This window comes from Chiloscyllium plagiosum, unplaced genomic scaffold (assembly GCF_037043375.1).
Source record: "Chiloscyllium plagiosum isolate Xiang-an unplaced genomic scaffold, Cpla_swu_hap1 HiC_scaffold_2, whole genome shotgun sequence".
Lineage (NCBI taxonomy): Eukaryota > Metazoa > Chordata > Chondrichthyes > Orectolobiformes > Hemiscylliidae > Chiloscyllium > Chiloscyllium plagiosum.
In genome coordinates this window covers 22,859,521-23,003,699 of record NW_028270140.1, presented here as the reverse complement: position 1 = coordinate 23,003,699, position 144,179 = coordinate 22,859,521, and the positions used below count along the sequence as shown (strand labels likewise).

General features: G+C 41.3%; 1 pseudogene; it reads left to right on the top strand.

Annotated features, from left to right (window-relative positions):
- The first annotated feature begins 32,487 nt into the window (after positions 1-32,487).
- Positions 32,488-85,359, top strand: LOC148151833 (uncharacterized; annotated as a pseudogene).
- Positions 85,360-144,179: the final 58,820 nt, after the last annotated feature.

Genomic DNA, 144,179 nt, shown 5'->3' with positions numbered 1-144,179 from the left:
CCAATGTATTGTGACAGTTCTCTGATTCGTCATACAAGAAAACATGTATTTTTCATTCATTTCACTCTGTACTTCAACAATTGTTTGCCAAACTCTTCACTGTTATCTTTTCAACTGATATAAAATAAAAAAAAAATTCTTCTGTAGCTATTCCTTAGGTTAAGCACTGTTATGATTTGGATATCTTTCATTTGTCAGAAAAAAATCTGCTTACATCTTACTTGTTTGTTGTATTTTAGTGGAGGGAATGGTGTAGTGGTATTACTGCTGGAGTAAAAATCTGGTTATCCGGATTCAAATCCTACTTTGACAGATGGTAGACTTTTAATTCAATTAAAAGTCTGGAATTACAAGTCTAATGATGACAATGAAACTAGTGTCAATTGTCAGGAAAAGCCCATCAGGTTCACTAATGTCCTTTAGTGAAGGAAACTGCCAACCTTCCATGGACTGGCCTACACATGATTCTACTCGGATAAAGAGAGGACTGCAGATGCTGGAAATCAGAGTGGAGAATGTGGTGCTGGAAAAGTATAGCAGGTCAGGCAGCGTCCGAGGAGCAGGAGAGTCGAACCCTGGTTGTGTCCCGAAATGTTGCCTCTCCTGCTCCTTGGATGCTGCCTGACCTGCTGTGCTTTTCCAGCACCACACTCTCTACATGTGATTCCAGATCGACAGTAATGTGGTTGACTCTCAACAGCCCTCTGGGTAATTAGGGATGGGCAATGAGTGCTGGACTAGCCAGCTGTGAATGGATAAGCAAAAAAGACCAAGCTGCTCCCATGATCTTCTTGTGACTTTAGGAACATATCTATCTTCCACATTTTGTCTTGTTCTTAAAACCTTCGCAATTACAGCATACGTCAGTCTTCCATGCTCAAGGACGTTTTAGAAAATGAACTCATTCCAAGTCACCTTCTGAAATCGGAAGCAATGATCCTAAGGCAATGTGGAAAAGCAAAGGAGGAAGCAAAGTATTATTATCAATGAGATTAGAGACATGAACAGAGAGTAAATTATTACTTTGATAAATAAAATGAAGAACTGCAGATGGTTGAGATCTGAAATGAAAACAGAAATTGCTGGAAAATTTCGGCAGCTACAGCAGCATTTGTGGGTGACTCTTCAACAGAAATGAAAGCAGCTAGGAAAATGCATTTATAACAAAGATGGGGTTGGGGGAGTTGTTGGGACAGTGGAGGGGGCTTGGTGGTGACAGGGATGTTGATGGCTAGGATGTGGGGAGAGAGAATGAGTGGATAGGTGAAGCCAGAGACCAAAGGGAGAGAGATATGAAAGTGGGAGGCAGGGGGGAGTTGCTATGTGTAGGCCAGGAAGCAGAGAAACTGAATAAGTGATCTAAGGCTAAGATTAGGAGAGACTGGGTAAGGTATGCTGGAAGCAACCCATATAATGTCATAATACGTCTAAGAGTAGGTGAGAATGGGTTGGCCATGCTGAAAGAAACCCATGGGAGAAAGTGAAGACTGTAGATGCTGGAGAGTCAGAGTCGAAAAGTGTGGCACTGGAAAAGTACAGCAGGTCTGAAGAGCAGGAGAGTCGACATTTCAGGCATAAGCCATTCATCAGAAATATGACGGGGGAAGCGGGCTGAGAGATAAATAGGGGGGTGCGGGTGGGGATAGGAAGAAGGTAGCTGGGAAGGTGTTAGGTGGATGTAGATCGGGGGTAATGGTGATAGATTGGTACAGAGGGTGGTAAAGATAGGTGGGAATGAAGATGGGCAGGTAGGACAGATCAAGACGGCATTGTAAAGTTGGTGGGTTGGATGTGGCATGAGATGGGGGGAGGGGAGGTTTGGAAACTAGGGAAGTCGATGTTGATGCCATGTGGTTGGAGGGTTACAAGCCAGAAGATTAGGCATTCTTCCTCCAATTGTCAGGTGGTTTGAATTTGCTGGTGGAGGAGGTCCAGCACTTGCATATCCTTGAGGGGGTGCGAGGGGGAGTTGAAATGTTTGGCCACAGGGTAGTGGAGTTGTTTGTTGTGTGTGTCCCAGAGATGTTCACTGACATGCTCTGCGAGTTAGTGTCCTGTCTCCCCATTGTAAAACAGACCACAACGTGAGCAACTGAACCAGTCAATGAGGTGGATAGATGTGCAGGAAAATCTCTGCTGAATATGGAAGGATCCTTTGGGGCTTTGGATGAAGGTAAGGGGAAAGTATAGGCACAGGTTTTACACCTCTTGTGGTGGCAGGGGATGGTGGTGGATGTGGATGTTGGTTTGGAAGGGAGCGTAAACCTAACGAGGGACTCACAGAGGAATTATCTCTGCGGAATGTAGATGGGGATGGGAAGAGAAATATATTTCTGGTGGTGGGGTCTGATTATAGGTGGTGGAAATGGTGGAGGATGATGCGCTGTATCTGAAGATGAGGGGGGTGGAAGGTGAGGACCAGGGGTTTTACCTTGTTGCAGTTGAAGGGGTTGGGTTCGAGGACAGAGGTGTGGGAAGTGGAGGAGATACACTGGAGGGCATTGTAGATCCTGTGGAAGGGGAATTTGTGGTCCTTGAAATAGGAGGTCACCTGGGGTGTCTGGGAGTGGATTTGTTCTTTCTGGGAGCAGATACGGCAGAAGTGGAGGAATTGGGAGTAAGAGATACAGTCATTAATGTAGCTGAGGAAAAGGTGGGGAATTGTACATTGATCCAGGAACTCCTAACCTTCAACAACCTTTCCTTCGAATCCTCCCACTTCCATCAGACCAAAGGGGTAGCCATGGGCACCAGCTTGGGCCCCAGCTATGCCTGCCTCTTTGTAAGATAAGTGAAATAGTCATTTTCTGCAGTTACACTGGCACCATCCCCACCTCTTCCTCCATTACATCGATGACTGTATCAGCACCACCTCATGTTGCCACAAGGAGGATGAACATTTCATCAACTTCATGAACACCTTCCACCCTGACCTTAAGTTCAACTGGACCATCTCGGACACCTCCGTCCACTTCCTGGACCTCGCCATCTCCATCTCTGATGACTAACTCAACACAGGCATCTATTTTACACCCATTAACTCCCACAACGACCTTGACTACACTTCCCACCCCCTCCTCCTGTAAAAATGTGATCCCTTACTCCCAATTTGTCTGCTTCTACAGTGTCTGCTCCCAGGAGGAGCAATTCCATTCCCAGACATCCCAGATGGCCTCCTATTTGAAAGACCGCAATTTTCCCTCCCACATGGTCAACAATGCCCTCCAGCACATCTCCTCCGCTTCCCGCACCTTTGCGCTTGAACCCCACGCCTCTAACTGCAATCCCCCCCACAAGTCCATACCTTCCACCCCACTAATCTCCAGACGCATTATTGTCAACCATTTCTACCACCTACAAACAGACCCCACCATCAGAGATACATTTCCCTTCCCCTATCATCTGCATTCCGCAGAGACCATTCCCTCCGTGACTCCCTCATTAGATTCACTCCCCCTACCCACCCTCCACACCCGGAACCTTCCCTTGCCATCGCAAGAGATGTAGAACCTATGCCCACAACACCCCCCTCACCTCCATCCAAGGCCCCAAAGGATCCTTCCACATCTGGCAGAGGTTTTTCTGCACATCCACCCACCTCATCTACTGTGTCTGCTGCTCTTGATGTGGTCTCCTTTTAAATGGGGTGACAGGACACCAACTTGCGAAGCATTTCAGGAACATCTCTGAGACACACACACCAAACAATCCCACCACCCTGTGGCCGATCACTTCAACTGCCCCACCCAGACTCTCAAGGACATGCAAGCCCTGGGCCTCCTCCACTGTCTGATCCAAGCCACCTGACAACTGGAGGTAAAACACGTCATCTTCTGCCTTATGTCCCTCCAACCATATGGCATCAACATCGATTTCGTCACTTTCCTAATCTCCCCCCCCCCCCCATCTCATCCCAGATCCAAACTTCCAACTCGACATTGTCCTCTTGAACTGTCCTCCCTGTCCATTGTTGGACTTTGGCTCAATCTACCAGCTTATTTTCCTCTATGTGTGAGCCCAGTCCTGCGTGTTCTTTAAATGAAGCAATAGAAGAAGATATTCGGTCTCAAACTCTTAGTTTATTTTAGCAGTAAGTGGATAAAGTATACAGAGCTCTAAGTCTAGATCTTCCCGTCCCTGACAAACAGCAGAGTGTGTCAGTTCACGAAGTCTGACCCCTATCCTGCCCCTGACCCAGTCTTTTATACAGTACAAAACGTCATATAATCACAGAATATTGTGCAAGCATTGAGGTGTGGTTGTCTTCTTGATTGACTGTTGACCTGACTCCATTCTCTGTCTTCTCGCATTCCCGGATATCTGACCCCATGTGACCTCCTTCTGCAGGTGGTGGCGCAAAATAGTTCTTGTTTTTTTTACCACAGCTTACAACATGTCCTGCATCTGCACTCACAGGGCGGCAACACCCCCGCTGTCTGCCTCACTCTCCCAGCCGCCACTAAGGCCGCCAGTACACACTGCTCTTTGTTAAAAGTCATTCCTATTGTGTGTTAACATCAGCATATCTTTACAAGTCAGATGTACTCTGTACTTTTCCACTGTCTGTTCGTCCCCACAAGGGTTACACAACCCACTGTGTTAGTTAATGGTTAAGCATAGCATTGTATTATAAGTAACTGAAACAAATATATCGTTTAAATGCTTCTGAATGCTTCGTACTAAGGCATATATTTACACCATCTTCCTCTGTCCACCTATCCTCTGCACCTTCCCTACCGACACATCACAATCACCTCCGCCTGCAATTACCTATTGCCTTCCCAGCTACCTTCCCCTCAGCCCCATTTCCACCCTCATTTTTATCTCTCAGACCCCTTCCACCATCCCACATACCTAATGATGACCTTATGCCCGAAATGTCGACTCTCTTGCTTCTCTGGTGCTGCTTAACCTGCTGTACTTTTTCAGTGCCACACTTCTCGCCTCTGAAAGTAAGCCATGTGATGACAGGATCAGAGGCTGGTGGTAGGTGAAAACCATGAACAGGAGTAATCAGATGCTAAAGTTGGTGAATTCAATGTTGACTTTTAAAGACTGCTGGCTTCCCAAATGAAAGATAAATGTTGTTGTTTAAGCTTGGAACAACTCATTGGAACAAAGCAGCAGGACTGCGGACAGAAATGTTGGCATGGGAACACAATGATGTGTCAAAGTGAAATGCAACTGGAAGCTCTGGGTCACTTTTACCGACAAAATGTAGGTGTCCTGCATTTCATCTTCCAAACATAGGAGAGCATTATGAGCTACAAATACAGTAGAGTGAGTGAGCTACACTAAATTGCTACTTCACCTGGAAAGGTCTATGGCCTTAGACAATGAGGAATGAAGAGGTAAACAGACAACTGTTGTGCCTTCAGCAGTTGCATGAGACGGGGCCGTGAGGGTTCGGAAGGTGTGGACCAGCATATCCCAGAGGGAACTGTCCCTGAGGAAGGCTGACAAGGGATGGACAGTGAATGTGTGTCTGGTTTTGGCATCCCAGTGGAGGTCGTGGAAATGGCGTCTGACAACACATTGGATGCAGAGACTGATGGGAGTGGTAAGTGAGGACCAGGGAGACTCTACCATTGTTGTGGGAGGGAAGAGAAGGGATGAGGGCAGAAGTGTGGGAGGAGGGTTGGATGCAGCTAAAGACACTGTCAAACACATGAGCAGAGAATCCTTAGTTAAGAGAAAAAAGGACATTTCTGAGAAACCCCCACCCCCCCAACTATGGAAGGAGGTATCATCAGAACAGATTACTTGCATAAATCTGGTTATAAAAACAGAGAGCTCTTCAAGCATTGTGTCTGACCAGAAACTATTGTAGAAGCAATAGGTTTTAAAAATAAATGTATCAATATTTGAGAAAGGAAAATCTAAAAGAATCTTTGCAAAAGGAAGAAGATGAACTCAAACAGATAACTCTATCATATCTGATGTCCTTCTGTGATATATTTTTCATTTTACTATGATTGTTTGCTCACTTGTGCCCTACTGAAATGGTGCGAACGGTGCTCAGTGTCAAAAATGAAGAATGATGGGCAGTTGCCAACAATGACAGGTGCTTACATCACACGGCTGGATCTGCATTCACTTGCAGTTTGTATAAAGCCATAGCTTTGGGTAGTTTTGTATCACCGTAGCAACAAATGACCTCAATTGTCATGCAGCTGGTGCTAAAGTTAAGGCAGCTGGAAGTAGCAGAGATATTTAGTAAATGCAATATATACTAGTGTGTGCTTTTCACAAATGTCTGTGTTGCGGCATTGGAGTCAGGTGGAGAAATGTAACTTTAGGGCCTGAAGGAACTATGCAGCACATCAGAAAATCACCTTCAGTAACTTTTGTCATTTCTGCTTTGGTGAATTAACCGTTAATAAACGTCATCATTTAAAATTTATTCAGAATGCAGCAAAAATGTGAATGTGGTAATTGAAAATTGTGAGCTTTTTTTTACTGGTGTCTTTGTAAATGCGAACAATAATTAAACATATACTGCAAGTTTATTAAGAGTAGAGATTCATGAATTGTGCTGACCAGCATGTGTTCACCATTTATGTAAGAAGGCAACTGTGCATCAGGGTATTGTAAATTGCTTTACAGCTATTCTTTGTGAATGCTCATTATAGTTGAGATAAAGCATGAGTAAAGTATGGCACTGTATACTTCTTTTACATTTCATGGAGGTCAGAGATCTTTTTACCTGGAGGTTACAACTGAATCACTGAAGGCATAGGAGCCTGTGCATAGCATACAAAAATGTTGCTGAAATACACGGCACCAAATGAATGTTGTTAAGAAAAGCCCAATTCTTTCAACTTTAGCCTTTGAAAAGATATTTAAAAATCATATTCTGCCACAATACATTTACTGATATAATTTCTGTTGTCTAACTTAACCACAATAAACACAACTTGTTTTTTTAACTTTCTCCTTGGTCTCGCTGAGTCCTGTAATTATTTATGGATAATATTAACAGCCCTGGTGTTTTTTTCTCTCATTTTCCTCAGTTCCTCTGAAGCAGCCATTCCCTTTGAAGTGTCTCTGAGGCTTCACTGGCCTCCCTCTTGTCCTAGCTTTTTGCAGTTTTTGAAAGTTTTCAATAGAACTGTGGAAAGTGGACTCTCCACACGCCCATTTTAAAGGCAATTATATTTCTCGTAAGACCAGCAATGGGGTCTTCCACTTTGGGAGCTCTTGGTTATTTCAGTACAATAGACAATACAATGGCCCAAGTATAGTGAGGTGATGTGGAGTGTACTCAGTTCACAAGAAGAAGCACTATTCTCCACAGCAAAGTCGAGGTTGCCTCCATTTTTTGGAGGAGTCAACCCTGAGTTCTCAAATTTCAAATAGCCTCCCTTCCCATGCCTGGGCTGCCTTTCCAGCCACCTCCCTTCCATTCTTCTGACTGACCCTTCCTTCCAGCTACCAAATGGATCCATTTCTCCCATCGACCAACCAAATCATACCTTCTACCTGTGTTCACCTATCCCTACCTCACCATCCTGTCCCTCTCCCCACCCTATCCCTTCCCCACCCCCACCATTCTTTATCTGCAGCTCCCCTTACACCCACCCCCAATCCTGAAGAAGGGTTACACCAGAAACATTTGCTTCTCCACTTTCTGATGCCGCCTGGCTCGCTGTGTTCTTCCAGCCTCCTGCTTATCCATTTTAACAAAACAATGATCAGGAACTAGATTTTGTCAAAATTCCCCATTAGAAAGAATGCATAACCAGGTTTCTGAGCTTGTGACACAGGTAGGTACCAGGATGTGCCCATGATTTCAGTGTCATAGATTCATTCTTGTACAAATTATTATACCATCTGAGATATATGCCCATTATTTATAAGCCTGGATGCTGGTGGGTAATTAAACTTTGCTCTCACAGCCATCATGCAATTCCTAGCAGCAACATGCCCTTGACATCAATCACGTTTGTTCTTCTTCTTTCATGAGATGGGGGCACCATTGACAAGGCTGACATTTGTTGCCAATAATCTATAATTTCCCATGAACTAAATAGCTTTCTTAACAATTTCAGAGCGTAGTTAAGATTGTTGTGGTGATGGGGTAGCATTTATGTCAGACAAGAATCGCAGATTGCCTTCCCAATAAGACCTGAATGGATCAGATAGGTTTTTGCAATAATCAATGCTATTTGGCATGTACACCATGACTGAGATGAGTTTTATATTCAAGATTTATGAATTGAATTTAAATTTGACCATCACCTTGGGCGTCTGGATTACGAGATGAGTGAAAATATTGCCACACCATTGTTTCACCTTCTTTCCCCTTATATATCAGACCGAAATCTCAGCTGACTTTCTTTAGATCTCCCTGGATACTAATGAAAGAAATTGGGTTACTGGAGAAAGAAAATTTAAGTAGAAGCACTCAGGAACATAATCTCAAGATACTAGATTTCCAGTCACCATTCAGAATTGTTGGACTCTTTATGTTATGAATATAAAATTAGATTGAAAATTACTAAACCTAACAAGACATTGAAGATTGATTCGAATTTGAAATATTGATGCAATGGTCCTGAATTTTTAAAATTCTTTTCAGCGCAGTTTAAAGTATTTTGTAAGTAAACTATTATATTATAGTCCAGAGGTACTGAAGCCAACTATACCATTCACATCAGTACCTTCATCCTAAACTAGCTAGCTGACTACATATCAAGATTGAACCATAGTACCATAGAAATGATACAGCACAGGAGGGGGGCATTTGGCCCATCTTGTCAATGCTGACCCAAAGACATCCGGGTGCCTTTTCTCATCCCATCTTCCTTCACATGAACCACAGCCCTACTGCTCACAGCATCAATATTTTAGATGATGGCCTCATGGTATTATCATTGGACTGTTAATCCAGAGATCCAGGCAATGTTCTGGGGACCTGCATTTGAATCCCACCACGGCCAAATGTGGAATATGAATTCAATAAATATCTGGAATTAAGAATCTGATGACTAATATAAATTCCTGAAGAAGGGTTTATGCCCGAAACGTCGATTCTCCTGCTCCTTGGATGCTGCCTGACCTCCTGCGCTTCTCCAGCGACACATTTTTCAGCTCTGATCTCCAGCATCTACAGTCCTCACTTTCTCCCACTATAAATTTATTGCCAATTGTTGGAAAAACCCATCTGGTTTACTAATGTCCGTTAGGGGAGGTAACTGCATTCTTTACCTGGTCTTGCCTACATGTGACTCCATACCCACAACAAAGTGGTTGACTCTCAACTGCTCTCTGGGAAATTAGGAATGGGCAATAAATGTTGGCCTAGACAGCGACACCCTCATCCTGTTCAAGAATGAAAAAAAGAAAAGAAATCTTAAGGTGTATATCCAGGTATCTTTTTGAAAGGTTTTAGGGTCTCTGTCTGCACCTTCAATTCAGGCAGTGAATTCCAAACACCCATCACCCTCTGTGCAAAAACTCTTTTCCTCACATTCCCTCTAATTCTTCTGCCACTTAGCTCGAATCTATGACCCATGGCCTTTGAACTCTCTGACAAGGGAACAGGTTCCTCCTGTCTACTCAATCTGTAACCATCATGATTTTGTATACTTCAATCACGTCACCCCCCCACACCCCTCATCTTTCTTTGTTCCAGGAAAAGCAATCTCTGTTTGCAATTACAACTCTACAGCTCTGGCAACATTCTGGCAAATCCTTTCTGTACTCTCTCCAGGGTAATAGTATCCTTCCTGTAATGCAGTGACCAGAACTGCACACAATACACCAGTTGTGATCTCAGCAATGTCTTGTACAGTTTCAACATTGTATCACTATTTTTGTATTACGTATCTCTGGAAATAACACAGCACATTCATTATGCCTTCTTTACAACCTGCTCTGCCTGTACAGCTTCCTTAATGGACCTAATTCGAGCTTTTTCAATCCTCATGGATGAGTCTGCACCCAACAGCTGGTCAGCAATAGAAAGGGATAATAAGGACAATGGAAGTACTTATTCTTCCATAAGACCATTAAACCTCAAGATAACGGAGCAGAATTAAGTCATTTGGCCCTAACCAGCCAGCATACCCATTCAGTCATTGTGAATATGTTTTTTTGATTGCTAAGTGGATCAAGGGTCATGGGGAGAAGGCAGGGTAATACTCATTCTCTTGCCTTCTCCCATAACCCTTGATCCCCTTACCAATCAAGGAACTATCTACCTCTGTCTTAAATTGGCCTCCACATGTTCTGTGGCAATGAATTCCACAAATTAACCACTCTTTGGCTGAAGAAACCTCCGCTCATCTCAGTTCTAAAGAGCTGTGCCTTCACTCTGAGGCCATTCCTCGTGTCCTCTTCTCCACGTCTAATATATCCAGGCCTCTCAGCATTCTGTAAGTTTCAGTCACATCCCCCCTCATCCTTCTCAACCCCATTGAGAGCAGACTCAGAGACCTCAACTACTCCTTTTATGAGATCCCCAGCATCATTCTTGTAAACCTTCTCTGGACCCTCCCCAATGCCAGCACTTTCTTCCTTATATATGGGGCCCAAACCTGTTCACAATATTCCCAATATGGTGTGACCAGAACCTTATACAGCAGTAAATCTCTGCTCTTGTATTCTAGGCATTTTGAAATGAATGCTAATATTGCATTTACCTTTCTAACAGTCAACTGAAATTACATGTTAGCTTTAACAGAATCCTGAACTAGGATTCCCAAGTCATTTATGTTTTAGATTTCTGAAGTCTTTCCTTGTTTAGAAAATAGTGCATGCCTCATTCTTCCTTCTAAAGTGCATAACACCATACCGTATTCCATCTGCCACTTTTTTGCCCACTCTCCTACCTGTCCAAGTTCTTCTGCAGCATTCCCATTTCCTCAACACAATCTGTCCTTCCATCTATCTTGTGACTTCTGAAAACTTAGCAACATTGATCTCAATTCCTTTGTACAGATTGTTTGGTATAACTTGAACAGTTATGCACCCCTGCGGAACTCCACTAGTCACCGGCTACCTTGCTGAGAAAGATCCCTTTAGCCCCCATCGCTGGCTTCTACCAGTCAGCCAATTCTCTATACTTCCCACAAATGGTTGTTCATATACTCAGCAAAAACTTCTATCAGAACAAAAATAACACAATAATGAGTAAAACTTTTTAAAAAACCTCAAAAAAAACCTGGAGTGCAATGTTAACATAGTTAACATATAAACATGAAATTCTGGAAAACTCATTAATTCAGTCAGCATCAGTGGAGAAACAATGAGAGACACAAAGATTTGTCACATTGGAGAGTGTCTTCACCATGGGAAAACAGTGGAAGCTGTCAAGAATCCTAAGTCCCGCCCTAAACCCAACAATTCCCAGTTTCATGCAAGATGGATTGTGTGTTTTTTGAGATTTGTGCACTCACCATTTGTTGGTTACTTAAGCAGTTGGTAACTTAAGCAGTTGGTTACTTAAATGATCAGCTGTCAGCATTCAAATTGGATCCTGTTATCTAGAACCTAGATTGTGCAGAGTAAACTGTTAAGAACTGCTCCATATCTTTGCACATTTCTTTTAGATAGTTTAGGTAGCCGGCTGGCTCTGGTCTCAGGCCATGGTAGAGTGAGGATTAGGTTTGCCTTTGGGCAGGGGCATCTACTCTTTTGGAGGAGGGGTGGTTCAGATACCTTTTGGTGGAGATCAGGTATTCTTTGGGATTGCTAACTAAAAAGACAATTGACACAAATGTTGCAGAAACCCCTTGAACTAGTCAAACCTGTCAAGACTTTCTAACAAGTTTCAAGACATATCAAGGAGTATCCACGCCTGTCAGGGTGTGACAAAACTTGTCAAGAGGTGTTAAGACATGTGAAAAAAATAGCAGCATCCTTAAATGATCTTTGAAAGCACAATCCACCACACCAACTCACATCTATGATTTCCCCATCCAAAAAAAAAGAAAATTTAGATATGGACAGCCATTTTCAAAGGTCAGGTTTATGGAGCCATGCATTTACTCCCCTTTGAGCATCTGACTGGGGACAAAAATCAGGGCCAAAGATAACATAATATTAGGTTAGAGACCATCAAAAATGTCAAGGCCCCAAAGGACAGAGATTGATTCTCTCTGACCTGCTGAATGTTTCCCACAATTTCCGATTTGTACTTCAGAATTCTAGATTTCCAGTATTCTGCTTTTTTCAAGGAAACATATGAAATACTTTACAATTAGAAAACTTATTGGACTGAATGTATTCATTCTATACTGTTTTCAAATGATCCTCATTTGACAAATAACATAATGATTCCACACAATAATACTTCTTAAAAATGTCATAAATATATCCCATATCTGAAAGATTATGCAATGATGACTAGCTCACTAGGTTTTAGAAATATAAATAGACTCTTTACAATATTCACAATGTTTGCTTTTACAGTCAATTCACTCACGTTTGGGTTTATTTATTGTATTTTTAAGCCTACAACATGAGGACAGCATCAAGAATCCATTTATCTTCATGACTGCATTGCTGCATTGCTCGTGCTTAAGATCAAAGTGACATGCAAAGTTGCTTGTTCTTGAGATATTAGCAATTAACCCTGCTGAATGTTAATTCTTTAGTATTGAACTGACATCATACTAATACAAGATGGAGTTTTGGATCCAGAATGACATCTATCAACTGTAAGTGACCACACATTAAATTCTGTTTTAGCACAGAGTAACACATAGGTATATAAATACAAGAAGTTGAAAGAACTGAATTCAAATAAGCAGTTGCAATAACAGTGTCAGTTTAGCATTGAATTATATCTGTGGGCAATCGTTATCTGTTCTGCCAGCGCAACTGAATGAAATTTGTGTCTTCAGAGTAAAATTAAAGCTCTCATAAATCACCATTAATTTTCTAATGATGGAAAGAATCAACTGTCCAACTACTTTTTCACTATCATGAGGAATTTTATTGGCAAAAAGAAGGTGGCAATCTGCACTCTGAATGTAAACAAAGTAATCATGCCTGTGCAGTTTCATTGCTTGCATCAATAGATGGTTCAAAAAGAGCATTCGTTTCCTTCCTTCAAATGGCATTTACCATTTAACTGAGTTAAAGTTGAAATGAAAACTGTTCAATTTTTTTCAATTATTCTTATTAACTGGACGATTTAATGAGTATGTAAATATTTAGGCTACTAAAGCCAAACCAACTAACCCAACTTGAATTATTAACTTGTCTTTAGTGATGAGGAAATCTGAAATGGGGTTGTGGTTGTAGTTGACACATAATTTATTCACATGTTCCCCTAGTTATACTTCATTTTTGAATATGTTGTGATTGTGTAGGACGTTGGTGAGACCGCTTTTTAGATTAGATTAGATTAGATTACTTACAGTGTGGAAACAGGCCCTTCGGCCCCACAAGTCCACACCGCCCCGCCGAAGCGCAACCCACCCATTCCCCTACATTTACCCCTTACCTAACACTACGGGCAATTTAGCATGGCCAATTCACCTGACCTGCACATCTTTGGACTGTGGGAGGAAACCGGAGCACCCGGAGGAAACCCACGCAGACACGGGGAGAACATGCAAACTCCACACAGTCAATCGCCTGAGGCGGGAATTGAACCCGGGTCTCTAGCGCTGTGAGGCAGTAGTGCTAACCACTGTGCCACCGTGCCACCCACCACTGTGCCACCGTGCCGCCATGCCACCCACCCACTGTGCCACCCGTGCTTCTGGAATATTACATCTGGTTCTGGTCACCCAGTTACAGAGAGGTTATTATCAAGCTGGAGAGGGTTTAGAAAAGATTTATCAGGATGTAGCCGGGTATGGAAGGCTTGAGTTACAAAGAAAGGCTGGATAAGCTGCAACATTTTTCACTGGAGCATAGGAGGTTTAAGAAGTTTATAAAATAATGAGAGGTGTAGAGAGAGAGCTAATGGTGGTTGTCTTTTCCCTATGATGAAGAGTTTCAAGATTGGGAGGCACAATTTTAGGATGATAGGAGAGAGACTTAAAAAAGACAAAAGAGGCAATTTTTTTACACAGCAGGGTGATTAGCGTATGGAATTAACTTCTTGAGGAACTGGTGGATGCAGATATAATTACAACGTTAAAAAGAAAATTGGATAGATATATGAATAGGAAACATTTGGAGGGATATGGGCCTGGAGCAGGCAGGTGGGTCTAGTTTAGCTTGGGATTATGGTCGGCATGGACTGGTTGGACCGAAGGGTCTATTTCCGTGCTGTTTGACTCTAACTCTATCATTAATGTGAAATCAACAGAGTAATTTGCTTACTATAAGTAAGTAAAATTCCAACTTATTTAGTAACTTATTCATTTTAATTTTTTCATGAATCTATTTTCTTTTTTCCATAATTGATAAATCAATGCATTAAAAGAAGGAGCAGTCTATAAGAACAGATGAGCTTATTGTGAAACTTAAAACCATTTTTCCTTTTTTACACTGACCAATTTTTTGCATGATTCAAGCACTTATTGTTTTCTTTGTTGTTTATTCATTTGATAAGTATGTTAATTATCCAGGGACCAAGTGAATGTTAAAGTATGCTTGACAGATGCTATTCATCAATTTGGGACTCAAAAACTGCTAAAATATACGTTTAAGATCCACATAGAATGTGTGTTATGCTTCATGACACAAATGAAAGTGCTTTAAGGCAGGGTGAAAGTTTCTAGGTATTCAGTGATATAAATGTGCTTCATTGACTCTGAGAAGCAATTGTTATGAAAGTATTGTTTTGATCAAGACAGAAGGAGGTTGAATATGTTTGTCTCTAGACATCCAATAAAAATCAAATATTTCCAATATCCAATTGTTCAATTATGCCTAAAACTCCTTTTCCAACAGGCAGTAAAAAAAAGATTATATTTCTTCTCCAATCGAAACCTCAATAACAATGTTTCCTCAGTTCAATATACTTTTTAAAAAATTCAAAACAGTGACTCTTTCAAGTATATTGCATTTTTAATGCATAATAATTGTCAAAGAACAGTGACCTCTACTGTAGTAGGTGTGCTGACAAATGAAAATACACATCTCAACTGCTCCCTCTATCTGTCTTTGGCAATAAATAATGAAAAAAAGGTCCACTTTATGATACCATGGTTGATTTTCCACTGCTCCCAGTGATTGAAAAAAAGGGAGAAAAACAACAAACTCAAGTCTTGCTCACCTTTTTGTATATTTTCTAGATGTATCTGCTGAATAGCAAATTGCTAGTCACAAAGATGTTGTATAATTCACAGTTATCAAGGAGAGTTTAATACTTTAAGCTGTACAATGCAGTGTCCCGTTTAATATGAAGTGACATACTATTTAACTAATACATGGTCATAGTCTATTATTAATTCATCAAAACAGCTAAGTAATCAGGGGCCTTCACATGTATATCCTGTGATTCCTTTTCTGAATTCTCTGAAGCCTTTTATGAGTTCATTTAAATAATAAATGCTACTAATCTCATTACCTGCTTTCAGCTTTTTGTTCTAGAGGTGTGTTATTAATATTAATTGATGAAGAAGATGAAGGTCACTCAAAATATGTGGACCTACATTATCGGTCATGAATAAATACTTAGTTCTATTAATGATAAAAGCCTGCATAAATCATGTAGAAGAAAACAGTTAAATAAATTTTTGTAAAGCATTTGTTCATGAAAAACAGAACATTTTCCAATTTATTTAGCGGAACAGTGCACAAAAATTGTGTAAAGTTTAGAGTGGTGTATTTCTTCAATCTAGTTCAGAGGTCAGAATATTACAGTGATAGTGTTGAATTTGGCTTTAAGGTAAGAATGTTATGTGATATATTTGATATACCCATTGTATATTTGAATATCAAGTGGAGATAGCTCAACTTTCCCTTCTGAGATATGGTCATTGCCATGCATTTGTGTGACATCAATGTTCCATTTTTGTCACTTATTAGCCCGAATCTAAATATCGTTCAGGCCTCAGCAAATGCAGGTATGTACATTTTAGTTTTCTGAGGATCTGCAAACAGAATTGAACACGACAATATCAGCTAGACTACCATTTTTAACTTAATGATGGAGGGTGAGTTAACAATAATGTGGCTTAACAGCCTGTCCTGACAACCCCACACAGTAATGATCTGGAGTTGAGATAACTGGTAAGTGGAGTTGAAATGCCCATCAGCCATGATTGAATGGTGGAGTGGACTCGATGGGCCGAATGGCCTTACTTCCACTCCTATGTCTTACGGTCTTATGGACTTCAATAATCACAAGAATTTTACTTTGCGCTACGTATAACTTCACTCAAAAAAAGGGGTGGGGCTTTTTGCCTGATTTTCACTGAGTTCACTTTTGCTAAGCAATTGATGCCAGACCCAAACAAATGCTGCCTGGATGCCATCCACCACTGGCCCATTAGCTGATGGATCAGAACACCACTTGGAGGAAACATTGAAAGTGGCAACATGTACTTCGGGTGAGGGACTTCAGTGCTCATTATCAAGAGTGGCTCAGTAGAATTGGTATTCACTAAGCAAGTCGAGTCCTAAAAGATATAACTGTTAGTCTAGATCTGCAGCAGGCTATAAGGGAAGCAACGAGAGGAAAACATATTTGGTTTCATCAGCCTTCTCCAGATACAAATATTCATGACTATCAGTAGGAGTGATTCCACGGAGTACCATTGGCAACAAAGTCCCATTTCCATGTTGAGAATGCTCTCCATTGTTTTGTGTGGCACTATCATCAAGCTAAATGGGGTAGATATCGAACAGATCAAAACATTCCAGGCTGGGCACACATGAGAAGCTGTGTGCCATTAGGAGCAGCAAAACTGTACTGCAACAAAATCTGTTACCTCATCCCTTGCCATAATTCCCCATTCTAACATTACTATCAAGCCAAAGGATCAACCTTACCTCAACAAATTGTGTTGGAGGGCATGCCAAGAGAAACATCAAGCATACCTATAATAAGACATCAACCTGGTGAGGCTACAACTCAGGATTATTTGTACATCAAACAGCAAAAGCTGCAAATTATAGACAGAAATAAATGACTCCACAATAGTGGATCAGATTTAAGATCTGAAGTTCTGCTATACCCAGTCATGATAGTTACGAGTGGTCAGTTAAACTTATTCACTCCACAGGCTGTCAAGGAACAGCTGAAGGCAGTAGATATTGAAAAGGCTGTGGATCCTGACAATATTCCAGCAATAGTGCTGATGACTTCAGAACTTGCCACAGCTCTAGCCAAGCATTAGGGAACTGTAGCAAAATTGGAGTCAATGGGAAGCAATTGCTTCATCAATGACCATCCTTCCAACCTAAAGTCAGAAGTGGTAAGTTCGCTGATGATCACATAATGCTCAGCACCATTAGTGACTTATTGGATACTGAAAAGGTACAAATGCAGTAAAACCTGGACAATTTCCAGGATTCTGCCGACAAGTGGTAAGTAACATTTAAACCATCCAATTGCCAGGCAGTGGCTATCTCCAACAATAGAGAATATAACCATCACCCTTTGACATTCAATGGCATTATCATTTCTAAGTCTCCAACGATCAATAGTCTGAGGGTTACCGTTGACCAAAATATGAACTGGACTGGCCATATAAATACTCTAGCAACAGGAGTCAGTCAGAAGCCAGGAACATTGCAATGAGTAATTCTTCCTTGACTCCCCAAAGGCTGCACACCATCTATAAAACATATAGGGGGAGTGTCGTGGAATGCTCCTCACTTGCTTGGATGAGCGCAACTCCAACAACATTCAAGAAGCTTGACACCATCCAGGACAAAGCAGCACACTTGATTGATACTCCCTCTATTACTGATGCATAGTGGCTGCAGTGTGTACCATTCACAAGACATTCTGCAGAAATTCCTAAAGTATCTTTAGATATCTCCTTCCAAACTCATTACCATCTGGAAAAACAAAGCAGCAAATACATGGGAACACCACCAACCGCAAACTACTCTCCAAGTCACTCACCATCTTGAGTTGGACATTAATTGCCATTACTTCAGTATCCCTAGGTCAAATTCCTGGAATTTCCTCCTCACAGGATTATTTGTACGTCAAACAGCATTGTGGGTCTAACTTTAGTACAAGGACTATTGCTGCTTAATAAACAGCTCAACAGCACCTTCTTAAGAGACATTAGGAATGGGAAATAAATATTGGCCCAGCCAGTAAAGCTCGTATTTCATCACTGAATGATTACAATCATACAAAATTAAATGTAACTGGAAAGAGAAATTGGTGTATACCACCAATAATATACAGAATGTGTAGACTACAAGATAGCTCATCCCCTACTTTATAAAGCTCATAAATGGTATGAAAATGAGAATTCAGTGAACATGGCCTCGCAACATTTGGTCAGTTGAGTTTAACACAAAGTGTTGATTTTAGTATAACTTTATTTCTAATCTGGAAATAAGGAGACCTATACTTTGCACCACATTGTATGTACAATGGAAGTTGAAGGATATTATGTAGAGATTGCATTATAATCAGATGCTCAAAATTACTCACTGACCATTTCAGAAAACAGAGGCTTGACTCTATTTGTTATGGTACTCATGCACAGGTTGTTAGCAGTGTCTGTATCCCGAAACTGGGAGTGAGGATTTTTAAGCAAAGGCCCTATAAAATCTAGTGTACAAAAGAGAGTTGTGTTTCTGTTCCTTCTGGACACCAAACAAAGAGTACAGATGGCTGAGAAGATAAGAAAGTAATTTCTTTCTTATATAAACATAAACTGCTGATTGAAAGATTTCAATTTTTTTCTTTGTGAACAGCTGCTTTCAGCAAAGAGTTCTTTATTTAAGCTTCTGTAAACACACTGGGCAATCCCAATTGTCTGTCAGAACTGCAGCTGAAGATTCCTGAGAAATCCTACAAGAACTATGGGTGGGACTTTCCCAATGTGAGCAATGGCAAGAAATTTGAGTGAATATGGCAAGAAATAAAATATCTGAATTTTGAATTCGAGGGATAAAAAAGAGTCGGATGTTTCCCTACAGGTTTAACAAATGAATGACAATCTCACCAGTTAACAGAACCATATTTCCATGCATGTGTATCTCATTATTAATTGATCTCACTTTATTTACATGTAACTTACATATGCCAGGTGCTTGTGAGAAATTCCCAACTTGTGATGCAGGGTGGCTATTTAGTGCATGCTCATTTCTCTGACCCTCTGTGTTAACCATCATCCTCCAACATCTCTTTGGCACCCTCCATTGGTAGCAACTGCCTCCACATTCGTCCACAGATATTGGCAATTGCAAAAGCAGCTTTCACAAATTGTCATGACTGATCCATTATGATGACACTTCAGCACCTCACATTGAAATGCTTCTGTAAGATCAAACTCTGTGCAGAACACAGGATGATTTCAGGACTTTTGACCCATTTTCATACCCTTATTTGGATTCTCAGAGCATTGCAGTTTCATTCATAAATGGCAAGCTCTAGTTTGCCTTTCTTCTAATGGCAAGGCAGCTTGGCATAGACGCTATCATAAAAGAGACCATCCACTGTCTCCAAGGCACATGTTAGGAGTGTGATGGAATATTCCTTACTTGCATGGCTAGCTGCAGCTCCAACAGCACTCAAGAAGATTGACACTATCCAGGACAAAGCAGTCTATTTGATTGGCACCACAACCACAAGCATCCATTTTCTCCATCATTGATGCTCAGTAGCAGCAGTGTGTACCAACTACAAGATGCACTGCAGTAATTCACCACTGATACTTAGATCATTGGAAGTTCCCCTCCAAGCCACTCACCATCCTGACTTGGAAATATATTGCTCTTCTTTCACTGTTGCTGGGTCACAATCCTGGAATTCCCTCCGTAAGGGCATTGTGGGTTTACCTGCAAGACATGGACTGCAGTGTTTCAAGAAGGCAGCTCACCACCACCTTCTCAAGGACAACTAGGGATGGGCAATAACTGCTGGCCCAGCCAACAATGGCCACATCTCATGTGGAAATAAAAGAGAAACAAAAAACAAATGAAAGCTATTTAAAGGGAAAATGCATGTCTGGGAACAGTTAGGGTGCAACTGAACTCTGTAACAGCTACTTGTCAAACATTATGAGGTCACTTGAAACTGAACCGTGTTGGTTGTGGTTTTGAGAGGAAACACACTGGTCACTATAATTGTGAAAAGATTCACAATCACTCACTGAATCACAACTGGAACCACATAGAGCAGGCAAATCATGATACCAATCAGTATCTATCGCTAATTTAACAACATTGCTGCCATTTTGAAGCTTCACACTGCCTTCTCCTTGCTTTGCGTAACTGAAAACAAAGCTATGAAGGAGTCCTATGTGCAAGGATCATGAACAATATATAGAGTACTGAAGCATATTATTTTCTGATTGTTGGCACCAGCTTAGCAATTTTGAGAATTCTTCCATATTTAACAAAAAGTTACAGTAGTCTACAGGTTGGTGTTCATGTTCATTTTTGGTGATTTAAAGTTTTGTGTTAAACCAGATTTGGTAGATATTTGTGTCATATTATGCCTTTATTTGGAGTTGAATATGGCTGAGAAAAAAAAGGAGGGTGCAGAGAACAGGACAACATAGAATAAGGGACAGAGGAGGGGAAAAGATCTCAAGGGAATGCAGTATTGGCAAAGGGTGATAAGGGAATTATTCACTTCCCTGACCGTGAATGAGGGACAATGTAAAAATGCTTCATGAAGAGGTGAGTGGCTGAATAATTCCATTTACTTCTGCCACAACTGCAACTTTACTGCAATGAGTAAATAGCATTGCCAGTATCAATAAAATAAATGGGACAATTAACTTTTTATGCATCTGGCTCCTTTTTGGCCAGAGTTCAAACCTACTTGATACTGATTGTTGTGGGGTCTAGATTAGAGTGATGCTGGAAAAGCACAGCAGTTCAGGCAGCATCCGAGAAGCAGTAGGGAACATCTCTGGGACACCCGCATCAATCAACCACACCGCCCTGTGGCCCAACATTTCAACTCCCCCTCCCACTCTGCCGAGGACATGGAGGTCCTGGGCTTCCTTCACTGCCGCTCTCTCATCACCAGACGCCAGGAGGAAGAACGCCTCATCTTCTGCCTCGGAACACTTCAACACCAGGGCATCAATGTGGACTTCAACAGTTTCCTCATTTCCCCTTCTCCCACCTCACCCCAGTTCCAAACTTCCAGCTCAGCACTGTCCCCATGACTTGTTCTTCCTGCCTATCTTCTTTTCCACCTATCCATTCCACCCTCCCCTCCCCCCGACCTATCACCTTCATCCCCTCCCCCACTCACCTATTGTACTCTATGCTACTGTCTTCCCACTCCCACCCCCACCCTCCTCTCATTTATCTCTCCACCCTTCAGGCACTCTGCCTGTATTCCTGATGAAGGGCTTTTGCCAGAAACATCAATTTTACTGCTTCCCGGATGCTGCCAGAACTGCTGTGCTTTTCCAACACCAGTCTATTCTAGACACTGATTGTTGTGGACAAAAGACTAATAGAGGTGTTGTAAATTGGAAGTGGATGCCGTGAGTGGTATGATTTGTGTAATACAATACTTGACAATACTTGGCAATTTGAGTGAGATCACATTTTTCTTTCCTGCACTTCACCAGGTCTTAATGATCTTTGGAACTATCTTCCCAAAGCCCCCATGAGCATGCTTTTGGAGGGTTCCTATTTTTAGTCCTTCCTTCCTCGAGGATAAAGGAGATGTCTCCTCTAATCTACTTTTCCAATATCTCCTGTGCACAGTTTTGAAACCTTGGTGTGCACTCTCTACTGCACTCCTGATAGTCAACCAGGATGTATCTCTCTCTGCCAGCACAATTTTGAAAATATTCTCAGCAGCCAAAATGAATATTTCCTTTTAGTCGCTTTTAAATAATGCCACACACTCTTAATTACGGTGTCCTACCTGACAGCAAAAACTGCATACATCAATCACTTCAAACAGGGGAGAGTATAAGTTGAATGTGCTGCTAGCATTGTAATCTCTGCATCTATTTGGCTTTTTGGCAATTTAACACTGACAACCTTCATGCAGTGCGAACAGCCATGTTACATTTCTTTGTTCATGGTTATTAGACACTGGAAGAGTCTAGTAACTTGCAGAGTGTGCACAAAAACATGTATATCAGAATTTGCAACAGGACAATTCTCTAGGCCTTACTGCTTTCAAATGGCAAGTAAATAGAACAAGCTTGAATTTTAATGAATACCACAGCTAAAAAAATGTTGACATGGTAATTCTGACATAAAGGAATTTCCTCTGTTTTCTTGGATACTCAGTGAAGAGATCCACATAGGGAAGAAAAAGATGTTGAAGTCCACTTGAGTAAATGTTACTTGATAACATTGATCTGATGTTTAACTGAAAATGCAGGAATACATGCCCAGAGGGGTATACATAAAACTGAGGTGTGAACCTGGTGAAGTTACCAAATAGGACTACTTGCATGCCAAACAGAGTAAGCAGCAAGTGATAGACAAACATAAAAGGTCCCACAGTCAACAGATCTGATCTAAACTCTGCAGTAATGCCACATCTAGTCCTGAATGTTGGTGCACAATTAAACAAATTACTGGAGGAGGAGGCTTCACAAATATCCCCATCCTCAATGATGGAAGAACCCAACACAGCAGTGCAAAAGATAAAGCTGTAACATTCACAGCAATCTTCAGCCAGAAGTACAGAGTGTATGTTCTATCTTGGCCTCCTCCAGTGGTCCCCATCATCACAGATACCAGTCTTCAGCCAATTTGATTCACTCCATATGATATCAAGAAATGTTTCGAGGCGCTGGATACGGTAAACGCTATAGGTACTGATATTCTGACAAACTAGAATTTGCTGCTCCCCTAGCCAAGCTCTTCCAGTACAGTTACAGCACTGACATTTAACCAATAATGTGGAAAATTGCCCAGGTATGTCCTGTACACAAAAAGCAGAACAAATTCAATCTGGTCCATAACTCTTGATCATCAGTAAAGTGATGAAAGGTATCATTAACAGTGCTATCAAGCAGCACCTGCTCAGCAATAACTTGCTCAGTGACGCCCAGTTTGGGTTCCGCTAGGACTGATCAGCTCCTGACCTCATTAGAGCCTTTGTTCAAACATGGACAAAACAGCTGAATTCCAAAGGTGAGGTGAGAGTGACAGTCCTTAACATCAAAGCCATCTTTGATAGAGCGTAGCATCAAGGAGCCCTAGCAAAACTGGAATCAATGGGAATTAGGGGCAAACCCTCTGCTGGTTGGAGTCATATCTGGCACATATAAAGATGGTCATGGTTGCAAGAGGTCAGTCATTTCAGCTTCAGGCCAACTCTACAGGAGTACCTCAGGCCGATGTCCTAGGCCCAACTATCTTCACTGCTTCATCAATGACCTTCCGTCCATCATAACGTCAGAACTGGGGATATTTGCCTTTGATTGCACAATGTTCAGCACCACTCACAACTCCTTTGATACTGAAATAATCCATGTTCAAATAGAACAAAATCAGGACAATATCCAGGCTTGGGCTGAAATGTAGCAAGTAGCATTCATGCCACACAAATGCCAGGCAACGACTATTGCCAATAAGAGACAATATAACTAACACCCCTTGACATTCAGTTGTGTTACCATCACTGAGAATCACAGAAAGCCCTTGGAGCTCATCTTCCAAGTCCCACAAGTGAATAAAATATTGAAACAATGTCTCATACATTTTCATTATTTTCATACGAATCTCATTCCAAAGTGAATTCATCAGACTTTTTATTGTTTTAACATAAACCATAATATAGACAAGATTTATCAGTCTTTTTCAATGCCTTATTGTTACTTTTTAAAAATAAAATTGAATGTGCTTGTTGTTTAAATGTAAGTTGCTCTTTAAACAAAATAGGCAAATCTTGTTAATAAGTCATGCATACATAATTGCACAGACTAGATTTTTAACATTCTGCTCACCAGGTTAATTGCAGACAGTGATGCAGATTTGTCCTGGGGTATGTTTTTCTTTAATATAATTAAAACAATGCACTGATATTTTATCGGATTATAACATAAAATGTGTATGCAGCTGTTTGCGACATCATTTTCCATTATTCATTTATAAGTGAAGCTCTTCTATTTATTTTAATGTATGCAATGAGTTGCTAATGTTATGAGTCAAAGAACAATTTGATTGATCTCCTGCAGTGTTGGCATATCAGAACAAAAGAATAAAGACAGTTGATTTGTTCATACTTGTTCCAATCTTGATATTATTTTATGCCAGATGCCTTATGTGTTACATTATACAATCTTCTTTGGTAATTTTAAATACACTAGAAAATGTAGCTTGTTATGATCCAAGCTAATGTTACAATTGGACAAGTCATGTTCCAGACTGCAGTTTGGTTTGATAGCTCATACTTTTAAAAAACGTAGTGATTTTTCATTGAACCATAAGCATGGAATATTGTAAATTTGGTTTTAACAATAAAATAGATCATTCTAACAAAGAAACAATAATTAAATAGTGCAAAGAAAGCTACTTACATATAATATCCCAATCTGTAGATTTTTCCATGAGCAAAAAGGAAATTAATTCTTGAATCTTCTAAATCAAAAGCAAGCTATTTGCTTTCAAAGTTTATTCTCTCTAACTGAAAATCTCTCACAATATAAACAAACTCACCTTATCACATAAAGAAGGACCCAGTCACCTGCCATTGAACAAATACTAGTTTAAAATCATTGCTGTAGAAAGACTGACAAGTTGCTTATTAAAAACAAATTACTGCAGATGCTGGAATCTGAAACCAAAAAAAAAGAAAATGCTGGAAAACCTCAGCCAGTCTGGCAGCATCTGTAAGGAGAGAAAAGAGCTGACGTTTCGAGTCTAACTGACCCTTTGTCAAAGTTGCTTATTAAACCCATTCATGTGCATGTTTCAAAACATACATGCCACTCGTTCAAAATCCAAAACCTAAAATAAATGATATTGAAAGGTATAAATAATACATCATAAACTTCTCTCCTGAAGCATCAAAAAGTGACAACAAAAAAAAAGTTTATGCATTCTGGAACCTGTGTTACTATAAATTGGCCCTTCTAGATAAGAGTATCTTTTTCATTGTCAAAATTCTCAAAGACCATGTGGAAGTGTATTTTGCCACTTATAATCTATGTTGCATGTATTTCACATTTCTTCCTGAATTCAAACAATCATTTTTATAGTTTGAAACCTTAGAGTCACATCAGGTTCTGACATGAGGATCCAAAATGAGAACAAACAGAAGCTGGTTGGTAAATAAATGACTGTTGGACTGTTGTGATGTATTGCTCTGTTTCTGTTGCTGGCTATTTAGTGGGACATTGGTAACACCTTTAGTAAGATTCAGCACTCTCAGCCAAACATCCATGGTGAGGCCTGACTGAAAACCCAAATTCCTGCAAAAGGATTGTTTCTCTTAACATCGTTGTAGAGAGGGTAAAGTTGTACTAGTTTGACAGCTTTATGATATAACAAGCTTTTTCTTTAACTGTAATATCTTTTGTAAATGATTCAGAGTTTACACAGGAGTCAAGTGCTTATAGCTTCATTCAATGATACCATATAAGTCAGTTTGATGGGTATTTTAACAGGGTTGTAGCAACAGTATTTAAAAATATACAATGTGAATGTGTACATTTATGGTAGTTCCATTTCTGCTGATTCATTAGTTCTATAGTGACTGTATACAGGATAAATTGGCACGTAAATACCATTAGTTGACATGGAGGGTTTTGGGCCATTCAGGTGGATGAAGAGCTTGAGTTAGCATGGAGTGTGAATGGAAGACACACATTAACATGAAGGTGATATAAGAGATGGTGGGGGTGTGAGGGTGAAAACGAAAGGACCAAAAGTACAAGGAAAAACAGGAATGAAGTTGTTGATGACAAAGATGGTCCCTGGCATTCCGGAACTCCCAGGTATGCCTCTGATAGTGGCAGCTGGCTTGACTGAATGAAAATTCTGTGTGACGTGGAACTTTCCAGCAAAATTGATTTATTAAGCCTGAAAATTTCCCAATTTGGGTTTTTCACCTTGGTCAAGATAATCCAGTCTGAAATCTAAACTGAGGCAGAAATAGATCAGTCTATGCATAGAAGCATTGATATCTTAGATCCATGGTCCCTTGAAAGGAAATGCAATTTCTCACAGATCAGTACGTGGAAATGGACGTGCCCAGTTGCAAACAGGAAGTTTTCAAAAGAGCAACAGTGATACAGACTACCAACTGGGTACTTCACATGTCTGGAGTTAAAGTGGTTAACCTGCTGTTTAGTGCCAACAATGATTTGAACACCAGTGTCATTTGCTTAAAAAAATCTGATACTGCAATATTTCCTGTTCTTTAAACCAATGTTAATTTTTTTAACTTCCAACCTTTGAATCCCTACTGCAGCTTTTAATCAACAATATGCTGCTATCAGTTTCTCATCAGAAGTTTCCATCTCATTTACCCGCAAATAATATGATAACCATGTTATTATTATAACAGTAAATTCAGGCTGATGTTGATATCTACAATATACAGGAGACACTGCAACACTTGAACAGAAACTCTCCTCATGCCCTCTACCACCAATGACAAGGTACAACATATTCATAGAATTGTTAAATGAGCAGAATCGACTGACACTAATTAGTCTTTTTTGGTTGTGCTGAATGTTTGAAAGAGCTGTTCAATTAATCCCCACATCTTGCTCTGCTGCTATAATTTTGTTCTTTTTAAGTATTGATCCATTTCTTTTTCTAAATGCTGCTATTAAATTTGTTTTCACCGACCTTTCAAGGTTTACATTCCAGTTCATAACAACTTGCTATGTAAAAGTAATTCTCATCATGTTCACTTTTTATGCCCAATTATTCATATCTGTGTCTTTTGGTTATCACATTTTCTGCCAGTCGAAACACCATCATCAACTTTTTCTATAGTCTTCCTAAATTTGAATTTCTTCATTAAATCTCCCTATAACCATCTGTACTTCAAGAAAACCAAATATGGCATTACCAGAGTGGCCATATGAATTAAACCCCCTACTCCTGCTTCTGTTTAGCCAATCTCTTGAGGTCATTCTCAACTTCATTGTTCCAAAATTCAACTCCAAGTTGCACAGTATTGTGTCTTCAACATGTGTAAATGTTTGCTTCTCATCCCTTGTCCAATATTCTGAGATTTTTAAAAGCAATTATTGTTGTGAAGTACTATCACCAGAGGTGCTGCAGGTGTTCACAGACAGAGAAGATGTCTAAGTATTCTAATGGCATAGGGTGCACTACATTGTCTGAGTGTCCAATGTAATGAGTGTTGAGTGTCCATTTAAAAGCTCGAGACTGACAGCATAGGATATCAAAAATGAACCTCAGTTTCAATTTGTTTATTGTGTTTTACATATGCTTTACATATTCAAGTTTAAATAAGTGTAATTTTGGTGTCTATACACAGCGACTCCTTCAAAACTAAAAATTATCCTCTTTCTGAAAGATGTAAAAAGCCAGTGCTGGGATTTTTCCCAGTCAGTTATCTGATCCAGGAAGACGTTTGGCAGCAGACACAGCATTGATCGGTCACCTATACTTGTAAAATATTAGAATCCTTTTTGTGTGGATGCAGGTCATTCAGCCCATTGAATCCACACTGACCCTAAACATATATCTCAAAAAATACCTGTCAGAATGTTGCATGCAATTCTGCTCTCCTTCCTATCAGAAAGATATTGCGAAACTTGAAAGGGTTCAGGAAGGATTTACAAGGATGTTGCCAGGGTTGGAGGATTTGAGCTATAGGGAGAGGTTGAATAGGCTGGGGCTGTTTTCCTTGGAGTGTTGGAGACTGAGGGGTGACTTTATAGAAGTTTATAAAATCATGAGGTGCATGGATAGAATAAATAGACAAAGTCTTTTCCCTGGGGTGGGGGAGTCCAGAACTAGAGGGCATAGGTTTAGGGTGAGAGGGGAAAGATATAAAAGAGACCTAAAGGGCAACATTTTCACTCAGAGGGTGGTACATGTATGGAATGAGCTGCCAGAGGAAATGGTGGATGCTAGTTCAATTGCAACATTTAAAAGGCATCTGGATGTGTATATGAAGAGAAAGGTTTGGAGCTAGATTGGGTTGGGATATATGGTCAGCACGGTCGAGGTGGACCAAACGGTCTGTTTCCGTGCTGTATATTTCTATGACTCCATAACTCTGTGATCCTCCAAAGAGCATCCCAACTCGACCCATCCCAGCCCTTCAACCCTGCATTCCCTATAGATAATCCACTTAGCCTGTGACACTATGGGCAATTTAGCATTGCCAATCTATCTAACCTGCACATAGAGTCATACAACACAGAAATAGACCTTTCAGTCTGACTAGTTCATGCCGAGCATAATACCAAACTAAACTAGTCCCACTTGCATGCGCTTGTCCCATCTCCCTCGAAACATTTCTTATTCATGTACTTATCTAAAAGTTTAATAAATGTTGTAATGATACTTACATAATAACTATGAAATCTAGAAATAGCCCAAATCTATGGGGCAGCATGGTGGCTCTGTGTGGAGTTTGCACATTCTCCCCGTGGGTTTCCTCCGGGTGCTCCAGTTTCCTCCCACAGTCCAAAGATGTGCAGGACCGGTGAATTGGCCATGCGAAATTGCCCTTAGTGCTAGGCGAATTGGTCAGAGGGGAATGGGTCTGGGTGGGTTACTCTTCAGAGGGTCGGTGTGGACTGGTTGGGCCGAAGGGACTGTTTCCACACTGTAGGGAATCTAATCATCTCAGGAACACCTGCAGTATCCATACTATTTGCAGTCTACCATTTTCAAAAGTCTTTGAACTGAGGGAGGAAACTGGAGAATCCAGAGGAAACCCACCCAGACTCAGGGAGAATGTGCAAACTCCACATAGTCTTTCGAGAATGGAATCAAGCCTGGGTCCCTGGAGCTGGGAGTTAGTGGCCGAACCACTGAGCTACTGCCCTGCTTGCAAAAGAAGGTTGTAAGAAACAGGTAACACCAAAGGTGGTCACAGAGTATAACTAGGGTTACCAGTGGCAGTACCATGAGCCAGAATGAGGTACTACCTACTTCAGTGTAGTGAGCCCAACGTTGAGTTTGAGCACAGTTTGGGACTCAGCAGTTTCAGCAGTGACTGGATGGCTGAGACTGGCCCAGTGTGTACTCATATTGATGACGACATTGGTGGAGGCAAGCTGGTGCCGAAGAATGTCAACACGCTTCCAGCGGCCATGGAGCGTCTCCAGGATATGGCTGGACCTGATGCTGAAGGTGGTGATATTCCAGCTGTGGTGGCATGTAGGGATTCAGGCAGCTTTGTTTTTCTGGCAGCAAGGACTCATGACAGAGGTGGGGAATGATCTGGACATTCCCTTTTCTTTTAGATGTTTAATTCATTTCTGCTTTTGTTTCAGTATCTTGTTTTTTATATTCCAAGACGGCACTGGAGATTGGCCCCAGCACTGTACTTCTGCATTCCTGTACTTCAGCACACATGACGATAAAATCTAATAACAGTGATAATATAAATTAAATATTAGACAACATAGATACAACATAGTCATAGTACCAAATATAGGTTTTTGAGTTGAAGATAACTATGTCCATCATCTGGTCTGTGTGGTATTATTTCTGTGCATTTTCAAGTCATGGATAATGCCAATCTGTCTACAAGATTCTTCTGCAAAAAGGCAGGATATTGCAAGTTATTGAGTTTTGAGTGAAATGTTAGTTTGGGATTTTGTCTTTTGTCTCTTGTTAGCATTTGCTTTCAAAGGAGGCTACATGTTTTTGTACGAAATCATCTGTTCAGAGATGTTACGGCATGTCTCTGAAGCAGGAAGGACTTGAAGCCGTGCCTCCAGGCTCAGAATAGGGAAACTATCACTGCACCACAAGAACCCTCAAAGGCTGCTACACTATATTTATATTTGTTGGTATCAAGAGAAGCCAATGAGTGTTGGTGCATGCACACAGGCCTGTTTGACTCTATTAGTTACTATGAACTGGTCAGAAGGCTCACCATGCTCCAGGATACATCCACGTCACTCTCATAGAACTGATGAACCATTGTGATGTTTTTCTCAGTTAAATACACCTGCCACCCTCCAAATGCCTTCTCAACTGTCTATGTCGAAGGTCGAAAAGTTCATTGTCTGTGCAGTCTCACCTTCTAGAAGAAGAGACAGCTAGATCTACGGATGATCCCTGGAATGGTAGGTCTAACATATGAGGAATGGCTGAGGATCCTGGGATTGTATTCATTGGAGTTTAGAAGATTAAGGGGAGATCTAATAGAAACTTACAAGATAATACATGGCTTGGAGAGGGTGGACGCTAGGAAATTGTTTCCATTAGGCAAGGAGACTAGGACCCGTGGACACAGCCTTAGAATTAGAGGGGGTAAATTCAGAACAGAAATGCGGAGACATTTCTTCAGCCAGAGAGTGGTGGGCCTGTGGAATTCATTGCCACAGAGTGCAGTGGAGGCTGGGACGCTAAATGTCTTCAAGGCAGAGATTGATAAATTCTTGATGTCACAAGGAATTAAGGGCTACGGGGAGAATGCGGGTAAGTGGAGTTGAAATGCTCATCAGCCATGATTGAATGGCGGAATGGACTCGATGGGCCAAATGGCCTTACTTCTGCTCCTATGTCTTATGGTCTTATGGCTGACAACTACAGAGAGTCACTGATCTGCTCAAAATTCGAAAAGGCTGACAAAAGTAACATCAACACAAAGCAGAGAGCTGCTTTATAGTTATTGGTTCTTGCTCCATGAGAAGGAAAAGGAGAATTCTCCGTATCTTTTAAATTGGTTCAAGTAAATTCTATTTTCATATTTTAACAGAGTCATGATAAAGTTAAAATGGCACATAAAAATGAGCATAAATAAGTGAATAATAGAACTAAACAATTAATTAAAAACTTATTGAGAATGGTTGCACTGATTGTACATCAAAGCTGCAGTATGTGGGAGCTCAAGGATACCATTGTGATTCAGGGCAATCATATCTGTGATAAATGCTGGGAGTTCAAGCAGGTTTGGCTCAGGGTTTATGAGCAGGAGGCTGAACTACAGACATTGCAAAGCGTCAAGGAGGGGAATGGTTACCTGGATTCTATGTATCAGAAGGCAGTCACACCTCTTAGGATAAGTTGTCCTGATATGGTCATTGATGAAGGACAGCAGGCTGTGAATGCAGGTGAGAATGGTAAGGAGGGTCCAGAGGACAGGACTGCAGGTGTATTAGCCTGTGCAATTGTTCAACGGGTCTGAGGTTCTTTCACCTTCCTTGGATGAATGCAAGGGGTAGTGGGATGCTTAAGCTAAATGGCAGTGGCACTGTGGTACATAGAGCCATCCAAGCATGGGGAGCCAAAAGAATATAATGGTATTAGGGAACAGCACAATCAGGGGATTGACACTGTTCTCTGCAACAAAGAGTGTGGGTCTAGACAGCTGTATTATCTGCCCAGTTGCAGGACTCAGGATATCTATCATGGGCTGGAGAAGAACTTATAGTATGGGGTAAAAGATCCTACATTGGTCTATGTGAGCATCAACAACATAGGCTGAACTAGGAAAGACGTTCTGCATAGAGAATATGAGAAGATAGGCACTAAATTTAGAAACAGAATCTCAAAAGTAGCAATCTCTAGATAATTACCATAATCTTTCAAATTAGCATAGGGTAACCGGTTTAGAGAGCTGAATGCATGAATGAAAGACTGGTGTATGAGAAGTGGGTTCTGGTTGGTGGGCATTGGCACCAATAGTGGAGAAATTGGAATTAGTACCATGGGACAGTCCACACCTGTAACTACTGGGACAGTTGCTGTTACAAACTACATAACAAGAGAGGATTTTGACCAAAAAAAAGGGGGAAAGAGTCCAAATTTGGTCCCCTGTAGTAAATCAAAATGTGAGTAAAAGGCAATAAAGGAAGGAATTAATATGAGAAATGATACACAGACAATGGCAAGAAGGACAGAGAATGCAAATAAAAGAGCAAATCTGCTGTTAATATTAGATGCTACAAAAATAATAAAAGCAAAAATCTTTAGGCACTGTATTTGTATGTACGTCACATACAAAATAAAACAGATGAATTCATAGTTCAAGTTGAGTATGATGCAATGGCCATTGCTGAGACATGGCTGCAGGCTGACCTTGATTAGGACCTAAATATTGAAGGCTGTGTGATACTTTGGAAGGACAGGTCAGGGAAAATTATGGAAAATTAGCTCTGTTAAAGATAATACAGGTACTCAACCCTCTATCTGAAATTCCGAAATCCGAAAAGCTCCAAAATCTGAAATTTTTCTCGTGAAGCTTTTTCTGTATAACAAGGTTGTTTGGCATGCCAACAGGTGACCAAAGTCCACACCCACTCGACCCACATCACTCAGATGTGATTTGGTCACATGGCCCAGCACTGGCAGGCATCAATTGTGTCTCAGCGCTCATACTACTCACACGTGCGTCTGCTGTTCGGTAAGATTTTTTAACTGTAAAAATGTCATTTATTCTTAAATCTGAAAACTTCCGAAATTCAAAAAACAACTGGTCCCAAGAATTGCGGATAAAGGACTGTGTACCTGTATTAGCTCAATAGATAGAGATTATCTAAATTTGGGAAACAAGAATATAGAAACAGTCTGGGTAGAGATAAGGAATGTTAAAGGCATGACGTCACTTGTGGGAGTTGTGTCCAGACCCCCTAACACTGACTACATAGTAGGATGAGGTATCATGGAGTAATAATGGGAGCTTGTCAAAAGGGTGCAGCAAGGATCATGGAAAGACTTGAAAAATTAGACAAGAACAACTAACCTGGATGATGAATTTATTGCATATTTTCAGGACAATTTTATCAACCAGTATATTATGACACCAACCAGACAGCAGCTAATATGAGATCACCTTTTGACCAATGAAATAGGATTAGTTACTGACATTATCTAAAATGCCCCTGGATAGCAACGACCATGGTATGATTATACTTTAACTACAGTATAAGAGAGAGAAGTGTGTATGTCCAAGACTGCTATTATGAATTTAAACAAGAGTAATTATGAAAGCAGAACCTGCAAAAACTGACTTGCAATTTAGATCAAGGGATAGGCCAATAGAGTTGCAGATTTAATGGAATATTCCTGAAAGCACAGAACAGATACTTTCAACAAATAAGAGAAATTCTAAGGGGCTTACCCACCATCCATCTTTAACTAAAAAAAGCCAAAGATATTAACAAATCTAAAGAAAAGACTTATAATTGTGAAAAGATGACAGGTCAGAAGATTGGACAGAATATAAAACAAAAACAGATAATTACTAAAGATTAATAAGTTGTGAAAAATTACAGTATGCGAAAGTTAGCCAAAAATATAAAATCAGATAGAAACATTTCTTCTGACATTTAAAAAGAAAAGAGTTAACAAAGTAAGCATTGGTCCCAATGAAAATTTGTCTGGGGGATTAGTAATAGAAGATAAAGAGATGGCAGAATAATTGAACAGTTGGTCTTCAATTGTGAGGATGGAAGTAACATCCCAGAAATAACTGTAAATCAGGAATTGGAAAGAAGGGAGAAACTCAAGAAAATTACAATTCCTAGAGAAGTAAATTATTTTGAGTAAATTGATGGAACAGTGAATTGACAAATCCCTGGGTCCTGATGGATTGTATCCTAAAAGAAACAATCAGTTAAATAGTTGATGTTTTGTTTTAATTTTCCAAACTTCATTATATTCAGCAAAGATTCCTCTGGATTGGAAAATAACTAACATTAACTCATTTATTCAAAGAGGGAGGGAGGCAAAAAGCAGGCAACTACAAGTTAGTGAGGTGAACATCTGACATAATTAAAATGTGAGAAGCTATTATTAAAGACGTTGTACCAGGCCACTCAATTTCAAGATAATCAGGTACAACCAATATAATTTTTCAAGGGGAAATCATTTATCACAAAAGTTTTGCATTTCTTCGAAGAAGTGCTTTGTGTTGTAGATAAAGAAGGACCAGTGGAAGTATTGGATAGAATAACCTCAATTATCCAAATGAGACGGGGTGTGCAGTATCTTGTTCAGATAACTGATTGTTCGGATAACTAATCTTATCGTAAATACAGGAAGCCATACTGAACATAATTACATAAAAAGCATGGTTACAGAGTTTTTATTTTATCCGATCAATAAAATTTGTATAAACACTGGATATTGCTTAGAAATCATGTATTTTACAAATAAAGTCACTATTTGTGTAAATAAAATTAATTGAGGTGGACGTCGATTATTATTTTATGTTTTTACGGGACCTTGAGATATTGTTCAGATAATCTGAAATTCGAATAATTGATGTTCGGATAACTAAGGTTGTTCTGTACATAGAATTCCACAAGAAATCTCATAATATATCACAACAAAGGTTATTGTGGAAAATAAAAGCTGATAATGTTGGAGATAACGTATTGGCATGGATAGAAGATTGACAGCAAGCAGAGAATAGGAAGAAGCGAGTTTTTTTTTCAGGATGACAGGATATCATGAATGGTGAGTCAAAGGGGTTGGTGCTGTATTCTCAGCTCTTTATAATTTATATAAATGATTTGAATGAAGGGACTGAAAATATGGATGCTAAATTTGCTGGTGACACAAAGATAGGCAGAAAACTGAATTGTGAAGAGGAGAGGTTTATAAAATCATGAGGGGCATGGATAGAATAAATAGACGATGTATTTTCCCTGGGGTGGGGGAGTCCAGAACTACTGGGCATAGGTTTAGGGTGAGAGGGGTAAGCAGGCAGAGGTGTGTGTGTGTGTGTGTGTGTGTGTGTGTGTGTGTGTGTGTGTGTGTGTGTGTGTGTGTGTGTGTGTGTGTGTGTGTGTGTGTGTGTGTGTGTGTGTGTGTGTGTGTGTGTGTGTGTGTGTGTGTGTGTGTGTGTGTGTGTGTGTGTGTGTGTGTGTGTGTGTAATGGGCCGCCAGAGGAAATAGTGGAGGCAGCCACAATTGTAGCATTGAAAAGGCAGCTGGATGGGTATTTGAATAAGAAGGTTTTAGAGGGAGATAGGCCAACTGCTGGCAAACGTGACTAGATTAGGTTTGGATATTTGATCAGCATGGGCGAGTAGGACAAAAGGGTCTACTTCCATCTTTATGACTCTATATCATCACTTTCCTCATTCCTGAAGAAGGGCTTTTGCCCGAAACGTTGATTCTCCTGTTCCCTGGGTGCTGCCTGACCTGCTGCGCTGTTCCAGCAACACATTTTCAGCTCTATATCATCAGGAGCCTACAAAGGAATATAGTTAAATTAAGTGAGTGGGCAAAGATCAAGCAAGTTAGGTATGTGAAATTATTCATTTTGACAGAAAAAATATAAAGTAAATTATCTAAATGGTGAGATGTGAAAGAGCTCTGGGATGCTGAGTGATCTAGGTATTCTAGTTTATGAATCTCAAACTGTTAGTATGTGTGTACCGCAAGTAATCAGGAAATCTTAAAAAATGTTGAATGCAAGGGAAATTGAATCCAAGTATAATGAGGTAATGCCTCAATTATACAAGGTATTAGTATGAACACATCTAGAGTACCATGTACGCTATTGGTCATCATAATTACAGAAGAATGCTAATACATTGGAAACAGTTCAGAGGGAGTTTAATTGTTGACTTCCTAGAATGATTGGAATGCCTTATGAAGAAAGGCCAGACAGGCAAAGCCTGTATCCTCTTGAATTTAGGAAAGCCAAAAGTGACTTAATTGCAAGATATAAGATCCTGAAAGGACTTGGCTGGATGGAGATGGAAGAAGAATCTATAGAATCATTTAAGACAGAAGTGAGGAAAAGAAAATCATTCTGAGGCTCAAGAGTTTTTAGAAAGATATGCTGTTCCAATAGTTAGAACTCCCACGAATATAATAAAACAATAGAATTTAGTCTATCGAGATTATAGCCAGATTATGTGTCTTCTGGAACTTTTTGTGTCTTCTCTGCTGATTCTTCTGTCAGGACTTGTTTTTCTGTAGTCAGGAATTTAGATGGTACCATGGCAAACAGATGGTACTTCTTCAAAGAGCTGAGAGCTGTTATCTCTCAGCTGATGGCACTCAGCTCTGCCGACTTTTCAACTGCCCTCTTCTTTTATAGCCTTGATGATCTATCAGTAAGTTTACAATTGGATTAGTCCTAGGTTGTCAAAATCATTAGGTTTAAATTTAATAGGATTTTGGTAGCTAAAGGCTTGTTTTAAATTGATTGTCTAAATTTAAAACTTGATAAAACTGCTGCTTGGCCCTTTGATTGAAAATTTGGGTGCTCTGTGTACTAGCAAACTCAAGTTGCTGCCAGACATCCATTTTAACTCTAAGTACAGAAATAAAACACCATCATTTAAAGGGACCAAGCAATGTTTCCCCCAATTTTCAATGTTACGCACACCAGTGGCTAGACAGATTAGGTTGTTTTTTAACATCAAGGGAGGACCATCAAGAGAATGATGGCAACCTGTGGGAGCCTGTTCTTTATTTACTTCTTTGTTGATAGATGATGGCAGATTGACGATGTGATTCAAGTATTCTGCCCATCTTTCTCAAATTTTAGTTTTCTCTTTGAGCAATGTTGAACTGTGAGCACTAAAGCTTGGCGAGGGATCAGTATATTGGGAAATATCTTACCAAACACACCATTTGAACACTTGCAACAGGCATCACACCATATTGTCACTTTATCTTATTAGGTTTCCAAAGCAACTTGCCACTCATCCAGATACTGCAGAGTTGGCCAGCATCCCTGTTATTGATTTCATATTCTGAAAAGTTTTGTGAGCCTAGACTGTCAGTCTGGAGCTGCTATGCATATCTCCTGACATTTGCCATGGACATAGTAGACAGAGGGAAATCCTTACCTGCTTTCTGGACATTTTGCACACGCACCACTCTTTGTGTAAGGAACCTACCTCTGACATCTCCCCTAAACCTTCCTCCAATTACCTTAAACATATGCCCCCATGTGATAGCATTTTCTGCACAGGGAAAAGGTCTCTGGCTATCCACTCTATGACTTTCATCCTCTCGTACAAATCTATCAAGTCACCTCTCAACCTTCTTTGCTCCAGTGCCCTCCAGTCCAGTCAGCATTCTGGTAAATCTCCTCTGTACCCTCTCTTAAACTTCCACATCCTTCTTACAATGAGACGATCAGAACTGAACACAACATTCCAAGTGTGGTCTAACCAGGCCTTTATAGAGCTGCAGCATAACTTTGCGGCTTTTAAGCTCAATCCTCCACTAGTGAAAGCCAACACACCATACATCTTCTTAACAACTCTATCAACTTGGGTGGCAACTTTGAAGGATTTAGAGACGTGGACCCCAAGATCCCTCTGTTCCTCTATTCCTCCACACTGCCAAGAATCCTGCTTTTAACCCTATAGTCTGTATTCAAAATAAACCTTCCAAAATGAATCATTTCACACTTTTCCGGGTTGACCTCCATCTGCCACTTCTCAGCCCAGCTGTGAATCCTGTCAATGTCCCGTTACAATCTGCACAGCTCTACGCACTATCCACAACTCCAATAACTTTCATGTCATCGGCAAACTTATTAACACACCCTTCCACTTTCTCATCCAAGTCATTTATAAAAATCACAAAGAGCAGAGGTCCCAGGACAGATTCCTATAGAAGCCACTGGTCACCGAGCTCCAGGCTGAATTCTTTCCATTTTCCACCACCCTCTGCTTCTATGGGCAAGCCAATTCTGTATCCAGACAGCCAAATGTCCCTAAATCCCATGCCTCCTTACTTTCTGTATGCGCCTAATCCCTTGCTAAAATCCATATACAGCACACCCACTGCTCTACTTCATCACTGTGTTTGCCATATCTTCAAATAATTCAATTAGGCTTGTGAGGCATGACCTGCTCCTCACAAAGACAAGCTGACGATTTCTAATCAAATTATGCTTCTCCAAATAATCATAAATCCTGTTTCTCAGAATTGTCTTCAATAATTTGCCCACCACCAATGTAAGACTGACTAATCTGTAATTCACAGGGTTATCCCTATTCCCTTTCTTGTACAAGGGAATAACGTTTGCCACCTCCAATCATCTGGTACTACTTCAGTGGACAGGGAAGAAGCAAAGATCATTGCCAAAGGCGCAGCAATCTCTTTTCTCACTTCCTGTAGTAACATTGGGTATAAACCATCTGGTCCAGGGGACTTACCTATCCTCATGCTTTCAAACTTTTCAGCACATCGTCCTTCTTAACAGTATATCAGTCTTCATAAATGACAAGATCCGTCTCACTTGTGAATACTGAAGTATTGCTACCTCCCCTACCTCCTTCGACTCTAGGCATAAGCTCTCTCCACTATTCCTGATCGGCCCTATCTTCACTCTGGCCATCCTCTTGTTCCTCACATAAGTGTAGAATGCCTTGAGGATCTCCTTTATCCTACCTGCCAAGGTTTTTTCATGCCCCCTTATAGCTCTCTTAATTCCATTCTTCAGTACTTTCCTAGCTACCTTTTAATATCAAAGGCTGTGCTTGACTTGCCTTGCTGGATTATTCTAATCAAAGTTTACTGGACTGAGGCTTGCTGACAGCCATGGCAATCTTCCTGGCATTGTGCCTGAGCTAAACAGCACAGCAACTCAGTCATTATTTAAGTCAGCTATCCACAGGTGAGAGGCAAAGTGCTAAAAGTTAAGGCAAGGCAATGCAAGACAGGGATGCCGCAAGCATCCAGGTAGACTCAGAGTGAGTACACGCCATGACATTGAGTAAAGACCACATTTACAGCCTGGTTCAGTTCATGGGTGCCCCTGGGTGCAAAGTGTTCTTGCTGCAGCATTACCACAATAGTTGCTGGTGTAACCTGAGGTGCAGCATCGAAGTGCAGAAGCCTTCTGTAAGTGGATCAGAGACATGACAAGACGGTTCCTAGAGGCTGGTACAAGTCAGATGTCCATGGATCCATGTGGATTGTGCCAACGAGTGTGCCTGAAATGCTGGTGCCCTGTGTCCAACAGTTGGGGCTGTCAGCAAGTTGAATCCTACTAGAATCTATTTTGGTTTCCAGGTCAAGTATTCACAATTACCAATTTGTATGAAGCGTTTGTTAAGATCATAACCCATGGTGAGATGAACTGTTAACAAGTTGTTTAACAATCAATAATGAGCACTGATTGGGAACTCACTGCTCCTTGGTGAGAATCTCACCAGGCTGCTTAAGCAAAGCAGGGAAGTTGCATCGGCACAACCATCTTGCCTAGTTCTAACAATCATCTTTCCAAAGCTCGTGTCATTCAGAGCATGGTAAGATTCTGCCCAGAATTCCACCATTATGAGTGAAGGAACATCGGATATACAGTACTCAAGTTTACAAGTAGCTGAAATGACACAATACTCTTAATGACATCTCATATATCATGAATCTATCTCCAGGCTTCTTTCTATGTTGCTAATTTTTAAAAGACATTCCTATGTTTCCACCTTAGCATGTTTGTAATGTGTCATTTAATTGAAACCTTGCTAGTTACTGGCATGCAAGCAGCACCTTTAAATTCTCATAGTTAAACTAATGTTGCTGCAGCCTAGTGCTAGGTTTCTACAGCTGTGGCAGATCAACGAGTTAATATGCCCCAATTTTCAAGTATAAATGCAACAGAGCAAATTAAAACATTCAACTGCTGACTGTTCATGCAAAACGTGATTACAAGATAATGAGCCTTGTACGTGGAAACAATTAGTGGGGATTGAACAATGCAGCTTGCAAACTAAAGTGGATCATAAAATTTAACTGAACTGTTTTATCTGCCATGGAAAAGGTCTGTATAATTTTGAAGTGCCTGCCTAGTCAATGGTTTTTTGTGCAACGCAATAGGTGGAAGTGTAGAATCCATAAGTCAGACAAAGAGAGGCTGAACAGGGGTTGAAAATTAGACATCAGTCATAACTCAGTCTGGGTCAGAAATGCAATATGGGGCAGTGCTTCTGAAAGAGTTAATGTTGAGGCTATACCAAACTCCATCTAAACAGGTCATGTGGATGCAGCTGAAGCAGTTTTGTCCAAGATCCCAGTGGAGACAATGTGCCACCTGGCTCCCAGTAATCTTTGGAAGTATGTCTAATTAACCAGTATAAATTGTATCTATTGTCTCTTTTTGCTAAGTTTCAATAATAGTTTGTTTCCCATTAAAGTGTAGAAATGAAGATTGATTGATTTGATAATTGTCCATTCTCCTTATGTATGTTTCTGTTAACTGTTAGTTTTTTAAATATATATTGTATAGCATATAAATTGTTTATATAAATTAATATTTATATAAATTGTTTAACCCAATTTTGTTCATTTAAAGTTTAAAGAGTAGAAATGAAGATTGAAGATTCCCATGGTGAAGTGGTATTTTCCCTACTTGTGAGACAGGAGGCCCTGGATCAAGTTTCACCTGCTCCAGAGTTGGACAATAACAACTCAGAACAGGTTGATTAAAAAAATATCTGGAAAGAAACATTGAATAAAAGCAGAATACTGCAGTGCGTGCAAATTGAAAGCAGCACAGAGAATGCTGAAGGAACCCTGCAAGTCTGGCAGCAACCGTGGAGAAAGAAACTGAGTTAAAGTTTTGAATTTGGTATGGATCTTCTCCAAAATGGAAGATTCACCCACAACAATACAGGTCTCAAAATATCAGTTCTGAGACGTTTTGTACATAATTGGGAGACTTAGCCGATTTATCTTGGATGGGAGACAGCTTGGGATACCAATTGCAGAATGCTGTCCTCAATGAGGGGACTTCCTCTTACTATTGGGTATCTGGGATTGGGAGTGTTTTATACACAGATCCATGCAATGGTAGATTAAATTCACTAGGTCCCAAGCCACATGCAGTTTTTGTGGCCTGTGGAAAACAGATTTCCACATTTACATCATATGTTTTCATTCTTAACCACTATTTCATTTTAAGAGAGCTGCTCTTAAGTTTCTTACTGCACTTCAGCCTCATATTCCTAATCTATAGACATCCCATGCCTGGAGTGGTGGGCAGGTCAGAGCTCATTGTCAGCCGAGCCAAAATGACCATTAATGAGTGCAGTCAGTGGACTATGGAGGTGATCACAGTGTCTGACTGCCTGTCCCTCTTTCATAGTTATGTCAACACTGGGTGTACTTTGAGAGGGAGCGTGCAGCATCGACTGGTACAATAGAGGCCTTTAGAGATTAGAGGTGCAGGCCTCATCACCCTGGATAATGATATTTTGATTCAGTCAGTTAACATATGTCTATAAGTTTCCATTGATCATTTGATTTTGTTTCCGTTACAGTGTCCCAGTAGCCCATTCATGTTTATTTCAGAAAAGGGTAGAAAGGGAGATTCCGCCCCATGCACCAAATGTATGGCCATCCTATATGGAGGGTCAGGTAGATCAGAAAACCTCCACATGAGCCTTCTCTAAACTACTTCTAATGCAATTTTACCTTTTATTTACAAATAAAGAGGCCAATTGTACTCAGTAATCCAGATGTGGTCTCGATAATGCCCTGTAGAGCTTTCGGAAGGGAAACTTTTATATCTGTTGTGATGGTACTTCTGTTTTCTTCGAGGATTCCTCCTTAAAATATTGTGAGAATTGATTCATTTTAAAAGACTGTAGAGATGCTTGGATTAGACTTTTTTTTAAAGATTATTGGCCAGAAACTTTGGAATTTTTTTTAACCAAAAGAAACACTTACTGAAAGAGCCAGATAAGCTCAGTGAATAGCTGAAGCCTTTATGACAGTGGAACTGCTTGGACTTGGTTACAGATAAGTGACATGGGCTAGGTTTCCAGCTGTCAAGAGTTTCAGGTGTAGATATTATTTGGAGAAGTTGGAATGTAATCTGCTAAAACATAAGCCACACGGAATTCATCCTCTCCCACATTTTTGAGGGGAAAAAACCCAGAAACCCTCAAAAGTGCAGAGTGAGAGTTGAAACACTGTTGAAAAAATTCTCCTGACAAGCTTTTTGAAGAGTTTTTCTTGACAGTTCCTGAATGAACTGCTTCTGAAAAGATCACAGTGCACAAATTACCACACTACTGCTTAATGAGCCTTACTCTTTCCTTTGGTATCCTTTTACCCTTAATGTACCTGCAAACATAAGTTTGGGCTTTCCTTTATTTTATCTGCTATTATTAGATCATGCCAACTTTTTGCTCTCCTGTTTTCCTTTTTAAGGTTCCTTCTGCACATTCTGACCTCTCTGGAGCTTCTGCTGTTTTGAGCCATCAGTGTTTGCCTTAAACCTGTCTTTTTCTCTTTATCCAATTTTGGATATCTCTTGATAGTCAGGGTTTGTTGGATTTGTTGGTTCCTTCATGAAAATATGTTGCCTTTGTACTCTCCATAATTCCTTCTTGAATGTGTCCCACTGTCTGATACAGCTTTATGAAAAGTATCTGCGCTCAGTCCACTCTGGCAAAATCATATCTGATCTTAGTGAAATCAGTCTTCTCCCCATTTAGATCTTTGATTTCAGGTCCAATCTTGTCCTTTTCCAAAACAATCTTGAATCTAATGGCATTATGATCACTGTCTGCATGACACGTTAATGTTGTCTATGCTTACATTCACTTTACAGAGATGCCCATCATCAATTTGTGGTGACATTTTGAAGATTTCTTATGGCCAGGATGATACAAGCAGGATTCTATGTTTAGGGATCATGATTTAGAGATGCCAGTGTTGGACTGAGGTGTACAAAGTTAAAAATCACACAACACCAGGTTATAGTCCAACAGGTTTAATTGGAAGCACGCTGGAAGATAGTGGGGTTGTGTGATTTTTAACTATGTTTGGGAATGCCATTCACCTAGGCTGTATACATGCCTGATGTATGCAATTGTCCCTGTTGGGTTTCACTGCTCACAATTGGAGCCCATATGCGCTCTAGAAACATCCAGTTACTCTGCCCTCTTGGGTATGGGGGCAGCGATTTGTCATTTCCATTACACATTTGTGATTTGAAATAAGGAGAGAAGATTGCACAAATGGCACATCACAGAGTGAGTCGCAGGTTCAGCCTGATAATCTGGGTACACCTCAAACATTCATGCTCCTGATTTGTTTGCACTCCTGCTTACCTCACCAGTCGTGAGCTTCCACACATTCCCACTCAACTCTTTCATTGATATCTTTATCTTCTGATATCAGTCGCTGAGCCATGAGTCTACAGTTTAGCTATGCCAAACTTCGCAATGCAATGTCTCCCCCCTCCTCCAATAGAAGTTAGAGCTGTGGAAACCATCAATCTCACCTTCCTACAATAACTCAAGTCGTCCAAACTACTATTATTTCTCACCCTCGCTGAGTTGCCATCATCTCTCCCTTCACAACTAATGACCCCATGGCATGCTGCCTCCAATTCCCACTAGCGATTTCCATATTGCATAGTTTTCATTTCCAGCATGATGGAGGTGCCAGTGAACACTTCTGAAGCACCAGATTCTCACATCCATCTCTACATGTCAATAAGGTCCCAAATATCCACATCTCTTTTCTATTTGCCCTTCCAGTAAACCACATATAAAGTTCACACCTCCCCAGGTCCTAACCCAACCTGGTTACATGATGCTTCACTTTTCCACCATTCCCCTCCAATCCCTGCCATATGAGGTGACCATGCCAAGTGTGGTCATATACTGCACCCTTCTTGAAACTGTAGTGTTCCTGACCATGGGCAAAACCTCCTCCCACATACCCCATTCTCATCCATACTTGACTGTATCACCGTCATTTGCAATTGCTCCCTTTCATAAGTGTCTTCTCCATTTCCTTCCACCGCCCTCCAAACTGCAGTCCCACAAGTCCCATGGATAGGTTCCCTGATAACTCTGCTCACATTTCCCCCAGTTTCTCTGAACTCTGGCTACTCCCTTGAGTGCCCTAACCAGAGTGCCCTGGGTGACGAGAGCCCAGATCATGGGATGAAGTCTGTATGTCTCCCTAACTGTGTTAACTGAAAGACTGGTCAATATAAAGCCACAGAACTGGTGGTAATCCACTTTTGGGACTGCAGAGACACACATCTCCTGAATGAGAGAACCCCATCAGATGGCCTGACCATGACTAATTCCTTGGGCTGGTATCAGAGACTGCCCTTTATTTTAGGTGTCCTGACTGATGGATGCCTCCATGGACTTCAGTAAGGATTATTTTAATCATAGAATCCCTACATGTTGAAACAGGACATTTTCCCATCAAATTCACAATGACCCTCCAACGAGCATCCCTCCCAGACTCACACCCCCTAAACTATCCGCGTAATCTTGCATTTATCATGACTAACCGACCTAGTCTGCACATCCTGGGCACTATGGGCAATTTAGCACGGCCAAACAATCTACACATCTTTGGTCTGTGGAAAGAAACGGGAGCACCGGGAGGAAACCCATGCATACACAGGGAGAACATGCAAACTCCACACAGAGAGCCATCCAAAGGTGGAATTGAACCCAGGACCCTGGTGTTGTGAGGCAACAGTGCTAACCACTGAGCCACCATGCTGTCCATTCTGTTACAATCTTGAGACATGACTGCCTGTTTGCTGTACATGCAGTGTCTTTGCTATATAAAGGACTGGCAAATGGTGCCAATATGAGATTGATGTAGCAATGCCATACAGCTAGATTGAAAACTGCTGACCAGAACTCCCGGCTGCCCAGTTGTGTGACTGCGCTAGTTGGCAATAGCAAGGCAAGGATGTGTGAGCATACAGGTAGACACTCAGTGAGCGAGTGCTAAGTGAGCAGAGAGGCAGCCCTGCAATATAGCCTGTACAATCCAACCAACTGAGTGTGTCTGTCCCTGTGTGCAAAATGTCCTTGCAGTGGCCTTTCATTGCTTGCTCCTGGGGTGCCCTGACATGCATTTCTTCATAAGCATCCTGTAAATGAATTGGATTGGACCTGTTAGAATCCTGAGGGGGATGACAATTATTGAATACCAGTGTCCATAGATGAGGAGTGAGTGTGGCTTGTGTCCATGGACCATGCCCTGAGATATTCTGGTGTGGTGGAAACGCATACGCTCTTCATAAGACCTGCAGTAACTCATGTTGAGGATACCCAGCATATCATTTATTGGCTGGTTAGTTTGGAAGCTGCAAGTTAATGAGGCAAGATATCCATTTAGCAAGGTCACTAACCAGCCATAATCACCCTTAAGAGGCAACTTCCTGTTACTAATGAGAATTTTGCCATCACACCTGGGACTTCATTAAAAGATGCAGTGAGTTGCTACCAACTCCAAGATTGCCTTGCTGTTCACCTGGTTTCTGCCACTCTTGATACGAAAGCTCATATCATTTAACATCAATACGATTTCATCGAGAGTCATTATATTTCAGTGCCAGAGAGTGCCATGTTAACATTGACCATATAAGTTTAGCTGCACTAAGACTTTAAATGACAACATTGTATTATCTGTGATAGGTGAAGTTTACATCTATTGATCACAAAAAAAACTTTCCTCTTTTTCATGCATATCAAAGTTAAATAGTGAGATGATGTCTTCATGAAGCTAATGATGGAACAATGTCACTCCAACAAGAACCTTTGAATATTCACATTCAATCTCGCATCTGTTCTTTCCCAAAGGTTAAATCTAATATTTTGGCATAAACCATGATGTACACCATTAGTTTCACCATCAAATTGAAAGACAATTCATTCCAATATTTTTCAATTATTTATTGTTTGTAATATTGCATCTAGGAGTAGTTAATACTATGTCTACCAGAAACAAATTCCTCGCCTATGGTTGTAATCGCTGCATGATCATTAGCAATTGGCCAAACAAAATTGAAAAATCCAGGTTTGTGGTGTCAGGTCACATTTATAAATATCTCTAACATTTAATATCAACAATTACCTTTTAAAAGTAAAAGTATAATCACTCTTGATGCTTCTTACTTTAATTATCCAAAACCTTAATTTGAAAAAGTATTGTTTTCTTTCTGGTAATATGCAACAAACTAATGGATTTTATCATAATTTATGTACAAAAGTAGATACGACAAGTCTATATCACCGCAGAATTGGGAAGCAATGCTCTTTCCTTTTGGTTTTGAAATGGCATTCACTCCAGGACTAAGAGAAGATTATCACAGATTGCAACAAATAATGATCTACCTCTGGAGAATCTTCAATTATTTCCCAAAGCCAGCCAAGTAAAATGTAAAAAGGAGCTATTTCAATCACCAATATACAAACCATTTCTTATCCATAATGAAACCGAAAATGACAGGGTTTTTTTTGTACATGATTTCATGCGTAGAAAAAGAGCACAAAACGTAATAAGGAGTTTTTTTTTCTCACTAACAACACAAAATTCTCAGTTTCTTTCCAAGTTTTATATGAAGACAGATAGAGGTTTTGAGTTAAAGTCAGTCAAACATCTGGGGAGTCGTGATCACAATTTAAAACCGATTTAAGATAATGACTGAGAGGGATATTGATTCTGCAAGGATCAAAGTAACAGATTGGAGAAAAGCCAACTATGAAGAATTGAGGATGCAATTAAGGAAGGCAAACTAGAAGAGAAAAATAAACAAGGTTAGCACATCAGTGGGTAAGATCATTAGTGGTCAGTATAAATATAAGGAGTAAGAATAAACTGGCCAAACAAAAGAAATACCACACATAAATAAGAAGGTAATGATTTAGTTTGAGTATGTGAAATGAAATAGAAAACCCTGCCTTGACTATGCAGCAGATAAAGAATGATAAGCATTTGACTTAGCTGAAATGTGTGGGCTTTGAGCCTGATGCAAACAATGATACATTGGAAGGATATGTAAGATGGCACTGGTTACCCATAAGCTACATATACTTGGTGCTGACATACTTGGTGTTAGAGGCAAGGTGCTAGCATGGATAGAAGCCTGTCGCGTCTGTCAGAAAGCACAGAATGGGGTAAAAGGGTCCTTCTCAGGCTGGCACATAGTGACGTGGCGTTCCACAAAGCTCAGTGTCAGGACCACAACATTTCACATTAATGATCTAGATGAAGAAACCAAGGGCATTGTGGCTAAGTTTTCAGATGGTACAAAGATAGGTAGAGGGACTGGTAGCATTGAGGAAGCAAGGAGGGTGCAGAAGGATTTGGACAGGTTAGGAGAGTGGGCAAAGAAGTGGCAGATGAGTACAATATGGGAAAACGTGAGTTCATGCACTTGGTAGGAAGAATAGAGAGAAACATGGATTATTTTCTAATTGGGGAGAAAATTCAGAACTCTGAAGTGCAAAGAGACTTGGGAGTTCAAGTCCAGGATTCTCTCAAGGTAAACTTGCAGGTTGAGTCAGTAGTTAGAAAGACAAATGCAATGATGGTATTCATTTTGAGAGGACTTGAATATAAAAGCAGGGATGTTCTTCTGAGGCTCTATAAAGCTCTGGTCAGACACCATTTGAAATGTTGTGCACAGCTTGGGCACCATACCTCAGGAAGGATGTACTGGCACTGAAGCATGCTCAGGGCAGATTCATGAGAATGGTCCTAGGAATGAGGAGAAAGTGAGGTCTGCATATGCTGGAGATCAGAGCTGAAAATGTGTTGCTGGAAAAGCACAGCAGGTCAGGCAGCATCCAGGGAACAGGAGAATCGACGTTTCGGGCAAAAGCCCTTCTTCAGGGCTTATGCCCGAAGAAGGGCTTATGCCTGAAGAAGGGCTTATGCCCGAAACGTCGATTCTCCTGTTCCCTGGATGCTGCCTGACCTGCTGCGCTTTTCCAGCAACACATTTTCAGCTCTGGTCCTAGGAATGAACAGCTTAACATATGAGGAACATTTGAGGACTTTGGATCTATACTCAATGGAGTTTAGAAGGATGAAGGTGGTCTATTTGAAGCTTACAGAATACTGAATGGCCTGGATAGAGTCGATGTTGGGAAGATGTTTCCAGTGGAAGGAGAGACTAGGGCACAGCCTTAGGGTAAAGGGAAGACCTTTTAAATCAAAGATAAGGAGAAACTTCTTCAGCCAGAATAGTGAATCTATGGAATTCATTGCCACAGAAGACTGCTGGGGCCAGATAATTGATTATATTTAAGACAGAGATAGATAGGTTCTTGATTGTAAAGTGGATCAAGGGTTATGGAGGGAAAGCAGGAAAATGGGTTTGTGAAACTCATCAAACATGATTGAATGGTGCAGCAGACTCAATGGGCTGAATTGCCTAATTTCTGCTCCGATGTCTTCTGGTCTTATGGACATTGCCAAATTACAATAAACCAAGTTGGTCAAGGCAAGGTCTATTTGAGAGAATACTTGGAGTTTTACCTTCCATAGAGTGTGCAGAAGACATCCATGAGCACGGGATAGGTTCTGCAATGAGCAACAGGCTGACAGAGTCAAATGAGCAACCAATAGCAGCCTTGGATTGCCTCACTTCCCTGCAGCTATCATCTGATAAAGGGGCAGTCTATGTCATATGTACTTGCTCATCAAGTTTGTATGCCAACATAGAGTCATAGAGGTCTACAGCATGACAACAGGAACTTGCCCATGCTGCCAGTTTTCATAATTTAAACTAGTCCCATTTGCCTATATTTGGCCCATATCCCTCCTCATCTATCCTATTTATGTAAATGTCTTAAATGACAAAATAGTACTCACTTCCACCACTATCTTTGGCAGTCTGTTGCAGACACACATCACCCTCTGTGTGAAAGATTTGCCCCATTGGATCCTTTTGTATCTCTCCCCTCTCATCTTAAAGCTATGCCTTCTAGTTTTAGACTCCATGTACCTTAGTGAAGAAAACAACATAGATTCCCAAGGTGACAGTGAGGAAAAGTTGAAGTGGTGAGTGAGTATTCTGTCTGAGTGACTTCACTGCACTTATTGGAGCAGCCAGTGATTCATGGCCAACTTGCTTAGCTCAGCCTGGGGTGGACAAGATCAAAGACGCTCAAAGCTTTGGGCCCTGAATGAATCTGTGTCAACATTGCCATCAAATATCATAGCGACACTGAAGGTCTGGGCATTGGCACCAACTGGTTGTCATCACAAGATGTAATGCACACAGTATTCTTTGTGGGATTGAACACTACTGTGAAGTATACTCTGATCAGATAGAAATATTTGAGTCCATATTTGAAACTGTTGTTTTTCTTCTCTTATGAATAAATTTGAAGAAGATCACTCAGGACTTGAGTTGGAGAGGATAGACTGACTAGTGTACAGAAAAGTTCCCCATAAGGGTAGATAGCCAGCTTAAATACTGTTGTACTTTGAATTTGAAAATGATGTATTCCAGGGCCCCAAAGATGAAACATTTTTCATTACTCTGTTACAGGTATGCAAATTATCTTCAATATAAAGCCAATAAGTTACTGTTATTCCAGTGCAAACCATTTCATACATCTGTTCAGGTCAACTTTAGAAAACAAGAAATGGACTTGAAATTTGTGAGTAAAATATACAATTCAAAATTATTTTCCTATTCCATTGTGACAAGTGATAATTAATTGCAATATTTAAATGCACACATTACACGTTCAACAACCTGACAGCATTCCTCTACTAAAAGTACCAAAGTTCAGAAATGCTGAATTATAAGAACTCCGGAACTAATGGCTTCTTCACCTGTAACCGGTGAAAGATAATTTGCAAATCCTTTCCAGGCCATACTGCCAAGGAAAGCATGGTGGCTCAATGGTTAGCAATGCTGTCTTGTAGCGCCAGGGACCCAAGTTTGATTCCAGCCTCAGGTGACAGTCTGTGCAGAGTTTGCACATTTTCCCCTTGTCTGCGTGGGTTTCCTCCGGGTGCTCCAGTTTCCTCCCACAGCCTGAAGACGGGCAGATTAGGTGGATTGGCCATGCTAAATTGCCCCATAGTGTTCAGGGATGCATAGGTTAGGTGCTTTAGTTAGGGGTAAATGTAGGGGAATGGGTCTGGGAGGGATACTCTTCGGAGCGTCCACATGGACTTGTTGGGCCAAATGGCCTGTTTCGAAACTGTTGGGATTCTATGAAACATTTTTTATTTAGCTTATGAATCAAAGTTGGTGCTGCAGACAAAGATTTTGACTATTTATATGTGATGAAATCTAACAGCTTTCTGCTTTGACATAAATGCGGATAATTCAGAAAGAAAGATTTTCTTTATGTGTGTTTTTTCAACTCGATGTCTTTCTGCTCCTTAAGCTTCCATGAAAGTACCAGCTCCTCCAGCATACCTTTCTTCTCAAGAAGTCTTGCAAATGCATCAATTAGACTCAATTTTCAATGAATAAAAAAGAATCAATTCTGCTCTTTTGAGATTCCTTGACAACATTACATTTCCAAATGAAAACCATTTTACAGAAAAGATTTTGTTTTCAAAGAACGAATGAAGAAAAAAAGCATTAGAAAGTGGCTGAGCAGGCATTTCTCGACATTCTTTCAACATAATATGTCTGAAATCATCCATAAAGGTGCAAACGATCATAGAGTTTTAGGTGCAGATTGTTTGCAGCATAAATCAATCAATGCAAAAGCAGGAGACTAGTCCTCCACACAAATCTGACCATGCTACCCATCACATTAATTATCCTGCTAAGGGAAACTTTTTCACGCAGAGGGTGGTATGTGTGTGGAATGACCTGCCAGAGGAAGTGATGGAGGCTAGTACAATTGCAATATTTAAAAGGCATCTGGGTGGGTATATGAATAGGAAGGGTTTGGAGGGATATGGGCCAGATGCTGGCAGGTGGGACTAGATTGGGTTGGCATGGACCCCTTGGACTGAAGGGTCTGTTTCTATGCTGTACATCTCTATGACCCTATGACTCGAAGTGCACCAAGGTCAAGTTTTTAAGATGGCTCAAAACTAAAGTCTTTTTTTGTCTTGAGAATACTATCTTCCTATCTACCATTTCTGGAATAACTTTATACAAGGCCAGAATTCCTGGCACCTACGTCATGTTTAAAAACACATTGTGCATCCAGAAGAGCACTCATATTTTAATTTCCAGCACCACAGTAAATGACTGCGAATGTTCATCAGCTAGTGGTTTCCACCACCACCCTTAGGTTTCTTTGAGACGCTGAAGATATACATCCCCTTCCTGACAGCTCTTGCCAATGCCCCAGGCTTCACACCACTCAAGGTTGTGGTCAGGAGCCCGGTAGCAGAAATGCTTATGAGACTGTTTAAGAGCTACAATCAAGCATTCTGGGAATTTTGGTCAAACTAGTTCAAACTGTGACCTTAGTTAAAACTGTAGCCGAGACCTGTTGTGAGCTGTAATTTACTGTGTTGACCAAATAAGGCAGGTGTCATGGCATCTCTAAAATACTGGCACCATACTACCATAAATGGAGGGCCTTTACAGGTAGAGGTCCTCTACAGGTCTGTGAGGACCTGTACTTTCATATACTTACCCCCATACTGCGGATTCCTCAACCGTTCCAGTATCTTCCATCGGCCTCCAGAAGCACTTGGGCGCCATTAACCACGTGGCCGCTGCAGCAACCGCTGCCGTGAACCATGATGTCACTTCCACCCCCACTGGCCATGCAGCCTCTGCAATCGCCGCCCAGACTACCGCCTCCACCATCGCCAGGAAGACCATCGCTGACAGATTCGCGGCCTCTGCGGGGTCCACAACCACTGGGAACAACACCGTTTCTGCATTCACCGCAGCCACTTCTGCCCCCGGAGTTGCCGTCGCCGCATCTACTTCCGCCCCCAGTGACGTCACTCGCCTGCACAACGACTGTGCCGCATGCGTCTCCGCCCCCGCCCTGATCCCCGCCCCGATCCCCGCCCCGTGCCAATCTCCACCCCCGCACCTAACCCCGCCCCCTCGCTGATCTCCGCCGCCATGACTAACTCCGCCCCCTCTCCTAACCCCACCCCCACACCTAACCTTGCCCCCACTCCCAGATCCAGTCCCACATCAGGTCCTAGCTCCCAGCCCTGGCATATTTTCAGTTTCCCTCCAGACGCGGCAAGACATCGAGCATTTCTTCTGCCACCTTCGCCTCCGCGCCTAACTCTTCAACCAGGACTCCCGCCCACCATCTGATGACCCCTTCTCCCACCTCCAACACACCCCATCCACCTGGACACCCCATGCTGGCCTGTTACCCGCCCTCGATCTCTTCATAGCCAACTGCCGCCGCAACATTGACCGCCTCAACCTGTCCACCCCCCACCCACTCCAACCTCTCACCCTCGCAATGTGCAGCCCTCCACTCCCTCTGCTCCAACCCCAACCTCACTATCAAACCGGCAGACAAGGGAGGCACGGTGGTAGTTTGGCGCACCGATCCTTATATTGCTAAGGCTAAACGCCAGCTCGCGGACACCTCCTCCTACTGCCCCCTTGACCATGACCCCACCTCCCACCACCAAACCATCATCTCCCAGACCATCCGTAACCTCATCACCTCAGGGGATCTCCCATCCACCGCCTCAACCTCATAGTCCCACAACCCCGCACCACCCATTTCTATCTCCTGCCCAAAATCCACAAACCTGACTGCCCCGGCCGACCCATTGTCTCAGCCTGCTCCTGCCCCACCGAACCCATTTCTGCATACCTTGACATGGTCCTGACCCCCTTAGTCCAAGAACTCCCCACCTACGTTCGGGACACCACCCACGCCCTCCACCTCCTCCGTGATTTTCACTTCCCCGGTCCCCAACGCCTTATCTTCACCGTGGACATCCAGTCCCTGTACACCTCCATTCCCCATCACGATGGCCTCAAAGCCCTCCGCTTCTTCCTTTCCTGCCGAACCAACCAGCACCCTTCCACTGACACCCTCCTTCGACTGATTTGACTGGTTCTCACTCTGAACAAGTTCTCTTTCCAATCCTGCCTCTTCCTCCAAACCAAAGGAGTAGCCATGGGCACTCGCATGGGCCCCAGCTATGCCTGCCTCTTCATTGGATATGGGGAACAGTCCATCTTCCACAGCTACACTGGCATCACCCCCCACCTTTTCCTCTGCTACATCGTTGACTGTGTCGGCACTACCTCGTGCTCCCACGAGGAGGTTGAACAGTTCATCCACTTTACTAACACCTTCCACCCCGACCTCAAATTTACCTGGACCATCTCAGACTCCTCCCTCCCCTTCCTAGACCTCTCCATTTCTATCTTGGACGACCGACTCAACACGGACGTTTACTATAAACTGATTGACTCCCACAGCTACCTAGATTACACCTCCTCCCACTCTGCCCCCTGTAAAAACGCCATCCCATATTCCCAATTCCTTCGTCTTCGCCGCATCTGCTCCCAGGAGGACCAATTCCAATACCGAACAACCCAGATGGCCTCCTTCTTCAAAGACAGCAATTTCCCCTCAGACGTGGTTGACGATGCTCTCCACCGCATCTCCTCCACTTCCCGCTCCTCCGCTCTTGAACCCCACCCCTCCAATTGCCACCAGGGCAGAACCCCGCTGGTCCTCACCTACCACCCCACCAACCTCCAGATACATCATATCATCCTTCGTCATTTCCACCACCTCAAACAGACCCCACCACCAAGGATATATTTCCTCCCCACCCCTATCAACCTTCCAGAAAGACCACTCCCTCCGCGACTCCCTCGTCAGATCCACACCCCCCACCAACCCAACCTCCACTCCCAGCACCTTCCCTGCAACTGCAAGAAATGCAAAACTTGCGCCCACACCTCCCCCCTCACTTCCCTCCAAGGCCCCAAGGGATCCTTCCATATCCATCAGAAATTCATCTGCAACTCCATACACATCATTTACTGCATCCGCTGCACCCGATGTGGCCTCCTATACATTGGGGAGACAGGTCACCTACTCGTGGAACGTTTCAGAGAACACCTCTGGGACACCCGCACCAACCAACCCAACTGCCCCGTGGCTCAACACTTTAACTCCCCCTCCCACTCCACCAAGGACATGCAGGTCCTTGGCCTCCTCCATTGCCAGACCATGGCAACACGATGCCTGGAGGAAGAGCGCCTCACCTTCCACCTAGGAACCCTCCAACCACAAGGGATGAATGCAGATTTCTCCAGCTTTCTCATTTCCCCTCCCCCCACCTTTTCTCAGTCCCAACCCTCAGACTCAGCTCCGCCTTCTTGACCTGCAATCTTCTTCACGACCTCTCCGCCCCCACCCCCTCTCCGGCCTATCACCCTCATCTTAACCTCCTTCCACCTATTGTATTCCCAACGTCCCTCCCCCAAGTCCCTCCTCCCTACCTTTTATCTTAGCCTGCTTGGCACACCCTCCTCATTCCTGAAGAAGGGCTTATGCCCGAAATGTTGATTCTCCTGCTCCTTGGATGCTGCCTGATCTGCTGCGCTTTTCCAGCCACACATTTTTAAGTTGTGTTGTTCTTAATTGAACTCCATACCAACTACACAGGCACAAATGATTTGTCTTAAACATTGTTTCATTTTCTTACTCTTCCTAAGGGTAATTTGTAGCTCAGTTGATGCTTTGTATTTATTCACTCTGGAATACCGGCATTTCTAGTAAGATCGACAGTTCTAGGATTGGGCAACAAATAAGTAGACTGATAGACCATGTCAGCAGGTAGCTGAGGATCCACTACAGTGTTATAGGCCCGGAGTCACATATACGTCAGACTAGGCATAAACAGCAGAATTTCTTTGCTGAAGAGCATGTGTGAACCAGATGAGATTTTACAACAGTCACCAGTGGTGACATGGTTTGCCATAAGACAAGTTTTTAATTCCAGAATTTTGTTTTATTAAATTCAAATTTCACCATCTACCATGGTAGGATTATAATGTATTGTTCAAGAGTATTTTAGTCTTGGGTTCTAGATTATAGTGTCTGACATTACGACAATGCTGCCACTGCTCCTATGCCTTCTTTCCCTTTCTTTGAGTAATTCTTGCACATGCCCAATCAAAAACAATGGCCAACCAGACACAAAAGAGCTGGATTGTTAATCCAGTGACCCAGGTAGTGCTCTGGGAACCCATGTTCAAATCTTGTCATGGTAGATGGTGGAACTTGTTGTAACACAGGATGACAGAAATTAAACAAATTGTCTCACCTATGTTTTTGGGCAGCATAATGGTTCAGTGGTTAGCACTGCTGTCTCACAGTGCCAGGGACCAGGGTTCGATTCCAGCCTCAGGTCACTGCCTGTGTGGAGTTTGCACATTCTCCCCGTGTCTGCGAGAGTTTCCTTCAGGTACTCTACTCTCACAGTCCAAAGATGTACAGATTAAATGAATTGGCCATGCTAAGTTGCACATAGTGTTCAGGGATGTGTAGGTTAGGTGGATTAACCTGGGGTAAAGGTAAAATAGTAGGATGAGGAATGGGTCTGGGTGGGTTGCTCTTTGGAGGGTCCGTGTGGACTTGTTGGGCCAAATGGCTTGTTTCCACACTGTAGGGATTCTATGAAAGAGTGTCACTGTAACCGATCAGGGAAAGGAAATAGATCAGTGATCTGCTTAGGCAAGGATTGTGGTGATAGGCTGTAGTGATACATATTCTTTTGGATAACTTGTGGCATCATAATTTATAAGAGAGCTTATGTCACATACCCTTTTGTAAACAAAAGGTTATGTTTTACATTTTCTGTTGTACTTATTTTCTCATGAAGTGGAGGTACTGATGTTGGACTGGGAGTGGACAAAGTTAAAAACCACACAACTCCAAGTTATAGTCCAACTGGTTTATTTGGAAGTACTAGCTTTTGGAGTGCTGCTCCTTCATCAGGTGGCTGTAGAGCAGGATCACAGATGAAAGACTTAACTGCAGTCTAGGTTTGTTCGATATATCATATCAATTGCATACATGACATTGTGATGTTTTGCTATAAATTCCATGTCTTAAGATCCTGCTCCACTAGCTACCTGATGAAGGAGCAGCACTCCAAAAGCTAGTACTTCCAAATAAACCTGTTGGATATAACCTGGTGTTATGTGATTTTTAAGTTTCTTTTCTAATGATTAGCTTCATTTTTTTGGTTTTGAGTTGTTTTAGTTTTCTACCTAAAATGCATTTATTAAAAACGTTTTTGTACAAAGTGTAAATGATTCTCCCATGATGAGAGCTTTACACAATAGCTCCGTCCAATCTCTGGTACAAGTCTACTTTCCTGTCTGAGCTGGATTGTACAGTGATACCCATGCTCAGTCTCCTTGTTGGTCTTGTTTAGAGACAAAAAAAAAAGCTGCAGACACTGGAATCCAAAGTAGGCAAATGGAGGCTGAAAGAACACTGCAAGCCAGGCAGAATCAGGAGGTGGAGAAGTCAATGTTTCAGGTGTTAACCCTTCTTTAATCCTGAAGAAACGTTGACATCTCCACCTCCTAATGCTGCCTGATTTGCTGTGTTCTTCCAGCCTCTTGTTTGTCTTCCTTGTTGTCTTACCATGACAGTTCTTCACCCATTCTGCTATGTGACCGTATAATCATATTCCACAGCCACTGGAAATATTCAACAATGCAGGGGATGGAAAGCAGGATAACATATAATAAATATATTTACAAAAACTTTACGTTTCTTCCATCGCAGCAAAGTACACTTTCTTTTCCTAATTCACTAATTCATCATTTCCATCCAAATAACCGATTCCTTACATAATGGGAGATAATTCCAATTTCTGATTGATATTTAAGAAATGACATTTTAGCAAAGATTATGGGGGCATCTGGCACCTGTAATACTATTCTGATTGCAAGCACAGTATGGCATTCAAGTTGGCACCATAAATGTAATGCAATAACATGATTGGATTGCTTTTTCTTTCTCCTCCTGCTAGATGACACCTTTTCTTGGACTCAAAAGGATACCAACAATGAGTGAATGAGCAATCAATAATTTAATGTTTGTCTGTGTATATTGTGGTCAGAGTGAAGGCTACCATAGCCTTCATGTCTGACACAGTAGGTGGAAGCAATTTGTTAACTGCCACTCAGCACTGCTTGACATAAGTACAGGAGAAGTTAAGCCATGCAAATGTGCAGCCAATACGAATGGCATCTTTGAATGTTAAAACTTGCATATTCAAGTTTAATTCTCAGTACCATAAGAAGAAATCATGACATCAAGTTGCAATATGTTTATTTGTCATTGAGTAATAATAAAATGTAAATTTAAAGCTTTTAAATTTAAAGTCAAATGCATGTAAGAGGAATTTAAATCTTCCCGCTGATCGTCTTGTCTTTGTTAGCTCTGTATTCAATTTTTATGGAAGAGCTGTTGTGGATTTATTATTTGTGTGATCTATTATATGCTCCTTTAAAATAGTTCTTCCGGCTAACCTTTGACCTGAAATATATGCTAGGCATGAAGCAAAGGCTTAAACTTCATGCCTTGACAGCTTCTATCCTTCAACTGCCTTGATTTTGAATAACATAGCTGTTCTGACTTTCAAAGGGAAGTATAGAGAGGAGTCTGTATTCGATATTATTTATTGCTGTTCAGATGTGAATCTAAATTTCATCATCCAAGTATGAGCCATTTGAAGGTTTTGATGGAGGATTTGAATGTTTCATAACATTTTCATCATTTGTGAGTTTTCAGAATTTATATTGAAATTCTCTTTATGGTCACTAATTAAAACTTTACAGAATGGCTTACAGGCAATATTGAGACGTCTCACATTGCAAAGTCCAGGATATACCTAGTGGATTTGTCAGCCAGTAAACTGCACTTTGAAAGGAATTGTAACTGAAGAGATTTTTTTTTAAAAAAGCCATCATTTTTTTCAGGGGGGAGAGCTGAAACCTTAAATCTTTGATTATCTAATGAAAATTATTCTGGATGATTTTTGAACAAAAAAAAAACCTGAAATCCAATGTGACAGTTTTAACATCAAGTTCACTCATGAGCTAAATATCAAAGAAAAGATCACCAAAACCAAACTGGTAATGTCAGCTGATTTTTCCTAACAGTCTTCTGATCAGTTATTGCTATTTGAACAAATTAACAACAGTCAAAGTCTGGCTCATCTCATCCCAGTTCAGTGTTTTGTTTGTAAAGGGCTTTTCATTCTGTTATGTTTTACATAAGATAATTGAATATTCCACATTGCACTCCAAAATCTCCCCAAATATTGGTAAAGTGCTAAATTGAAGGAAAACAAAACTTGGTAGCACCTCTGTTATCAAAAAGTAAAAAATAACAGACAGAATAAATGAGAAGTTTTGATCTCTGGAGATACTTAGCTACAGCAAAAATGCAGCTGCAAAGTCAGGTCAACAAGTAAAACTCAAGAGACTTTTTCTCATTGTGTGGAATCATGGAACCCCCGTTCAACAATATGTATTTTACCCTCACATCATGGAAAACTTGAGTTCGTAAGTCTGCAATGTGCAGGAAAGAGTAACTCGGAACTGTTTTCCCTGTATCAGCCAATTAGTAGTCCAGGGAACAGGCTTGCCATCCAATTAAGGATTGTGGGCAGACATTTGAACCTGAAAGGCCATGAGAAGGTCCACCAGCATTAGAGTAGTAAAGGTTTGTAGTTCAGATAAGAGAGAGAGAAAGAGAAAAATCCAAGGCTGAAAATGTGGGCAGTTAGGCAGGAAGAGCTCTAAAATATGGAGAGCTACCTGGTTTACCAGTGAGTTGGTCTACTCACAGCAGCTAATCTAAGTGCCTGGGGGTGCAGGGGCTGGCGACAGGAAATTTGTAGTCAGGCCCTGATAAGAGACTCTAATAGACTGATAAAGGGTGCTTAACTTCGTATTTGCTGCTTGTTGGAGATGTAACCCTTCAGAGCTTTCCTCCCTTATCCATGCTCAGACTTGTTGCTTGCTAAGTAAACAGCCTGGGGTTGGATAGCCAATCGACCAGCACACCAGTGTATTCCTAGGCTTGGTGCTAGAAATTCTGCATGACACGGTCAGGTGTGTAATATATCTTGTAACTCCTTTGTGCACCAGCTAAGTGTTCTGTTCCTGTAGGCTAGAAGGAGTACAACTACTTCCTCTAGGAATAATAAGCCATCCTTTTGTGTTTTAATACTCCAAAGAATCCCCTCAGATTTTGCTACTGACCATCACTAGTTGTCTGAAATCTAGTTACATCTCTGGACCTACATCAATAAGTAAGACCTCTCCCCACGACATCATAATTGGGAATGCACCTCCTCCAAATGTGACCTCTTAAATAAACTGGCCTGATCACCCTGACTCTGATTGTGAAGTACACTTTGTGCCCAAGATGCATGTCAATCAGCTGACCTTGTGGACAAGAAAAGAGAGAAAAGAAGAAATAAAATCTGTAGACATGTGAAGAACTGGCCTTTCTCATCTTCTCCAACCTCTAGATTAAAAACCAGGACCAGGTTTCTGATTTATTAGAATCAAAAAGACAAGGTTCATCTTTTTCCTTTCTTTCCATCCTGGTAGTTACAGGTTGCACGCTGGCCATGTTGGGAAAAATGCCAGTGTCCATTCAGGGCAGCTCCAGGCTGACAGTGCTTGTCAGGGTACACATCGGGCTTTTGAAAATGGTGGGCGTGCAAGGAATGCCAGTGAATTCTGGGATATTTTCCGAGAGGCGATTTATTTTGAAACAGTGTGTAATAAAACAGGACCAGAATTGATTGCCCAGAATGTCATGGGAAGGGATGAGGTAAGTAGTTTTTAATGAGGCTGGTTTGGTAAAATATGGCAAGAAAATCAATAGACCTTGCAGTGGAAAACCCTCCAAAAAAATGACACAACTCCGACTTTGTTATGAAAAGGTTCAATCTTGCTTGCCATGCAACAACATCTCAGGGCACGATCCATAGGCAATAACCTCGTGCCCTTCTCAATCACGAATATTGACATAGAATATTCTCCATTCCCCCAGGTTACACCTAGCACCCGAGTGAGTTGCAGGACACTTATTTGCCCTGATTTGCAGGACACTTCTAAAGTACAGATCTGCATTACAAGGTGCATCAACACTAGCATTGAAAGGCTGATGGATGGGCACAGGGATAGACTCTTGTCCCACAGATTTCAACAAGTCTGTTTCTTAGAGCTGCTGGCTCATCCTTTTCATGCTCCCTCTCTACCATGCTCACAGTATCCCTGTCTTGCCTTACCTTAATATGCCTATTGGTGCAGTCACACACCAGGCAGCTTATTTTGCTGGTCTGAAGTCCTCAGTTAAGGGGCATATATCTTCCTGCATAGTATCATACTGTGTCAATTTCATATTTACATAACGTGCTAGTAGCTTAGACTAGACTACTAGACTACTTACAGCGTGGAAACAGGCCCTTCGACCCAACAAGTCCACACCGACCCTCCGCAGAGCAACCCACCCAGACCCATTCCCCTACATTTACTCCTTCAACTAACACTACGGGCAATTTTGCATGGCCAATTCACCTAACCTGCACATCATTTGGACTGTGGGAGAAAACCGGAGCACCCGGAGGAAACCTACGCAGACACGGGGAGAATGTGCAAACTCCACACAGACAGTTGCCTGAGGCAGGAATTGAACGTGGGTCTCTGGCGTTGTGAGGCAGCAGTGCTAACCACTGTGCCACCATGCCAGCTTACTTGCAAACAAACTGCACGTCCAGCAAGCGAGCAACCATATCCCAAAATCTTAGGCCATTCATCCTCCCGGTCAGTAAACTTAATACAGTCAAGGGCAGCTTCCAATAATCAATCCAGGGATTAGCTATGGTCAGGTTTCTGGTCAGCACATCCTTGATTGGAGGTTCATGCCTCTGTAGTCGGGCAAAGTGGGTCACGTTCCGTCCTATGGCTCCATAACAGCCAATCCAAGGTGAGGGTTGATGCAGTCAGGGGTATGTGTAATATGTATGTCAGTACTTTGTGTACTTCTTAGCCATGAGCTATCTGATTACTATACTAAAGAAGTAGACTAGAGTCAGTTTTTCAGGGCCACCTAAAGAAACTACGGGAAAAGAGGATAGGCTGGGGTGAGGGGAGGGAGATACAGTGGGACCACAGCCAAAGGAAGTAAACTTGGAAAACTATTGATAGGGACTATGGGCTGCAGGTTTGTGTGAAGCGGAAGTGGGGGGTTAAAGTTATGGAGAGAGACAACAGCATTTGAAAGAATGTGAAACAGTAAAGCATGAATTGGAGTTGGGTAATGTGAGGTTGGTGTTCATCCACAGTCAGGATCGTTCTGGCTTAAGGATGGCAGGAGAATGTACGACCACACCTGGCATAGTTACCTCACATGCCAGGCTTGGGAGGAGAGAAATGGGCATATTGATGGGTTGTGTGGGGACCATGTTGCCCAACAGAGTACTCAAACTTTTTACCCAGGTAGTCCTTCCTGGTGTACCAGACAAAAGATGGGGAGCTGACTCAGAATTTAGTTAAACAAACCCTTCTTTATTTACTCTTTAGTTATCAAAGCTCATAATAAAATAGACATTTGTTGAAACATTAACTTCTTATTTCATCTAACTTAACTTCAACTTTAACTCACTTCACTTTATTTTATAATACTTAATTCATGTTTAACCCTAACTTTGATTTGAAACAATATTCCCTGATTCAAGTGAAGTCGCCAATTTTGCTCTCTGTGTAGATCTTGCCTCATGGTACTTTATTTTCTCTGAAGTTAACTTTTGGGCAGGTAGTTCTCAAACATTATCATGAAAGCTTTTACCGAAAAAAGCTTTTGGTTCTGCTAAGTTTTCTGAAAAGGTGCATGGTTTCCAGAAAGTTCTCTGGCACTCTGTCAATGAATTGATCAAATCCTGATCACATTGTACGATCCTAGACCGTGAAGTTTTACTTGTAGAAAACTCTCAAATCTTTACACATTTAAACATCACAAAGCTACGTTCCATATTCCATTTATGGTAGTATGGTGCCAGTATTTTAGAGATGCCATGACACCTGCCTTATTTTGTCAACACAGTAAACTACAGCTCACAACAGGTCTTGGCTTCAGTTTTAACCAAGGTCACAGTTTGAACTAGCTTGACCAAAATTCCCAGAATGCTTGATTGTAGCTCTTAAACAGTCTCATAAGCATTTCTGCTACCGGGCTCCTGACCACAACCTTGAGTGGTGTGAAGCCTGGGGCATTGGCAAGGGCTGTCAGGAAGGAGATGTACATCTTCAGCGTCTCAAAGAAACTTAAGGGTGGAGGCTGGAAACCACTAGCTGAAGAACATTGGCAGTCATTTTCTGTGGTGCTGGAAATTAAAATATGAGTGCTCTTCTGGATGCACAATGTGTTTTTAAACATGACGTAGGTGCCAGGAATTCTGGCCTTGTATAAAGTTATTCCAGGAATGGTACATAGGACGATAGGGCTAGTATTCTCAAGGCAAAAAAAGACTTTAGTTTTGAGCCATCTTAAAAACTTGACCTTGGTGCACTTCGAGTCATAGGGTCATAGAGATGTACAGCATAGAAACAGACCCTTCAGTCCAAGGGGTCCATGCCGACCCAATCTAGTCCCACCTGCCAGCATCTGGCCCATATCCCTCCAAACTCTTCCTATTCATATACCCACCCAGATGCCTTTTAAATGTTGCAAACGTACTAGCCTCCATCACTTCCTCTGGCAGGTCATTCCACACACATACCACCCTCTGCGTGAAAAAGTTTCCCTTAGCAGGATAATGTGATGGGTAGCATGGCCAGATTTGTGTGGAGGACTAGTCTCCTGCTTTTGCATTGATTGATTTATGCTGCAAACAATCTGCACCTAAAACTCTATGATCGTTTGCACCTTTATGGATGATTTCAGACATATTATGTTGAAAGAATGTCGAGAAATGCCTGCTCAGCCACTTTCTAATGCTTTTTTTCTTCATTCGTTCTTTGAAAACAAAATCTTTTCTTTAAAATGGTTTTCATTTGGAAATGTAATGTTGTCAAGGAATCTCAAAAGAACAGAATTGATTCTTTTTTATTCATTGAAAATTGAGTCTAATTGATGCATTTGCAAGACTTCTTGAGAAGAAAGGTATGCTGGAGGAGCTGGTACTTTCATGGAAGCTTAAGGAGCAGAAAGACATTGAGTTGAAAAAACACACATAAAGAAAATCTTTCTTTCTGAATTATCCGCATTTATGTCAAAGCAGAAAGCTGTTAGATTTCATCACATATAAAAAGTCAAAATCTTTGTCTGCAGCACCAACTTTGATTCATAAGCTAAATAAAAAATGTTTCATAGAATCCCAACAGTTTAGAAACAGGCCATTTGGCCCAACAAGGTAAAAACAATGACTGCAGATGCTGGAAACCAGATTCTGGATTAGTGGTGCTGGAAGAGCACTGCAGTTCAGGCAGCATTCGAGGAGCAGTAAAATTGACGTTTCGGGCAAAAGCCCTTCATCAGGAATAAAGTCAGAGAGCCTGAAGTGTGGAGAGATAAGCTAGAGGAGTGTGGGGGTGGGGAGAAAGTAGCATAGAGTACAATGGGTGAGTGGGGGAGGGGAAGAAGGTCAGGGAGGAGGGTAGAGTGGATAGGTGGAAAAGAAGATAGGCAGGTAGGACAAGTCATGGGGACAGTGCTGAGCTGGAAGTTTAGAACTGGGGTGAGGTGGGGGAAGGGGAAATGAGGAAACTGTTGAAGTCCACATTGATGCCCTGGTGTTGAAGTGTTCCAAGGTGGAGGATGAGGCGTTCTTCCTCCAGGCGTCTGGTGGTGAGGGAGCGGCAGTGAAGGAGGTCCAGGACCTCCATGTCCTCGGCAGAGAGGGAGGGGGAGTTGAAATGTTGGGCCACAGGGCAGTGTGGTTGATTGGTGCGGTGTCCCAGAGATGTTCCCTAAAGCGCTCTGCTAGGAGGCATCCAGTCTCCCCAATGTAGAGGAGACTGCTTGGGGAGCAACAGATACAATAAATGATATTAGTGGATGTGCAGGTAAAACTTTGATGGATGTGGAAGGCCCCTTTAGGGCCTTGGATGGAGGTGAGGGAGGAGGTGTGGGCGCAGGTTTTGCAGTTCCTGCGGTGGCAGGGGAAGGTGCCAGGATGGGAGGGTAGGTTGTAGGGGGGGGTGTGGACCTGACCAGGTAGTCACAGAGGGAATGGTCTTTGAGGAAGGCGGAAAGAGGTGGGGAGGGAAATATATCCCTGGTGGTGGGGTCTTTTTGGAGGTGGCGGAAATGTCGGCAAATGATTTGGTTCATGCGAAGGTTGGTAGGGTGGAAGGTGAGCACCAGGGGCGTTCCTTGTTACGGTTGGAGGGATGGGGTCTGAGGGTGGAGGTGCGGGATGTGGACGAGATGTGTTGGAGGGCATCTTTAACCAAGTGGGAAGGGAACTTGCGGTCTCTAAAGAAGGAGGCCATCTGGTGTATTCTGTGTTGGAACTGGTCCTCCTGGGAGCAGATACGGCAGAGGCGGAGGAATTGGGAATACGGGATGGCAGTTTTGCAAGATGTAGGGTGGGAAGAGGTGTAATCCAGGTAGCTGTGGGAGTCGGTGGGTTTGTAAAAACTGTCAATGTCAAGTCGGTTGTCATTAATGGAGATGGTGAGGTCCAGGAAGGGGAGGGAGGTGTCAGAGATGGTCCAGGTAAATTTAAGGTCAGGGTGGAATGTGTTGGTGAAGTTGATGAATTGCTCAACCTCCTCGCGGAAGCACGAGATGGTGCCAATGCAGTCATCAATGTAGTGGAGGAAGAGGTGGGGAGTGGTGCCGGTGTAATTATGGAAGATCAATTGTTCTACATAGCCAACAAAGAGACAGGCATAGCTGGGGCCCATACGTGTGCCCATGGCTACCCCTTTGGTCTGGACAAAGTGGGAGGATTCGAAGGAGAAATTGTTAAGGGTGAGAGCCAGTTCAGCCAAACGAATGAGAGTGTCAGTGGAAGGGTACTGTTGGGGACGTCAGGAGAGGAAAATATGGAGGGCTTGGAGGCCCTGGTCATGGCGGATGGAGGTGTAGAGGGATTGGATATCCATGGTGAAGATGAGGTGTTGGGGGCCGGGGAAACGGAAGTCTTGGAGGAGGTGGAGGGTGGTGTCTCTAACATATGTGGGGAGGTCCTGGACTCGGGGGGATAGGACAGTGTCGAGGTAGTTAGCGATGAGTTCAGTGGGGCAGGAGCATGCTGAGACAATGGGTCGGCCAGGGTGGTCAGGCTTGAGGATCTTGGGAAGGAGGTAGTACCGGGCAGTGCAGGGTTCCCGGACTATGAGGTTGGAAGCTGTGGGTGGGAGATCTCCTGAGGTGATGAGGTTCTGTATGGTCTGGGAGATGATGGTTTGATGTTGGGGGTGGGGTCATGGTCGAGGGTGCGGTAGGAAGAGGTGTCCTCAAGTTGGCGTTTGGCTTCAGCAGTGTAGAAGTCAGTGCGCCAGACTATCACTGCGCCCCCTTTATCTGCTGGCTTGATGGTGAGGTTGGGATTGGAGCAGAGGGATTGGAGGGCTGCGCGTTGTGAGGGTGAGAGGTTGGAGTGGGGGTGGGGGTAGACAGGTTGAGGCGGTTAATATCCCAGCGGCAGTTGGAAATGAAGAGGTCGAGGGCAGGTAATAGGCCAGCATGGGGTGTTCAGGTGGATGCAGTGTGTCGGAGGTGGGCGAAGGGGTCCTCGGAAGGTGGGCGGTAATCCTGATTGTGGAAGTAAGCTCAGAGGTGGAGGCGGCTAATCCATTTGGCCCAACAAGTCCATATGGATCCTCGGAAGAGTATCCCATCCAGACCCATTCCCCTACATTTACCCCTGACTAATGCACCTAACCTATGCATCCCTGAACACTATGGGGCAATTTAGCATGGCCAATCCACCTAATCTGCCCGTCTTTTGACTGTGGGAGGAAACTGGAGCACCCGGAGGAAACCCACGCAAACACGGGGAAAATGTGCAAAATCTGCACAGACTGTCACCTGAGGCTGGAATCAAACTTGGGTCCCTGGCGCTACAAAACAGCAGTGCTAACCATTGAGCTACCATGCTTTCCTTGGCAATATGGCCTGGAAAGGATTTGCAAATTATCTTTCACCGGTTACAGGTGAAGAAGCCATTAGTTCCAGAGTTCTTATAATTCACATTCCCATCCAGTTTGTAACGAAAGAAATAGAACAGGGCAAGGTTTTATACCATGCAACTGCATTATGTCTTTGAACTTACTCAGGTATTTTGCAATCCAACTATTATGTCTCAATTTGTCACTCCTGCTGCACTTTCTGCCTGATTTTTACTGCTTTGTTGAATGGCTCATTCGCAGTCTGAATGCTATAATGTTCAGTTTACCATGTCCTCCTGGTGCACTTATGCATTGCAGATTCCAGTTAAGTTACTTGAATGTTTCTGAATATATGGGTTAAAGTGGCCCTGTATTTTCTAATAAGCTGAGCATTGAGATCTCATCCTGTCAGTGCAGGGCTGTGTTTGAAAGTTCAGGTTTTTCTACATTATTGTTACCTTTTAAATTATTGCATACATTTTAGGGAAGAATCTTGTAGGGGACTGAGTAAGGAGGCCAAGGCAAAGTAGGTAGCAAATACCGTGAGGTCCATCTCGATATTGGAAGCTTCACGTTCCATCTTTAATACTTCTCACAGGTGATGTGGCAAATTGCTTGCTCAGCAGCAACATGATGCTAATTAGGAGGGATTTTGCTTGTTAAATAGCTCACTTATGACTTGCCGCATTAATATTCAGCCGTTTATCATCCAAACTCACCAAACTGAACAGGGAAACAAGTATGTGTACCTAACGAATTTAGCTTGCCTCTATGCTCAGTATGACGAAACACCATCTCAGAGAGCATGATCCATGATGCATACACTCCTCATGCACAGGCATTGGCCTCCAATGTCTACCAACCCATTGCCACCATCATGATTTATATGCAATACCCTAGTAGCAGCCCGGCTACAGTAAGTTTGCATTGCAGGGCACAGTGCAACTGGCATAGGAAGGCTGCACCATGGGCACTTTTCAAATAGTGACTGGCACCCAGTTCCCATTAGTTCAGGTTGCATTTCAGAGCTGCGAGATTTCTCTTTTTAGCACTTGCTCACTCAGGAGATATCTGCATACACATAACATCAATGTCTTGTCTCACCTTGCCTATTAGTGTGCTTCAGGCAGAGCCAAAGGTCCCTAGTTCTGTTGTTTGAGGGGAATCCTTGTGTATGTCATGTTTGTCAGGAGAGATCTATCCAAATGGGCAAGGGCAGACATCTTGGTGAAGAGCATACCGAGATATCAATCTAAGAACTTCTGCATGTGCCAGCTGCCTGTGCATAAAAACTCATTCATGCAGCCAAATGGTTATGTCAGAAACTGGATAGGGGCCAGCGCCCACTCTAGTCAAGGTGGGTGGGGGTGAGGGCAGTGTGGGGAATTGTTGTGGTGCACTATCAGACAGGAACTGGTCTGTCAGTCGTTGGCCCTTTCCAAATGGTTTTCACATAGTCAGTCATTCACTTGAGATGCTTATAATAATGGGAACTGTCCAGAGAGTGTTTAGCAGTCAAGACTTGGGAGGAAACCAGAGGCGTGTGATGAGGTGGTGTAAAGGACAGGAACTGGGGAAAACTCAAGGTATGATGAAATGAGACAGAACAGCATCAGTGGACATGGAAGGCTATGATAGAGGCATTGATGGCCACTGTGGTCTCCATAGGAAGGGCATTGAGAATTAGGGTGGGCTTCATTAAGGTGTCATGTCAGGGTTCAGGAAACAGGGAGGATAGTTGTCGGCAAACATCCAATGTGACTAACAAAGTCTGAATCTTGCCCAGCTCTTGCTGTATATGAGCACAGGCAGATTCATTGTCTGAATTGGATTGAATACTATGTGATCAACCACAAAGGTCTCCACTTCCAATATTATTATGGGAGGAAGATTATTGGTGAAGCAGATGAAAATGCTTGGGACATGGACAATACCTTGAGGGAAAGCGCTCTTGTGCTGTGGTGGAAGTGTCCCTACCTCAGAACCCCAGGAGGCCTTAAGCCACCTACTCCAGAGGTATGTCATAACATCTCTAGACAGGTCAATGAAAAAGAAAATCTTGAGGAAATCCCGCAGTGATACCCAAGGGCTGAGACGATTGCCCTGCAACAGCAACCAACATCTTCCTTTGTTTTCGGTTTGGAGATTGGAGATCAGTAGACGGAGATTGTGGTATAATTTGGTGTCAATGATATAGGTAGGAAGAGGGATGAGGTTCTGAAAGCAGAATTTAGGAAATTAGGATGTGGATTAAAGAACATTAATCTCCAGGTTGATTCTGGTGCCACATGTGAGTGAGCATAGAAATAGGAGATGAACTGAAAGGGTCATTTGACCCAAAATATAAACTCTGATTTCTCTCCATTGATGCTGCAGACCTGCAGAGCTTTTCCAGCAATTTCTGTTTTTATTTATTTTAGAAATGGAACATATGTCCAGATAAAGGTGTGGCTAGAGGGATAGTGCAGGAGGGAAGGCTTCAGATTTCTGGGACACTGGGACCATTTTTGGGGGTCCTGGGGCCTATACCAGGTGGACCGATTGCATGTGAACTGGAACTAGACCAGCATCTTTTTAGGCAGGTTTTCTCATGCTGTTGGGTTAGAGTTTAAACTAACTTGGAAGGGAGATGGGATCGAGAGAGAATATTCAGCAGGGCAAGATGAATGGCCAAAATTATAAGTGACCGCAAGTGAGTCAGGAAAGACATAGACATTGGAGGCCAGTTAAGGAACAAGGAATTTTGGCAAAGTTTGATGATATTTATTTTAATGCTAGGTGTGCAATGAAAAAGTTGAGGACACAAATTAAAACATGGAATTATGATAACACTGATGTCACTGAGACATAGTTGAAAGAGGAACAGGACTGGCAGCTCAATATTCCAGGGTATAGGGTTTTCAGGTGAGATAGGGAAGGAGGTAAAAGAGGAGAAATGTCACTGTTTTGATCAGGGAATTTATTGTCGCAGTAAGGAGAGATAATATCTGAGAATGTTCCTCAAATGGAACCATTTGTGTCAAAATATCTAAAAGGAGCAATTACATTGCTGGGTGTGTACATAGGCCTCCTAATAGTCCAAGAGAAATAAAAGAGCAGATATGTAGGCAAATTTTAACGAAGTGTAAAAATAATAGGGTAGTAATAGTAGGAAATTTCAACTTGTGCAACATTCACTGGGGTAGTCATGATTTGGAGATGCCGGTGTTGGACTGGGGTGTACAAAGTTAAAAATCACACAACACCAGGTTATAGTCCAATAGGTTTAATTGGAAGCACACTAGCTTTCAGAGTGACGCTCCTTCATCAGGTGATAGTAGAGGGCTCAATCGTAACACAGAATTTATAGCAAAAATTTACAGTATGATGTAACTGAAATTATACATTGAAAAATTGATTGTCGGTTAAGCCTTTCATCTGTTAGAATACAGTGACCTGCAACACATTATCAATGAGGATGAGCACCTCACCAAGACCTTCCCCACACCTCCAGTACTTGCCTTTAAACAACCGCCAAACCTCAAGCTGCCCGGCTCTCAAGACAACTCCATACAACCCTGTCACGGTAGATGCTGCAAGACGTGTCAGAGTGTGGACATAGATGCCACCATTACCTCCCACCTTGACCATGGCAGGTACTCATGTGAAAATAGGTTGCTGGAAAAGCACAGCCTGATTTCCTGAAGAAGAGCTAATGCCAGAAATGTCGATTCTCCTGCTCCTTAGATGCTGCCTGACCTGCTGTGCTTTTCCAGCAACACATTTTCAGCTCTGATCTCCAGCATCTGCAGTCCTCACTTTCTCCGAGGTACTCATGTGACTCAGCCAACGTTGTCTATCTTATACGTTGCAGGCAAGGATGCCCGGGGGGCATGGTACATTGGGAAACCGAGCAAAGGGTACGACAACAGATGAATGGGCACCGCACAACAATCAACAGACAGGAGGGTTCCCTCCCAGTTGGGGAACACTTCAGTAATCCAGGACATTCAGCCTCGGACCTTCGGGTGACCATCCTCCAAGGTGGACTTCGGGACAGGCAGCAGAGAAAAGTGGCCGAGCAGAGGCTGATAGCTAAGTTCGGTACCCATAGGGAGGGCCTCAACAGGGACCTTGGGTTCATGTCACATTACAGGTGACCACCATTGCACTATATATACACACAGATACTCCTACACACACACACACACTCTCACATACACATGGACACACATGCACACAGACACACACACAGACACCCACACACTCCCTTACAGACACACACACTTCCACACTCACCTATGCACCCCCTCACAGACTTAAGACACTCTGCACTCACTACATACACACATACACTTTCTCACACTCACAACCCCCAACCCAGACAGACACACACAGAGACAGACAAAGACCCACATGCACACATCTATTTTGTGTGGTGAATTTGTACTTGCAGAGTTACATTGTACTTTGCTCAAAAACTGCATGCATTCATGTAGAACTCTGAGCTCAAAAACTGCATGATTTTATGTAAAACTCAGCTATCTCACTTTTTAGATTTGAATCAATCTAAGCATCACGGCATAGACAGAGAACACAGGGGGCTAACACCTTCAACATATTGTCTAGCTATCACCATTGTTAACAGCTAACCCGAGAATGCAACTTTAAAAAAAAGGTTTTGTGATTTACACATGAAAGAAGTGAAACTATCACTGTATTCTAACAGATGAAAGGCTTAACAGACAATCAATTTTTCAATGTATAATTTCAGTTACATCACACTGCAAATTTTTGCTATTAATTCTGTGTTAAGATTGAGCCCTCCACTGTCCCCTGATAAAGGAGCGTTGCTCTGAAAGCTAGTGTGCTTCCAACTAAACCTGTTGGACTATAATCTGGTGTTGTGTGATTTTTAACTTCACTGGGGTAGTCATTGTGGAAAGAGTTTAGAGGGAGTGGAATACTTAAAATGCATCCACGAGAACCTGTTAAGCTAAAATATTGAAGGGTACAAGAGAGAATGCAGTCCCTGACATAATTTTAGATAACAATGTTGGGCAAGTAGTTGAGGTATCAGTGAGGGAGCATTTTGTAGACAGTGATCATAGCTCTGTTAAATTCAATATTGTTATGGAAACTAACCAAGACGGGCCTGAAATCAAAGTTGGGGGTAGAGTGATTTTTTAAATAAGATGAGATATGATATGACTAGATTGGACTGGCAGCCAATACTTGCAGGTGAATCTGTCTCAGAATAGTAGGATGCACTCAAGGAGGAAATATGGAAAGTATAGTTCCAACATGTTTCAATAAAGGAAAAGTGGGGCCATCGAATTGTGTGAACACTGGATATCAAAGCATGGGCAGCATTGAATATGAGAATAAAGGAGCCCAAGTTTTAGTTACAAAGAAAGATTGGACAGATGGAGAATGTTTTCCTTAGAGTCGAGGAAATTGAGAGGAGACCTGTGTGAAATATATAAAATTATGAGGGGCAAAGGTAGGGTAGATAAGAGGAAAAAATTCCCCTTGATGGAGGGATCGATGACTGGGCTCATCAATTTAATGGAAGGGCAAATGGCTTGGAGGAAATATGAGGAAAATTTCTTTCATCTGGAGGGTGGTGGAATCTGGAACTGACTGCCTGCAAGGATGGTCGCGACAGAAACGCTTATAACACTGAAGAGTATTCATGTGTACACTTGCAATGCCAAGGCTGATAAGGCCATGGGCCAGGTGCTGGAAAATGGGAGAGAGTAGTTAAATGATGTAGATAGTATTGATAGAGAGGTATTTTTCTGTGCTATAGATCTCTATGAGTCAATGACTAACACCGAGGAGGTATTTTGATTGTGACCATGATTACCTTCAGTAATGCTGAACAAATGAATACAACTGTATTTCCCCAGAAGTTCCACATGTTCTGTTACTGAAAATATACAACACCCTGCTGGCTATATTGCTGACATACATGCCACTGCAAAAGCTTCCAAACCAAGTTTTTAGCACATACCTTTAATTATTCCATTTAAATTCTTGGAGCGTGTGCTACAACTTTCTATATTACTGAGCTGTCAAAACAAATGATCAATAACATTGGTTCAGACCTTCTGCAAAGCAGCATTCATGTTTTGATTGTTACTCAGTTCCTTTTGCATTCTCTGAATATTATCTCTGTTACTGGCAGAGTTCTCTAAGCTGAACTGCTTCAGAATTGCGGAGCATATAGCTCGATCAAGGGTTTTATTGTTGTGCTGGATCATCAGGAGTAAGGAAAGCCCTTTTTATTTTATGATATTATCTGCCGTAAAGTTTAGAAGTCCAGTACGAAAGTTCAGTGAATGGGTGAATTGGTGAATTAACGAATGACAAGGGTTGTGGGGTAGGTAGGTGGTTGAGGTGTGTATGCATTTGGGTAAGGTTGGAGAATTGAATGTGCAAATTAGTAGGCGGGAGATGGTGGGTGAGGTGGCAAGTGGGGTAGAATGGTTAGTAGAGTGGTTGATTTGTAGTGTGATATGATGGCAAATGGAAGGTTAAAGTGTGGGTAGTGGGGTAGTGGACATAGCAAGTGGTGAGGTCACAGGTGGGTGTGGTGATGGGTGACAGGGAAATAAGTATTTGAATGTGTAAATGAGCTAGGGATAGTCAGGTTGGTTCAGGGAAGGATCAAAGGAAGTCAGGAACTCAGTGAGAGCAATGGGGATTGGGTTACTTTGTTATATTATCACCCAGACGTTAGACAGCGATTTTTCTATTCAACATTTACAGTGTAATTATCCAGATTTTTTAATTCATTTGTGGCGTGCGGGTACTTCTGGCAAGGCCAGCATTTATTTCCCACCTTTAGTTGACTATGGTGATGGTGATGGTGATTTGCTTTCTTCAGTGGGTGCAATTCTTATAGAGACAGCCAAAGAACTATTAGGAAAGGAGTTCCAGGATTTTATCCAGTGAAGAGAAAAAAGAGAAACATATTTCCAAGTCAGGAGGGACTTGGATGAAGGGCTCTTGCCCAAAACGTCGATTCTCCTGCTCCTCGGATGCTGCTTGACCTGCTGTGCTTTTCCAGCACCACACTCACGACTCATATTTCCAAGTCAGCATAGTAAGGCTAGGAGGGCAACTGGAAGGCAGTGGTGTTCCCATACATCTGCTGCCCTTGTCATTTTAGATGGGAGTGGGGTTAGAAGATTCCAACAAAGGATCCTGGGTGATTTGTTGCAGTGTTCCTTGTCAATGGTACATGCTGCTACCAATGTGCATTGGTGGTGAAGGGAATGAATTTTGAAGGGGTTTTAAAGGGTATCTATCAGCCTAGTTTCTTTGAACCCGATGATTTTTAGATTTAGTTTTATTGTTATGTGTATTCAAGTATGGGATACAAGAGTACAGTGAAAAATGTACAATGTCATGGCACACCATGATACCATACGTACAAAGTACCTCGGTACAAAATCTTGATTACAGAAAAAGAGAAATAAAGAAATAAATTTTTAAAAGTTCAGCACTACAGTCTTCTTAGTATAAAAGTAGAAAACAAAGAAATATATTTAAAATGTCAAACATTACAATCCTTTCTTGATCCACGGAGCTACAGATGTTCCAAGCTGGGCTTCCTCAAGAGGGTTTGCTCTCTTGTGGATGATGTTGAACTTCTTGAGCGTTGATGAGTTACATTCTTCCAAATAAGTGGGAAGTATTCCATCACACTCCTGACTTGCCCTTTGTAGCAGGTAGATAGGCACTGGGGAGACAAGAGATGACTTTGACACTGCACAATTCCTGGTCTCTGACCTGCACTTGCAGCCATAGTATTTGTTATTCCTATGCACATTCTTGTAAATCATGGGAGATTCAACAATGGTAGTGACACTGAACATGAGGGGGAAGATCATGAGATTCTCTGTTGTTGGAAATATTCATTGCCTTTGTGGTGTGAACATGAGCGTTACTTGTCACTTATCAGTCCAAGTTGGGTCTTACTGTCTCACTGTTTCAATGTCAGAGGAGTTGCAGATATAGAACAATCATCAACAAGTATCTCTTTGGTTTTATGATGGAAGAAAAGTCATTAATGAAGCAGCTAAAGATGGTTGGACCTTTTCTTTGTGATAGAAATGACTGTAGCCTCTGCAGTTTTCTGTTGATTCCCATTTGTTCCAGTTCTGCTTGGGCTCATTGATATCATACTTGATTGTCTGTGACCTTGAATGTCAAGGATGGTCACTCTCATCTCAAATCTAAGTTCAGATTTTTTTGCAGGTGAATACAATGTTGTAACTATGATAAAACAACTTAACCAGTGGTACGGAGAGTTCTAGAGCACAAATCATACATTTAATTTCTGGAATGTAGTAAGAGCACATGGCCTTGGTGGTATCCAAGAATCTCAGCTGTTTCTTAATATTGAAAAGTTGATTCTTGTAGTAAATACCGATCAGTGACTATCAAAAGGTATAGCTTCACACTTAAATGTCTCAAAAGCCCACACACAGATAATAAAGTCCCAATTAAAATTAGGGTTTAATGTGCTGATACTGGTGAACAGGCAAATATAGTATAAATCTACGTAACATACCCATAAATGGTATGATATTTGAAATAATTTTGCTAGTTTGGAAAAGAGTGGTGGTAGGGGGTGGGAGAGGGGAGATGTTTGATTGCAAGACCCTCTCTCGACCTGGTAAAGCTGATTAAGTTCCTTTAATAGAACATAGAACATAGGCAGCATCCTGGTAAACCTTCTTTGCACCCTCTCCAAAGCCTCTATATCTTTCCTACAGTAGGGCAACCAGAAATGGACACAATATTCCAAGTGTGATCTCACCAGGGACTTGTAGAGCTGTAGCAAAACCTCACGGCTCTGAAACTTGATCCCCCTGTTAATGAAAGCCAAAACACCATATGTTTTCTTAACAACCCTATCCACTTGGTTGGCAACTTTGAGGGATCTATGTACTTGCACACCCAGATCCCTCTGTTCCTCCACACTGCTAAGAATCTTGTCCTTAATCCTATATTCAGCATTCGAGTTCAACCTTCCAAAATGCATCACTTCGCATTTATCCAGATTGAACTCCATCTGCCATTTCTCAGCCCAGCTCTGCATCCTGTCTATGTTGCACTGCAGTCTGCAATAGACCTCGATACTATCAACGAAACCTCCAATCTTTGTGCCATCTGCAAATTTACTAACCCACCCCTCAACCTCCTCATCCAAGTCACATAAAAACTACAAAGAGCAGAGGCCCAAGAACAGAGCCCTGCAGGACCACACTCAACATTGACCTCCAGGCAGAATACTTTCCATCTATAACCACTCTCTGCCTTCTATCAGCCAACTAATTCTGAATCCAGATCTGAATGATCTGAAATTTCTGCACTTGGGGTTTGAGGTTAACAATAAGATTGGAGAAAGTGAAGACTGCAGATGCTGGAGATCAGAGTTGAGAGTGTGGTGCTGGAAATGCACACCAGGTCAGGCAGCATCTGAGGAGCAGGAGAATTGACATTTCAGACATAAGCCTTTCATCAAGAATTCGGGCACAAGTCCTTCCTGATGTAGAGCTTATGCCCAAAACGTCAATTCTCTTGCTCCTTGGATGCTGCCTGACCTGCTGTGCTTTTCCAGCACCCCACTCTTGACACTAACAATGAGTTTGACTGGTTAGGTTTAACATGCCGAGGTACAGATAGTAGAACTATTGACAGTGTGAATTGAATTGTCTAAATCCTGATGTGTGATGCAGGAGATCTTAGGGAGGAGATCTCAATAGATAATCATATTGGCACTTCTGGATAAAGATGGTTCCAAATGCTTTAGACTTGCCTTTTGCAACACCTGCTGCAGGTCCAGCCCAGTGGTTGAGTCAGTGGCTGTGTTAATCTCTTGTGATATGAACACTAAGACTAGGGACTTATTGACAACACTTAATACCAGATTTATTTACAGCTGCAACTAACAGCATTACAATTCTATCACAGATCTTGTTCTATTCTGTATTCCAGCCATTTAATAAACTGAATTTCCTGATGGATTACAAAATGCAGCAGTAGCTGTTCAAGATGCAGCTAATATCTTTTTGCAAGAACATCATATGTTATGATATTAGTCTAATAATTACCATGTAACTGTTATCAATTGCTATAAAAACCCATCTGGCTCACTAATGTCCTTTAGGGAAGGAAATCTGCCATCCTTGTTATTTCTGATTTCATTAATCGACTCTATTAAAAGGTACATGCTTATCTGATTGTAATTGGATTATGATCTGTTAACTCAGTTGACTGGATGAGTCATATCAATAGCATGTATTCAATTTCTGTACTGGCTGAAGTTACCATGAAAGACTGACATTCTCAACCCTTGCCTGAGGTGTGGTGACCCTCCAGATTAAACTCACCACCAGCTCAGTCTCTTTCTAATGAGAAAGTGGACTTTGGTGACTTCAACTTTTCACATATAATATGCAATGCCAGAACACACTGGTCTGGGTTTGCTGTTGACACTTTCAGTCTGGGTTGATGATATTTGGTCTTTCTGTTCACCCATTTTCTTTGATTTTTTCATAGTTTGATACAATAGAATGGTTTGCTAAGCTATTTCAGGGAATGTTTAAGAGTCAATCATTTTATTGTGAGTTGGCTTCATAAGGAGACTAAGTCAGGCAAGGATGGCAAGTTTCTTTCTCTAAAGTGACATTACTGAACTAAATAAATTTTTATATCAGTCAATAACATGGTTTTATGATCATCTCTAGCCCAGCTCTTTCATCTCAAATTATACTATTTTATTTTAAGTTTCCATATCTGCCTTGATATGATCCAAACTCATGACTCCAGAGCATTGCCAACCGTAATTTAGAGTTAAAGACATTTTCAGGGGCATTATCCATTGAGAGATCAAACAGTCTGGGCAATTCGTGCAAAAAACAGCAGTTTGGGACTTCAATGTGGCCCAAGTGCAGATTTTTAACTTTTGTACCAATGTCCCATAATCCGGAGCCTGGAATATCTGGCTCATTATTCTGTGCAGCATTTAATATTCATACCTCTATCAATGGCAAAAGCATAATAGTTACAAAACATTTTTGGGTAGTGCAGTGACTCCATGGTTAGCACTGCTGCCTCACAGCACCTAGGACCCAGGCTCAATTCCAGCCTTGGATGACTGTCTGTCTGCATGGAATTTGCACATCTTCATGGGTTTCCACTGGGTGCTCCGATTTCCTCTCACAGTCCAAAGATGTGCAGATTCGGTGGATTGGCCATTCTAAAATTTGTCTGTAGTGTCCTGGGATGTTTAGGCATGGTGGTTAAGCTACGTTAAATGCGGAGTTATGGGGGCTGAATTAGGATGAGAATCTGTCTGGTGGGAGAGTGCAGTCTTGATGGCTTGAATGGCCTTTTTCCGCACTGTAGGGACTCTATGATTTGAAACACTCCAGGTATCCGAGAAACATAATGCAACAATGGTAGAAGGAATAGTCATGAAGCTGAAAACAAATCTGAATGCCAAATCTTTCTGCAAAACTCTGCATTCCTCAGAGGAAAGTAGAGCTAGACTTGTTTGATTACATGCCTAAAGCTTCACAATCGACAGACTGCTCTGATCATTAGTACTGCCATGTAACCCAGATGCAGAATTATCGTGAGACATCAGCAAATATGGATTAGATTTGCAGTGACATTACCCAGGATTGGTTATTTGCTCAGGTAACCATGAATTCAATCTTTTTGAAGGAGTTTAGCAAAAGGTAAATCAGACTGATGAGCTCTAGCTGTATTTAAAATTTGTTGTGTAAAGATTGGACCTTTTTATTTATTGAATAGCTCCATGTTGTGTTTCAGTGTAAAGATTATCATAGAGAATGACCAAGTAACAAACTGACAGTCAGCTTCTACTCTCCTTGCTCCCCCATTTCAAATCCTGGAGTGCATGCTACATTAAAATATAATTCTACTTATCTTAGATTCCCTACAGTGTGGAAACAGGACCTTCGGCCCAACAAGTCCACACCGACCCTCCAAAGAGTAATCCACCCAGTCCTATTTCCTTCTGACTAATGCACCTAACATATTGGTAATGTGGCATGGCCGATTCACCAGACCTGCACATCTTTGGACTGTGGGAGGAAACCGGAGCACCTGGAGGAAACTCATGTAGACACGGGGAGAACGTGGAAACTCCACACAGGCAGTCGCCCAAGGCTGGAATTGAACCTGGGACCTGGTGCCATGAGGCAACAGTGCTAACCACTGAGCCACCCTGCCACCCCACATAACTTTCTCTGGGAAAAAAAACAAAGGATGCCAATTGCGCTAAGATTTAAAATAGCATTAATTAAGTTCCCCAGAATCTCAGTGGGTAAATGCACAACATTGATAGGAATGAATTATCAAGACCTGGAAGGTTTGTTTCCTGAAAGCTTATTTCAGTTGATCAGAGTTTGACCAGCATTCCCACTGGCAATTGCAAACAATTGGTTGTTGCTGAATAACATACAGGGGGGGCATCAGGTGAACGGGAATTGTGTGTGATTGTCAGACTGTGTTAACAATCTGACAAAAATCAGTGGTCACAAGGGGAAGTATTGGAAGTTTGCCAACAGCCGTGGAAATGTACGCACTGCCTTCAAAATGAAGGGTTACTGTTTTTCCTGTAATATTCTACTAATCTCAGTTTAAATTTGGTGTGGAGTGCTGTTACAGAAAAGCATTCCCATAAATTTCTTTCACAGTTCAGACTGCGGTAGTGCAAATATGCAAGATGGAAAACTCCAATGACAGATAAACGATTCTTAATATGTGGCTCAGCTGTTGCTTCAACAAGAAAATAGGAATTACATACGGAAATCTCCTTGAACTCCTGCATTCACATCAGGATATAATAGCTATAAGAAGCTTCCAGCAGAATATTAATTTCCATCACTACAGAACACTACTTTAAAATAATATATTCATGATCAGATCTCAATTGGCTTCAGCAGGTTCTCTGCTATTCCTTCAATTTACCAGAGCTTAACTGCCTGATGGGAACTTCTTTCTAAATCTGTTACTGCACAAATTAATCTTTACATTGTAATTTCTTGATGCCACACAATTCACCAGCATCATAGACAAACATTGCTTTAAAAAGTACTTAGCATGTCTGGCAGCATCTATGGAGAGAAAGCAGAATTAATTCCAGTGATCCTTCTTTGGAACTGAAAGGATTAGTCAAAATGCTGAAGATCGATGGGGGAAGGGGGGAAGTAGATAGAGATGGAGCCAAAAAAAGACAGAGGGAAACAATCAGACAGACAAAGGAATGGGTAAAGGTCACCCTGGAAGAATCAAGGACTACAGTAATTGACAATGGGATAGTTATGGTAGTTACCCATGTGGCAACAAGGCCTGTTGTGTGGGGTTTGGGGTAAGGACACGGAAGAACGTGCACAAGCTCTGAAATTATTTAACTCGATATTGAATCCAGAAGGCTGCAGGGTCTTCTCATGGAAAATGAGGTGCTGTTCTTCCAGTTTGCGCTGAGCTTCACTGAAGCACTGAAGCAAGCCCGCGACAGAGAGGTTGACCATCGATCATAATGGTGTGTTGAAGTGGCAGGCAACAGGAAACTTAGGGTCATTTTTGCAAGCAGAACGTAGCTGTTCTGCAAAGTGGTCTGAGTTTTGTCTCCCGAGCATGGAGGAGATCACATTATGAGCAACACATAGAGTAGACTATATTGAGTGAAGCGCAGGCAAATCACTGCTTCATCTAAAAGGTGTGTTTGGGGCTTTGGATAGTCAGGAAGGAGGAGGTGAATAGGAAGGTGTTACACCTTCTGTGATTGCATGGGAAGGTGCTGTGGGGTGGGGGTGGGGAGGTCTTGGGAATGAAGGAGGAGTGTATCAGGGTGTCCCAGAGGAGAACGGTTTCTGTGGAAGCCTGACAACTGAAGGGAAAGAGAATATGTGTCTATTGGTAGCATCTCACTGAAAGTGGTGGAAATGTTAATGATGCTTTTGATGTGGAGGCTATTGGGATGGTAAATGTGGATTGGGATAACCCTTTTGCTGTTGTGGGAAGGAAGAGAAGGGATGTGGGCCAAAGTGTCAGAGATAGGTTGGATAGAGCTGATTGCCCTGTCAACCACAGTGGTGAGGATTCCTCAGTTGAGGAAGAAAGTGCCATTAAGCAGAAACTGTGGAGCATAAATTGGGAGCAGATATTTTCAAGGAAATGCACAACAGAAATGTGGAAGCCATTTAGGGACCACTTGCTGTGCTGCATGGATAACTTTGTCCCACTGAGGCAAGGAAAGGGTGGTAGGATGAAGGAACCTTGGATGACAAGAAATGTAGAACATTTAGTCAAGAGGAAGAAGGAAGCTTACTTAAGGTTGAGAATGCAAGGATCAGACAGGGCTCTAGAGTATTAGGTAGCCATGAAGGAATTGAAGAATGGACTTAGGAGAGTGAGAACGGGGCATGAAAAAGCCTTGGCAGGTAGGATTAAGGAAAACCCTAAGCATTCTACACTTATGTGAGTAACAAGAGGATGGCCAGAGTGAGGGTAGGGATAATAAGGGATAGTGAAGAGAACTTGAGCCTGGAGTCGGAGGAGGTAGAGGAGATCCCTAATGAATATTTTGCTTCAGTATTCACTACGGAGAGGGACATTGTCATTTATGAGGACAATGTGAAACAGGCTGATATGTTTGAACAGGTTGGTGTTAAAAAGGAGGATATGATGGAAATTTTGAAAAACATGAGGAAAGATAAGTCCATTGGAGCAGAAAGGATATATCCAAGGTTATTATGGGAAGCAAGGGAAGAGATTGCTGTGCCGTTGGTGATGAACTTATGTCCACTGGAGTTGTACTAGATGATTGGAGAGTGACAAATGTTATCCTCTTATTAAAGAAAGGGAATAGGGATAACCCTGGGAATTACAGACCAGTCAGTCTTACATCTGTCGTGGGTAAATCATTGGAGAAGATTCTGAGAGACAGGACTTATGATTATTTGGAAAAACATAGTTGGATTAGAAACAGTCAGCATAGCTTTGTGAGGGGCTGGTCATGTCTCACAAAGCTAATTGAATTCTTTGAGGATGTGACAAAACACATTGGTGAAGGTAGAGCAATGGATGTGCTGTATTTGGGTTTTAGCTTTAGCAAGGTGTTTGATAAGGTTCCCCCATAGTAAATATGTTCAGAAAGTAAAGAGACATGAGATACAGGAAAATTTGGCCATCTGGATATAGAATTGGCTGGTCCATAGAAGACAGAGAATGGTACTGGATGGAAAATATTCAGCCTGGAGCACGGTAACCAATGGCGTTCTGCAGGGATCTGTTGTGGGACTTCTGTTCTTTGTGGATAGTGTGAGAGGCAGTTGTAGGTTACAACAGGGCATTGACAGAATGCAGAGTTGGGTTGAGAAGTGGCAGATGGAGTTCAACCTGGAAAAGTGTGAAGTGATTCATTTTAGAAGGTTGAATTTGAATGCAGAATACAGGGTTAAAGGCAGGATTCTTGGCTGTGTGGAGGAACAGAGGTATCTTGGGGTCCATGTCCATAGTCCCCTCAAAGTTGCCCACAAGTTGATAGTGTTGTTAAGAATGCATATTGTGTGTTAGTTTTCATTAGCAGGGGGATTGCATTTAAGAGCCATGAAGTTATGCTGCAGCTCTATAAAGTCCTGGTTAGATCACACTTGGAATATTGTGTTCAATTTTGGTTGCTTCATTATAGGAAGGATGTGGAAGCTTTAGAGAGGATGCAGAGGAGATTTACCAGGATGCTGTCTGGACTGGAAGGCATGTCTTATGAAGAAAAGTTGAAGGAGCTAGGGATTTTCTCATTGGAGCAAAGAAGGATGGGGTGTGACTTGATAGAGATGTACAAGACAATGAGAGGTACAGATAGAGTGGATAACCAGAGACTTTTTCCCAGGGTGGAAATGTCTATCACGAGAGGGCATAATTTTAAGGTGATTGGAGTAAGGTTTAGGGGAGATGTCAGAGGTAAGTTCTTTACACAGAGTGGTGGGTGCGTGGAATGCACTGCCAGCAGTGGTAGTGCTGATACATTGGAGAGTCAGATACATTGGAGACATTTAAGTGACTTGGGTAGGCATACAGATGATTGTAAAATGTAGGGCATGTAGGTTAATTTGATCTTAGAGTAGGATAAAAGGTCTGCACAACATCGGGGGTCAAAGGGCCTGTACTGTGCTGTACTGATATATATTTTATTTCAGTGTCCCCCTTGTCAAAGTTGGCATTATCAGAACAGATGCAGTGGAGACACAGAAGCTGGGAAAATATCATGGAGTATTTACAGAAAGCAGAGTGTGAGGATGTATAGTCAAGATAACTGGGAGTTGTGGGTTTGTAGTGAATATCGGTGGCCAGAAATAGAAACAGATGTTGAGGCAGAGAAGGGTAGAGTTAGAGATGGAGGAGGTGAAGGTGAGGGCAGGTAGAAATTGGAAGAGAAACAGATAAACTTTTCCGATTCTGGACAAGAGAAGGAATCAGCACTGATGATATAATTGATGCACCAGAGAAAGAGTGGGTGAGAGCCAGAGTAGGACTGGAACAAGGAATGTTCCAGGTACCCCACAAAGAGACAGGCATAACGAGGGCCCATGCTGGTATCCACAGCCACCCCTCTGACCTGAAGAAAGTTAGAGGAGTTAATAGAGAAGTTGTTCAGGGTGGGGATGAACTCGACCAGACGGAGGAGGGTGGTGGTGGAAGGAAATGTACAGTTCGTTTTTCCAAGAAGAAGCGGGGAGTCCTGAGACCATCTTGATGGGGGATGGGTGTGTAAATGGATTGAACACCTATGGGTGAAGAGAAGGCAGCTGGGGACAGCAATCTGGAGACTCTGAAGCTGGCGTGAAGAATCAGAGGAATCGTGATGTAAGTGGGATGGGACTGGACAAAGGCAGAAAGAATATTGAGTTGAAGTAAGATGAGATATGTGCTGTGGAGTGGGAGCAGGCAGAAACAGTCCCATTTGTAGATTTTGGGAAGGAGGTATGCGGGCCGGGAGACAATGATGTTAGAGGTAGTGGGGAATAGGGGGAGACTACCAGATGAAATGAAATTAGTGACTGCTGTGGACACAATGGTCTGATGTTTCATGGTGAGCTCATGTCTGGGCATGGGATGGAATTAGGAGGAGGTATTGGAGAGCTGGCACTCAGCCTCTGCAATGTACAGGTTGGAACACCAGATAACAACAGCACCTCCCTTGCTGATAGGCTCAATTACAAAATTCCCTACTTCTGTAGTTGACAGAGTCCTCAGCCATATTCGATCCATATCCTCTACTTCAGTCCTAACCCCTTCTCCCACCTCCCACAACAGCGATAGAGAACCCCTAGTCCTCACCACCTCACCAGCATCCACATCCAAAGGATCATACAGTTGCCATCTTGGCCACTCCCTGTGGATGCCACCAGTAGACACATATTCCCCTCAAACAAAAGCTCAGCAGGTCTGGCAGCATCTGTGGAGAGAAATCAGAGTTCACATTAGTTCAAACTCAGTTCTGAGGAAGGGTCCCTAGACCTGAAAGGTTAACTTTGATTTCTTTCCACAGATGCTGCCATACTTGCTGAGCTTTTCCAGCAATTTCTGCTTTTGTTTCTGATTTATAGCATCTACAGTTCTTTCAGTTTTCATTGTCCTCTCCTCCCTTGGAATTCCACAGGGATGGTTCCTTCAGAGACAGCTGATCTACTCTTCCTCCTCTCACAATGCCTCCCCATACCCCCACAGTACCTTCCCTTGCAATCACAGAAGGTGAAACATCTCTCCATTTCCCTCCTCACTGTCTAAGGCCCCAGAAATACCTTCCAGGTGTTGCAGTGATTTACCCGTACTTCACTCAACCTCGTTTATTACAATTGCTGCTCCCAATGTGACTTCCTCTAGACTGGGGAGATGAAATGTAGATTGGATGACCGCTTTGTAGAACTCCCAGTTCTGTCCACAAAAATGACCCTGAGCTCCCTGTTGTCTGCCACATCAACATACCACCATTTTCCCTGGACAACATCTCTCCTTCAGGATTGTTGCAGTGCTCTAGCGAAGCCTTCAATTCTCAATATTGCGTTCAAGAATTTCAGGCCTGAGCACCTTTTCCCATGTCTTTAACCTAATGCTCACACACCAAACCTTGACAACACATTGGCTGCTACCACAACCAATCCATTGTTAGTCACAAATGGCCCCCATTAGCAGCACTTGATGCTCCAGGCAGACCTTTTCCTATTCCTAATTTACCCAACAGTTTCTCTCTCTTTCTCTATCTCCCCCTCTCTCTCTCTCTCTCTCTCTCTCTCTCTGGGCTCCATCTCCACCTATTGTTTACTCCTCCGTTCTTCCCCCACCCCATCTTCAGCACATAAACCAACCCTTTCCTAATTACCATCAGTTCTGAAGCAGTGTCATTGGAACCGAAACATTAACTCTGCTTTCTCTCCACAGATGCTGCCAGACCTGCTAAGGTCTTACCCAGTAATTTATCTCTGATTTCCAGCATCTGCTGTCTTTGGTTTCTTTCTCCCTAGCAACATATGATTGATTGATTCAAACTGGGTTGTGGGAGGAAACTCATTATATGCATGCTTTTAATGTATATGCTTTTATTATTTCTACAATGTGCTATGGATAGAAAAATGATGTAAGTCTGAATACCACAAAAGGTACTAGTCAAATTTGCTTAAAATTCATCATCATTATGCATTTCTCTCGACATTATAACTAATATTTATAACTTCTCATTGTTTCTTGTTGCTGCTTGTTAACTATCAATCATATGTGTTACAAAAAATAGTGAATGCACCATTTGTATTTTTGCTCTAAGATTTGGGACAGCAAGGAATTATTCTTACTGAGTGCTCCCTAAAGACTTATATCAAAATCTTTGACAGGCACAGAATTCAACTGGGAGCCTATTTACAACTGGAATCATTACTGACCAAAACAAAGCCAACTCAAGGTCAGTAATATAGGTTTACTTGTCACCTCATTTGTCATCTTTCCTGTCTGTTCCAATAGTTCACATGTACAGAATTGTTCCCATAGCATGATAGAAAAGCGAGTTTCTTTGTCAGATGTGGTAACACTCTCACTGATGTGTCAGAATATTGTGGCTCAAGAATTACTCGAGGTAGATTAGCACTTCCAAGATGGCGGCAGAGTAGGGGTCTGAGCCCAGAGCTTGTCGGCTTTCACTTTTTTTTTGCTCACTTTCTTCGACTTTTTTTTAAAGCCTGGACAGTGGTGAGGAAGGTGGCCTCTGGCAACAGCAGCAACACCAGAATGAGCTGGACATGGCTCCAACCCAGCCCGGGGTCTCCCATCAAGTGATAGGTGGGTCCTGGGCTAACTCTGCCAGCCCGGACTCGTAGCTGGACTGAGGCTCCAGGTCCGCAGCTGGACCCAGGCACCTGAAGGAGTGGACACATCGGTGAAAGGGACGGATGGCAGATCAGTGAAGTGTCTGGAGGAGCATCAGATAGGGAACAGGAGGCCTGTCCTGGCCCAGTGACAAGGTGGCTTACAGCAGCCCGGCGTCAGTGAAGGTTTGCAGCTCAGTGTGGCAGACTTGTTCCGAGATGTCAGTCTCATCCCAACTGTGTTTCCAAGTATTCCATCGGTCCTTACGTCAGGACTCCCCAACCCTGAGAGCCTTTAGCTGAACTGTGATGAACTTTATTTTAATTTTATTCTTTAAAATGATTATGTATGGCATCTTTTGTTAATATTGGTGCCGTGGTGCAACGACTTATAAAAGTTTTCACTGTAGTTTTCATGTAAAGGTATACATGACAAAAAATTTCTATTCTATCAAACACATAATTTAGTCTGACTATTCATGGCAAAACTCAGGAGAAGTTGAACAGTAAAGTCCTCTTTGCCCTCTCTGGTGGATATAACTGATCTCTCTGAATGAACCAAAGTCAAGGAACAATAGGAAACATGAATGATTTATACTTTTATTATCTGTTATAATTTTAATACTTTGTGAATTATGGCACGGTGGCTCAGTGGTAAGCACTGCTGCCTCACAGCTTCAGGGACTCAGGTGCGATTCCAGCCTCAGGCGACAGTCTGTGTGGAATTTGCACGTTTTCCATGTCTGCATGGGTGTGCTCTAGTTTTCTCAACAGTCCAAAGATGTGCAGGTTAGGTGAATTGGCCATGCTAAATTGCCACAGTGTTCAGGAATGTGTAGGTTAGGTGCATAGTCAGGAGTTAAATGTCGGGGAATAGGTCGGGGTGAGTTACTCTTCGGAGTGCCGTGTGGACTTGTTGGGTCGAAGGGCCCATTTCCACACTGTAGGGATTCAATGATGAATTCCTTTTTATGTGTATTTGGTATTTTGTATGCACAGATGAAGTAGATTATAGGAACAAATTATTGCAGATGCTGGAGTCTGTACTGAAAACAGCAAATGCTAGAGATCACAGCAGGTCAGGTAACATTCATGGAAAGAAGCAAGCAAACATTTTGAATCTAAATGACTCTTCAGAGTCATCTAGATTCAAAACATTAACTTGCTCTGTCTCCATGGATGCTACCTGACCCCCTGTGATCTCCAGAATTTGTTGTTTTCAGTGAAGTAGATTATAACTGTGTGAGTACTGTCTGGTTGGTTTGAGATAATTAGGCTTATGCAACAACAAAATCAGAAATTGCTGGAAAAGCTCAGCAGATCTGACAGCATCTATGGAGAGAAGTCAAAGTTAATGTTTTGCGTCCAGTGACCTGTCTTCAGGACTATAAATGGATTGTTTAGGGGATGCTGTTAAGGCTGTGACTATGGAATATGATATATTTGACTAGTAATAGTTGCAGGTAGATAGGATAGTGAAGAAGGTGTTTGGTATGCTTTCCTTTATTAGTCAGAGTATTGAGTACAGGAGGTGGGAGGTGATGTTGTGGCTGTACAGGACATTGGTTAGGCCACTGTTGGAATATTGCGTGCAATTCTGTTCTCCTTCCTATCGGAAAGATGTTGTGAAACTTGAAAAGTTTCAGAAAAGATTTACAAGGATGTTGCCAGGGTTGGAGGATTTGAGCTATAGCTAGATGCTGAACAGGCTGGGGCTGTTTTCCCGGGACCATCGGAGGCTGAGGGGTGACCTTACAAAATTATGAGGGGCAGGGAAAGGGTAAATAGGCAAAGTCTTTTCCCTGGGGCTGGGGAGTCCAGAACTAGAGGGCATAGGTTTAGAGTGAGAGGTGAAAGATATAAAAAGAGATATAAGGGGCAACCTTTTCACATAGAGGGTGGTACGGGTATAGAATGAGCTGCCAGAGGAAGTGGTGGAGGCTGGTACAATTCCAACATTTAAGAGGCATTTGGATGGGTATGTGAATATGAAGGGTTTGGAGGGATATGGGCCGGGTGCTGGCAGGTGGGACTAGATTGGATTGAGATATCTGGTCGGCATGGATGGGTTGGACCGAAGGGTCTATTTCCATGCTGTACATCTCTATGACTATGACTCTAGTACAAGTAACAACAGACAGGTAACAAGATCAGGACATGGCAATAGTCTCTGGCTATAGGAAATAAAAGGAAAATACTCAAAAAATATAGTTGCAGAGATTTTGAGGAAGACACAGGAAGAGAAAGAAGAACAGATGTCACAAGACATCTGTAGCCAGAAACATCAGTGGGAACAAGAACCATCTGAACGAGGATATCCACAGCCTTATTTTGTTCAAGGTAACTTTTGTTGTTTAATAATTGCCCTTATTACCACTCCATTAAGTATTTTGAAAACATATCCGATATTTCTTCACTGATGTCTGAATCTCTTACAGAATTCATCTTTGCAGCATTCATCTTTATTGGTACTACTGTCAAAAGACAGATTACCTCATCATTTAACTGTGCTATATTTAGAATTCAATGGAGATAACCAAGATCTCAATAACATATCATACCCTCTAATCCTGAACAATAGTGAGGTCTACAGAACTGGTGATGTTCGTATGTTGGAAGCTTTGGATTGGGGAAAATGATTCTCACTTCTTCAGACTGACAGGAAGCCTAAAACAAATATGTATGTATATTTACATGGTCTCACCTTTGGTAAACACTGCTGGAGTTGTTGTACCTTTGTGAGCAAGATAGTCCCCAATGTCTCTAAGACGCATCATTATTTTTAAAACAGAGATATCCATGAGTTGCTTTTCCTTTTATCAACCATGAATTTGGATGCCCTTCCAGATTTTGTGAACTTGTGTTCGAAAAAGCAGTTTATTCATGTGTGCTGTTTGGTCTCAGAGTTGGGTAAAGGCTGGATTTGGGACCACAATCTCCCAGGGCAGCCAAAAGCAGCAATGGAGACAGCAAGGCTAAGGTTAGCATGCTGTCCTTCAGTTGCTGAGACTTTGTTGTTTTGATAACCACCAGCATCCTTCATTCAACCAATTAGCCAACACCCATTTCCTCCGTATTCCCATTTGCTCCTGATTCTGTCATGCTTTCTCATACCTTCACCATGTCCCTCTCATATCTTTCATGCAGCCTGATATATAGTGACATAGTGGTAATGCCACTAAACTAGAACTACCAGGCTTGGTGGACAAAGGTTCAAATCATACCATAGCAGCTAGTGGAATTTAAATTCAATCAACTGAAAGAAAATCTGGAATTCAAAACTAGCTTCTGTATGTGAGAATCATTGATTCGGGAGTGTAAGAGTATCTTGCTGCAACTGTACTGCAACAGTTGGTGAGACCATGTCTGGAGTACTGTGAGCACTTTTGGTCCCTTTATCTAAGGAAAAACATCATTTCGTAGTTCAGAGAAATTTCACTAGAATGATCCTTAGTTTGGAGGGATTGTCTTATGTGCAAAAGCTAAACAGGTTGAGGCACTACTGACTGGAGTTTAGAAAATAATGGGTCGTCTATTTGAAACAAATAGGGTTCTTATGTGGCTTGACAGGATAAATGCTGAGATGAATTTTGCCCCTCATTTGAGAGTCACGGACCAGAGGGCAGAAGCTAAGAATAAATGGGGGTACCAATTTAAGATTGAGATGGGGAGGAATTTCTTTGCTTAGAAGGTCGAGTCTTTGCACCCTTTGCCACAGAGAGTGATGAGGACAGAGTCCTTGTGTTTAGGTAGGACTAAGATAGATCGATTCTTGATCAGTTTGGAAACTGGATGTGAGGAATGTAGGATCAGTTACGATTCTACTGAATGGCAGAACAGGCTCAAGAAACCTAATGGCCTACTCTTGTTCCTATTTCATATGGTCTTATTTTTCCCATATTGTGTCCAAGCCATCAAACTCCCTCAATGGCCCCATCCAATATGTACTAGATACAAAATCAAAATTATGACATTGGTAAGTCTTTAAAATATATACAAATTAAAAGAAAAAAAAACAAAACTGAACTTATTACAAGCCGATAAAAGTCTGAGTCAAACACAGACAGCAGTTCCCCTCAAAATCTTCACAACAGGGATGAAGGAAGGGGTCAGTTTTGGATCCCAAACAAGCAATCATATTCAAGCCAACTGATAAAACAGATGTCTAGCCATCTGTTCAACCTTGTTATGTCACTACTGTTGTTGAAGATCATGAATATGGAGGTACTGTTGAACGATTGGCTTCTGCACCTATTGTAGATGGTATAGCATTACATTTGCAGTGTATCTAGGGTCTAGGAATGAAGAAAGTGCATATTTTACTGTGCTGGATAGGGTGTCAATCAAATGGACTGTTTTATCTCGAGTATTGTTGAGCTTCTGGAAAGTTGTTGGAACTGCACTCATCTGTACAAGAGGAGTGAATTTCATACATTCTTGAGAGTGCTCCATTGTGGAGTCAGCAGTTGAGATGCTATCTATAGAATGAGGACTGAGGTTATGGCCTGCCCTTGCAGTATCTAGAATGTCAAGGGGATTATATTAAGTACTCTCTTGATTGAGCTGTTCATTTCCAGGCATTTGGTGATGTGTATTACTCAATATTTATCAGCTTAAATTCGGAAATTTAGTAAACATAGAATCATGACAGTTTGCATTCAGGAGGAAGGCCATTTCATCCAACATATCCATACTGGCCATATGGTTCCATAGCCACGTAGATCACAGAGTTTTAAACTTCATATTCTAGTACTGTTTGAATGTTACAAATGCCACTGCTTCTACCATTCTTTCAGAAAGTGTTTTCAGATTCCCACCATTGTCCATGTGAAAAATGTTCTCCTCGAATCATGTCTAAACTGCTTGACACTTAACTGTTGAACATAGATTTAAGGTATGTCTTTTCAAAGTTGAAAGGGGACTTGCTATTCACATCATCTAGTCCCTAAATCATAACAAGGAGCAGGGAAACAGGCACATGGGAATATAGACACCTATTTTTCCACGTCACATAATGTTGGAAACACAGTACTGTTTCTTCATTGTTATTGAGCATGAACTCTTGGGTCTCATTGCTGAATAACCAAAGAAACATACTGCACCGGTTCAAAAAAATTACTCATTACTGCCTCCTCAAGGGCGTTCTAGCATTACAAATGGTACCCAAATCCCTTGAGTAAATTTGAAAAGTTGCAATGAATCTATCTCTTAAGAAAGTGTTGGCTAATTCTACCTCATTCTGAATCTAATTATGTTGGACTCCGTTCATGTGTGCAGCCAATGATGAATCCAGGAAGCACTGGCTACTCAGAAATCATGGGAAATGAATGGGCAGAACACAAGTTATCATTCTTGTATTGAAATTGTTCGGCATGAGTGAATCATAGAATCTGATTCTTCGAATTGTTATCACCTGTTAACCAATTCACCCAGAAACATAGTCAATGTTGACACAAAATCTGACTCAAAAGTATTCAAGTTCTGAGAGGGGCTTAGAAACTCATTCAATCAGTAAAGATATAAATTATTTTTAAAAAAGATGAACATTCAGTGTTATTGCTTTCAGGTCATTACTGCTTTGTTAACTATATTCTGAAATATGTTTTCTTAATTTTGGCTTTATTTCTGCAGAGCATAAATAAAATGAATTGATCTTTTTATAAAATATACTCATGAAAAAAAACATGATAACTGGTTAACATAACTCAGCAATGTTGTTGAAATGAGAGCATCCCTGTTGGAAGTGATCAACATGTGTTTGAATGCGAGACATTACTATTACTACTACAAGAAAGTGTTGTCAACATTTTGGCATTCATTGAGAATACTGAATGATGTAAGTTCAAAGCATCTTGAAACGTTGTTGGAGATATCAATACATATTGACAAAAGGCCTTGGGGCCAGGAAAACTAAAAAAAATTACAACAAAAATGGCATGCAATCTGCGTGCTGGAGACCTATAACACCTGCCAAAGTAATTTAGAATCAATCACTCATGGCAACAAAGTAATGGTGAGTAAGTTTTCTTGTAGTGGCACATTGTGGGCACCCATCATATCGACTCTTGGAATGACACCCTAAAAGAGATCTTCCTTCCAACAAAGTGAAAGTTGTGATAATTTAATCATTTTGTAGTTGACTGAGAAAGTTACATTAAATCTCATAGCACAAGCCGTTCGAGAGATTGAGGAGTTAAAGGAAATTGTATGAGTATGAAGATTGTACTGAAGTAATTAAATGGGGCTGAAAGTTGATAAAGCCCCAGGAACTGATAGTCTACATCCCAGAGTGAAGCAGGTGGCTGTAGACACACTTGATGGACAGTGATTGCTTTCCAAAATTCTGCAGATTCTGGAAAGATTCCTGTGGTGGAAGGTAGCAAATGTCACCCAACTATTTAAGAAAGAAGCTCGAAAAAAAAAACAAAGAGCTATAGATGAGGAGAGGAAGAGAGAGAGAGAAAGACGCCGTACCTTCTTGCAAGTGAAGTGAAATCAGAGGAAGTCAGCCGTACATAAGTAGTAGGAAAATTTCTAGAATCCATTATGGAGGATGAGATAAATCAACACTTAGCTGTAGAGTCAGAGTTATACAGCATGAAACAGACTCTTCGGTCCAACTCATCTGTGCCAACCAGATATCTTAAACTGACTTAGTCCCATTTGTCATCATTTGTCCTATATCCCTCTAAAATCTTTCTATTTTTATACGCATCTTTTGCTTTTTAAATGTTGTAATTGTACCCACCTCCACCATCTCCTCTGGCAGCTCGTTCCATATACGTGCCACCCTCTGTGTGAAAAAGTTGCCCCTCCGGTCCCTATTAAATCATTCCCTTCTCACCTTAAACCTATGCCCTCTAGTTTTGGGTTCCCCTACCCTGAGGGGAAAAAATGGCTTGGCAATTCACCCTATCCATGCCCCTCATGATTTCATAATCCTACAAAGGTCAACCTTCAGACTCCAATGCTCTAAGGGAGAAAAGCCCCAGTTATTTTAGCCAGTCCCTATAGCGCAAACCTTCCAGTTCTGGCAACAATCTTTTCTGAATATGACCTGACTGGATGTAATCAGTACAGATTTGTGAAGATGTTATTGATAGAAGAAATTGACAAAAAGAGAGCTTGTGGACATAGTACGCTTTGATTTCCAGAAGGCATTTGGTGAAGTTGCCCAGAGGAGGCTATTTAGAAAAATTAAAGCATGTGGGATAGGAAGTAATGTACCAGCATAGATCAATGATTGGCTAATAGACATAAAACAGAGTGGGAGTAATTGGATTAAAATCACAGCGGCAAACTTAGACTCGTGTGGATAAGGGCCCGCATTCTCTAGAGTTTCAAAATGTGAGAAGTGCTCTCATTAAAAACTTACAAAATGCTTAAAAGGTTAGACAGGATCAATGCAAGTATCCGTTGGCCATTGGAATTCATTAGAAAGTCTGAAAAATCTTCCATGTACGAAATGCTAGAGTAAAAAAAAGAGTTGGGCTCAAGAAACAACTTTAAATGCTGGTTCATTCCCAAATTCTAATTCATTCACCACCTGAATTGCCTCAAACTATATGACTCTTCTGCAATGGAATCTTCACGATTTAGATTTTGCTTCAAATAGAAGAATGGCAAAAGCAAAGTTTTCAGGCTGAATTCCATGCAGGTTTTGTTTTAAAGATGGTCATTATGGTTTTTCATTCATAACTAGCTCATTCCCATGATAGTGGTCATTCGTAGATCACAGTTGTTCCTAACATTTATCTAAATCCATTTCAGCCACTGCTAAAAATTAGCCAGGTAGAAATAGTTGCTATAATCTAAATTACTAAAGGTAAGGTAATTGCAGCTGTCTGTATATCTTCTAGTGAATGAATTTGTTTTCTTTAAATTTTGTTTTGCAGCTACAATTAAGTACAATATCTGGTACATAATATCAAATGTAAGATATCTGCAGTTTGTCCCACAAACAATTGGCGAAACTGCTAGTGGTCAAGAATGTAGAGTGATTGTAAACATTGAATAGTTTAGGGCTGAATTTTGCAGCTGTTGGTTAATTTAACAGGCTTTCACTGAAGCTGCTACGCAATCATTGATGACAATATGTTGCCAAGAAATACTGGTCCTAAAACGAGGGCTGACAGCTCAACAGCTTTCCAAGCTGTTGTGGTGCCCATTGTTGGGATTTGTAGTTCCATGATTTGGGTTCCCCAGTAGCATGTTTCCCTTGGAGAGTCATTTTTTTTGTGGACAAGCAAGGGCCATAAATCGAAAAACAATGTGAACTTGGAGATCTGGTAATGTGAAGATTTTGGCACTTAAATAATAAATCTCATTATCTGAATTCCTAGGTAACTAGTGCCAAATACATATGAAAGAGAGACATATAGGGCAAATTAAATTCATGCAGATGCAAATACTATTTTATTCAACTGCAATACTGTACACACCATTAGGCTTCTCCAAGCGCCAAGATCCTGGGTTCGAGTCCAGCCTCGGGTGACAGTCTATGTGGAGTCTGCGGGTCGGTGTGGACTTGTTGGGCCGAAAGGGCCTGCTTCCATACAGTAGGTATTCTATTTCAGTGGTTATCACTGCTGCCTCACAGCACTAGGGACCTGGGTTCAATTCCCACCTCGGGCAACTGTCTGTGTGGAGTTTGCACATTCTCCCTGTGTCTGCGTGGCTTTCCTCCAGGTGCTCCGGTTTCCTCCCACAGTCCAAAGATGTGCAGGTTAGGTGAATTGGCCATTCTAAATTGCCCGTAGTGTTAGGTGAAGGGGTAAATATAGGGGAATAGGTCTGGGGAGGTTGCACTTCAGAGGGTCGGTGTGGACTTGTTGGGCCAAAGGGCCTGTTTCCATGCTGTAGGGAATCTAATCTAATATCATTGATACTACAAATCTGAAAGTATTACCTCAATGTAAATTTAGTGATAACCTCAACCACTAGATGAAAATGTTGACTAAATGCTGCAGCCCACAGACATATAAATTTCTGTGCAAAATGGTTTGAAGAGGAAATCCTAAATAAAGCCATTGTGAATAAAGAAGATACAATATTTTATTATTGTGCTATTGTGCTTGAGGACCATTCAGCCCTCAAGCCTGTTCCACTATCAGTGAGGTCATAGCTGGGCAGCACGGTGACTCAGTGGTTAGCACTGCTGCCTCACAACACCACGGAGCTGGGTTTAATTTCACCCTCAGGTGACTGTCTTGTGTAGAGTTTGTACGTTCTCTCAGTGTCTGCATAGGTTACCTCCAAGTGCTCTGGTTGCTTGGCACACTCCAAAGATGTGTGGGTTAGGTGAATTGTCCATTGTGTTTAAGGGATGTGTAGGTTAAGTGCCTTAGTCATGGGTAAATATAGAGGAATTGGTCTGGTTACTCTGCAGAGTGTTGGTGTTTACTTGTTGAGCCTACTGGCCTATTTCCACAGAGATGCTATGATTTGTGGCCTAACTCCATATATCTTCCTTTACTTAACAATTTAGATTTATAATTCACAACAATTTCCCCTATCACTGCACTTGTGGAAGACAGTTCCAAACATTTATCAGTCTTAGTGCATAGAAGTGCTTCCAAACTCTCTGCTGAGTAGTCTGGCCTTAAATCTCAGACTATGCTCCTGGTTCTAGAATTCCCAACCAGTGAAAATGTTTATCTATATCTAACCTGGCTTTTCCTGTTAATATCTTGAATACTTCAATCATATCACCTCAGTCTTCTAAATTCTAGAGAAAACAAGCTTAATTTGTGTATTTACTTTTCATAACTTAACCCCTGAAGTCCAGGTATTATTCTTGTGAACCTGCATTCTACTCACTCTATTGCTAATGTATCCTTCTTGTGGATGTGGTGCCCAGATCTGCTCACAGTACTCCAAGTGGAGTCCAGAGTTTTTTTCATAACTGCAGCATAACTTAAACATGAATGAAGTTTAAACAATTGCACATGATTGTGGGCGGCACGGTGGCACAGTGGTTAGCACTGCTGCCTCACAGCGCCAGAGACCCGGGTTCAATTCCCGCCTCAGGCGACTGACTGTGTGGAGTTTGCACGTTCTCCCCGTGTCTGCGTGGGTTTCCTCCGGGTGCTCCGGTTTCCTCCCACAGTCCAAAGATGTGCAGGTCAGGTGAATTGGCCATGCTAAATTGTTCGTAGTGTTAGGTAAGGGGTAAATGTAGGGGTATGGGTGGGTTGTGCTTCGGCGGGGCGGTGTGGACTTGTTGGCCCAAAGGGCCTGTTTCCACACTGTAAATAATCTAATCTAATCTAATGATTAACTAATAAAAGTTTACCCAACTAAACAATCCAACATGATCTAATCATTGTCTGAGGCTGTTTTGTTCTCTAACCTACCCCAGATAATATGGAATAATGGCATGAAAATTCAAAAAGTGCATGTATCATGCAGAAACACAAATTTCATACTTTTATTGTCCATCCTTGCAATAATTGTTGATTTTTGGTGTGTTTGATGTTGGGGTGGCTTTTGCTTTAAATATAATTCAATGGGTGACTTTCTCATCACTTAGCTGGTCACCACCAATCTGAATTAAATCGTACAGGGGTGGCGATGTCAGATAGATGAGACATCTGAGGCACATAAATGGCAAATTAGTCACAGAACACGAGTGCAGTGAAAAAGAGACTCACTGAGATCCTTGTAAAGGAAGGAGGAGAAGTTCTTCAAAGTGGGCATCCTCGGTAAAAGCTTCGTAGTAAGGTTATAATCAACTTTCTCCTCCTCCTTCTACCAGAATCTCAATCTCTCTCTCACTGCACCCCCCCCCCCCCCCCCCCCCCAAGTCATCTTCTCTATCCGGCAACCGATCACATCCCTAGCTACCTTCCCCCAGACCCAACCCCCTCCTATTTATCGCTCATCCCCTCGGGCACCCCCTACATTCCTGATGAAGAGTGTATGCTCGACATACCCATTCTCCTGCTCCTCGGATGCTGCCTGACCTCTTGTGCTTTTCCAGTGACAAACTTTTTGACTTTTTACTGTTATGCCATGCTGATGGCAGTCCCCCATGAATTGGCAGGGGACTATTCCTCTTCTTTGGGTCATGGCCATTGGGTTGAAGCAAACACACTGTCTGCCTGGTTTTGTGTCAAAACGTAAGGCATGGGTTGATGTACAATGAGGCTGAAAGTTCTCAATGAAGTGGCAATACACAGAAAGGCCATGCAAAAGGCAAGGCAGAGGTACTGTGGGCATCTATGTTGGTGCCGTGAATCAGCTCAAAGACAGCAAACAAAGAGACCCGAGCGAAACACCAAAAAAAGAGAGAAGCTAACTGAGCGAATTCATGAGATGTGTGAATGTCCTGCATGCAAATCTGCCTGGCAACAGCATTGCACTGTTAGGTGTCAGTGTGCTTCAGGGTTTAGTACAGAAGTAGGTGAACTATATTCGAAGTGAAATGAACATATGTCATGATGATGTGGTGAGGCTGGTACATGCACAATGTCAACTTCCTTGGATGGGGAATACAGGTAGTTGCTGCCTCAGATCTTGGCCTGAGATGTTTGGGAATACTGACTAAGATGAATGTCCAGAGGAGAAAGCAGTAAGCTGGAGCAACCAGGCACGTGCTCAGATTCTCATATCAGGAATTGTATCTATTTTCTGCATGGGAGAATAGCAGATTATATTTCAATGGCAAGAATAGATAATAATGAGTTGTAAATGCATGCAAACAGGCTCCTTGCAACACACTAATGAAATTCTCAACCTACTGTTAAACTCTAATTGTGCATCCAAGATTTGTTTCCTCATAACAAATTTTATTTTTCTGATTTCACTATATTTTCCCAGCTGGATTACCATTCCCAATATCATTCAGGGGTTGGGAAAACTTCACACATTTTATTGTTGGAATATCTTAATTTTCAACTCACACGAATTCTGCATTGTCTCCTGCTTTCAGCAATTCATGAAAATGCTGAAGAATTCATAAACAATGAATAGTAGGGCCAGAAGGAAAAGTGAATTAAGAAACAAGTCTCTCAGGAGCCTCCACACAACAGATCTGTTAATACAAGTCGAGCCGAAATCTTTATGAATTAAAAATCCCAACCCTATCTGTGGCAGATTTGAAAATCAGTTGAAGAGCATTATCTACCACAGAAAATAGATGTTTGGTGAGACAAGAATCTCAAAGACATCATTGAAAGGAATTATTTGAGGGAAGTGGTGCTGAGGTGGTAGTGTCACTGAACTAGTAATCCCAAGAACCAACCATTATCGTGCACTGGAAATGTGGATTCCAATTGCCAAATTCAAACATTGATTACCTTATGATCAAAAGCTAAACAGATTGGGATTCTACGCACTTCAGTTTACAAGAATAAGAGATGATTTCATTGAAACATGCACAATTCTTAAATGGGTTTGTCAGGGTAAATGCTGAGACAATGTTTCCCTTCATGGGACAGTCTTGGTCCAGAGGGCAGAATCTCACAATTAAAAGAGCACCAATTTTAGACTGAGATAAGGAAGGTAAGTTTCATCTCCTGGGTGGTTGAGTATCTTTGGAACTCCATGACACAGACAGCTGTGGGGGCAGAGTCCTTGTGTATATTTGAGCTGGAGATAGATTCTTGATCAGTGTGGGAATCAAAGGTTATAGGGAAAGGTCAGGAAAGTAGGTGCAAGGAGTATCAGATTAGTCATGATCCTATTGACTGGTGAAACAGGCTGAACAGCCTATTCCTGTTCCTCTTTCTTATTGCCTTATGGTCTCCAAATTACATTATGTAAGTTAGTAGAACTTAAAATAAAATTTGTCAAATGAGAACTCAAAGCTAGTCTCAGTAATGATGAGACGAAAGTGGATACTGCAGATGCTGGAGATTAGAGTCAAGATTACAGTATTGCTGGAAAAGCACAACAGGTCAGGCAGCATCCGAGTATCAGGAAAATCGATACTTTGGGCAAAAGCCCTTCACCAGAAATGCCACCATTCCCTCATTCCTGATGAGGAGCTTTTGCCCGAAATGTTGATTTTCCTTCTCCTCAGATGCTTCCTGACCTGCTGTGTTTTTCCAGCACCATTTTAATCTTGTCAGTAATGATGACCATAACTATAATTGATTGCTGTAAAAATTTGTTTGTTTCATGTACAATTTTAGGAAATGAAATTTGCTGTCCTGACTTGATTTTGACTGTGAGATTCCATATGCACAGCCATCCAATTAAATCTTTACTCTCCTCTCAAATGACCTCGCAATCCAGTCAATTGTCCCAATAGTTATGACATGGGCTGCAGAAGTTTATGAAGATGGCCCACCGTTACTTTCTCAAGCAGCAATTACAGATGGGTACCAAGTGCTGAACTTTTCAGCAAAGCTTACGTTTGGTGGAAGAATAAGAGTTAAATTGCCTCTCAAACAAACATTCTGACTCTCAACGTCAAATTGCCAGCTCAATGAATTTTTAAAAAAGTGATAATTACTGGTCTCACATCAATGCATTCTTTTCTTGTAAGTTTTTTAAAGAAAAACTGTGAAAACAACATTTTCACACAGTGTGGAACTCAAACTCTTTGGGTTAAGATTTAAAAGCCCATTCAAGATGGAATTCACAACAGAAACTCTGTTACATTGAACCGATTCACAGCCTGTTGAACCCAGCCGCACTCATAAAATGAGTCATTTTGAATTGTATTAACCCTTGGACAAACTAATGGCTTTTCTAAGAATAAGAGACAGAAAAGAATGTCAATTTTAATAAGCTAAGCCTTATTAGAGCAATTGAGATTAAAAGTGCAGTCCCAATTTTGCTTAGGTTGAGATGAAAAATGGCCACAGAGAATTTGAGAGAAATTAGTGAGGGTTCATGGTCAAAGGGGATACAGGGAAAAAGTAATATGGAAATCACCTACTGTAGTGCCAAAATACTGTCCTCACAACCTGCAACTGCCATAAATTGGTCAGCACATTCAGCTGTGAACTGAAAATGTCAGTGGCTCAAGGCCACTCAGGCATGGAACTTCACTTTTTCTGATCAACCAATTAGCCTAACCAAATGGCATGGTGGCTCAGTGGTTAGTACTACTGCCTCATGGTGTGAAGGACCTGAGTTCAATTCCACCCTTGGGTGACTGTGTTCAACTTGTACATTCATTCTGTCTGTGTGGGTTTCTTCTGAGTGCTCCAGTTTCCTCCCACAGTCCAAAGATTTTCATGTTAGGTGGATTGGCTGTGCTAAAGTGCCTAGGGATGTGCAAGCTAGGTGGATTAGCCATGAGGAATGCAGGGTTACAGGGGTGGGTCTGGCTGGCATGCCTTTTGGAATGTTAGTGTGGACTCAATGGACTAAATGGCCTACTTCCACATTCACAATTCTATGATAAATACAGAATGAATGGGAATTGAGAAAGCATCTCACTCTAACCCAAATCCTGCTGACCTGCTGGGTCGACCTATACAGGTAAGGAGTGATAGCTTGACTGCTAAAGCCATTGAGAACTGATGAATCTGACCTCATGCACATTGGGTGGACTGGGTCTGAGTGGGATTCTCATTTGAAGGTCAGTGTAGGTTGGATGGGCCAGGCAGCTTCTTTCTGCACTCTACGGATTCTAAGATTCCAGAACTCTCAGCCTTCAAAATGTGCCACTGAAGGAACTGTTGTAAGCTACTGCAGTACATATTGTAGAAGATACGTACTGATTAGATTAGATTACATTACATTTCAGTGTGGAAACAGGCCCTTCGGCCCAACAAGTCCTCACCGACCCGCCGAAGCGTAACCTACCCATACCCCTACATTTACCCCTTACCTAACACTACGGGCAAATTAGCATGGCCAATTCACCTGACCTGCACATCTTTGCGACTGTGGGAGGAAACCGGAGCACCCGGAGGAAACCCACGCAGACACGGGGAGAACTTGCAAACTCCACACAGTCAGTCGCCTGAGGCGGGAATTGAAACCGAGTTTCTGGCGCTGTGAGGCAGCAGTGCTAACCACTGTGCCACCGTGCTGCCCACCAAACTGCTGCCACTGTTTGCCACAATGGCCTGAGTGTTGAATGTCAAGGATGGGATGTCAATGATCGAATGTAGGACCACAGGCTATCAAATCATTGATTTTCTACAGTGTGGAAGCAGGCCGTTCAGCCCATCAATCTCTACCGACCCTCTGAACATCATCCTACCCAGACCCAGGCCCCTATCCTATCCCTGTAACCCTACACCTACCATGGTCAATCCACTTAACCTAATACATCTTTGGATTGTGGGAGAAAGCCAGAGCAGCCTGAAGAAGCACCTGCAGACACAGGGAGAATGCACAAACTCCATACAGACAGACAGTCTTCCAAGGCTGGGACTGAACCCAGGTCCCTGGTGGTGAGAAAAAGCAGTGCAAACCATTGAGTCACCATGCTATCCTTAATGGAGATTGATCTTATTTTATCTTTATAATTATCTTTTATCCTTAAGTACTTTTAATCTCTGTATATTTTTAGCTAATAACATTTACTTTAATAACTGCAGCAGTTTTGCAACAAATTAATTCTTATCATGTTTAACATCAAAGTTTTGCTGCAGGTTATTTTTAAACATGATACATTCAAGACATAATGAAGACTACAGGCAAGCTAATATAAATTTTTAAACAAAGAAAAAAAACTCTAGACGATGGGAAATCTGAAACAAAAACATAAATGACTTTAAAACAGGTCTGGTAGCGTCTGTGGAGAAAAGATAGAGTTTATGGTTTGAATCCAGTGACCCATCTTCAGAACTGCCTGAGAGGAGGATCGCAGTCACTAGACTCAATCTTAACTGCTTTCTCTCCACAAATGCTGAATTCCTCCAGCAATTTCTGCTTTTGTTATACAAATTCTGATTTCATGGGCCAATCTGAGGACATGATGAATTGATTGCAACACTACCAAGGAATAAAATCATATGATTCATAGAAACATTATTGATTTCAAGTCTATATTGATCAGTAACCCCAATAAAAATAGCAATGTTGCTTCAGACATAGTTATGATCCCAGGTACATTATGACTAGAGAAAAGTCAGAATGAAACCTGGCTTGATTGAAACATTTTGTTCTTCTGGTTTTAATGAATTAGTTTCTCACTGCAACAAAAGCATGCAAATTTGCAGATTTTGATCTCACAAAAAACAAAAGTTCATATTCAAGAAGAGTGAAGATAACATAAAATAAGCCACCTGTCTACATTTAAGGTTTGCTCCGATGGTAAAAATATAATCCCATTAAATTCAAAAGCATCCCTTTACAATACTGCCACCCTCAGATAGATTACCTTCAGATTCATACAGCATTTAAACAGACCCTTTGGACCAACTGTTTATCTCAGAGTGCAATGGGATCTTGATCAGATGAGTCAATGGGCTGAGGAGGGGCAGATGGAGCTTAATTTAGATAAATGTGAGAAAGTAGCCCAGACCCTAATTTTGCCAGTTGTTTTAAACAGATGTATTGCGGATATTCCAGGAGGGATACAGCTGGTCAAAGCATTCAGTTTCAAACAAAACAATTTATTTACAAATCAGCTGAATGAAACACAAACAAAAGAGAACAGAATACAGAATAACCTAACCCATCCGAAAGCCCAACAATTTATATCAACTTGATGATGCTGTTCCAATACTTGTAACAATCCCCATGAACACCCCTTGGCACAAAAGGTAAAATCAAACGCAGGGTCTGACAGAAGAGATGTCAGAGAGAGAGAGAGAAGTGGCAACATGGAACAATTTCTTCCATGTAGCTGTTTCTTAGACCAGCAGCCTCAAACTTTCTGACTGCTTTCAGAGAACAGCCAGACTGCTAAAACCAAACCAAACCAGAGAGAAGCTAAGCTGGGAGAACTGGCCACTCCCCTTTCATTGTTCAACTTTTAAGAAAATACTTGAACACTTTTACATGAGGCAGTATCTGTTAGCTGTGATTAACTTGGCCCTAAAACCCATCTAAACCATACTTTTTGAAATTGCTGATTTTACAACTTCGCTGAAAGATAAAAGCAAGGACAAAATAACCTTGTTAAAGGAGCGGCATCATCACAAGGGACATGGATAGGGTAAATAGGCAAGTTATTTTCCCCAAGATGGGGAGGATGGCGGTATGGGGTGTGGGAAGTGAGTTGGGGGTGTGGGGCTGTGTCAAGAGAGAAAAAGAGTCCAAAACTAAAGGCATAGGTTGAAGGTGAGAGGGGAAAGCTATTAAAAAAGGGACCTAAGAGGCAGTATTTTCATGCAGAGGGTGGTGAGTATATGGAATGAGCTGCCAGAGGAAGTGGTGGAGGCGAGTGCAATTATAACATTTAAAAGGCATCTGGATGGGTATATGAATAGCGAGGGTTAAGAGGGATCTGGACCAAATGCTGACAGATGGGATTAGCTTTTCTAGGAAATCTGGTGGGCATGAATGAGTTGAACTGAAGGGCCTGTTTCCATGCTGTATATCTCTATGACTCTATTTTCATTTGAAGTAATATTAAAATAAATGGAATGTCAATTTAACTATTACAATTGATTCAAAAATAACAAATGCTGGAACTATTCAGCTAGTTTCTTGTCCCACAAATATTTTCTAACATGCCAAGTTTCTCCACTATTTCATTTCGAATTTCCAGGTGTGCGGTATTTTGCTTTTGTTTTTCTGTTAAAATTCATACCAGAAAAAATTAAGAGAGCAAAAGATTTAAACCATTTTAACTGCAGATACTTTTGGGATTGCAATCATTCAGAGAAAAACAAATCTTTTGGCATAAAGCCTTTGACATGAGAACATTTTTTTGCACGGATCATCCATAATTTACCAAACCATATTTAAATTTTCATTGGATCGATCTTTGAAGCATATACCTTTGAGTTCAATCCAACATAAACTTACCTTTGGGTCCTCAGCAAGTTGGATAGATATGAAAAACTATGGTGAATTTTAATTTATTTTTGTATCCATTTATGCTGTGCATTTTTCACTTGTGTGGAGGAAGCTAACCTTTTTAGCTAATTTGTAGAAATATTGCGACTACAAGTGGGTCATGTAGGGAAGGTAGTCATGTTGCCTCCCTGGTGCCAAGGTAAGGAACATCTTGAACCAGCTTGAAAGTATATTGGAGTAGTGGGGGGTGGATGATGGAGTAGTGGGGGGTGGATGATGGAGTAGGATCCAGTTATTGCGGTCCATGTTGGGAGCAACAACATAGGCACGAGGTACTGTTTGGGAATATCAGGAATTAAGAACAAGGTTAAAGAACAAGACCTCAAGAGTTATAATCTCTGGATTATTACCCAAGCCACATGCAAGTTGATGTAGAAGTAAAAAAATTAGAGAAGTTGAGTGGTGAGTGGTGTCGGAAAGATGGGTTCCATTTTGTGGGTATTGGCATCAGTACTGGAACAGGAAGGAACTGCACTGTTGGGATGTGATCCACCTGAACCAAACTGGAACCAGCATTATAGTGGAATAACTAAATAAGTTGATCGTAAGGATTTGAAACTAGTTGAGGTGGAAGAGGTTGGTGGAGGGCTATAGTGAAAATATTAATGTTTCTGCAAACGTAACAAGACAGAAAGTATTGAAGGTGTCAGGAATCTAATTTGGTTGCACAGCAGATAAGGCAATTACTATGAGAAAAGCGGTGGTCAATGCAGGTCTGAGGGTATTGTGCTTAAATGTCTGCAGTATACAAAACCAGGTTACTGAGTTTAGGGTGCAGACTGAAATTGATGATTCAATGTTGTGGGTTTCATGGAGACATAGTTGCAAAGTGATCCAGGCTGGAAACTAAAAATCCAAGCACAGAGGGTGCGGGATTGTTTTGCTTGTTAGAAATGAAGTTAAATCGATAGCAAGAAGTGACATGATGTTTGAAGGTATAGAATCTGAGTGATTAGAGTTGACGAACTACAAAAGGGGAAAGAAAAATCTGATTTGTGCAATTTCGACGAGTTGTTTTGGAGCAGCTTCTAATAGAACACAGTAGAGTACAGGCAATTCTAGATTTGCAATGAGGCAGATATGATTTGGGAACCTAAACTGAAGGAATCCCTTGGGAGCAGTAACCAGAATATAACAGAAGCTGGAATCAGATGTAAAAAGTATTACAATTGAGTAATGGGAACAACAAAGACATGAGGGAGGAGCTGGTCAGAATTGATTAGAAGGGAAGTCTACATTCCTAATGCAGAGCTTAAACCTAAATGTCAATTCTCCTGCTCCTCGGATGCTGCCTGACCTGCTGTGCTTTTCCCATGTCCTACTTTTCGACTCTGACTCTCCAGCATCTGCAGTCCTCACTTTCTCTTACTAGGAAAGTCAGTGGAGCAACAATGACCAGAGTTTCTGGGGGTAATTTGGATGGCAGATCAGAAATCCATCTCAAGAAAGTAGAAACATTCTCAGGGGAGGATGGAGCAAACATGACTGACAAAAAGACTTTAGTGGGAAGCCAGAGAATTGAGAAGTCTTTAAAACCCACCAGAGGACAACTAAAAAACACAATGAGGGGGGAGAAAATGAAACGAGGGTAAGCTGGCTAGTAGTATTTAAAAAAAACTCTTGCAAATCTTTTTTTTTAAAGGTATATCAAAACATATGAGAGAGTAAGAGTTGAACAGGTGGAAAATGAGGCTGGAGAAGAAGTAATGAGGAACAAATAAAAGGCTGAGGAACTCAATGGGTACTTTGCATCAGTCTTCAAGTGGAAGATACCAGTAGTGTGTCAGAACTTCAAGAGAGTAAGAGGCAGGAGTGAGATTAGTGGCCATGACCAAGGAGAAGGTACTGAAAGTTCTGAAGGTGGATAAATCACCCAGACCAGATGGATTATACTGCAGAGCTCTAAAGGAGATGGGCGGAAGGGATTGTAGAGGTATTGGTGGTGAACATTCTGGAATCTTCTTAGTCAAGCATGATGCCAGAGGGCTTGAAAATAGCTAATGGAGCACCTTTCTTTAAGAACAAAGGGAGGCAGAAGACAGGAAGCTATAGACTGGTTAGCCTGACCTCAGCCATTGATAAGATTTTAGAGTTTGTTATTGAGAACAAGATTGTGGAGTATTTGGAAGTGAATTATCATGAGGGCTGAGTCAGCATAGCTTTGGCAAGGGAGGTCATACCCGACAAATCTGTTAAAATTCTTTGAGGAGGTAATGAGCAAGTTGAACAAAAGGAGAACCAGGAGATGTTCTCTACTTGGATTATCAGAAGGCTTTGACCAGGAATCTGCTGAATAAGATAAGAGCCCATGCTGTTACGGGCGGGGTATGGGTATGGATAGAGGATTAGCTGACTGGCAGAAGGCCAGCAGTGACAAAGTGATCTTTTTCAGAATGGCAGCCAGTGACTAGTGGAATTCTGCAGGGGTTAGTGTTGGGACCACAACTATTCATGTTACGTATCAACAATCTGAACACAGGAAGTAAGGGGATTGTTGCTAATTTTGCAGGTAACACAAAGGTAGTTTGAAGGATGGGTAGTATTGAGGAGGACGGGAGGCTACAGAAGTACTTGGACTGGGCAAAGAAGTGGCAGGTGGAATGCAGTGTTCGAAAGTGTGAGGTTATGCATTTTGATGGGAAGAATAGAGGCATTGTGTATTTTTTAAATGTGGAAATACTTCGGAAGTCTGAAGCACAAAGTGACTTGGAAGTCTGAGTTCAGGATTCTCTTAAGGTTAATACTTACATTCAGCTGGCAGTTCGTAAGGCAATGTTAGCACACATTTTGAAAGGTCTAGAACACAAGAGCAGAAATGTCCTGCCGAGGCCAAATAAAACCTCTGGGAGACTGCAATTGTGAGCAGTTTCCCCAACCCCCAGCAGCTAAGGGAGGATGTGCTGATTTTGGAGGGGATTCAAAGGAAGGTCACATGGTTGATCCCAGGAATGAAAGACTTGTCATATAAGTAGTTGCAGAGAATGGGTCTGGTATAACTTCTTTGGACGGCTGGAACTCTTCCGCAGAACAGAGAAGGCAGACTAGTGATGTAATAGAGGTCATCAAAACGCAAAGGGCTTTAGCAGGGGTCGACACACAAAAGATACTTAAAACTATGTTGTCGAACAAAATAGAAGCATTCTAATAAACACCAATAAATCCAATAGAAATTCAAGAGCAGTGACCTTATGCAAATAAGGTAGCACTCAGTGCTCCAGAATTTGGTGGAGGTGAGTCATGTAGATGCCTTCCAGGAGAATCTAGACAAGCAGCTATGGGAAAAGGAATAGGTTATGCTGAGAGGATTCAATGAAATAAGGTAAAAGGTGATTCTTATGGTATGTAAACATCAATTGGTCAAGTGATCTTTTGTTGCACTGAAAAGTCTGAATAATTCTCATATATTTGTCACAATATATTTTAGAGAGATTTTATGTAACACTTTAATGTTGTACAGTTGAGTGAAACAGGTTTTTCTGATTTTTTTTACTGCTTTTGATATTTTTTCATAAGTGTTTAATGTGTACGAGCATCTTATTTCTCAAAACATCAGTGCTGACTTAAAATGAAGGGTTTTGGGATTACAGCCTTATGAGCTGGAGGCTAGTGAAGAAGGTCTGTTCAAATTTGAAAACATCAGAAAACATGTTTCATTTAAATTATTTCTGAGCAGAGAAGCACACAGTCAATTCATGCAAAATGACACAGTTGACAGATTGTCAGACCATGGTTGCATACCACCAGCTATTTACCCCTTAAAGTGCAGTTATTTTTGGTATTGAACCTAATTTGCTGTAATCATGACAAATTCTCATATTCAGGACTAAAATTACACAACTAATGCATTCATCCATAATGAGAAAAGCACCAGAGAAACTACTCAGTAAAAGCAGTTTAAAATGAGTGCACAGCAATTTGCATGCTTAACATGTACATTTAAATTATTGATCACAATTTCTCGTTGTTACTGTTAGAAGGAGTGTGATTTAACAAACAATTGGGATTCTTAATAATTCACTGCAGAACTGGTAAGATTTTCACTATTCTAAAGAAATGATTCTCTGAAAATAGTGAAAAGCAAGTAATTTTTATAATAAATATTAAACTGTCATCTAGTTACCACTTTGGTTGTTCAGCTGCACTATTTACATCAATTCAAGTCGAATGGTTACAGTTCTGTCAGGACCATTGTAGCTTCCACATTACTACAATTTCTCAGCATTTCATAATATACGGTAGTTACTCAGGGTAAATAGTTTTATTCTAAAGAATGTTTGCTTCTAAACTGATTAAAGAGTGGAACTTCGGGAGCCAAATTCATGGGCTGTGATCGTTTCAGCTAAAGAATCTTTGATAAGCATCAATCCCTAGTGGTTGAGCAAATCTTTGCTGAAAAATATTTTGAAAAAGATACTCTTCCCTTTGTTTCACGCTGGAGTGGGCTGCTTCAATATTCCATATTTGAATGAGCATTTAAATTGCGTTGTGTGTTCACACCATGAAATGAGATTTATGTGAAATCCAAAAGATAACATTAATTGAAGATGTACCCTGTATAGTTCTTTGAGCAATGTGTTGGGCAAAAGGGCAATTTATATTTTATATACATCAATCAACAGTATGAGATAGAAAGGGAGCAACATTCAAAACTGCTTGAGTGTTCTCCAGTGAAGACAAAAGTGCCAGAAAAGGTAAGTCATGACAATGGATCATAGCTCCAAATCACTCGTGGTCATACTAAAATTTTAAGTAAGGTAGGTTGTTCTTTACTTTAAAAAAAAGGTTATACAGCCAAAGATGGCTGAGAATGCAACTCAGTGACTGGAAAAATGTTTTTGTTGAATACACAGATTTGGGAAAATCCATGGAATGTGGTGCCTGGAAGGATATCAAAACTCTCAGCTAACTACCTCAAAAGGTAGATATACAATGTAAAAACTTGAACATTCCCCTGTAAGTTATATCCCCCATACTAATGACATAATGGAAGTCTAAAGAAAGCATGAGTGAAAGACCAATAAAATGTGACTGAAACTTTTCCTTAAAATAAGTCTGAAATTAGATGGCATTCCGCTAACATGTTAACAAATAACAGTGCCCCCTTCAAGGTTGATCTGTGAATTACTATACAATAGCTAATTGCAATCAAATCTCTCATGGAGTGACAAAAGCAGTCAACAATTAGTGAATGAATATTTCAGTTTCTCTTCCAATATTTCATGCATAAATACAAATGTGAATGTCATGATTTTTTAAAACTCATAATACCTAAATGACTTTGTTTGTGACCTAATGCAAATTTATGCTGCAGTGTTAAACTGACTGGGTGATAAAATGGCAGTCACAGTTCAGGATATAATGTGTTCACTAGTGTTGATCCAGGGAGATCAATGCTCACACGTTTCTTTGGAATCCATGGAAGATTTGTTGCTGGATTCATCCTAACATTTAGCTTTTAGTTGTGACTTTGCCTTTAATAACGCCAAATCAAAAATGGTTTTGCGGGTTGGTGGCAGTAACACTGCCAAGTAAATGAGTGCACAATCCAGAATTAATCACAGCAAGAAACTCTCAGGAAACACCTTCGAGATATCCTCGAGATATCCCTGAAGAACTCAAATTCCAATAGGATCCCTAGCTTATGACCAATCAAAACAATAAAAGCTTATTTAGGAAGTCAAGGAACATATCAAAAAAAGCTCATCTATTTGACCCTGCAAGCACCACCTGGCCTGAATGAAAGAGGCTGCAAATCACTCATTGGTATCAGCCATCTCAGAACCTCTGTCTGTCTCAGACAAAGATCAAGTGAAAAACTCTTTACTGGAAAAAGGGTGTAGCATACCACTTAGTACTCATAGTTTATTATATTGTAAAGCTATCAGTTATTCTTTCACCATGGCAGCATAGATATAATTAGCTGAGGAAAGATTATATTCAGGGAACCTCAATAAAAAGTTTATTAAAAGAGCATTGTCTGTCACATTGTTTTCTCATTAGACCTGCTTCATAATTAAATATATACTAATGAAAATACAATGGGTTCAGATGAACCAGGGAAGATCATTGTGTGACAGCAGAGATGGCAATTTAAAAAAAAATGCTGTTCATAATCATATCTTATTTAGTGCTTTGTTTGAGATCTAGGTTCATTCCAGAACATTGAATGATTCAATTGGTTATGTTTCAAAGAGAGATGCAAGCAAACTTCCTGGATTTGATCTCGGTCCTTACGTCTGTTCAACTGAAACAGGTCTCTTATGTGATAGAGGCAAACATGATTCGACATGGGGAGTGTCTTTAGAACTTTGCACTGCAGACATAAATTACAACTAACCAACTTCTACCATGTACAAGTTGGGTGGCTCAGTGGTTAGTATTGCTGCCTCACAGCACTAGGGACTTGGATTTGATTCCATTCTCGGGCGACTGTCAGTCTGGAGTTTGGACATTCTCCCTTTGTCTGCGTGAGTTTACTCTTATTTCCTCCCACAGTCCAAAGATGTGCAGGTTAAATGGATTGGCCATGCTAATTTGCCCACAGAGTCCAGGGATGTGCAGGCTAGGTGAATTAGCCCTGAGAAATGCAGGGTCACAGGGAAAGGTAGGGGCATAGATCTGGATGGGATGCTCTTCAGTGGGTCAGCATGGACTCAAAGGGCCAAATGACCTGCTTCCACATTGTAGGGATTCTATGTATAAACTTATAAGTGACCTGTGTTTGTATCTGTATATGCTATTTTCCAAAGTTGAATATTAGGATGGCATTTTTAATTGATAATAACTGGCTTAGCATCTCCTCAGTGACCTTATTATATCGTGAAACTTGAGGCAAAGAATACTTGCACTGCACTGCCCAAATCCATTGAGGATCATGTGGCCTTAATATCAGGTCATTGTGTATTCTGGTTATTCTACAGTGTAGATCTTATGGAATCGTGCTCAAATAGTAACCAAAAGTGGTGAGTGGCAGAAGTAGTCTTTTTTATTCAGAAACCGCAAGTAGCACAATATCGAAACAGTATTGGAATCCTGAAATAAGTTCGAACAAGAGCCCCTTTATACATAGTTCTTACATTTTTAAAATTCCATCACTATGGTGTTACATTGTTTATCTATAGTACACAAAGGTTTGAGGGGCATCTAAATACACAACCTTTATCTAACAGACTGGAACCTAACATCCCTTCCCCCGCCCCAATCTGGAGATGCTCCAAACCCTGCTCTCCAAGGCCAGGCTCCCCAAACAAAACCAGACTGTTCACTGTTCTCTCCTTTCTCTCGGGATCTCACACTCTTTCCACCTTCCCCCCACCACCCCACCCCCAGAACCCAATCATGTTTGATCTGCTCCAGTCTGGGCACCCTGTCACCATCACCATCACCAAAATTTCTCCTCGCTCCCATGTCACCCTGGGAAGCTAATACTCCTTTGCACATTTTGCGACCTACTCACCTCCTTCCCCACTCAGCCAGTGTCAGACACAATCTGCCTTTAACTTCTTCCAGGACCTTGGGTGGAATCGATTGTCAGAAATGGAGTGCTCTGTCCTTTCATAAATAAGAAGGGATGGAGTGGTAGACTGTGAGATTTCCAGTCTTTGAAAAATCCAACCCATGAACTCAATAGCAAGCATTACAATAGAGAGAATATCACACTCCAGTCAACATCACAATTATGCATTGGTCTCAATAGTTTCTAGAAATATTTTGAGCCAGAATGAAAATTAAGCCATCAATTATGCTTTAATTAGACTCTGGCTCACTTGCTTGGGTTTATTAAACAAATTGCCTACTTTGACATCATTCATTTTTCCACTATCCTGTGCCATTTATTTCCATTGTTATATGTGGTTGGGGGTGCTGTCCCTTTAAGACAGCTGGTCAGGTGACCTGGTAGGCAGAGCTTGGGTCCAGTCTGTAACCATCTGTGAAGTGGTTACCATTGTCAATAAAGTGTACCTTTTCAGGAAAACCATTTATCTATCTTTTGTATAATTGCTAGTTCCAAATGAAGCACTAATGTAACAGTAATAAAATCAATATCAAGAGCAATGATGGGCCAACTGGATGAGATAGTTTCCAGTTATGGGAAACCCAAAGAAATAGAGAGTGACAATGGTGCAGTTTGTGGCTCAAGAGTTCAAGGAGTACTTGGAAAATCACAGTGTCAGGCATGTAAGATCAGCTCCATATCATCCAGCAACAAAGGGCCAGATTTCTACAAATCTTGAAGCAAGCTTTAATGGCTTTGCAAGGGGAGAGATCACTAGAACAGCAAATAAACAAGTTCCTCACCACACCCAGTATTCACTGAAAACCTGAACATTCTATCGCCAGCTGAGAGCCGTGCTTACTTACTGCAGCTGGAAGAGACCAGAGAGGTGCTCGTGCAAAATCAAGAAGGACGGATGGCCAGAAGGGCCGAAACATTAAGGTCAAGGGTATTCCAAAGAGAAGAGACTATGTTGAAATTATGCGTCCAAGGGAAGAATGGATCCCAACAACAGCGGTGGCTCAAACAGGACTATCATATATGGTGCAGACCAGAGATGAGTTGGAGGAGACATGCAAATCACTTGGTCCCGCAGAATACCAAGCCGATCCAAATGGGACCAGTAATGTTGACTGAGCCGTGTGTCTCTGAGTCAAGGTTTCAGAATTTGTCACGCCAGAGAGGAGAGAACAGCAGTGTTACAACTCAAAAACAGCCAAAGAGGGATGCATCTGCGGAACAACTGGACTTGTCCAGGAGACTACACTAGAAAAGGTTCCTGAAATGAGGAGATGGTTTTAATTTATGCACCCCGCGATACCGTTCATGTGGTCTATGGACGAAACATCTTCTATAAAAGGGTGGGGTGGGGTGGGAAGTGATTGTTCTTCCATACTTGCTATGCTTTTGTAAACTTTTCTGATTAAGTATACATGTTGGGTACAATGCTTGTATAATCTTAATAATTGTGTATATGTTTATTAATAAGACTTTTAAAACGGGGGTGGTCTTATGCATAAAAAGGCATTTGGCACGTTTGTTTTCATTTCTTAGACATTTGAGTATCGGAGTTAGGAAGTCATTGTTGATGTTGTGCAGGACATTGGTGAGGTCTCTCTGGAATATTGTGTCTGGGTTCTTGTCACCCAGTTAAAAGAAGGATATTATCAAGCTAGAGAGGGTTCAGAATAGATTTATCAGGATGTTGCCGGGTATGGAACGTCTGAGTTACAAAGAAAGGCTGATACTTTCTTCAGTGCAGCGTAGGAGGTTGAGAAGCAACTTGATAGAAGTTTATAAAATAATGAGAGGTATAAATAGAGCTAATGGCAGTTGTCTTTTTCCAAGGATGGGGGATTTCAATTCTAGGGGGTATATTTTTAAGGTGAGAGGAGAGAAATTTAAAATAAGACGTAAGGCAAATTTTAATTTTTTTAACACAGACGGTGGTTTGCATGTGGAATGAACTTGCTGAGGAAGTGGTGGATGCGGGTACAATTGGTCTAGTCCAGAACCATCTGTTGAGATGTTAAAGTTCAAGACCAGTGACTCTTCATTAGAATATCTTCTAGATTTCAAAATGTTTATTGTGTTTTCTTCCCACAGATGCTGCTAGATCTGATGAGTTTCTCCAGCAATTTTGTTTTTGATACAATGGATGTTGTCTTTTGGGATTTGAAGAAAGCACTTGACTAATATTTGACCATGTTGAAGACTAATGAACAAAGTTGATGCACAGGAAATTGGAAAGCCAAAATCAGCTTAGATAAAAATCTTACCTGAGGACAGAAAACATCCAGTTGTGATAAATCACTACTTTTCAGACTGGAGGAAGGGTGAGGATAGTGTTTTTGAAGGGTCAGACCACTTTATTGAAGTGCAAATAATTTGCTTGGATTTTTGATTATGGAGTAAAATGTCAAAATTTACTGAAAGAACCATACTTGGAGGTACCGTAAACAGGAAAGCGGATACTTACTAACTGCAATGGGATATGTACAGGCTAATAGAATAAGTAGACAAATGCCAAATAGAATTAAACACAACAAAGTGGAAGGTGATATATTTTAAACAAAAGGGACAAGGAGAAGCAATTAATTGCACACTCCTGAAAAACATGCAAGAACAGAAAGGCCAGGCAGTTAACATATACAAATCTTTGAAGGTGGTGGGATATATTGAAAGAAAAGCTAGCAAATCATTTTAAGAGAGTTTGGCCTTCACAAATAGAGCCATTGAGTACAGTAGTGAAGACGTTGTGCAGAACCCTTATACAGTTCTGGTTAGGTCTAGCTGGAACGTTGTGTCCCGTTCAGTCTAAAAGAATGGAGAGGAGGAGTTCTATTCTAGTTTTTGAACTAAGCAGATATATTTGTACAGTTTCCCACCAAACGTAGTGGTACTTACTTTTTCTATGCAATAAGCATTTCTTTTATCAAAGATGGTGGCTCTTTTATGATGGTTTATCCTCTACCACTAGTCACCAATTACACACAAGATAAAGCAAGGAAATGGGAGAATTGGTGGCAGCAAACTATCCAAAACAACTTTGATGCTCAGTATCACACAATGGTAAAGATGACAAATACAAGTAACCAGCAATCAACAATTTGGAAATATCATTTGAGAGAGTTATAAGCAGAGATGATCAATTTTTTTCAAAAGAGCTGTGAACAAGCAGTTAAAGGAAATATACTTGCAGAACAATAGGGATACAGCAAGCGAATAAGACTGAAGAGATTACTGTACAGAAAACTGAAAAGGACTTGGAAAGTGGCTTCCTCTTGTGATTTAAGGACTTTAAATTTGTTCATAGTGATGAAATAGTCTAAAGCTAGAATAATAGAGATATGCAAATAGTTGCTGGAAAGAGATGGAACTCACCTCATGCACTTTGATTTCCAAGAAATTCCAGTTTGTCTCTACTCCTTCATCAATTTATTGCTTTTATCTTGTCATTCTACTACTTTACTTTGTTATGTCCATTACTATTTCAACTTATTATTTAACTGATTTTTCCTGCTCTAGTAATTGGCCCTTTGCTTGTTGTAATTATTGTAATGCCCTATCCATGTATGGGTCTGCATCTTACTCCATTGTTATATTGATTTTTTGATTCAGCTTCTCAATGAATTACACAATTCAGTTCTAATACAAATTATTTTTTTATTTGGTCTACCTCTTTTTGGTCTGTCATCCTGCACTTTTCCAGGCAGTTTCTGTTCTATTACACCATTCTGTTCCATTACTCCATACTTCCATTCATTTCTACCCATTGTTTCTCGAGGTTACTGCTTAATTGTTGTGTTCTATGAACTGCTTTGTTGCTTGGAGATTCATTGATTTACTGCTTCTCAACTTGCTTATGCTGGTACTCAATGTTATTTTAACTTATTAATTGGTGTCAATTCACCCATTATCATCAATCATTGGCTCCTATTTAGCTGTGCTGAAATGCTCACTGGTACTGTATACGTTTGCTGTCAGTGAGTTGTTATGACGCATGTAGCTTGTGTTGGTTACTGTGAGTTCAGTTTTCTTGTTGTCATCGTAAAGGTCACAAGCTCAGTGAAATATTTGTTCTAATTTAAGTTCTCAAATATTTATAGTTGTTCTCAATTGCCAAGTCAATCATGTAACACGTTATTCGGCCCACCATGGTTGGAGGTGACTTTCTGTAGAGCTGAAGCCTAGCAGAGAGTGGGTCTGGTGGGAGCAGGGTATTGATTCCAGCAGAGTTATAGTGATTCAATTCCAGCAGGACCAGGTGGTGGTCGGAGGGATGTTCAGGTAAAGCAGGGTCAGGGTGAGCTGAACCAGATTAGTGAATTCAGTTCTAGCTGGGAGGGATTAAAGCAGGTTGAATTGGAATGTTATTTAGTTCCAAGTGGACTGGGTGGTGGTAGGGAGATGGTTCTAGGAGGGCCAGTTTGGCGGAGAATTCACAAGGATGGATCGGCCCAATGTATATCAGGGCAGTGTCAGTTCTAACAGTGTCGAGGTGCTGGATTGAGGTGAAGGAGGGATGAGTTCCAGTAGGGCTCAGCAGATATGGTGGATCTGGGCTAAGGATTTGCAGATAGTGCTTCAAGAATTAGTAAGGGATTGGTCAGTGCAGTTGGAATTATCAGTTGTGGTTTGAGATTTCAGTTTAATACTTACCGAGGTCTTAGCAAGTTTTGACAAGATTTGTAGCTCAGGTTGAGGTTCTGGATGTAGGTTTGCTCACTGAGCCAGAAGGTTCATTTCCAAATATTTCGTAACCCTACTAGGTAATATCTTCAGTTACCCACTAGATGTAGGCTACATCTACTAGGATGTTAGCTAATAGGGTGATGAAACATCTGAAAATGAACCTTCCAGCTCAGCGAGCAAACCTACATCCAGTCACCAAGGTGTTAAAGTGGTGTTTTAATTTTTTAGGAGAAAGTGAGGTCTGCAGATGCTGGAGATCCAAGTTGAAACTTTATTGCTGGAACAGCACAGCAGGTCAGGCAGCATCCAGGGAACAGGAGATTCGACGTTTCGGGCACAGGCCCTTCCTCAGTTTTAATTTTTTAACCTTCCTGGGTAATTATGAAGCTTAAGTCAGTCAGAACTCTTTGAATTCTCTTACTTTTGGATAGTTCCAGATGTAGGGAATTGCTGAATGGAAAATTCAATTTCCTAGACGTTTCTAACAGTGACAGCTGTATCAGGGATTCCCCATGGTGCCAATGCGCAACTTCATTCTCTGCTCTTTAAATGATCATCTGGCCAGTGGAATACTTGGGTCAGTAATTTCTGCATGCAACCAAAAGCTGAGAGGCAATGCAGATGAAAGAACATCATCACTTGATTTCATACCTGCAAGCTTGTGGTTAAAAATGTTAACACTCCATGTAATTATAAAGATAACATTGGGGTCGGATTTGCCTGCAGTGAGGTAGAGAGCAAGGACAGGAGGTACAGATATTTCCAGAATGCAATTTCACATATGATTCTCTGCAGAGTGCTCATACGAAGGCTTTGATGGACCAGGCCATGAAAAAGCACTAAAGAGCATGCAGACAAAATATTTATTACATTTTGACACCTTCAAGCAATATCAAGGAGCATACAAGGGTCCAGTACTAACTTGCTACAGATGCCTGCTCGAGCCCATTCAGTCCAGTGTGGAACTGTTGCCTCACTCCAGCAATGCACTTGTTGAAAAAAACACAATGCATTGCCCCCTCATCAATAATACAGCTCTCACTGCAGCAAGAGTAACAGCCATCCAATTATTGTGTACTGTAATGGAAACTCTCACCAGAGGCCTTTAAAAAGGTGCAATATCAAAGATCATTACAGGAACCAAAAGCTCATGGAGTAGGGCAGTTGTCTCCAATGTTTTTAAGCACAAGATCACTTTTTGAATTGAAGTGCAACCTAGGATCTACCACAAAGAAAATATAGAAAACAGCTTATTTTTATTGTGATATAAATCAAAATTTAATCATACCTAATTGTTCACTCAGTCTTCTACTCACCAAGACTAAATGTTATACGCATGACTGCCATTGTCTTGAAGCATGGGTTGTTATAAGGGACTGCTAGTCACAGTCACCATTTGATGAACTGCATGTGAGGTGAGTGCAATATTTGGACTTGATTATTTTCATTTGGTAGAATGTTGTATATCAGAAGTAAGTGGAATGAAAGTAAGATTTTAGATTAAAAACAGAATGATAAGGGCGGCTGTTTTTCTCTCTCTTTGAGTCCTCAAAAATTGCTGGCCCTTGATTTGACGTTCAGTTCAGTATCATTTTGTACAGTAATTGCTTCATTTTAACTCCACTGCTTTGTAAATCAAACAGCTAACAGAATTTAAAATAAAAGCAGAAATTGCTGGAGAAACTCAACAGGTCTGGGCAAAAAAAGCAGAGTTAACATTTCAAGTCAGGTGACTCTTCATCAGAAATGTCAGTGGCTCGGTAATTATGCTGGAGCCAAGGTCTGCTGCATGGCTCCAGCAAGCCTCAGCACAAACTCAAAGAACAATATCGCATTTTCCACTTGGGCACCCTGCAGCACCTAGGACTCAACACTGAGTTCAATAACTTTTAGAACCTGATTCTAGCCCTACATCTGATCCTGTTATGACGTGGGCTGCTTCTGGCACAGTCACTCATTCTCACATATACCGAGGCTCATTATTACATTACTTAGGCTTCAGAATAAATATTACTTTCTCCTAGTGACTAACAGTTCTGATGAGTCACTGGACTCAAAGTGTTAACTCTGCTTTCTTCCCACAGATGCTGCAAGACCTATTGATTTTCTCCAGCGATTTCTGTTTTTGCATTAAATCCCCAGTTCTTTGTTTTATTTTAGCTGATGGTATTTGGTAGCCAACCCACCAATATTCACTTGAAGGAATTGGTTGGAGTCAAACGTTATAGTTTTTTTCCATCACATCTAATTCCTGAAATTGTCTGTTGAATTTCTCTGCTAGCGTCTTCAGATATGCAGGCAAGCTATCTAGCTGGATTCATTTTTTTCACCAATATTTTCAGGATGTGTTTCAGAATTTTGTATTTTTCAATTGAATGGGCCATTAACAAGGTTTCATTTCCAATACGTTCACAGCATTGATCATTGGTGCTAGGGAGTGTCTGTCATCTCCCAACAATTTGCAGTTCAGCTCATTTAGGTTGACATGATGTCTGTGAGGAACTCAAAGTCGAGCAAACACACATTGTCTGACAGATCATTGCACACCTCATTTCTTGATTTAAGGGGGAGAAGGTGAGGACTGCAGATGCTGGAGATCAGAGCTGAGAGTGTGGTGCTGGAAAAGCGCAGCAGGTCAGGCAGCATCCAAGGAACAGAAGAAACAAAGGGCTTGTGCCCGAAATGTTGATTCTCCTGGTCCTTGGATTTTTGATTTAAGGAAAGTGATGATTTCGAGCATCAGATCTAAAAATCTTGGCAGAACCTTCCCTTGACTTAACCATCTCACATCAGTGTGGATGATTAGCTGATCTTAGGCAGCATTAAGTTTGAGTCATGATTTAAGCTAGTGATGCTGGAGGAATCTTGTTCAAATTCAGTTTGCAATCTTAACTTTTATTTACATAAGAAAAGTTCTTTGCATTTTCATAAATGTTTGCTAGTGAATTATGCAGTGCTAATTGACGAAAGAGACAGAACAAGGTAATTTCTGCGAAATGCAACAAAGCATGGCTGTGAAAGAAATACAATTTCTTGATTAGGATGTTGTTTTAGTTCTCAAACATGTAACTTTTGAATTTATTGTTGAGGTCTGCACTCCTTGTTCTCTCTGTGTATGGCAAAAAGATGAGAAGATTCTCTTCAGTGATATCCTTCAAATCCATGTGTCCCAGAAAATAACCTAGAAGAAAAATCCAGTGAAAGAGTCAAATGATACATACTAGTTTAACTTGTCCTGTATACATTAAAATGGAGGACCAGTATAGAATCCCTACAATGTAGAAGTAGACCATTCAGCCTATTGAGTTGGCACCAACCCTCAGAAGAGCATCTCATGCAGACCCATACCATTCCTATAACCTTGCATTTCCCATGGCTAACTCACCTAGCTTGCACATCCCTGGACACTTTAACATGGTCAATCTACCTAACCTGCACATCTTTCGAACGTGGGAGGAAATCAGAGCACCTAGAGGAAACCTACACAACACAGGGAGAATGTGCAAACCTGACACAGACAGTCACCCGAAGCTGGAATTGAACCTGGGTTCCTGGCGCTTTGAGACAGCAATGCTAACCACTGAGCCATTGCCCTGCCCTAGTATAACCTGTAGATTCATTTTCAAGTATCACTTTTTGTAAACTTACTTTTCCCTCTGGAAATCAGCGAGAATGTGACAGTCATTTTGATTAATTCATCAAACTGCATTGAGAAGCATTCATAGCCCTTCAGGTCCTGCTGTATTGTTGAAATGTACCTCTCAGACAAAAATATCTAATTATCTTTCTATTGTGAAAGCAAGAATGACTTGTTCTAGATTGTTATTATTATTGCTTTCTTTCTTCGTCTTTGAATAAAGAGTCAACAGCCACAATTACTTGTTTAATTATATCGCGATTTCTGAGTGATATCTTGTGTTTTCCAAAATCTTGGAAAATGCAAAATTATGCTTCAATGCTGGCCTTACATTTCACTGCTATTTAGTAAGAAATGGCCTTCATCTCATTAATTTCTTTTTGTCTGAAGCTTGCTGTTCAAGAGAAAGCTATGCTTGAATTTACTGTGCATTGTCGTGTGACATTGTTGCAAATTCCCCTTTTACATATCAACATACTTTGACATATAAGTCAAATACATTGTGCGCAGACGGTCCAGATTCATCACTCATCACTATTGTTTTACCTCATGGTTTGTAACATCACTCAACCACGTTCATTTTGCAGGTCGGCCTCAGGATTCATGTATCTGGAACATCCAGAATATTGCTGGTTGTGTTCAAGTCAAAATCATGGGAGGACACTTCTGTTGTCATGATTTGTTTTTGAGGCTCCTGGTTGGCTTGTTTTGGTCAAAATGGCAACATTTCACATAACTTTTCTTCAGCAGGCATGGAACTCTTTTATAAACAACTGAAGAAAGAAAACTGTCAGTCTACAGAGAATGGCCAGAGGAGCAGGAGGAGCTGCTCAGATGGACGAGATGGGTGAATAGCCTGCTACATCTCTGGCATTGCAGTACACTAGCTTTATGCATCAGTTCCTCATCAATTTCTTTTGTTTTCATTGTCACCACAAAATTTACTTCACCCTGCAAAATGAAACATAGTGTAAAAAGCTGGTAAAGTCCGTTAAGAATTACACTTTCGTCCAACTGTACAGCTTTTGGAGGTGGAAGGAGGTTAAGTTTACAAAGGGATTGGGCAGCACGGTGGCTCAGTGGTTAGCACTGCTGCCTCACAGCATCAGTGTCCCAGGTTCGATTCCAGCCTTGGGTGACTGTCTGTGTGGAGTTTGCACATTCTCACCATGTCTGCGTGGGGTTTCTCCAGGTGCTCCTGTTTCCTCCCACAGTCCAAAAAGATGTGCATGTCAGGTGAATTGGCCATGCTAAATTGCCCATAGTACGAGGTGCATTAGTCAGAGGGAAATGGGTCTGGGTGGGTTACTCTTCGGAGGGTCGGTGTGGACTGGTTGGGCCAAATGTCCTGTTTCCACACTATAGGGAATCTAATCTAATATGGACAATTTCAGCAAGTGAGCAAACATCTGACAAATGGAGTATGATTTGTGAAATTGTCTATTTTTGCCAGGTAAAACAAAAAGATAATCTAAATGTACAAGGCTGCAGAAATCTGGCATGCAGAGGAATTTTGGAGTGTTTAATGCAAGAGTTGATAAACCTTGTTTCGCAGCTAATTGGGTTAGGGCTATTAACAGTGAGGAAATGTGAATGCAAAGAGAGGTTATGCTCAGTTATGCAGAGCATTTGTAAAATAATGGATTGAAAATAGCTAAATGTAATCTTTGTTGAGTTTCGGATGGGGTTTCCTGCATGGTTCACAATGAATTCTCTCATGCTGTTGGGCTCCATAGAAGTAGATATACATTTGAGGAGCACGTGGCTGAAAATTTATCAGCGATAGTAATCAGATCAAAAATGACTTTGTTGAATAGTCAAGCAGGCTTGAAGAGTCATATGGCTTGGTGTTAAGGAGGTAAAAACAATGACTGCAGATGCTGGAATCCTGATGAAGGGTTTTTGCCCGAAACGTCGATTTCGAAGCTCCTTGGATGCTGCCTGAACTGGCTTGGTGTTAAGCCATATGCATGTAAACACAGCAGCTTTGGCAACACCTGTGGAGAGAAAAAAATAGAATTAATATTTTGAGTCCAGTATAGTTCTTCCGAACCTGAAGAATCTGCTGCCCATCCTGCTCATTTTATCAATTTCTATTCTTACTTCAAATTTCTGGAATTCATAGTATTTTGCTTTTATTATGTGAGTGTTGGTTCTTTTAACCAAACCACATTCCTTTAGAAGCTAGTAATCTAGTTAAACTCCAAAATACTTCAATATTCTTCTCAAATCATAATCTCTGTTCCAATGTGAAGAATAGTTTTGGCAGGCTTGCTTGTGTTTTTCTTTTGGTATCTTAACATCATTTTACAGATTTAATACCTAAAGTATGACATTTTCAAAGCAGAGAACTTTTTGATTGCTAGCAAAATCTAATATATACTTTTTAAACATTGATTCTGCCGTTTGTGTGTTTATTAAAGAAATGGCTTTGAGAATATGCTGTCAATGAACAAAATGTTGTTTTTTGTAGAACTGCTTATGTTACAATGTATGAATGCAAAATCACTCATTATTGTTGCCATGGTAAATGCAATTAAATGATTGTTGCGAGTTAAATGGAATGGAAGGAATAATTCAATAATGTAGCTTGTGTTTTTCCAAACATGCCTTGAGATATTAAAATTGTTTTTGAGACGTAACTTTTCAATTTGTTTTTTTCTCTTCAGTGACATATTTTCCTCAGGAATTCGAGATCTAATTGCACCGACAGTCTGAACTATTTTTAATCAAGAAATAGGACATAAACCATTAAAGCTTTGTTAAATGTTTATACAGTCATTACAATACATGGGAGATACTAATTGCATGACACCTTCAGTTATATTTAGAAACTTTTTTGTGCAATGTTGGAATTTGTGGAAAATGTGTAATTTACCATCTTCATTACAAATGTTATCAAGTTTAAACTTTTTAATATTCGTTTAGGAAAATTATAATCTTTAGTTTTCACTGAGCCAGTTTGGCTGATCATGAGAATTTTTATGATGTGTGGCATTTGTATCCTATGAAATGGAAACTTGCCATAATAACTTGCCATCAACTAGATGTTCATGAAATTGTTAAGCTTTTTTTGTACTTCCTTATTCACATATCCATTTAAAAAATTGGTCTGCACATGTTCATATTATATTTTCCATGATACATTTCTTTATCCACAAATGTAACATAAACTTATTCCATATGAACTTACTAGATTTAATTACACCCTCATCTTCCAAGCTTCCTTTGACACAAAGCTGGTGTCAAAAGACTGAAGAATTGCGAAGGTTACATCTTTGCTCAAAAACAAGGATAAGCCCAATAGTACCGCAAACAAGTCAATTTATCCAAGCGATAGAAGAGCATTTTGAAACAATAATTTCGGACAAAATGATCAGTCACTTGGACAAATGTGGATTGATGAAGGAAATTCAGCATGTTTTCCTTAAAGACAAATTCTGTGTAACTGCATTGATTGAGATTTTGAGAGAATGGCGCTGAAAATGTGTTACTGGAAAAGCGCAGCAGGTCAGGCAGCATCCAAGGAGCAGGAGAATCGACGTTTCGGGCATGAGCCCTTCTTCAGGCTCATGCCTGAAAGTCGATTCTCCTGCTCCTTGGATGCTGCCTGACCTGCTGCGCTTTTCCAGCAACACATTTTCAGCTCTGATCTCCAGCATCTGCAGTCCTCACTTTCTCCTATTTTGAGAGAATAGAAAGGATTGTTGAGGGTAATGCTGCAGAAGGGTATTCATGGACTTCCAACATGTGTCCCGCAAGGATCCATCTTTGGCTCCTTTCTATGTTAACATCTGAATATTTGCTCCTCAGTGCCATCATCTGAAGATATAGTGTTAGCTTTCAGAGATATGTCTTTGCCACATCTTTGATTCCTTCAATATTGCTAAATGATCAAACTGCATATCCAACATTCAGTTTTGGATGGGTAGAGCATTTCTGTGATAATATTTAGGGAAAACTAAGATTTTTGTTGGTTCCTGTTATAAAACTCCAGTCCTTAGCTATTGATTCTAATGTTCCTATTGGGAATTGTCAGCATCTGGTAAGTAGGAGAAAGGAAAACTACATTTCAAAGAAATTAGATAAACAATTAATGAGCTGTTTGCATATGGCCTGCATAGAAAGTCATCCTGCTTCTCACTAATAAGACTCTTGTCTCAAAACTTTGTTAGGAAATTGGACCTTCTGCTTTTAAGAACAAGAATCTCCTTACTACCGATTTAGTGTTATTCTTCCACTTGCAAATACCCATATTGCTCCATAGCTGGGGAAATACAGTACTATGCAATTCAGGATAGTCTGTTATCTCTTAGAAGATGATCAGTTGCAATTTCCAGTCTCATCTTATATAGGAAACAATTCTTGTTCTGCAAAAACATATCTGTTCTGCTGTACATTATTGACCACTTATTATTGATTAGACAGAGATTAGTACTATGAAGAGGGCTGACCAGTATTTTATTACCCATCCCTAGTTGCCTTTGAACTAAGAAACTTTCTAGACCACTTCAGAGGGCAGCTGAGAGTCAACCACATTTCTGTGGGTCTGGAATCACATGTCAGCCAGATGGAGTGAGAATGACAGATTTCCTTCCCTGCAGGACATGAGTGAACCAGATGGGTTTTCAAACAATAGCTTCATGGTCATCAGTAGATTCTTAATTCCAGACTATTATTGCATTCAAATTCTACAATCTGCAAAGTGGGATTCGAACCCAGGTCCCCGAGGCATTAGCTACATTTCTGGATTAATAGTCTAGCAATATTATCATGAGGCCATTGCCTCTTCATCTCCTTAAAGGAGTCCTAGTAGATCCTGAGGCAGCTGAGAACATCTTACACCATCATCTTTCCGATCCCCTATGTGACGTAGTATTGTATTTTGTTTTATAATGCTCCTGTGAAATGTTTTGTAACATTTAACTGTTAATTGCATTCTATAAATAAAACTCTGTTTATAAATAAGTTTGTTTTTAATATTTTACTTCCATTGGAAAGCCATCACTTCAGCTGAAATTGAAAAGATTGCTTGATCTTTTTTCCCCATTGGAAGTGTTTATCTCTAAACGTAGAAGTAGAGGAAAATGAGTGCTTGTGTAGCTAGAACTAGAGACTTTGCTTTTGACATTGAAATTATTTTCTTCAAGCACAAGGCATTGGATGAATGTCTGTAGTCTTTAACAGTGGGGGCATCTGACCTTGTCACAAATTAATACAGTAATGAAAGATTAAAACTTTTCTTCATAATATTTGGTTTCTATTTGTTTCAAAGTACAGATGTTTCCACTGAAGGTCATCTTTAAGGTAGCTCTTTGCTTTAATAAACATTATTGTCTTGATTGGGAATTCAGGGAAGCATATCATTTTTCAATGCTGTGATTCAGCTGAACTTTGGACATAAAAGATTGTATTTTTGCTCCCATGGCAGGTGGATCAAGTGCCTGTTGGATGTAATCTTTGTCCTGGAGCCAGTGGAAGACCCTGAAAATAAATCCTAGGCTACACTGAGGCAAGTGAATAGCAAATTACTCTGGTCAGAATGCTTGTTGCAATTTCTTGATAATTCAGTCCAGCTGCTTCGAAAGCTGGAAGCCCTTTTAATTCTTATCCCTCTTACTCCCCATTGCGCTCACTGTCCTCCTTCATCGTCACTACTTTTTCTATTATTACAATGGTAATATTCTCAATGTATATGGAAACTAATCCACCTACATTGGTAATTATTTTATTATTATTATTATCCCAGAATAAGAAACTTACTTGGTGATTCTCCTTCACATCACATTAACGGAATGTTTTGACCAAAACTTCCCTGTTCTTTCTCTTTGAGGATTTATAAAGTTTTTTTTTGACATTAACAATTCTGTCAGTGGGATTTGACTTCTGGAGAAAAGCTCCAGTCAACAATTATAGATCTCCTGGTGCAGTTTTTGCTTCTGCTGGAGGGAGACTTTATTCTCAGAAGGAGGCCAAAGGTAATACATAAGTACAAAATGGATTGAAATGGATTTTGAAAGTGTTTTTTATCCTTGGAGCTGAATGGAAAGTTTGTTTTTTATTGCTTTAGTCTTTTATATTCAATACCTCACATCAAGTTTTCAATGAACATTTTCTTCAAGATTTGATAACAATAGAAGAGATCATTGCCACACTTACCACCTGTAGTAGCGTTTACCTTTCTTTCATCAAACTGTATAATCTTTCCTTATCTTTGTACTGTGAATTGTTCATGGCTAGCAGGGCTAACAGTTAGTTCAACCAACTGCCTTGGTTGAATTCTCCAGTGCAAATTGTGTCTTAAATTTGATAGTGTCAAAAAGCAATTCAGTAGAAAAAGCTGTGTGCAAATACATAACTTGACTCAAACAAATATTTCCGAAGAACATTTTTTTCTGCTGAGTTATGCAAGTACATCATATATCCAATGTCACTGGAGACCACATGAATTTAACGTTTGGATATACCTTTCCAATCTACAAAGAAATTCTGCTTTCACTGATTTGCTCCACAACTACCTTGACCCCAACTTTTGTGTTCCTGAAATGTTCTAGTTGATTCTTTTTCTTGGTTGAATGGCCATCTCCCAGCTTCTCCAAGCATTAGTTTGAACACATTTTAATGTGTAAACACTTTGCGATTACCAGATCATGCTTGGGCACTTCCTATCATATTACTGTCCTTTCTTCTGCAGCAAAATCCTGGCTGTTATCATTTTTCCTAAATAATAATCTTCTTCCCATCATTCTGTCTGTTCCTTCCATCCTCACATTGAGTATTAAATTCAATGGGTTGCCTTTCTTCTCTTCATATTCAAAGTTAAAGCCACCTGTTGATTGCTCCATCTGAGCAATTCTCTCAGTCCCGTTGAATTTTTCTTATCACCATTCTCATCGCATGTCTTAGCTACAGCATTAATGAAGTTTGGTGAGTGATGAGAAAATTAGGGGCGCACATAAGATTCCTCACACGAACCCTCTCAAAATATATCAAGGAGATAACTTAGACCCTAACTTTTATCTTATTTAAAGAAAGTGTTGGGTGACTGTATTCCAGGTATGATTCGATTGGTCAAACTACTAGGCTTTAAGCAAAACATACCATCTCCTTAAAACACAATTATTGTACAAATAAAAAAGAAATTAATTGGCATAACTTTATTGCTATTGAAATACTTAACAAATTAATATGTATTATTGAACTACTAAACAGCAACTGCTCCAAAAAGCAACATTCCATTAACATTCCCTTGGCAAGTTCAGCAAAGCAGATTCTTCTAATTTACTTTCTCCTTCAGTCCAGGAGAAAGGAACACCAGGAAACAAAAACCTAGCAGCAGAGAAAGAAATCAAACTTTGAACTTAGCAGAAAGAGACAACTGTATCTATCAGCTTCACATACCAATTTCAACTTCAAGTGGAATAAATTTCCAGCCTGGGTCTTTGTGAGCCTGGTTCCACCCATTCATGTTTCTTTTGTCCAATCAAAAAAAAACATTCTGGGAGCTCAGAGCTGTTGACCCACTGCAGACATTCAGGCACCATTGGCAGCAGCTCTCTACAAGAGAAAGAACACAGAACAAATCAACTAGAACATTTCAGGAATACATGTGCCACCTATTGTAAATAACCTTTTGCAGATATATCCTTGCTGCAATCTTAAAATGTCGTCTCTCATGTCATTTTCACGGTTAGACCTGATTATGTTGCAATGTAAGACGAGAGCAGTCTTTTCAAATATTCCAAGGATGAAAAATATTGTTGTAGCCAAGCATTGCGCATCTCTCAAACAAGTTACTGATACCTCAGATGTCAAAGATCTTTGAACCGTAGCATTCAGGATTACAGCCAAGGTGTTCATACAGACAACATTAAATGTGATATGCCTCAATTATGCCTGCACACAACATTCCAGACTACCATCCACCTTGTGAGTGAGATTATATCAGTGATGATTCCACACATCACTGCATTCTATTGATCAGATTTTCTTTTGAAAGCTCACTGCCAGTCAAGGCTGTGAGATGTTCAACAGACAGTTCACATAGTTCACTTTCAGTCTCGGTGCAGTGTTCTGCTGAGGATTAGCTGCTCAGATGCTGCCTCTCACAGGCTCAATGCTGTCCTCAAGGGTGCTTGACTGTTTCAGGGTAACTAAGCTGTCTATGCAGACTCTGAACCATACCGATGATGAAAGGGTCAAAATGAGATTCCACTCAAGTTTCTGACTAACATGAGAGACTTCACTGCACAGCACTCAGATATGATATGTTGACAGTAGCCTTATGAGCCACCTAATCTTAACATCATGTAACGTTACTGCAGTGTCGCATTGACTGGCTGTGAGTTGCTTTCTCCTTAATCATCAGTAGGTTAGGAAATGTGCAGATACTTAAAGTCAGATCACACAAAGATGTCAAATGTTCAATCCGATCACTAACTGGGAATTTATTCAGTAACAGAGAAGGTTGTAGACTACAAAAATAACAAAGTCATTTTGGGCTTTGCTCTAAGAAAGAGCCATTTTCCATATTGCCAACAGAATCTTAACAATTACGCAAAGTCTAAATACAGCTCATTTAGCCTGGAAGCAGTTTTCATTTAGGTTCCTTTTGGTTTCCTGCTCAATAGTGCATCATTTTGTCATACATTCTTGGATCAATATCTTGATCCTTATCCTTATTTCCATCATTTGAAAATTGATGTTGATCCACCGTTTTTGCTGCATTCAACCATTCCTCATTGTTAGTTCCAGTCATGAAAGACACAGCATTCCACAATGTGCAACACCCCTTCCTAGGCTTCAGAGTAAACCTCTGCCAGAGCAGTCCAAGCATCAAAGGCCAAGCTTATGGTCTGTTGCATAATGGCTTTGGTGTGTGTAGAGTCAAAAAGTGTAGTGCTGGGAAATGCACAGCAGGTTAGACAGCATCTGAGGAGCAGGAGAGTTGATGTTTCAGGCGTAAGCTCATCATCGGTAATGTGTTTAACATTCTTTCTCCATTCTGCATCAGTCAGAGGGCTTTTTAGGGTACCATCAGCCATATTTTGAACTGTGGAGCTTGTTTCCCAGCAGCCATCTCCAAATGGTCTAAGGAACTTGGAAGGAATCAGGAATCTGTGAGATCTCTGGAATGTAAAAGTCATGGCAGTTCCTAAGATGTTCGGAGCAGATTCACTGGATTTGGTATTGATGGCCACGTGAATTTGAATATTGTAAGTGTGGAAGCCTTTTGTCAAATTCTGTACTTTGGGGCACTCATACAGTTGTGTAGGTGCAGTCTATAGTGCCTTATTCCCAGGGGAAACAACAATTGTGGAGAATTCCACTGTCTGGGCCGCTTGCCTCTCTGCACCAAGGAAGAAGAATATGAAACCCGCCATGTGGAGGGAATGGAACTGATGCCATCTTGGCTGCATTTGTGTGTGTCTAGAAGATCACGAAACATCACCATAAGTCTCATTGAAACAAGCCATTGGCCCAAACGGGCTATAACCTGGTGTTGTGTGATTTTTAATTTTGTCCAGCCCAGTCCAACAGAGGGAACCTCCACATCTTAAAAATTTAGGAAAGTTTTAACCTGAAAAACCATTAGGTTGGGATGATCACCTGGCCCTCCTGAGCTCAGGTCATGCTCCAACAGAAGATGCAATGGTTATGGCACAGCACTTCCCCGATTAGTCCCTGCACTGTCTTTTAGAAATGATAGCAAAATCTGTCAATGCAATGTCTCATTATTCTCCTCCACCTTCCTGGTATATTTTCACCCGCAGCTTCTTCCACCTTGGGAGGTTACTTTTCTTGCTGGGCTTGCTGACAACATTGTAATCGCTGTCTCTTCAGATTTGATGCAAGGCCATAACAACTCCAGTCGCAACTAAGTCTGTGAGAGATGTGCGAGATATGATCAATGGGAAATGTCGGAACCCTATTTGACTAATAGTACTCCTGAGTGCTTTCATCCATCATAATGAAACCTTATGTTATGATTCTCAGAGTGTGGCATAGAGGTTTCTCAAAAAGGCCATTGTCTTGCCTCCATAAGGAATTATCATGTACGTGACTTTATCCATACACAGACATGACTTCCACAACCAAAATGCCCCTGCTACATTAAGGAAGTAGATTTTGTCAATAAACCAATATACTAACCTAACACCCTCAAAGCAAAATGACCCCTACACATCTCAGACCTATCATACCAGTTCAGTGTACATGTGTGGCAGCTCCAAAGTTTTGTTTTACAATCCTAGCTATGAAATATGTTTCTAATATTAAAAGTGCAGGTGATGCTTGTAAGTATGTTTGCCTTATTACATTTGCTTTAGCTGGCATAAGAATGTAATGCTCAAGATTGCTTGAGGCTATTTTTTTTAAAGAGCATTTTTGATCAATGAATGACTTGTCGATAAAGTGTAAATTGAAGCCAGATGGTGGCTTTACTGAACTGCTTCAGTTATGAGTATTGCAGTAGCTCCTAAAAATCTTGAGGTCTCATTCTGCCCTGATAAAAAAACAGTAATTTACTCTCTCCCTTTTGCACACGGTGTTAGCAGTTAGAGCAGTTGGCACACAGTTGATTGTACATTCAACATGGCAAAGTTCCAATTTCATGTTCTTGTGAGTGAGCTATAGATTCTTTCTGAGCTATAAGGTGACATTCTCCAACACCCCCACCCCAACCCCACACCATTCCCTCATCTTTCCTTTTTCTGTTGCTGTCTCTGATGACCTTTCAACTCACCTCACCATTTCTGCAGTCCCCTTAAATGTTACTGTTATTGTCCCTACATCAGCCCACAGGCCAACTCCTTTGCAAATTTACATACCTTTGCTGGTCATACAATCTCCCATCTAGAGGTCAGGATGATCGTGATCGGTGACAACCTCTCCTTCCCTCCTATGTTGAATAAAGTCTTGAATTGTACCTTTCACAATAATCATTTGTTCAGTGATCCAATGCATTTAATTCCATTCCCAAACTTGAGTTTCCTTCTTGTCTCAGGAACCCATGGATTGTCCATATTGACCTACCCCAAAATTCCAATCATTATTGAACAATGACCATGACCACTCCTGAACTGACTTGGTAAGACAGCTTCAAGTGAACATATCCCAGCTCCTGAACTGATGTCTCCATAACATCCACACTGACTTTATTTTATTGTCTAGACTGACTGCACTTGCCCATTCAAGACTAACCATAGCCCAAACTCCAGATTGCAAAGACATGGATTGACAGAGCCTGGTAAAGGATTCTGGATCAGTGGTGCTGGAAGAGCACAGCAATTCAGGCAGCATCCGAGGACAGGCAAAATCGACGTTTCGGGCAAAAGCCCTTCATCAGGAATAAAGGCAGAGAGCCTGAAGCATGGAGAGATAAGCTAGAGGAGGGTGGGGGTGGGGATACAGTAGCATAGAGTACAATAGGTCAGTGGGGGAGGAGATGAAGGTGATAGGTCAGGGAGGAGAGGGTGGAGTGGATAGGTGGAAAAGGAGCTGCCTGGTAAAGCCAAACTCCTGATTAACTGTGCCCCAAAATCCTGAGATTATACGCAGATAAGCTTCTTGACTGAGTGTTGCTGTGCCCCCTGACTGATTGTAGACTCCCTTGACTCCACTGAAAACTGATCCTTTTACTTTCAGAGAAAGCAGTTATGACATTGATGTGGTCCACTTCCAAACAGTACTATGTTAACCCCTTAACTCTTCCATGCTCCCACCCATGACAAATTGGCTGCTTCTCCATCTGCGCTAAAAAAAAATGTAAAGCATAAGGGCTGTCAGCCTCCCATGTATGAACAACTTGATTGATTGCTAAGAAACAAAGCCAAGAACCATAAGATGCATCCTGTGCAAATGTATGAAATGTGTATGTGTCGCTGCATGTAAGGCAACCAAGCAGAAATATGAAAGTCATAGATGTCCTTGAGCTCCAAAATTAAGTGTTGAGGCTTTAAATGTGGTGTGAGTTGGTTCGTGAGCAACCGTGATAACATGGTGAGGCTGGTAGTTTGCCAACTTGTGTGGTGGATGTTTGATCAAGAAGGAGGTTGGCCATGGAGCATGCTGGGACAATATGATGTGTACATAGACAGATGATAACCAGCACAAGCAATCAGCAAGTTGCAACCATTGAGTAATTAATCTGTTGTTCATATTGGAAATTGGCACTGCTTTGTTTCTTGGGGAAAGAGAGGAGGATTGAAAGTGATCTAGAAATCAGATAAGTTGGGTTAATTATAATATGCAGATACATGGAATTAAGATCATCAGTACTCGAGAGAGAGAGACTTGGAAGTTGTTATTTAATGCTTAAGTTGAAAATCACAGAATGTTTTCAAACTGTTGAAATTTTGATTTTGTTTTCACTTTAGCTGTACTTTTCCATCTTTCTCGCCATTGTCCTTATTATACTAAGGAAACACAAATTCTACCCAAGTTTCTAATTATTCTTATACAGGGTTGGGTGGAGTCTCTGTTCAATCAATCTCTTGATGCTCTTTCCTCCGTAGTCTTCAGTAGTTTAGCAAAACACAAATAATATACAACATTTGAAAATTGTGAAATTTTGATTCTGAAGAGGGCTTACACATTACATTCATAATATTTTATGTTAACATCTGGCATATTGCAAGGCTCTATTACTTTTGTAATAAAAAGAAAAAGACTACAGAAATTGGAAATCTGAAGTAAAAATAGCAGTTGAACTCAATGTTGACTCAGAAGCATAAAAATTAGAAACAGTAGACCATTTAGCCCTTTGACCCTGATCTGCCATTCAATATGATCATGGCTGACAATTCTACTCAACACCCATTTGCCACTTTCACAAAATTCCCTTTGATCCCATTAGCCTGAAGAACTATGTCTAATTTCTTCTTGAAAGCATTCAATGTTTTGGCCTCAACTGGTTTCTGTGACAGAGAATCCCATAGGCTTCCGACTCTCGGGGAAGAAATGTCTCCCCATCTCAATCTTAAACAGCCTACCCTGTAACCTAAACCATGACCCCAGGTTTAGGACTACCCAGTCATCAGGATCATCCTTCCTACATTGAACCTGTCTAATCATGTTAGAATTTTATAGGTTTCAGAATTCCCCTCCCACTTCTTCTAAATCCTAGTGAATAAGGTCCTAACTGACCTAATCTTTTCTCAAACATCAGATCTGCCATCCCAGGAATTAATCTAGTAAATTCATAACCAGAACATCCTTCCTTAGATAAGGAGACCAAGCTGCAAACATGACTCTAGGTGTGGTCTCACCAAGGCCCCATTGAATTGCAGCAAGACATCCATGCTCCTCTGCATAAATCCTCTTACTGACAGCCAGCATATCATTTGTCTTCTTGCATGCTTACTTTCAACAACTTGCATTCAAGGACACCAAAGGTATCATTGCATTTCTGCTTTCACCATTATTATCTGAATGGTGAAACTACAATAATCTGCTTTCCTGATTTTGTAACCAAAGTGGATAACTCCAAATTTATCTGCATTATACTTCATCTGTCACTCACTCACTTTGTTCAAATCATATTGAAGCATCTCTGCAACTTCCTTATAGTTCACCCTCCCATTCAATTTTATGTCATCTGCAAACTTGGAGGTATCACATTTCATTCTAAATGAAATCATCTAAATTATTAATGTACATGGTGAAAAGCTGGGATCCATGCATTGATCCATTGATCACTGGTTGCCACTCAGATAATGACCCATTAATTCCAACTTAAGAAAGGGAAGACGTTAACCAGCGAAAGAGTAGGACCCGTTAGGGGGGCAAGTTGTGTGTGAAGCTGCAGGATATTGGCAAAATGATAAATGAATACTTCTCTTTGGTTTTCACTCTTGAAAAGAAGAAAATAGATATGGAATTCAGGAAAGGGGTCTGTGAGGAATTTGCACAGTTTGATATTGGAAATTGGGAGGTATTGGAGGCTCTGCTGGGGTTATAAACAGGCAAATGGATGAATTGGAGGTGAGGCAGGAAATTGGAGGGCTCTAACTCAATTTTTTAACTCCTCTCTGGCCACAGGGATTGAAGGATGGCTAATGTGGTTCCATGTTTGAAGAGGAGTGGTAGTGATGAAACAGGAAGTTACAGATTGGTTAGTCAAGAAAAGGTATATCATTCCTATGCTGGGTTAAAGGATCCATAATCCATAATCCATAATTCAGTGACAATGTAAGTACACTTTCAAAAATATACTTCAATGTTTTGTGTTCTTGCATTCTGAATGCAATTATCACTAAGTAAAAATGGATTGATAGTTCCCATGCAAGTACACCCAGCTATATAGCTGCTCAATGTGAATCTACATGAATTAATAGTACAAACTTAGCACATGATGCATTCATCGTGGCACTTCTCAATAACTGAAAACCATTGGTTAGAGATCAAATATATTGTAGTTATTTAGGCAGTATTTCAGACTGCCTAAATATTTCTCAACACCACACATTTCCGATATAAAAAGTATTTTTTTTAGAAATGGCACACTGTCTTTTTGATAAATGGATCATGTCCATACCAACATGAAACCGTTTTGCAGACATTCTTTGTCAGAATGCAGAAGTAACCACTTCAGTAACAAATTTAATCTTGTGGGTTCTGTTTGTAGTACACTATTTGAATAAACATGAATGGCATAATGTTGTAACAAAGTGCTATAATTTAATGGTACAATATGAACTAATGTATAATAACATACTTGAGTGAAGGAATCATAGTGCAGTGCTATAAACAAAGGAAGTAATATGCCTTTTAAATACTCCCTAATGTTGTTATTCCTTGAAAGTGGTAATCAATGTCCATACTTCAATTAAATTATCAACTCCCTGTGGTGATTATGTAATATTACATCAAGCCATCAACAAAATAATTTTGAGAAATGTCAATAACTATTATTAAGATTCATATGTATCTGAAAGCATGCTAATTAACTTCCTTGGAAAGATCTCATGTGGATAAAATGTCAGAATCATAGAGTGTTAGTATTTTTAGTAATTTGGCATTGTAATCTTTAATATCAAGTAGATGCATTCATCTAATTACCTGATTAAATTAGCACAACGCTGTGTATAATGTCTCTTCCACATGATTTCCCAAGAAACATCTATGAGCAAATGTTAATGTAAACTTGCTTATGTCAAGGATTATCACCAAGCTTTTAATTGAGGTTGTTATTATTGACTTTTTTATTAGAAGCACAGTGGTTTAATTCTTCTGCAGAAACCATCTTTTTTTTAAAATTTATAGGTTGAATCTGGTTTCCATTCTACTTTCTACAAATAATGATTTGGCCACTCAATTCTTTGAAGCTGTAAATAAAAAAAAGCAAGACAAATAATGATTAATAAATCATTTGCCATCCTTATTTCACAATAGCAAGTGGGGTTGCTTTAAAATTGGATTCTTGCAAGACTTTCTGATACCTTTTATGATTTGGAGATGCCGGTGTTGGACTGGGGTGTACAAAGTTAAAAATCATACAACACCAGGTTATAGTCCAACAGGTTTAATTGGAAGCACACTAGCTTTCGGAGCGATGCTCCTTCATCAGGTGATTGAGGAGGGCTCGATCATAACACAGAATTTATAGCAAAAATTTGCAGTGTGACGTAACTGAAATTATACATTGAAAAATTGATTGTCTGTTAAGCCTTTCATCTGTTAGAATACAATTATAGTTTCACTTCTTTCATGTGTAAATCACAAAACCCTTTTTTTTAAAAGTTGTATTCTCGGGTTAGCTGTTAACAATGGTGATAGCTAGACAATATGTTGAAGGTGGATTCTGGATTAGTGGTGCTGGAAGAGTACAGCAGTTCAGGCAGCATCCAAGGAGCAGCGAAATTGATGTTTCGGGCAAAAGCCCTTCATCAGGAATAAAGGCAGTAAGCCTGAAGTGTGGAGAGATACGCTAGAGGAGGGTGGGGGTGGGGAGAAAGTAGCAGAGAGTACAATGGGTGAGTGGGGGAGGAGATGAAGGTGATAGGTCAAGGAGGAGAGGGTGGAGTGGATAGGTGGAAAAGGAGATAGGTAGGTAGGACAAGTCCGGAGAAGTCATGGGGACAGTGCTGAGCTGGAAGTTTGAAATAGGGTGAGGTGGGGGAAGGGGAAATGAGGAAACTGTTGAAGTCCACATTGATGCCCTAGGGTTGAAGTGTTCCGAGACGGAAGATGAGGTATTCTTCCTCCAGGCGTCTGGTGGTGAGGGAGCGGCGGTGAAGGAGGCCCAGGACCTCCATATCCTCAGCAGAGTGAGAGGGGGAGTTGAAATGTTGGGCCACAGGGCGGTGTGGTTGATTGGTGCGGGTGTCCCGGAGATGTTCCCTAAAGTGCTCTGCTAGGAGGTTCCCAGTCTCCCCAATGTAGAGGAGACCGCATCGGGAGCAACGGATACAATAAATGATATTAGTGGATGTGCAAGTAAAACTTTGATGGATGTGGAAGGTTCCTTTAGGGCCTTGGAAAGAGGTGAGGAAGGAGGTGTGGGCGCAGGTTTTACAGTTCCTGTGGTGGCAGGGGAAAGTGCCAGGATGGGAGGGTGGGTTGTAGGGGCGCGTGGACCTGACCAGGTAGTCACGGAGGGAACGGTCTTTGCGGAAGGCAGAAAGGGGTGGGGAGGGAAATATATCCCTGGTGGTGGGGTCTTTTTGGAGGTGGCAGAAATGTCGGCGGATGATTTGGTTTATGCGAAGGTTGGTAGGGTGGAAGGTGAGCACCAGGGGCGTTCTGTCCTTGTTACGGTTGGAGAGGTGGGGTCTGAGGGCGGAGGTGCGGGATGTGGACGAAATGCGTTGGAGGGCATCTTTAACTACGTGGGAAGGGAAATTGCGGTCTCTAAAGAAGGAGGCCATTTGGTGTGTTCTGTGGTGGAACTGGTCCTCCTGGTAGCAGATATGGCGGAGGCGGAGGAATTGGGAATACGGGATGGCATTTTTGCAAGAGGTAGGGTGGGAAGAGGTGTAATCCAGGTAGCTGTGGGAGTCGGTGGGTTTGTAAAAAATGTCAGTGTCAAGTTGGTCATCATTAATGGAGATGGAGAGGTCCAGGAAGGGGAGGGAAGTGTCAGAGATGGACCAGATAAATTTAAGGTCAGGGTGGAATATGTTGGTGAAGTTGATGAATTGCTCAACCTCCTCGCGGGAGCACGAGGTGGCGCCAATGCAGTTATCAATGTAGCGGAGGAAGAGGTGGGGAGTGGTGCCGGTGTAATTACGGAAGATCAACTGCTCTACGTAGCCAACAAAGAGACAGGCATAGCTGGGGCCCATACGTGTGCCCATGGCTACCCCTTTGGCCTAGAGGAAGTGGAAGGATTCAAAGGAGAAATTGTTAAGAGTGAGGACCAGTTCGGCCAAACGAATGAGAGTGTCAGTGGAAGGGGCCAAACGAATGAGAGTTGAAGGTGTTAGCCCCCTGTGGTTCTCTGTCTATGACCTGATGTTTAGATTGATTCTAATGTAAAAAGTGAGATAACAGAGTTTTACATAAATTCATGCAGTTTTTGAGCTCAGAGTTCTACATGAATATATGCAGTTTTTGAGCACACAAAATATATGCATGCATGTGGGTCTTTGTCTGTCTGTGTGCGTCTGTCTGTCTGGGATGGGGGTTGTGAGTGTAAGAAAGTGTGTGTGTGTGTGTATGTGTGTGTAGTGAGTGCAGAGTGTCTTAAGTCTGTGAGGGGGTGCATGTGTGGGGGTGTGTGTGTCTATAAGGGTGTGTGTGGGTGTCTGTGTGCACATCTGTGTGTACCTGTGTCCGTGTGTATGTGAGAGTGTGTGTGTGTAGGAATATCTGTGTGTGTGTGTAGTGCAAAGCTCTATGAAAAGGCTCAGCAAGCTGCTCTATTCAAGGGTAATTAGAGATGGGCAACAAATGCAGACCTTGCCAGTGACATGCATAGCCCATGAAAGAATAAAGGAAACCATGTGCAGTGAAGGATGCCTTGGGATTATGAGGCTACTTATTCTCTTATGATTCTATTCTGTCCTGTTCAGAAACAAGCCACTGCCATGCTCCTCTGCCAGCTCAAGAATGGCCTCCTTCTCCTAAGTATGATGCTTAGGAGAATTGGGCACTGTCCTTTACATTTTTGATCTTCTATTCTCATGAGAACATGGAATATTAGCATGGAACAAGGACAGGCACAATGTATATGTGGCTGGTACCCTAGTTGTTGACTCTAGGGCTAGTTGAATGCATGGATCACCATACAGCCACCTTGCAATAATACTAGTGCCAGACTTGTGCCCTTTGAGTGAGCTGTATGACTGTCTTTCCCAAGAAATGCAGTAGTTTCCTCTGTTTCTATCTAAATACCATACCATTCCAGCAGCTACAGCCTCACGTCTATCCATTTGTTGATCCCAAAGAATCCAAGGTATGATACTTATTCTTGCAAGCTAGACAATGGGGCAACTAGTGGTTTACCGGCTGGATGTGATGATTAAAGAAACAACTGCATCGTCAGCTGACATGGTCAGACATGCTAAAGCAATCTTTGAAGGTCATCCAGGAACAGAAAACTGCTTCAGGTCTCCTTATCCAGCTGTTTCTGTTATGCTGACAATGCCTCTTTCCTTTGGCTGCCTCGGTAACCTCTCAGTTAACTCTCAAGACTAGGTCTGCATGGCAGAAAGGGAAGGTAAGAGAAGATATAAAACAAGTGGCAAGCGGATCCAGTGGCAGCTTTGGAGCGAGGTTTAGAATCATAGAGGAAGCAGGCCATTTGGCCCATTGAGTCAACACTGACCCTCCAAAGACATTCCCACCCAGACCCACTCCAACCCTATCCCTGGAACCCTGCACTTCCAATGATTAATCCATCCAATCTACATCCCTGGACAGTATAGGTAATTCAGCCTGGCCAAAACACCTAACCAGCAAATCTTTGGACTGTGGGAGGAAACTGGAGCACATGGAGGAAGCCCACACAGACAGGGGAAGAATGTACAAACTCCGCACAGACAGTCGACTCCAAGGATGGGATCAAACCTAGGTGCCTGGCATTATGAGGCAACAGTGCTAACCACTGAGCCACTGTGCTGACCCAATAATAAAATGGACACACAAGATTGAGGCAGTTTCTGGAGGGGAGGAGGTGGGGAGAGAGAAAGAGAGAAAGCAAGAGATGTTTAGGGGGAAAATTCAAGAGCTTATTGTCTAGACAATTGCTGTTAGAACTAAGGAAATAGAGATTATACAAAAAAAATCAGCACTGAATGATGCTAAATTCTTAAAAGGCTTCAGCTCTGACTTCGATTGCAGGTGTAGACAGGAATGAGACTGTGGCAGTATTTATAGAACATGAATCAAGACAAATCAGCTAACACAGATGATGAATGCGTGGGACTTGTATGAGTTACAATACAGGCATCCAAACTTTAGAAAAGTTTAATTTCATTGAAGTTTGGAGCCTGGTAAATAAAATGGATGGCACAGGCATTAACTCTGTTTCTCCCTTCACAGAATATTTCCAGTATACTCTGTTTCTCTTTCACAATTCAATGTCCACTGTGATTAGATTTTTTCTTAAGCATCACATCCTATGACCACAAATGCAGATGCACTCACCTCGCAAGGTCACAATTTACTTGGGCGGCACGGTGGCACAGTGGTTAGCACTGCTGCCTCACAGCGCCAGAGACCCGGGTTCAATTCCCGCCTCAGGCGACTGACTGTGTGGAGTTTGCACGTTCTCCCCGTGTCTGTGTGGGTTTCCTCCGGGTGCTCCGGTTTCCTCCCACAGTCCAAAGATGTGCAGGTCAGGTGAATTGGCCATGCTAAATTGCCTGTAGTGTTAGGTAAGGGGTAAATGTAGGGGTATGGGTGGGTTGCGCTTCGGCGGGGCGGTGTGGACTTGTTGGCCCAAAGGGCCTGTTTCCACACTGTAAGTAATCTAATCTAATCTAATCTAAAAAAAATTCTTGTAAGCAGTGAGCACACAATGGGCATCATGTCACGAGTGAGCAGAAAGAGGAGAGTGAGGCAAAAATCACACATGGGCCTTGGAGTCTGCTCCTTGGAGAATGAGGGATAGATAACGCTAAGGGTGGAAACTGCATGCTTCAGGCTCAGGTAATTTGCTTAATCACAATAGTTCCCATATTGTGGAGCTCCAAGCAGCCAGTGGAGAAGTTCATACAACATTGATGCACCATCGTGTCTCAGTGATTTGAGCTCTGGCATTAAGGGAGTTGTTACACTCTTAGAGGTCCATGTAGACAATCACTCTGATTTGGTGCAGATACAACATGCTCTCATATTTGAAAGTGTGAGAACTTTTGTGATACAGATCACTCAGTGTCGCTGATAGTGCAGAACTGGAAGGAGTGAAAGCTGTGTCACAGCAAGGGCCCTCATCCAGCAACCAGTGGCACAATGAGAAATGTTTCAGGTCATTAGAGAGGTGGATATTGGGATGGCTACTCAATGACCTCCAGCGTCATCCCTTACTGGTAGTTCTGGGATAATGCGTGTTCCAGCAGTACAATTTGGTTATAACATTGCTGAAGCATTAGGGAACGGTATCTTTGAGAATGTGAACATCTTATCTTAATCGCCCAATTCCTGCAGTGATTGGTTCATGTGCTTCCTTCTGCGCATGTGCCAAAGTCTGCACTGAAATATCCACACCGTGCAATGTCAGCTGCCAACAGAGCAGCTTTTTTTAAAACATTTTTTAAATGTACTGTATTAAATTTATTTTTGTTTTGTTAGTAAATATGCTTTCAACTTTCATTCAGGCTGTGCTTTACTTTGTGTTAGACGTTTGGGTGATTTTTAGACAATCGTGAGTGATTTTGTTTTGCTGGGCTGCCTCTAACATCATTTTTCCCAGTGGCCCCATTATTTATATTAAGTGGTTTTCTATTAAGCGAGGTTTCACTGGACTGCAACTACAGCATTATAGGAGAACTACCTGTACTTCCTTGATGTCTCCAATTCAGGAGAAAGTGAGGACAGCAGATGCTGGGGATCAGAGTCGAAAGTGTGGTGCTGGAAAAGCACAGCGATCAGGCAGCATCTAAGGAGCAGGAGAGTTGATGTTTCAGGCAAAAGTCCTTGACCAGGAATGAGGCTGTGAGCCAAGGGACTGGAGAGATAAATAGGAGGGGGGGTGGGACTGAGGGGAAGGTAACTTAGAGTGCGAAAGATAGATGGAGGTGGGGATAATGGTGATAGGTCAGAGAGGAGGGTGGAGCGGATAGGTGTGAAGGAAGCGGGGCAGATAGGACAAGTCATGAGGGTGATGCTGAGTTGGAAGGTTGGATCTGGGATACGGTAGGAGGAGGGAAAATGAGGAAACTGGTGAAATCCACATTGATGCCGTGTGGTTGGAGGGTCCCAAGGCTGAAAATGAGGCACTCTTCCTCCAGGCATCAAATGGTTGGGGTGTGGCGATGGAGGAGGCCCAGGACATGCATGTCCTTAGTGGAGTTGGAGGGGGAGTTGAAGTGTTCAGCCATGGGACAGTGGTGTTTGGTTGGTGCAGGTGTCCTGGAGATGGTCTCTGAGCACCACCCTCATGACCTGTCCTACCTGTCCAATTTCCTTCCCACCCATCCACTCCATCCTCCTGTCCGACCTATCACCATAACCCCTACCTCCAAAAACCTATTGGAATCTCAGCTACCTTTCCCCCAGCCCCAATTCCCTCCCATTTATCTCTCCAGCCCCTTGGCTCACAGCCTCATTCCTGTTGAAGGGTGTTTTCCCAAAACATCGATTCTCCTGATCCTCAGATGCTGCCTGACCTGCTATGCTTTTCCAGCACTCCTCTCCGATTCAGGAACCATCCATGCCACTTAACTGTGTGGTAAAGCCTGTCCCAGCAATGATGTGGACACAGGGCCATGCAGAGGAGGAGATGAGGAGATGAGGAGAAGAACCATGGGCAACTCAGCGGGAAATGGGTACAATGTTTGCCACCAGGAGGAATACTTCATAGGAATCAGTGTGAGCACAAAGCAGTGCATCATTAGTTTAACTTGGATGATGTTGCAGTGGTTATGTTTTAAAAACAATGCTATAAAAAACAATGTACAGTGCATCGAACAACGTATCCTTCTATGTTTTCATAGATTGTGTTGGGAAGTGAGGAATAATCTAAGGGGGTGGGAGGAGAAGTCTAATTTGTTACGGTTTCTGGGTCTGAGATGGGGGTGATAGTAGAGGTGGAGATATTATGTTCTGTGTCTAGGGTAGTAGTGTTCATAACTGGATGTGTGCTCTGACTGGAAAACTTGCCTTGACAGTTCAAATTTAGATTAAGGGGTTATGTGACTTAGATCTGAAAGCCTCTCAGGTAAAGTATTTTTGAATTATCATGGCTCTTGCAAGCTGCCCAGCTTGCTATTCGCTGTGAGCAAAGATGCCCAGGGTTTTTGTCTTTATTTTGCACCAGTCCATGGGTTCTCCTTTACAGGCCCACATTACTGCAAAGGCACTGAGAGTGTGACTGCAACATCTACATTGTCTACTTGTTCGTTTTCCTCCTTATCTTTTTCCTCCCCATCAGTCTCTGAAGAAAAGCAATCAATCATTCTTCTCATCCTGCTCCAGATGTCTCTGTGTTGTGGAGCATGCAGCAATCACAAAAGTTAACACAGTAGCTGGCAACCTGGATGAAAAATTGTAGAATGTAATGGGAGCTAATAGGCATCGGTTGGAAGTAACAGCTTCCTACGAGTATATACTGGAGGCAACCAAATGCTTGGTAAATGGGAAATCATTTTTGATCACCAATTATCTAGGTGGCAGTAATATTTTGTTGCCTGGCTTTAACTGGAATCTATTGACTTGTGAACTGGACAACTGGGGGGCACCACCTAACTGGTGGTAAAGGTAAAGGAAGCACATTGCTAACATACCAAAACTTTGTTCAATACCGGCTTTGTGAGGAGGTAGTTTTGGTTGGAATATCTCTCAGCTTCTTCAGCTGAGTCCAGTACAGATGTCACAAGCTACTTCCTCAGACTTAACTTGAATCTCACAGCAGCTGTCCACAGAGTTCTGGATAATGACCAGAGGAGGTGTGGCATTTAGGATTCTTCCTGAATAAAGGAATCATGACAAATGTCCGTGGGCCAAACACAGATCTGACAAATGTAGTTTGTGTTGTTATAGTCTAACTGGACATTCAATGGAAGGAATTTATTACTATGTCTAGATGGCTTAAAGATATTCTCAATAAATACCTGGACCTGACAGAATCCATCATTGGTGGAAAAAGCCAAATCTATTATTTCTATGTCATTCCTTTTGAATGAATTACCCTGGCCTCAAGAATAGGTCATTTGTATCCAGTCAAATGGTGTGATGAACTGACAGTTGCAAGTTGCCACCCTGGGACATGTCTATGTCTGATCCCTAGAAGTTAGCATTAAAAAAAAATCAGGATAATGGTGACCTGTTTACTGTAAGTAGGGAATATATCGGAGTAAGTGAGGAGGGAATAGCCGAGTAGGATTATCACTATATCTGGACCCATTTATTACTATAGAGAAATAAAAGGCATTCAATACCAACATTGGCACCTCTGTAGCACCAGATGAGCATGCTTCCCACCTTTTCTCTGAGTTCCCAATACCTCTATTAGTGCGCATGTTGACATAAAAGTATAGAAGATTGGAGCAGGAGTAGACCATCCTGATCATCAGCCTGCTCCACTATTCAATAAGAACGTAGCTGATCTTTTCGTGGACTCAGTTCCACTTACCCAACCGCGCTCTCACTGTGGCTATGCCAGGTTCACCCTTACATATTCCAGACACCTTATGTTTTTTTTTGTGGCTACCAATTAAGAAGAGAAGGTTGACAAAAAAAGATCAATGGGTTGAAGATCAGCAGGTGTCTTAGCAGATAAATTGAGAAACAAAATCACTTTGTTGGAAGTATCAGGATTCAGGTTTAAAATTAATCTTTAAAATATTCGCTCTCAGAGAGAACTATATGTTCAATTGATGAACAGATTCATGTGACAATTATAAATTTTTGGATAACAATCAGATTGGGCCAGAAAATGAAATCAAACTAAAAATTCATCTGTGATTTTATTGAATAGTGGGGTAGTTTCAAAGGACCATCTAGATGACATCTGCTTTTAATCTGTATGCTCTTTTTTTCCTTCTTTCTGAAGTAACTGTTGGATTTCCCAACAGAGTGGCTAATCAAGCACTAGTCAAAATGTACTTATGTCTTTCTGCAAGGTTCAAGCTTGTGGATTTCCCAAACTTAGTGAAAAGTCTCATTGTATCATGAACTATCAAGTGAAATGGCTATTGAGAGAAAAATAAGAAGTTAAGTTGACTCAAAATGTAAATTCTTCAACTGTATTAAATCATAATAAAATGAACAAGTAGGTTATAGGATTCTGATCCAGGAAAAATAATGAATAACTATAATCATACATTAATTGTAACAACACTTTATGAACATCTGTAAGGGTACAACAATTTAATTCCATTGATGATCCAACTCAAATTTATAACTCTGCCCTTGTCTCTTTCAAAAGACAAATGCCATTCAAATTTCAACAATTTGCACAAAGTATAATGTTATTTCGATCATCAATCTTCATGTTTTGAGAGGCAGCTTTAAAGACTGTTGAAGTTCTGAAATCGACCTTTACAGCAAACTCCAATCAAACAGTTCTTTGCTATGTTAACATCCAATCTTCTGAACCACATTTTTGCTTTGCAATTCTTTGTCATTCTCCATATAGCCCCATTCTAATTTAGTCCATGAAAAGGAAAAAAAAAAGAGGCTGCATTGTGTTTCAGAGAAGTACTCAAATTTGAGCAAAAGTATTAATTATTACTGTGAGAATTGAACACTTCATATTTTGATAATACTGCCAAACAGCAGATAACAATGTGGTGTTGTATTTTGTATTTGTAATTTGTAGCAGTGGAGTTCTTACCATCATTTTATGCATGAAAATAAATGTATAATTGCCCCTTACCCAGTAAGTCCATAAAGGTCTCCGTTCTCTGCGTTCTTGATTGTGTGATACAACTGAGGAAGTGTCTTGTGAATTTCTATATCAAG